The sequence below is a fragment of the Bufo gargarizans genome, unplaced genomic scaffold (genome assembly GCF_014858855.1).
Source record: "Bufo gargarizans isolate SCDJY-AF-19 unplaced genomic scaffold, ASM1485885v1 original_scaffold_1554_pilon, whole genome shotgun sequence".
Lineage (NCBI taxonomy): Eukaryota > Metazoa > Chordata > Amphibia > Anura > Bufonidae > Bufo > Bufo gargarizans.
In genome coordinates, this window is record NW_025334412.1 from 89,652 (window position 1) to 233,830 (window position 144,179).

At 44.8% G+C, this 144,179-nt stretch overlaps 1 long non-coding RNA gene across 2 annotated transcripts; it reads right to left on the reverse strand.

Moving 5' to 3' along the window:
• Positions 1-54,094: 54,094 nt before the first annotated feature.
• Positions 54,095-103,405, reverse strand: LOC122923391. 2 transcript variants are annotated; one of them, XR_006387283.1, is made up of 3 exons: positions 103,283-103,405; positions 96,880-96,970; positions 54,095-54,340 (listed from the first exon to the last, which is right to left on the reverse strand). It is a non-coding gene; the product is annotated as an uncharacterized LOC122923391 (long non-coding RNA). The 2 variants fall into 2 exon arrangements; XR_006387284.1 differs by lacking the exon at positions 54,095-54,340 and adding an exon at positions 61,947-62,100.
• Positions 103,406-144,179: the final 40,774 nt, after the last annotated feature.

Consider the following 144,179-nt stretch of genomic DNA (forward strand, 5'->3'; position numbering starts at 1 on the left):
CACACTAACACCAGCTCCCCTGCCGCTGTACGAGGTACCACAACCACTACCCCCAAACCAGTTTGCATCCTTGATTACAACAGGCACATGGGAGGGGTGGATCTTTCAGATCAACTTCTGAAGCCCTACAGTGCCACGCGAAAAACGAAAGTGTGGTACAAAAGGCTGACCGTACACATTGTACAGATGGCAATGTATAATGCGTACGTGCTATTTTAATCTGCAGGCCACACAAGAACTGCAGTTCCAAGAGGTGGGTATCAAGGCCCTAATTTATCTAAGCCAGGCCTGGGAGGGTCCCAGTACTTTAGGAAGTCATGGTGCCCGTGCTGTACCAGGGCAACATTTTCCAGGTCAAGTCCCCCAGACAGCAAGGAAGGGAAGAACAAAACATACAATGCAACAGCTCTCTGCAAACCAAATAAAGTACAAACATGCATTATAATTGCTAATGCTATACTTATAAATTAGAGATGCTTGGCAAATACATTTTGTACAAAATGATTTAAGCCCGTCTGCCCTACGTCAAGGCGATCTCTGTAAGACGGGAACCTAACACTAAATTCTACCTGTTATGTGCCATGACAGCTACCATACAATTCAGGGAATGTAGGTTCCACATGCATGCTGACTGACCCCCTTTTTTTCTTTGCAGTAGCAAGGAAGGGAATGACCCAAAAAAGATGCAGGGTGTATTCCAAAAGGCACCATTTACCACTGCGAAACCTGCCCTGAAAAACCTCGCCTGTGCATGCAGGAGTGTTTTAAAATCTACCACTCATCCGTGGAGTATTACCGTATTTTTCACTTTATAAGATGCACTTTCCCCCCCCAAAAGTAGGGGTAAAATGGCTGGGCACCTTATAAAGTGAATACTAGTGAGCGCTTCCATTATGGAAGAGCTCACTAGTAAGCATTAGGTGCCTGGAGCGGGGAAGAAGAGCTGCAAGTGCTCCGATACTCACCCTCCCTGGTCTTCTTGCTGGGGCCAGCATTGCACTGTCCTGACCCGTACAGCGTGAGGACGTAGTGCGCACACTATGACCTGACGCTGCACACAGTCAGGTGACAGTGCAGCGCCGGCCAGAGAAGACAGGGGAGCGCGACTTCTAAAAAAGACCGCCAGACCCAGAGCAGAGCCGTGGTGCCGGAGAGGTAAGAGAAGTTGTTTTTTTACTCTGATGGAGTTCTGAAAAGGGTTGATCTGAGGTCTGAAAGAAAAGGGCTAAAGGTGGTCTGATGGGGTCTGAAAGAAAAGGGCTAATGGGGGTCTGATGGGGGTCTGAAAAAAAAGGGCTGTTCTGAGGTCTAATGGGGGTCTGACATGGAGGGCTGATATGGGGGTCTGATGGGGTCTAAAAAAAAGGGCTGTTATGAGGTCTGACATGGAGGGCTGATATGGTGGTCGGATGTGAATATTTTTTTCTTATTTTCCTCCTCTAAAATCTGGGGTGTGTCTTATAATCGGGTGCGTCTTATAAAGCAAAAAATACAGTAATTTTATTTCATCCTTTGTACCCCGTGGTTTTACCACCTTATATCTCTGATTTAGGCCCCATGCACACGGCCGTTGTTCACAGCCGTGTGCGGGCCGTGGAACCGCGGCCTGGATCCCTCCTGAGAGCAGGAGCGCACGGCGTCACTGGTTGCTATGACGCCGTGCGCCCCCTGCTGCCGGCACAGTACAGTAATACACTGGTATAGATCGTACCAGTGTATTACTGTACTGTGCCGGCAGCAGGGGGTGCACGGCGTCATAGCAACCAGTGACGCCGTGCGCTCCTGCTCTCAGGAGGGATCCAGGCCGCGGTTCCACGGCCCGCACACGGCTGTGAACAACGGCCGTGTGCATGGGGCCTTAGTCTGCATATCTTACAGATCCACTTTTCACCAACCACTACATATTCATTTCTGTGAAGCACCTGTTCAAAAGTGCCCTTTCCACCCCTTAAAATATTCCCCCAAAATGGGGTCACTTCTTGGGGTATTTAATTTCTGGGGAGCTCAGGAATCTTTTAAAGGGTTTGTGTCATGAGAAATAACGTTATGTAGCTGACTGACACCAGCGATGTGCTAATGTCAGCAGTACATAACAGTATGCTTTATAACTCTCTGCCTGCCGCCGTTCTCTTAAAATATAGGCTTTTAAAATATGCTAATGAGCCTCTAGGTGCTATCACGGCGTTGCTTCAGCACCTAGAGGCTCGGTCTACTCACCCTTTGGCACGCCCAGGTCCCGCTAATTGACTGTCGACTTCTCCTCATTGTCACGTAAGTCCCGCGCCTGCGCCGTCCTGTTTAGTATTCGGCGCAGGAGCAGTGAGTGAAGGACACGCTCCTGGTGCCGACTTCCTTCGGCGCGGCGCAGTGAGGAAGCCGGCAGCAGGAGCGCGTTCTTCACTCACTGCGCCGAATATTAAACGGGATGGCGCAGGTGCGGTTTTTACTGGACGAAGAGGAGAACTCGAAAGTCAATCAACTGGACCTGGGCGTGCCAAAGGGTGAGTAGACTGAGCCTCTAGGTGCTGCAGCAACGCCCTCATAGCACCTAGAGGCTCATTAGCATATTTAAAAAATCTTTATTTTAAGAGAACGGCGGCAGGCAGGGAGTTATAAAGCATACTGTTATGTACTGCTGACAGTATCCCATCGCTAGTGTCAGTCAGCTACATAACGTTATTTCTCATGACAGAAACCCTTTAAATGTTACATAACACCTAAAATCCATGTCTGACAATTCAGGCCTGCCAGCAAAATCCATATTTTGCTTTTTGCCTGCTGTGCACCCATACAGCCGGCTACAAGCACATATGGGGTGTTTCCTGAATGGGGAGAAAATGGGGAACAAAATATGTGGTGCATTTTCTCCTTTAACCCCTCGTGAAAGTGAAAAAAATTGAGGTCTGCTAGTAATTTTCACAGCCGTGTTTAACAAGTGTTTCTGCCTTCTGTGAGACACCTGTTTGCTGAAAAGTACGCTTTACACCACTTAAAATGTTCGTACGGGGGTGCACTTTCCAAAATGGCATCATTTCTTGGGGTTTTTAATTTCTGGGGACCTCAGGGATTTTGAAAATGCGACATGACACATAAAATCCATGTCTGCCAATTCAGGCCAGCAAAATCCATATTTTGCTGTTTGCCTCTAGAGCCCTGCTATGCGCCCATACATCAGTTTTTGAGCACATATTGGGTGTTTCTGTATTCGGGGGGAAATAGGGAACAAAATTTGGGGTGCATTTTGTCCTGTTATCCTTTGGGAAAGTGAAAAAGCAACTTTTTTGTGAAAAAATTGCAATTTTTCATTTTCCCTGCCAAGTGTTTCCTAATTCTAGGAAGCACCTTTGCTTACTACACACCTTGAAAATTCCTTGAGCGGTGTAGTTTCCAAAATGGGGTCACATACATTTTTTAGCACATATGGGGTGTATCTGTAAACTCCAGAATCAGAGTAATAGATTTTGAGTTTTGTTTGGCTGTTAACCCTTGATGTGTTGCAGGAAATATGGATTAAAATGGAAAATCTGCTAAAAAAAGTGAAATTTTTAAATTTCATTCCCATATTCCTTTAATTCTTGTGCGACACTTAAAGGGTTAACTAAGTTTGTAAAATCAGTTTTGAATAGCTTGAGGGGTGTAGTTTCTAAAATAGTGTGATTTATGGGTGGTTTATAATATGTAAACCCCACAAAGTGACTTCATAACTGAACTGTTCCTTAAAAAATTGGGTTTTAGAAATTTTCTTAAAAATTGTAAGATTTGCTTCTAAACTTCAAAGCCTTCTAACGTCCCCAAAAAAGAAAATGTAATTTACAAAATGATCCAAACATGAAGTAGACATATAGGAAATGTAAAGTAATAACTATATTAGGAGGTATTACTATTTATTTTAAAAGTATAGAAATTGAAATTTGGAAGGTTTTCCAAATTTTGGGTAAATTAGATATTTTTTATAAATAAAAATGAAATATTTTGACTCAACTTTGCCACTGTCATGAAGTATAATCTCACTGCCACGAGAAAACAATCTCAGAATGGCCTGGATAAGTAAAAGCATTTTAAAGTTATCATCACATAAAGTGACACATGTCAGATTTGCAAAAAATGGCCTGGTCCTTAAGGTGAAAAATGGCAGGGTCCTGAAGGGGTTAAAAGAGAACCTGCTCAACCGACATAGCACCTGTTCTTTTTGTTCATTAGGCTATGCAATAGGGCTGTCCAGGGTTACAGTGCCGCACGTCTATCAGTTGTGTCTGGTATTGTAGTGTATTAGGAAGAAAAAAAATCATGTTTTCTTGTCCTGGACAAATGTCCTAATTAATATGTTTCTTCTTCTACCAAAAACTCCCTTGAATACATAGGTATTTCTGTGAATGTTCTATCTACATACTGTATTTTTCACCCTTTAAGACGCACCAGCCCATAAGACGCACCAAGGTTTTAGGGAAGGACAAGAAGAAAAAAATATTTTTCATTAGACCCCAGGTCAGACCACCAATCAGACCCTAAATGTTAATCAGACCTCAGCTCACAGCCCCAATCAGACCCCCAATGTTAATAAGACCCTCAATCAGACCTCAGATCAGACCCCCAATGTTAGTAAGACCCCAATAAGACCTCAGATCATACCCCAAATCAGACCTCAGCTCAGACCCCAATCTGAATGACCCCCAATCAGACAACAGATAAGCCCCCATGGCTCATATCATCAGCCCCCAGCCTCATGTCATCAGCCTCATATCATCAGCCCCATGCCTCATATAATCAACCCCCATGCTTCATATAATCAGCCCCATGCCTCATATAATCAGCCCCCATGCCTCAGATCATCAGCCCCCATGCCTCATATAATCAACTCCCATTTTTCATATAACCATCCCCCATTCTTCATATAATCAGCCCCCATGCCTCAGATCATCAGCCCCCATGCCTCATATAATCAGCCCCCATTCTGCATATAATCAGCCCCCATGCCTCAGATCATCAGCCCCCATGCCTCAGATCATCAGCCCCCATGCCTCATATAATCAGCCCCCATTCTTCATATAATCATCCTCCATGTCTCAGATCATCAGCCCCCATGCCTCAAATAATCAGCACCCATTCTTCATATAGTAAGCCCCCATCTCATATCACATAAAATAAAAAATCCACTTACCTCTCCTGCTTCTGATGCTGCCGCTCATCACCTCCAGCGTTCTCTCTTCTTCCTGCCGTTGGCTGCGTTGTGACCCGACCTGCACAGCGTGTGTAGCCACAGCACAGCCAATGGACCAGGAAGCTGTAAGTACAGAGCCCGGGGAGCGCTGCATTAACCGCTTCCTGGTCCTCTGGTACTAATAAGCGCTTCCATTATGGAAGCGCTCATTAGTATTCGCCCCCACTTTGTGGGAAAAAAGTGTGTCTTATCGCGTGAAAAATACAGTATGTAGCAGAACTAAGTTTGTTAATAAGAGTCGCTGAGAATGTCAGTATGTGTTACAAAGGAGTTTTTGAAGCTAAGAAATCTATACAGCACTCTAGAGAGACCGATCGGCCAATAATCTGGTATTAATACGTAATACAAGATATTCTGTGCTTGAGGTGATTTTGATGACCTACATGTAGCCAGCGGATTATCACCACAGTGAAGTGTTGAGTGTCGGCATCAATGGGTTATGAACTCCGTTATTTCACTGCAGATCCACTGATAGATGTTCCGTCCTGTGCTTTACAATGTGTGTACTGATTTATGCATTTTGGAACGGGGACCAAGAATAGATTATGAAATGAATCTCTACGGCAATGCTAGCAATGTGGAAAGTTGTTTTAGAGGATCATATCATAGAGCTCCATCATCACAAAAAACCAAACACATTTAATCATTGTATTGTTATGTAGGCGACTTGGACGCCTGATTCTGAGCGCCATAAATCACTCTCTGATTTGCAGCCTAAGACAAGGTAGTGATGGCAAAGGAACCGTAACACAGAACGAACTGATCTCCTTGCAACGTCTGTGTCATGTATTCACTTGAGAAAGAGTAATGACATAAAATAAACAGAGACGTCTAGCCGAGCCAGTGAATGCACTGTCAAAACAGCGACTTTATCATTAATTAAAACACAACACATTGGTTCATTGATATTTCAGAATGTTTGGCATCTTCTAAAGTTCATGAGTTTTACTTTGGGACAAATGTAAACAATTCTGGTTTAGAAAGCTGCTTTTCAAATACCGTATCGAGAATTCTGTGTAAATAGTTTATAATTTGCCCCTTTAAAGGGAACCTGTCAAACTAAAAATGTAATCCAGACTTCAGGGAGCATGTTATAGAGCAGGAGGAGCTGAGCAGATTGATGTATAGTTTTTGTAGGAATAGATTTAGTATAGCTTATGGTTCATTCATCTAAATCTCTGCTCATTCTGGGTTTAGGAGTGCAGTGGGCGGCCTCAATCAATGAGAAGAGGACCTCATTCACTGAGTAGGATCGCCCACTGTACTCCAAAGCCCAGAATAAGCAGAAATATACTGTATATCATTCTGCTCAGCTCCTCCTGCTTTATAATATACTCCTTGCAGATTGGATTGGTTTTTCAATGTGACAGGTTACCTTTAAAATTCCAAAGCACCCTCATCCCCTTGGTATTCTGTGATATAGCTGTACTTCTTAGTTTACCCTTCATAAAGGCTGTGTAATATACAATCAATTCAGAAAGTCTTCAGAGACCCTTTCACTGTGTTCACATTTTGTTATGTTCCAGCTTAGTGCTAAAATAAAATTTAAAAAATCAACTTTTAGAAAATGTAGCAAATTTTCAAAAATTTGGCATTGACATTTCAGACCCTTTACTATGACACTTGACATTTAGTTCTGGGGGTCTCCCATTTCTCTTGATCATCTTTTAGATGTTTCTACACTTTGAGTCCAGCTGTGGTGAATTCAATTAATTGGACATGATTTGGAAGACACAGCCCTGTCTATATAAGGTCTCACAGCTGACACTGGCAACCAAGCCATGAGGAGGAAAGGACTGCTTGTAGAGCTCAGAGACAGAACTGTGTGGAGGCACAGATCTGGAGAAGAGTATATTTCTGCTGTACTGAACGTTTCCAAAAGCACAGCGGCCTCCATAATTCTTAAATCAAAAAAGGTTTGGAACAACCAGGACTCTTCCTAGAGCTGGTCGCCCCACCAAACCAAGTAATTGGGGGAGAAGGGTCTCTACATGCAGGAAATGCCTCAAAGTACTCTTTCTGAGGACAGTGAATGCCAGAGAGGACATTTTGAGGCACCGGATGTTGATATAGGAGCTTGGGAACATCAGTAGTGTGGGACCAAGTTTATGTTTTTAAGCTCAAATGACCATGTTACCAACTATTTTTGTTTAGCTGAAACACTGCTTCAATATCATAGAGGGATCGTCCACTATGGACCTTCCCAGTTATAACAATGGGGGTTGTGCACAAGACAGCCATTCAGTCAGAAAAGCAAGATGTATGAAGCATGCATTAAAACCATCAGAAAACAAGGTATTAAAACAAACTCCGTAGTAGATGATGGAAATCAAATGCTGACGGTCATGAAAGGAGGAGATGATCCCGCACTGGAGGGGATAGTGCATGAATGACAGTGACCAGAACTGGGATAAAACTGAATTGACCCTATCTGAATTCAAGTCAGCAAATCAGCCAGGACAATATAACAGAACAATAACAAACATAGCAAGAAAGACTGTATAACTACAGATGCCAGAATACACAGAATCGGATTAGAACAAGAAACCATTGTGGAACTACAGAATAAAATACTAAATATCTAGAAAAAAGGCACTTAGAAAACACTATACGCAGAATGGAGTAAGGCCTGGATACATACAGTAAAGGCTCAACCATCAGCGACTCCCTCCTAATCAACCAGGCATAGTTAGGTGATAACCAAATCCAGATTCAGATGGAAAGCAGTGGAGAGCAACTCCCCAAATGAAGTTAGTAACTAGGTGAACATGAAGCTACAGAAAGACCCCTGTTGCTCTCAACACAAATATTAGCTAGAGTAGAGAGCCGTTAGTAAATCTCAACCGCTACTCTGACATACCAATCCCGTTTTATTTGAATAGACATCACCGGGGAATGTATGACCAACTATATCTCCCCTCCCCGCTATCACAGCTGATTACCAGAGGATTTCTGGAAACTGGATTGAACGATTATCAGATTATCTGGCTAAATTTAAGCATCCACATAGGTTCTCCAACGTTTAGAAGTGTAAACCTGCAGCCAAAACCAATGAATAGTGTTTTCTTCAAATACCTGTCCTGTACGTGTGGTTTTTCGTCTCAGGATTCTCAAGCCTTCATCACAACTTGCAATTTACTTAATTGTATCGCAACCCTATAGGTCTCTATTTACTTATGTAAAGATAAGAAAACTATCTCTTGAAATGGCAGAACAGCCCAGTTCATTAAATCTTGGTGTGTACAACAAAAGCTTGCAGAATAGTCCTGTTTCAGCAATGTAATTATGTACACAAAGAATCAAGCCTCTTCAATTCCTGCTTCCAGCGCACTCAATAGTCTAGGATTTCATTCATTTCTGGAGGGCTCTGTTGAGTACAACTTCAAAATATTGGAAGAGGGTCTCACATTTTAATTCCACGTCACCTGGATATGTGATATCCCTGACAGATGAGCAGAGCATACCAAGGAGCCACTTCTTTGCAACACATGAAGGGATCTTCATTAAATCGCCCTCCTTGTGAGAAAACAGAAGAATTTTCCTCAAGGATTGCCTTTTTGATTCTGTTCATCTAACCTTTAAAGGGGTCTAATAACAGTGCAGTAAATTGACTGTCATTTTTTCATACATACTGTAGAGGTGGTTGTGATGCATAGAAAATTGGTAAAAGGGCTCATCTCTGGGTCTGTGGTCTCCGGGGGGAGTGGGTTTGTTTATTTGTATATCTCTAGTTAAAGCGGTTGTGTAGTCAAATATATTGATGACCTCTCCTGAGGATAGGTCATCAATATCTCTCCCTGCACAACCCCTTTAAGATCTATTTGGAGCAGTGATATGCCAGCAAATATATAAGCTGGCCACAAATGTTAGATAGGTGTCGTTCAGCCGTCAGCTCTCTTCAAACCCAACACCGTCCCCACCGTTCGCACATGTGCATGCATGGGGAGACAGGAGTGTTCCTGGCCATATACGTTAGATAAAAATGTGGGGGGGTTCAGTCAGCACAACCCTGTATGCAGGTGCACATTGCTATGGCGAATGTTTTTGCATTCATATACGTTAGATACCTCATGGTTAAACACTTGTGTGACTGATGGCAGTCTCTCCTAACTCTACCATACACATATACACTCACCTAAAGAATTATTAGGAACACCATACTAATACGGTGTTGGACCCCCTTTTGCCTTTAGAACTGCCTTAATTCTACATGGCATTGATTCAACAAGGTGCTGATAGCATTCTTTAGAAATGTTGGCCCATATTGATAGGATAGCATCTTGCAGTTGATTGAGATTTGAGGGATGCACATCCAGGGCACGAAGCTCCCGTTCCACCACATCCCAAAGATGCTCTATTGGGTTGAGATCTGGTGACTGTGGGGCCATTTTAGTACAGTGAACTCATTGTCATGTTCAAGAAACCAATTTGAAATGATTCAAGCTTTGTGACATGGTGCATTATCCTGCTGGAAGTAGCCATCAGAGGATGGGTACATGGTGGTCATGAAGGGATGGATATGGTCAGAAACAATGCTCAGGTAGCCCGTGGCATTTAAACGATGGCCAATTGGCACTAAGGGGCCTAAAGTGTGCCCAGAAAACATCCCCCACACCATTACACCACCACCACCAGCCTGCACAGTGGTAACAAGGCATGATGAATACATGTTCTCATTCTGTTTACGCCAAATTCAGACTCTACCATTTGAATGTCTCAACAGAAATCGAGACTCATCAGACCAGGCAACATTTTTCCAATCTTCAACGGTCCAATTTTGGTGAGCTTGTGCAAATTGTAGCCTCTTTTTCCTATTTGTAGTGGAGATGAGTGGTACCCGGTGGGGTCTTCTGCTGTTGTAGCCCACCTTTCTTTCCCATTCTGACATTCAGTTTGGAGTTCAGGAGATTGTCTTGACCAGGACCACAACCCTACATGCATTAAAGCAACTGCCTGGTGATTGGTTGACTAGATAATCGCATTAATAAGAAATAGAACAGGTGTTCCTAATAATTCTTTAGGGTGAGTGTACATTTCACTCTGCTAAACATCTGCCACATGCCACGGGGAAGCCGATGGGAGTGGTAGTGGCTGTGGCTGAAACAGTTATTAACAGTGGCAGTCTCGATGCTCCCTAGGGCCAGGCAATGACAGGAGGGCAGATCTTTTCTTTCTTCAGGGCACACCCTGATGTTGAGGCTTCTGCCTGATGGTAGTTGGGGTGGCCTTGGTATTATGAGTGTTGGACGGTAACCAGACCAGTTGCAGAAAAAAAACAAGTCTTTTTTTTATTAAAGTGCAGTGCAGTTCCAAACAATTGTCATTGCAAATGTTCCTAGGTAACATTGTATAGATATAGGCCAGGATGGGATTGTAGTACTCCTTTACAGTACTCTATCCATCTCTCTCTCTCTCTGCAGAGTCTAAGGCTGGCAATAAAGTTCTTGCAATACTTGTCTGTAATTCCCAGCTGAGGGGTACAAGATTTAGATACTGTACAGCTGGCCAAACCGTGTCAAAGTATGGAAGGGTATATTAGCAATGCAAAGTCAGTAAAGTCTTTATCAGGCTTAAACAGCGAATACCTTACTGACTGACTCCAATGCTCGGCCACCCAAATTCTGGACCTCTTAGTTCTTTATTGTCTATCTATTTTTTCTGAAGTATTGTAAAGTAGCAATAGCTTTTTTTGTGCAAAGCTACAAGAAGTGAGCACATGTAGCTCCTCTCACTTCCTCAGCTAGCACACTAGAATGACTCTGACTGAACTAGGGGCGGACCTAAGTCTGTCACCTAGCTTCCTGTAAGGATTGTTAACCCTGACTAATCCATAAAAAACTATACTGGATAAGACCATACATTAGCATTTAAATAAAAAACAATTTTCAAGTACCCTATTCTGGGTTACTGCACAACCATATGTCCTCAATGGAGCAAAGGCCGCTGTCAGACCCCATCCCCTAAAACAAAATCCAACTGCCTGGACCTTATTCCACCTGGCATCTTCCATCAGAGTTAAGTGGGAGGTTCCCATGCACATTAGCTGGTCTGCCAGTCTTTTATTTTGTCTTTTAACTCAGAATTTTTTTTTTTTTTTTTTTTACTATTTAAAAATGGATTTCCTTAACCAGAAAAAACACCTGTTGGTCATTCAGGAGACACTTGCCATGTACTGCAGCACAGAAAGGTGGACCATCTCCCTTGTGCATAAAAGCACGTACAGTATGTAACACCTATGTGTATTTTTTTCTCACGGTCACGGTCTTTGGAAAGATACTGTTCCCTGTTTAGAACCTCAACTGCAATTGTGGGAAGACCTTGACAAATACATGGATTATTTTTTTTACAAATCTCCCCCTTATCAGTTTTACATTTTTTCCTCTTTTTAAATTAATAGAAATATCTAGTTATTTGAGAGAAAACAGAACAAAATATTATCTTGCTCATGCTGCGTAAATAACACAAGCTTCAGAATATACATCCTTTCCCATGTATGAGAAAACATCCTAAGGGGGAAATCCAGAAGACAAGTATGGTAGATGGTCTGATAAAATCAGGAAGAACTCCGGCAGTCTTCCAGTACAGGAAGAGAGCTTTGCGGTGAATGTGGATATTTGCATATGTCTTTGACCTGCCACCTGCATCAACCTGAGAATGGTTCACTGTAGATTAGAGCAGACCAAGAACGTTGAATTTCCCACTGTATATTTATATAAAAGGGATCTCACTAGAAATAATGAGAATTATTGCCATTAAATACATTGGAGAATTGAAATAATAAATGGAAACAGCAAATTTATCTGCAGAAATGTATAACAGAACAGTTCTGGGCTTGAGGTTCATCTGTACTGTTTCATTTTGCCTTATTTTCATATATAAAGATTGTGTTCTGCAAGTTTTTCCAAAATTTTATATGGGACTTTATTATTATGGTTTTGTTGAATTGGTCATTAAATGTCATCTGGATCCACCATTTCTGGCCATCTATGAGGAGCTCTGGACTCTCCCAGATGGCAGATGTTGAGGGAGATTAGAACAAGACAGATTGATTTCAACTGCCCGATCCTTTATTTTTTTTTATCATTATGCTTTTTTTAAGCTGCTGCTGTCTTTCTCACTTCTTCCCATTCGTGACACATACATGCTTGGCCATATTGAACATTAATGTGTATGGAGTTGTAGTAAGAGATATCTGTTGGCCAAATGAACATTCAGCCAACAGCCATCTAATGTGTAATCCAGCCTTAGTTGGATACAAATAGGCTTCTCAGACTATTTCTTCTTCACCTGGAGTACCCAACCATGGTGACATCTGGGCCTCACAAGCGTTTGATGAGAATGTCCAAAGGGAGACATGTACTGTAGATGTGGAATGGAAGGAAGTGTCAAGGGTGCTCCTACACACCTAGAACTTCCCTTCAGATATGGTTTCATATCTTCTTGGATGAAGGAATCTGTGATAGAGCAACTCTGATGGACATAGCATTATTATTATGTCCTGGGAGAGCAGGAGGTAGGGATGGTGCACAGGGACCTCTGTATTAGCAAAAAATGAGAAGAGAAATCAGTCCAAGGCCCACAATTTTGTTTTGGAAGAGATTGATATGAGACTCAAGTGCAAAACTGTCCTCTTACAAATAGTTAAGGCTGCAGCGCAGCCTGTAATTGTGGGAGGGGCATGCAGTACTTAGGCCGGCACTCACCTCCTCTCCAGCCTGACGTTCCAGCGGCGTGCCGTACAGTCCGGTCCTCAGCTGTGGCCTCCTCACTTCCGGGTCCGCCCCTCAGCTTCCTCCTGCTGCTTCTCCAGCGTTCGGCTCTCCTCAGCTCCCGGCGTCAAGGACACCACACGTGCAGTGCGCTCCGGTCCTCAGCTGTGGCCTCCTTACTTCCGGGTCCGCCCCTCAGCTTCCTCCTGCTGCTTCTCCAGCGTTCGGCTCTCCTCAGCTCCCGGCGTCAAGGACACCACACGTGCAGTGCGCTCCGGTCCTCAGCTGTGGCCTCCTCACTTCCGGGTCCGCCCCTCAGCTTCCTCCTGCTGCTTCTCCAGCGTTCGGCTCTCCTCAGCTCCCGGCGTCAAGGACACCACACGTGCAGTGCGCTCCGGTCCTCGGCTGTGGCCTCCTCACTTCCGGGTCTGCCCCTCAGCTTCCTCCTGCTGCGTCTCCGGCGTCGGCCTTCTTTCGCTCCCGGCATCTCAAGGTATGTCTAGCGCAGCTCCTGCCTGCCACCTCACGCTGCCTGGGTGAATCGGCCGCCAGGGTCTCGCTTCTAGTGTTGTTCACAAATATTCGAGTTGCGGATTTTACTCGCGAATATCGGCACTTCGAGAATTCGCGAATATTTAGATTATCGCAAAAAATATTCGCATTTGCGAATAATCGATTTTTTGCGAAAATACTAGTTCATGCGAATTTTTATGCGAAAATTTGTATGCGAATTTTATGCGAATTTTCGCAATCAAGAGGATAATGCCTGGAGATCATGAATTCGCAAATTCTCGAATACATGGCGAATATTCGTCCAAAATATTCACAAAATCTCGCGAATTCGAATATTGCCCCTGCCGCTCATTACTACTCGCTTCCCGCGTCTGCCTGGTCTGAATGCCTGTCCCTTACCTTCCCTCATCTTTTCTGTCTGCCCCCCTCTGTCCACTGGGGCTTGGTCTTTTCTCTGCTTCCCTGGAGGTACTTGCGTGTTTCTGGGGCTATTGTCGCGCGTTCCCATAGTCTGGTGGGGCGCACAACAATAAACGCACGCTTGTTCTGAGGCTGCACCTGTTGGACGCCTGCGGCTTGCGCCTACAGAACACAACATGAATGCTCAGGTCCTAACCCATCGGGCCGTCCCCCAGCTGCAGCATGTGTTTCCTCCAGCCACTGCGGAGTCTTGTTCCATGCTCCGAGTATGTCGGCCTCCGCAGTCGCTAGTTCATGTCTCTGGGCCTCGTCTCTGGTTGTCCTTTTTCTATCACACCACGGCCCTCGGTCTCTCCGAGTGTTCCGCATCACAGCATTCTCGCCTTATTTTCTGTCATGGCTTATTCTTCCCGGGTCCCCGGGCTCTCTCCCTCGCGGTGTTCGTCCTGTCTCAAGCCTTGGATCGCCCAGGGTCGTCTCTTTTCCGGTTCGCCCGGTTCGCGTGTTTGTCTCCTGGATCGCCCAGGTCCCTTCCCTAGTTCGCCTGGGGTTCTTCTTTCTCCTGGATCGCCCAGGTCTCTTCCCTAGTTCGCCTGGGGTTCTTCTTTCGCCTGGATCGCCCAGGTTTCTACCCTGGTTCGCCTGGGGTTCTTTTTCTTTCTCCTGGATCGCCCAGGTCTCTACCCTAGTTCGCCCGGGGTTCCTCCTTCCTCCTGGATCGCCCAGCTCTGTTTTTCAGTTCTCGGTTACCTGGTCTCTCTGCTATTCACGGGTGTGGGTTGTCCATGCTTCTCGCTTCCAGTCGGCTGTCCCTTGTACCCCTGGGTCCTGTCTCAGGCTCTCCCATCTCCTGGGCCAGTCTGGTTGACTGCTCCTCTTCTGGCGTCTCACCTGTCTTCGCTTCCTTGGGGGTTCGCCTCCCATCTCGCTTCCCAGCTGTCGCTCATCTGGTCCTCATATGCATTATCTTCAGATCGCAGGTTTGGTCCGTTTTTTCGGCTCGCGTCAGTCAAAGGTTTTAAAATCTTTCCTAAGGTAAGTTCAGGTCTTGTTCGGTCCCTCTGAGGACCGTATTTTTGTTTGTTTTCCTCTTCTCTTCTGAAGGTCTGGATTTTTCTTTAGCTTACCGGTTCGCATTCAGATTCAGATCTCCTTTTCCTTGGTCTTGGGCGTCTTCTGGTAAGTATTTTAAATAGTTTTGTTTCCCTCGCTTTTCATCTTCATTTTCGGCTGCTCCTTCGCGTCCGCAGCTTCGTTTTTCCTCTCATTTACATTCTTCCGCAGGTCAAGGATGTCGCACGTATCTGAGATGGAAGACAATATTTCCCTTCCTGGAACATCGGCTTCTGGTCACTCCGTCAGCGCTTCCTTACGGAGCTGGACCGTGCCTAGACTGATCACCGAGCTCAACCGCAGGGGGATTCGTCATCCCGCGTCAGCCCGCAAGGCGGAATTATACCGCTTGCTGATGACGGCCCCAAGTTCAGTGGAAACTCAGTCCAGCTCTCCTTCCATCCAGCAAGCCTTGTCTCAGATCCAGTCCTCTATCAGCGGGCTTGCCAGTTCTCTGTGCGACATTCAGGCCAGGGTTGCAGCCCTAGAGTCCAGACCCTCGGCAATCCCACTCTCCCCGGTGGTGGCTCCCTCCCCACCTCCAGATGTGGCAGGTAGGCCAGCTTCTGGTCCTCTGATTGCCCCGTCTCACTTCATCCCCGAGCATATCAAGAAGGACATCTTGGCTGGGAAGGATGTGAATTTAGCCTCCATCCTTATCGCCTCCCAGGACATCTCGGAGAATCGGATCATTAATTGCGGGGAGGTTTCGGTGGTCTTGAAGGCCAAAGACGCCAGACTTAACCGCAAACTGTCCATTCCCGAGTTTGTCCTGGCCTTTAGCCTGTATCGGGACATTGTTTGTTCTGCCAATCCGTCCAGGAGGGAGGAGCTTGATACCTACCTGTATCGGGTGTCGGACCTGGGCCACAAGTACGGTGGCTCAGCGTTTTACGATTACCACAGGTCCTTTTCCGCTAAGGCGGCAGCAGCCCTGTCGCAGTTTCAGTTCATGACTAATTGGGCTGATCTCGACATGGAGCTGTTCTGCCGTCATTTCGCCGGTCTCAGAGCTCCCTCCTGCACCTCTTGCCAGTCCATATTCCATTCTTCTGACTGGTGTCCCGATCGGGCTCATCCTTCCCAGCCGGGAGCTGCTCCTAGTACTTCCGGGGCCACCAAGCCCTCGGCCACCATGGACAAACTAGGCAGACCTATCGTCTATTTAGGTAGCAGCCAAGTCTGCAACAATTTCAATGCGGGGGGTTGTGCCTTTAATGCCTGTCGAGCTCTTCACATCTGCTCGGCATGTTTTCGGGCCCATCCGCGTTCGGCCTGTACCAGGAAATCGTCTAAGAGCTCCTGACTAGCCGACATTGATGTAGACATTCTGGCTGTTCTGCTGCAGGATCACCCAGACCGTCTCTTCGTAGCCTTCCTCTTGGCCGGGTTCAAGGAGGGCTTCCATACAGGGCTCATCACCCTGCCTCACGGGTCATGGGAGGGTCCCAATTTGCGTTCGGCGTTCGGTGACCCGGAGGCCGTGGATGCCCTCCTTCAATCCGAAGTGGAAAAGGGTTTCATCATCGGTCCCTTTCTCCACATTCCATTTCAGTCCTGGCGGATCAACCCTATCGGGCTGGTTGTGAAACAATCCTCCAATAAAAAACGCCTCATCTACGACCTGTCAGCGCCTCATATGTCATCCACCCCAAGCCTGAATTCCCTTATCCCCTCTGAGGAGTATTCCATGCAATACTCGTCAGTTGAGGAAGCCATTCAGCTCATTCTCCAGTCGGGGGTTGGGTCCTGGCTTGCCAAGGTAGACATAGCTGATGCCTTCAAGCTTCTCCCGGTCCACCCGCATCTTTGAAGGTACTATGGTATCAATTGGTCGGACAGGTTTTATTTTGCCAACCGCTTAACCTTTGGGTCCAAGAGCAGCCCCTGGCTGTTCGACCAGTTTGCCAGGGCTCTCCATTGGATCCTGGTGCATCACGGAGGTCTTCCCATGGTAATTCATTACCTGGACGATTTCTTGCTCATTGAGAATCCTCATCCGGTCCCTTCAATTCCCGCTACCCTCTTGGAGTTCTTCTCCCTCCTCCAGGTGCCCGTGGCCTCCTCCAAGACCGAGGGCCCTGCCACCAGGGTGACCTTTCTGGGCATCACATTAGATTCCGTCAAGATGGAGGCCAGTCTGCCACCTGAAAAGTTGACCAGGATCCGCTCTGCCATCTCCCGGGCGGTCAGCGCTCTGTCCCTGACCAAGGCGGAGCTTCAGTCCTTACTGGGTCTGCTGAATCACGCCACGAAGATCATGCCCCAGGGCCGGTCTTTTCTGGCCAGCCTGTTGCATCTTCTTTCCACAGTTCGTGACCAGGATTCTGTTGTCCACCTCGACCGCCACGCCATATCGGATCTTGCCATGTGGAACACCTTCCTTTCAGAATGGAACGGCATTTCCCTCTTCGTCCCCCGCTGGGACTCTGCTTCCCCGATTATTTTCTCGGATGCAGCCGGTTCCATCGGCTTTGCCGCCATCTTCAGGTCCCACTGGCTGGCGGCCAGGTGGCCCCCGGAAATCCAAACAGACCCAGCTGCCATCGGGTCCTCTCCTTTCCTGGAATTATATCCCATCGTGGCTGCCGCCTTGGTCTGGGGCAGCTCCTGGTCCAACTTGCCAGTCTTGTTTGTCACGGACAACCAGTCCCTGGTCGATATCATCAATTCCGGCAGGTCCAGATCTCTCCGGGTCATGGCTCTACTGCGGAAATTAGTATGGCTATCCCTCACCCACAACTTCCACGTCCGTTGTGCTCACATTCCAGGGGATTCCAATACTGCCGCTGACGCCCTCTCCCGTTTCTGTTTTTCCACTTTCTTTCAGGAAATGCCCGAAGCAGATCATTTCGGTACGCAGGTTCCTCCACTCAGCTCATTCATCCTGGATTAGCATCCCTGGTGGTCCAGGCAGAGAGACTGGTCGAGGGTTCTCTTTCCCACAACACAGCCAGGAATTATCGGGCCGGCTTCACAGCTTTCAGCAAGTTTGCTCGAGAATTCCCAAGGGGTCAGCTGGAGGAAACCTCATATGTCTTGGCGTTCATTGCATTTTGCCACACTCGCCTCTCCTTGTCGCACAGCACCATCAAGCTATATTTAGCAGGGCTCCAGCATTATCGCATGATCGCCAAGCCAGATGGGGGTTCCATCCTTGCTTCACAAGCCGTCAAGGCAACACTCAGGGGTCTGCAGAAGAAGGGGAAGTGTCCGCGCACCCGTAGACTGCCGGTGTCGGGGGAATTGTTCAGAGCCCTATCCTCGGCCTTAGACGGCAGTCCTTTTGGGCCCTCTCTCAGCACGGTTCTGAAGGCGGCTATTTACCTCGGGTTCTACGGCTTCCTCAGGCCTGGTGAATTCACGTCGGGTTCCGGGCGTCATAGCTTCCTCCAGAAACGCCACCTAGTCTGGTCCACAGACCATTTTGTCCTCCTTCTCCCGTCCTCCAAAACCAACCAGTCTGGTCCTCCCACGGAGATCAAGTTCTTTCCTTCAGGTAACCGTTGGTGCCCGGTCGAGGTTCTGAGGCAATTATCGTACTGCTTCACGGTCTCTCCACCAGACTCCCCTCTTCTGCCTTGCGTGGGTAAGCCACTCACCACATCAAAATTCATGTCCCTCGTCCGGTCCCTGATGCAGGGGTTGGGTCACGACCCCAGTACCATTTCAGGTCATTCCTTCCGCATTGGGGCTGCGTCGGCAGCTTCCAAGCATCAGGTCCCCGCACATGTCATCCGCTGCATGGGGCGTTGGCGTTCGTCCTGTTTCGCCCGCTATATACCAAATCCCCAGGCAGAAATCTCTCAGGCCTTCCGTACACTGGCTTTGTGATATTCAATAAAACTATGTTACCTATTCAGAGTCTTTGGCCCCTTTTCTTGGCGTACCCGCGACCGTGGCTCCCGGCACACCCCAGCCTCTAGGTTCAGGGTTAAGGGTTTCCCCTTTCCTGCTTCCACCTTCCTAGCCCTGACCACAATGATAATATGAACTAGCACTTGGAGGGAGCCCATTTTTTATTCTTGTTATGGGGCACAATCTTCTCTTAGTCTATTGGGGTACTGTGATCATATTGATTTTGATCATCTTCTTCGTGTCTGCTTCATGAACCTCAATTTAGGATCCATTCTGTACAGAAGATAACTACACAAAGAACCCACGATCTCTGCATGGGAAGCCATGGTCTAACATGTGTAGCCTACTCCAAAGCTGGTTCCATGACACCAACTGTTCTCAGACCCTCCATACTTGGAGCAATATCTGCCACGTACATTTGTAAGAAACACAGTGGCTCATTGGTTAGAACAGGTGCCCTGTAGCTCAGGGTCCAACCAAGGGCAACAGCTCCATGGTGTTTGTATGTTCTCCATGTGTTTCCTCTTAACCTCCAAAATATTCAGATTGGGTCATCTGGAATTTTGATTTTAGCCCTGAAGACAGAGACTGATGTGAGATGTATGAGGACAGTCTTCTTATTGCAAATATGTAAGCACTCTACAGTATGAACTTATAGAATAAAAACGAAATAAGAACTTATGATCTTCCACATAGTAGAATTAAGAGTTTGATCTGGTAGTAAAATCAGGCCGCTAAAGAATTAATCTTGCGTACCTTACTTTCAGTTGACTCCATAGACTAATTTACACTAGGGCTTGAAAACAACTATTGCACGTGGTGAGTGGAATGTAGCTTTATAGAGAATAATAAAAACATCTATAACAATGGCAAAAATTGGGTTTTACCCAAATGAGTCCCCAAACGCTTAAAAAATGATAGAAGCACATGTTGGAATCCAGAAGTCATCAGAATTAGTCATGAAAAGTCCATTATTAGTGAAGTGGAGTTGAATTTGAAGGTCGGTTAGAGTAGCGTCTGAAGTTTGGCCAAGTGCAACAGGAAAGAAAATGTGATGTTTTGTGCAAGTAGGAGAAGCAGCGTCTTTATAATTCAGTCTGCTTGCAGACACCTGGCCAGTCTCCTCTTACACCGTGTCCCCCGAGAAGAGTGTGCAGAAAGGGTTATTGAAACAGTAAGCTACATTAATCAGAGCAACAACCACCAGTCTGCACAATGCTGCTTGTCCCAGCGACACCTGAAACGCGCCTGCGTCCAGCCCCCGTGAAGTAACTTATATGGTAGTAGCAAGTGAGGGACTTGTGAATTGTGTAACACCTCTGATTGTTCTGTAACAGGGGCAGGGTCACTAACAGATATCAAATTCTACACAATATGAAGATATCCATTTCTTCTCTCTCCTGGTAAACCTGGTCACATGCTTTCAGGTAAAGAATTGGAAAAGGAGAAAGGATAGAGGAGCATTTGCTCTGATGGTGCCTTCTTCATAAGGACATAGGTGAGAGGAGACTGGAGGATCTCTCAGTGACAACTGCAGGTTATGTAGGATAATTGAAAGTAGTCACCTGAACCTGCATTTAGACGCAGCGAGAAAAAGCCGATTGTCGGGAAGGATGTGTTCGTTCCCAACAGTCAGCTGCTCGTTAAGTGGAGGTGAAGTGTTGCATTTACATGCAGCGATCACCTCCACAGTATGAGGATGAGCAATTGCTGCTGCTATCGCTCGTCCTCATACATAATTATTTCTCCTGGACTGCTTAGATCGCACAATCTGCTACCGGGAATGACGATTTAGGTGTCCACACCTCAGATCACTTCACCCGATGAAAGAGCATTTTGCTCGTTTATTGGGTTATCTGTTGCACCTTGAGACTGGCAGATTATTAGGAATGAACGTGCGTTCCAGATAATCGTCATGATATTCACGCTGTGTGCATCCACCTTAAAGGGGTTATCCAGTATCTACAACAGCCCCCCCATGTGTCGGGCCCCTCCGAGGGAATATACTTACCCTGCTCCCCACTCCCTGCGGTGCTCCTGGTCCCCGCACCGCCGCTGCTACTGCTTCTCACTCTACATGGAGGAAAACATCCGGTGTCCGGGGGGAGCAGCCAATGACAGGCAGAGACTAGCCTCTCTAGCATCACCCGCGGTGCTAGGGAGGCTCGTCCCTGTCCCTGCCTGCCTTTGGCTACTCCCCCCCGACCCCTGGATGTTTTCATCCATGTACAGAGAGAAGCAGCAGTGGTGGTGCGGGGACCACGGAGTGGAGAACGGGGTAAGTATATTCCCACGGAGAAGCCCGGCACTTGGGGGGGCTGTTGTAGATACTGGATAACCCCTTTAAGTCTTTGGCCACTCCTTTAGTGTATCATTCACCAGTTCTTCTTCCGCTCCTCTTGCTGTTGGGGTTCCTCATTGTTCAGTTCTAGGCCCTCTCCTCTTTTACTCTACACAGCTCTTATCGGACAGACCGCCAGCAGATTTGGTTTTCAGTACCATCTCTATGCTGGTGACACCCAACTATATACCTCATCCCATGACATGCCCCCTGCACTACTACAAAACTTCCAAAAAGAGAAAAATCTTCAGCATACTTTATTTAAACCATATTAAAAGACAATGTAGGTGGTGTCAAACATGGCGTTTCGGGTGAAACCAATCCCCCTTAGTTATGCACCGTTTTTTGTCTGTCTGAATCCCGGCACTCATGCTGGAAACAGGATCTCCGCCGGGTCCCATTATAGTCAATGAAGCCTGGCGGTGCTCCAACCGGCTATGCCGGATACAATGAACTCTGGCAGGCTGTTCCTTTGCCAGAACAGCCTGCTGGATGGTTTGAACGCTAGTGTGAGACTAGCCTTAGCTGTTGAACCTAACATTTGAATATTTTAGTATACAGAAGAGTCAGTGACCACAAGGTTCCTGGCCTGCAAAACAAGTGCAAATCATCGCCCCTCCACCACTGTGCTTGATAGTTGATATGAGGTGTTTGTGCTGATATGCTGTGTTTGGGTTTCAACCAACACACTGTGCATTATGGCCAAAAATCTCCACTTTGGTCTTATCTGTCCAGAAGTCTTGTGGTTTGTTCATATGCACCTTTGCAAACATAAAAGAGCATTTTCATCTCGGCCATTGGTAGGATATGCCATTGATGTCAGATAGGTGCAGGTTCTGCCTCTGGGATGCACACGACATGCGCGGTGTACTCTCTTTCATTTTGGAGGTCCCGTTATGAAGATTAGAGCGGATCCCAGAGGTAGGACCTGCACCTGCACGATATGCCATCAGTCTGAGATGGGCCAACCTCTGTAAGCAATGCTGCTGTATTCTTTTTAGAAAGAAGAGGCTTTCTCCTAGAGACCTTCTGCTTTTATAGAGGTACTTTGTGATGATTAGTTAATCAAGGGCATTTGATTATCAGCACCTTGCTGCTACTTACCCTCGTAATTCCCATGGAAGCAGTAAGGGTGTACTTAATTTTTCACACAAAGCTTCTGCATGTTGGCCTAGTTTTTGTTAAATGGTATCATGATATTGTTTGCCATGTGCTGTTCTTCATCTAATTTTAAGACCAGATTATTTTTTTATGTCCTCCTGATATGTAAAACCATAGGGCGCACTTTGTTTTTCTTATGACTGCATGATGAAACTTAAGGAGCTACAAATGGACAAAACATTCAGACCTATATTCCATAAAGTGACCTGTAGTAGTGTCAGTGAAGTACCCCAAAAAAAATTTCGAGCATTTTTACAAGAAAAACAAAAAAAGCATTAAAAAAAACGCAGTGACTATGCCTCAGACAACTTTTCCCTGAATTGACCCCCTGTTCTAGTGAAGCGCATTTCATGCCATGAGTCAAATAAAAATCAAATTCAACACCCGGGTTTAATTGTTCTTCAGGAATCACTTTGACTTTCACTGAAGCAGTGATTTGAGAATCATGTTTTATTGGCTTAATAAACGATATCACATTCTGTAAACTGTAAAATATTTATTGGACCCCCAGGCCGGCATTGTTGGCTGCAGCTTTTATGATGGCTTTTGGGTAGACAGATTATAGTGAATCTGTTTAAGTTTTGCACATTTGTAGATCATTCATAGGAGAAACTGTGCCATGGAGTCGCTGACTTCTTGATACATATAACATTACTAATAATCCAATAGATTGGGCTGTGGTATGGAGAGGGGGTTGGGATAGTCACATACTCTCTAAATGCAATGTCAAAAAATACTTTTATGTAATGGCCAATGAGTCCACTATAATACTATTTTAAAATAATATGAAAATATAAAAATAAATAATAATAATAATAATGTAATACTGTGTATTAAACTAAGGCTGAGTTCACATCAGCGTATAGCCTTTCCGTTCTTCTGCTCCGTTATAGGAGCAGGAGGATGGAAAGAACGGATTCGGCACATAGCTAAGCCGAACGGAGCCTACAGACCCCATAGACTATAATGGTTTCCGCTCAGAAGAAGATTTTTGAAGCGGAGACAAAAGTCCTGCACGCACAACTTTTGTATCCGCTCCAAAATCATCTTCTGAGCAGAAACCTAACGAACCCCATTATAGTCTATGGGGTCTGTAGGGTCCATTCGGTTATGTGCCGAAAACTTGCTTTCCGTTATTCTATAACGGAGCAGAATGGAAAGGCTGAAGGCTAATGTGAACTCTGCTTAAGTGGCGTCAGCAGTAATGGTAATCTTCAGGAGGTAAGGTGGGAGGGATAGCACAGGTCCTAAAATGACAGATATATAGACATAATCAGCCTATAGCAGTGTATAGGGGCCATACTACAGATCTGCACAGTGATCAGTACGTATAGATGTATTATGTATTTACATACTAATGACCAGTATAATAAAGGTATGGCATCTCAGCCATTCTAAAAAAAAAAAGTTTTTTTTCTTTTTTTCCCTCCTATCCTTTCCTCTTTGTTTCTTTGCTCTCCAGCGGGGCCATTTTTTTTTTTCTTTCGGTTATATTATGTGATTATATTGTATTGTTCGTTTGCATAATTTTTTTTTCTCATTTTTATGTGAATAATTTTGTAATGTTTTGATAAATGAAGAAATATAAAAAAATGCACATAAAAATAACCTATAAAAAATTAGCATATAAAAAACCTTGGATGTAAGACTCAATGGTGTACCGTCTCTGGAGGCAGACCACGCAACTACTATGGGGCCTGGGGGGATGAGACGCGCACCACTGGGACTGTAGCTTTTGTTCCCAAAATTAAAACACTGCATTTTCAGGCAGTTGTCACTAGGGGGAGCTAAGTGCAAAGAGATTATTACAGCCGCCATTGCAGTCAATGGTAACGGTATACATTTCTATGCACTGAGCTCCCCCTAGAGGTGGCTGCAGGCCGCCAGTTTTGTAATATATCATGTGAATCAAAAAAGCGGTGATTTAGAGCTATATCCTGGGAGATTTACTGTATAAATGTTTTTGGTGTGAATATATTGCGAAATAGACTGTTCAGAATTACTGCCATATTTTTGAAGCACCTATTCCACTTTTTCCAACATAAATGTCAGATATAGTAGGTGAGGCCAAGGGCAACTTCTTTTATTGCAATCTTTTTATTTATTTATTTTTTCATTTCTTCCACTTAATAAAAAATTGTAAGTTTGTCAGAAATCTGTGGTGTTGCACCTTGCTATCCGCGTTGCCTGGGTGTGATTGATGAACACATAATGGAAAAGTGGGTGCGACAGGGGACGCCCATCCGAAGTTTTGCTATGTGGCCCTATAAGGTCTATGTATGACCCTTTTTAGATCATATTTGGTTTATTCAGGACTGTAGCTATAGAGGGTGCAGAGGTAGTAGTCGCAAAGGTCTTTTTGCCACATACAAAGACACCAGTTTTATAATAGGCACATGGTAGGTAAAGAGGCCGATTTGGCATCGGGGCCCAAAAGCTTCAGGTCACGCCTCTGGCTTTGTTCCTACAGAGGTTAGTGGTCATTGGCAGGAGACCCCCATACATAGCAGCCTCAGTCTCATGATGAGGAGGATCATGTTTTACCATTACAATATAGTTCTGTATATTTATTTTATTTTCGGTCGCCCCAGACGAGGCCTAGCAGAGCAGACCACCGAATACACAGAACATGGACGGTGTGCATGGTGTGTCTAATAAGTGCCTTCTATATCCTTCTTACAGATGCCGTCTTCACCAGCGGACATGTTGTGGATTACCTATTTGTCGGGAACATAGTTTACACTGTAAGTATTTCTGGGGTAAAGCAGATGACGAATGCCGTGCGTGATGTATATGCCTAGCATTTATGTGCATTTCATCTTGTTTTCTTGTTCGCAGTATGTTGTGGTGACCGTCTGCTTGAAAGCTGGTTTAGAAACCACATCGTGGACAAAAGTAAGTGACCCCTCCTGCCATTAATTTAATTAGTTGCGAAGATAATAAATATACATGACTCGTTAGTTTTATCCAGGTCAGATGGGACATAACGTACTAAAGGCAGGATCTGGTTGGACACTAGTATGTGGTTGTCACAGGAGGTTATGGAGGGTTATATGAGGCCTTTTATGTCTATGAATGGCTGTAAAGCGATTACATAGTGACCAGCCTCCCAAACGAACAGACTTTAATGGGTGCTCCACTCAATCTGCTTGGGGTTAGAAGTAGGAGGAAGCTTCACCTCAGGCCTCATTTACACAACAGTTAAAAAAGGGCGTTAAGAATGAATAAACTTTCAGTTTTTCATGCCCACTTTACGTACTTTTGTGCATTAATCTTAAACAGCTGTTAAAAAAAAGATCAATTTCATTGGCTTTTTTTCATTTTTTTTTATCCTGACGGGTGCCGGCAGTCCAATGCCTAAGAGCTTAATGTAATGTCAATGTGCATTTGGTATTGAAAATGCTATGTATGGAGAGTAGGGAGTTAACAAGCCAATGAGTCCCTTAGTAACAATTGCCAGGTGAAGGCTGGCTCCACCCCTCCATCTAGTGGGAAGCAGGGAGTTGTGGATAGGCTGTGAGAGCAGAGAGCAAGGAGCAGATGGAGCAGCTGCAGACCTAGGCTGAGAATAGCCAACAAAGCTGCAGTATATGGGCCGAGGCCGACCCTGCTGATATAACAGAGGATTTGGTGGCCATACAAAGAGTGCTGAAAAATGCATTCCAATAAATATAACATACAGTGTATATGCCCGATAATTTGGGTGTAAGGCAGCTCTCACCTGCTCCACGACACCCTCCGGGCACGGAGTGTATATGCCCGTTTTGGACTTCACTGTTGGGACGATAAACTTCAGGACCCCTACTATACTAATGTACAGAGTGGCCATCTGTTTGGAGAGGCTGCACCATGCTGAGAGTACTGTGGATATCTAAATCTGAAGATAGAGAAACTGCACCTCTTAGGTCTAAATGGAGACATTGTACTGCCCGATCAGAGAGAGAGAGAGAGAGAGAGACTCAGAGGGGACTAGTATACTGCTTACACTCCACCTACACTGCACCTTATATCTTCACTCACACTGTACCTAATACCCTCACTTATATTGTACCTGATACCTTCACCTGCACTGCACCTTATATCTTTACCTACAAACCACCTTACATATTCTCCTACCCTGCACCTCATATCTTCACTTACACTGCACCTCATACCTTCATCTGCATTTCACCTCATACCTTCACCTACACTGTACCCTATATCTTCACCTGCACTGCATACTTTCACTGCACCTCATACCTTCATCTACACTGCACCTCATACCTTCAATGCACCTTATACCTTCACCTACACTACACCTCATCTCATATCTTCACCTGCACTGCACCTCACACCTTCACCTACACTGCACCTCATATCTTCACCTGCACTGCACTTCATACTTTCACTGCACCTCATACCTTCATCTACACTGCACCTCATACCTTCAATGCACCTTATACCTTCACCTACACTACACCTCATCTCATATCTTCACCTGCACTGCACCTCACACCTTCACCTACACTGCACCCTATATCTTCACCTGCACTGCACTTCATACTTTCACTGCACCTCATACCTTCATCTACACTGCACCTCATACCTTCAATGCACCTTATACCTTCACCTACACTACACCTCATCTCATATTTTCACCTGCACTGCACCTCACACCTTCACCTACACTGCACCTCATATCTTCACCTGCACTGCACCTCATACCTTCACTTGCACTGCACCTCATATCTTCACCTACACTGCACCTCATATCTTCACCTGCACTGCACATCATAACTTCATCTACACTGCACCTCATATCTTCACCTACACTGCACCTCATATCTTCACCTGCACTGCACATCATAACTTCATCTACACTGTATCTCATAACTTCATCTACACTGCACCTCATACCTTCACCTACACTGCACCCTATATCTTCACCTGCACTGCACTTCATACTTTCACTGCACCTCATACCTTCATCTACACTGCACCTCATACATTCAATGCACCTCATACCTTCACTTGCACTGCACCTCATATCTTCACCTACACTGCACCTCATATCTTCACCTGCACTGCACATCATAACTTCATCTACACTGCACCTCATATCTTCACCTACACTGCACCTCATATCTTCACCTGCACTGCACATCATAACTTCATCTACACTGCATCTCATAACTTCATCTACACTGCACCTCATACCTTCACCTACACTGCACCTCATATCGTCACCTGCACTGCACCTCATATCTTCACCTGCACTGCACCTCATACCTTCACCTACACTGCACCTCATATCTTCACCTGCACTGCACCTCATACCTTCAGCTACACTGCATCTCATAACTTCATCTACACTGCATCTCATAACTTCATCTACACTGCACCTCATACCTTCACCTACACTGCACCTCATATCTTCACCTGCACTGCACCTCATACCTTCATCTACACTGCACCTCATACCTTCATCTACACTGCACCTCATACCTTCACCTACACTGCATCTCATATCTTCACCTGCACTGCACATCATAACTTCATCTACACTGCACCTCATACCTTCATCTACACTGCACCTCATACCTTCATCTACACTGCACCTCATACCTTCATCTACACTGCACCTCATATCTTCACCTGCACTGCACCTCATACCTTCACCTACACTGCACCTTATATCTTCACCTGCACTGCACCTCATACCTTCACCTGCACGGCACCTTATATCTTCACCTACACTGCACCTCATACCTTCACCTACACTGCATCTCATATCTTCACCTGCACTGCACATCATAACTTCATCTACACTGCACCTCATACCTTCATCTACACTGCACCTCATACCTTCATCTACACTGCACCTCATATCTTCACCTGCACTGCACCTCATACCTTCACCTACACTGCACCTTATATCTTCACCTGCACTGCACCTCATACCTTCACCTGCACGGCACCTTATATCTTCACCTACACTGCACCTCGTATCTTCACCTGCACTGCACATATTAACTTCATCTACACTGCATCTCATAACTTCATCTACACTGCACCTCATATCTTCACCTGCACTGCACCTCATATCTTCACCTGCACTGCACCTCATACCTTCACCTACACTGCATCTCATAACTTTACCTACACTGAACCTCATACCTTCACCTGCACTGCACCTCATACCTTCACCTACACTGCATCTCATAACTTAATCTACACTGCACCTCATATCTTCACCTACACTGCACCTCATGCCTTCACCTACACTGCACCTCATATCTTCACCTGCACTGCATCTCATAACTTCATCTACACTGCACCTCATATCTTCACCTACACTGCACCTCATATCTTCACCTGCACTGCACCTCATAACTTCATCTACACTTCACCTCATATCTTCACCTACACTGCACCTCATATCTTCACCTGCACTGCACATCATAACTTCATCTACACTGCACCTGATACCTTCACTGCACCTCATATCTTCACCTGCACTGCATCTCATAACTTCATCTACACTGCATCTCATAACTTCATCTACACTGCACCTCATATCTTCACCTACACTGAACCTCATGCCTTCACCTACACTGCACCTCATATCTTCACCTGCACTGCACATTATAACTTCATCTACACTGCACCTGATACCTTCACTGCACCTCATACCTTGACTTATACTGCACCTCATAACTTCATCTATACTGCACCACATGCTTTCACTTACACTGCACCTCACATCTGCTGTCCATGCCCTAGCAAATCATTACGTCAACCTATATTTGGCACCAGTCATGTTTTTGGAAGCCCCTCCTTCTGCAATGTTTCTGTAATACTGTGCTAATTGCAGACATTATTCTGCACACTCACTGCCTGCCATAATATATTCTGCATGTAATACTAGACTGCCGGCTGGAACTGAGGGGATTTCTAGTATTGATTTGATATACATTTTATATAACATATCTTTTAGAAGTTAAGGGGGTCCTATGAGATTAGAAAAACATTCCTTTTTTCTTCTCCCAGATACAGCGCTGCTCTTGTATGGTATTGCAGCTGAGCTGCTTTCACTTCTATGAGCCTGAGCTGCAATACCAGGACCAGCCTGCAGACAACAGTGGCACTGTTCTTGAAAGAAAGCAGTCATTTTTTTCAGGCATAGATAGTCCAAGCACCAATTTAGCCTAAGTGCCCCTGGGCAGTGCTGCTTGACAAATCAGTCTAGGTTTAGAATTGTGTTTTTCTGTATTTTATGTATGTCAGTAAAGGTGTGATCACAATCATGTAAAATCTGAATTACTTGACATCTTGCAGTTCAGCCACCTGGCCGTCTGGGGAAGCATGCTGATGTGGCTGGTGTTTTTCGGAGTTTATTCCACGATTTGGCCTATAATTCCCATTGCTCCAGATATGCTGGGACAGGTCAGTGACGTCATCTGTTGTGTTATCCCTGTGCATAACTTATATTGTACATCTCCACTTATGGGGCAGATGGATTCTGAGGAACTAAAGAAATGAAATGCATGTTCCTATTCCTGGTCATGTAGGACATTATGTCTACAACTAAAATGAGGGTCGATCTTGGCTCAGTCAGGGTGCATTTACACGACGGTGCGCAAAACACAGATACCGGCTGTGTACATTCCACATTTAGTGGACCGAACATGGCCGGCCCTATGATAGAAATACCTATTCTTTCGGTCAAGAATAGGGCATGCTCTATCTTTTTTGTGGGGCTGCAGAACGGAACTACCGATGCAGACGGCACATGGTTCACTGTCTGCATCTTTTGCGGCCCCATTGAAATTGCGGAACGGATGTGGACCCATTCATACAGTCATGTGAATGGACCCCAAATGGGTTTTCTTATTTCATCCCAACATTGCCAGGGAACAGTCCCTACAAATCTGGAACTGTTAGCAGCTATGCAGTGAGACCCACCAACGACTCGAATTAATCATAACTTGCCTGCAGAAGAAAGTTTCAACTTACTGTCTGCTCTGGGGCCTAGTCACGTGACATGCCTCTCTCCAGCATGTGGAAGGTGCAGTGGACAAAGCCAGAACTCTTCTTCTCCCTGGCGCATGCGCAAACTCCTGAATCCACATCATCTGTGCATGTGCCAGGGAGAGGAATAGTTCTGGGCCTGACCATAGCACCTCCGCTGTCCTGGGCTGACGTCCTGTCCCTAGACCAGACCAGAAAACTGATATTCAGACTGAAGAACATGATGTAGGATTTCCAAAGAGAGACATGTCACACGACCAGGTTCCAAAGTGGCCGATCCACGCAACTTCAACTTCAAGTAGATCCTAAACTTTCTATTGCGGGCAAGTTATGATTAGTGATGAGCGAATCAAAATCCACAATTCTGGATAAATTCAATTCGCTGCGAAGCTGAACCTCCTCGTGCTTCGCGGTAGCGAATCGATTTAACCTGAAATAGTGTAAAAAAAATAAAAATAAAAATTATACTTACCTGATCCATTTGCTTGCGACAGGCCGGCCGCCGCCATCTTGCTTAAAGATCTCGGCCAAAATCCTGTGCGTGGTGACATACGACGTCACCACGCCGGCCGGCACGATGATGTCTTCTTAGGCCGCTCGCACCAGACTGGCGCACTTCAAGCAAGATGGCAGTGGCCAGTCTGTCACGAACAAATGGATCAGGTAAGTACAATTATTATTATTTTTTTATTGTACACTCTGTTATTAATATAAGACGTCACTGCACCCAGAAGTGGCGGCGCGTGCGCACTAGAAGTCGAGGACATGCCCAGAAGGACGGGAACAGTTGAGTGCTCATCCGCCATCATACATGCGAGTGTGCACGCGTGGGATCCCAGTGCTAGACCAGTGAGTCTAGCGCTGCCAGTCAAATGCATTGGGGGCGTTATTAATGTAGAACATGCAGGGCAGCAGCATCATTCCTGTGGCGTGGCAGAAGCAGCGCTCGGAAGGCATAACCCAGCCTCCGAGTGCTCCAGTTGCTCATTTAAAGCAAACGGACCTCAGGTAAGGGAATGAGAGTTATGTTTTTTATAAGTGTTAAGAGCCTTATGGCTATCTGACTATCGGGGTATGCTGGAGCCAGGTGACAGAGCCTCTTTAACATAAATCCTTTGAAAAAAACGAGTTAATGATGTATTATTACATACGGAATTTCCCAGAAACACCCACTGGCCGGTCAGCTAATGTCTGGCAGCGCTACCAGACACGGACTGAATGGGAAATAACGCCGGATTTGTTGCCATGGATTTCAATATGTTAATTGTGAGGCCCAAAAATAATCTCACCTCCAACGTGTAGATGTAACTAGGTGGTAATGACATTTCCTGGCCGCTCCTCTACACAATTATGTTCTGTGGTTGGCTCATTAATTTCCTCATTCCTCTGTGAAGATAACGTTGCCCCAACGTCTTTTCATGAAGGATTAGAAACGTCGTTGTACAGAGGAGATATTAACGTAATGTAATTACATGAATGCCGACATCTCCCCACAAGATATTGTCCTGAACTAATTATTGCAAAGCTAAAGCCATGATGTACCTTCAGAGGTGTCACCTGTTCTGATTTTAGCAGGAAATGCACGTTGAAGGGGTGCTCCAAGATCCTTAAAGAAGACCTGTCCTCTCTCCTGACATGTCTGTTTTAGTAACTACTTGCATTCCCCAAGGGGTGCACCTAGCCTTCCTGCTGCCTGAGGCGAAAACTGAAACGGGCCTCCAATGCCAATTTCTTAACCTAACCCCTTTGCCACAATGAGAGCGCTCATTGCCCATGGCCCTTCCGCTGCCCCCTCTTGCCCCTACCTCCCTACCTGGTACTGCCTGAGGCGATCGCCTCACCTGGTCTCATTGGTGGTGCACCCCTGGCATTCCCCTTGTAATAACAGTTCTGGAGCATCTATTCTTATGATGTGCAATTGCTTTATTATTCCTTATAGAAGTTTTAAATGAATTTCTAGCAGTTTGCGTTGATGGTTCAGCTTGATGTGACCAGATGGAGGGGATGTCCCTCCACATTCTAACAGCACTGATTTGCATAATATCAGACTGTGCAGGGATACATCCCTAACAGTTAACACCCATCTGGACCTTTGTTGAAAAAATGCTAGTAACTCATTCATAACTTCTAGCAGGATTAATTGTCTCGGAATTCATCTGTGGGCAAGTCCGCTTTCTTCTCCCTCTTAAATGACTCAACCAACCTCCACAGAGTATCCCTACACAGCGCTCCGACCCCCACCCAACAAGAACAACGCTTGCTCCATGCCAACTTGCAATCCATAAAGAAAGATGTCGAGACCGATATCATTGAAATGTACACCATTGGGCCTCATGAGGAGCATATTATCACCCTCGAACTGTCGGTGACACACCACAATTCCCGTCCTGGAGCGTACAAAGCGAGCCATACGGGCATTGACCGTCCTCCTGGCAATTTCTATAGCCTGCGCATCCCTGGCTCCCTGCCAAGTTACTCTAGGGATGATCTCTGACCAGACAATTACGACTTCGTGGAAAAAGGAAGGAAGCCGAGTCTGCGACCACCAGGCCGATATTCGGACCGCTGGCCTACCCAAAATACATAAGATTGTCCAAGAAAGCAGATGGTCGACTGGACAAGATCTGCAAAGAAAATCAAACTAATAAGTGGGGGAATCACATATGAGGAGAAACACGCCAACCTCCACCTGCCAACACATTGCACTTCAGAGTCTGGGAAACAGGCTCTAGCTGCCTCTGTAGCGGCTCCAGTGCAGAAGGAATGGGTGCCGAAGTCTGAGCTAGGAAGACCTACGGCAGCGAGGCAACGGGTAAAAACTGACTTAAACTGAAAACAGGTGAGTGGAGTGCCGTCGGCGTGCAGCAAAAGGGGGGCGCTCTGGGAATGAGACACCAATAATTACGATACCGCCGCATAGGGGCATGCTGGGCCCTCTACATTATACAAAGGAAGCCAAGCACCCCGGGCGAAAATGTCTGTTTTTGAGCGGCGGATGAGAATACGGAGGGAAGAATTGCTGAGCAGCATGTCCTCAAACTGCAAACCTCCCGGCCGCCAGAAACTAGCTCCCCAATCCTTAGGCTGGGTTCACACCTGAGCGTATTCGATAAGCGCTGTTTACAGGCGTATTTTGGGGCGTTTTTGTATTTTGCAAATGCGCGTCGTACGCGCGTTCTTGCTATTGACCACAGAGGCGTACAATGAAAAACAGAGGTGTTACGCGCGACAATACGCCCCAAAGAAGCTCCTGTACTTCTTGGGGTGTAGGGCGTTTTACAGCGCGTTCATATGCGCTGTAAAACGCTCAGGTGAGAACGCTCAGGTGAGGTTTTTGCTTGTTGAGCGTTTTACAGCGCGTAGGAACGCGTTGTAAAACGCTCAGGTGTGAGCCTAGCCTAAGGGCTTCAAAAAATACTAAGCAATAAGCCGCACCAAACAGCACAACTTCCGCCAACGAAGGGCAAACAGAAGGTAAAACCTCGCATAAACGGGTCCATAACGAATAAGATACTGAGCTCCTATACCCGCTACGTACATACTCCTTGCGCTAGCCCTTAAATTATGAAATGTTTGGTGACGTCAGGCCAACCGTACAATTTAGAATAGAAACACGCCCAAAAGCCTACCCTGCGTCACAGTAGCAGAGACCCCTTGGCCCCTCAGCCATAAGAGATACGAAATCGTCACCTCCAACCAGGCAGTCGGGGGCTCCCCTGCTGGTACATCTCCAACACGTGCCCCCTATTCTGCCCACGCCTTACTATGTCCAGTCCAAGTCACAGGTGTAACCGATGCTCTCATTAGCCACATCATGCGGTGATCGGCAAGTCCCAAAGCTGTTGCCGGCATGGAAGGCCTTCCGGGTTCGCCTTCGGCAAGAAGTTCCGGGATTTCAGCCAACGAAAACAGGAAAGAGCATCAGCAGCGCCATTGTGTACGCCAGGTACATGGCGAACGCGAAACCAGACGTTGAGCTCTAGACATCGAAGCATGAGATGTTGGAGCAGTGCCAACACAGGAGGAAGATGTCAACCTATTAATACAGTAAACCACCGCCATGTTGTCCGTCCAGAAACACACCCGTTTGTTCCCAAGTTCATGGCCCCATAAATTAATGCCAATGATAATAGGGAAAAGCTCCAGGAGTGTAATATTGGAACAGAACCCTGCCGAGCGCCATTCCAATGGGCGGACACCACTCAGGACCGAATATGGCCCCAAAACCGGTTGATCCCGCTGCGTCAGTAAAAAAAAAACAGGTCTACAGAGGACTCTTCCGCGCTTTGATAACATGTATGGCCATTGTAACAACGCAAAAATTCCCTCCAGACAAGCAAATCGCGCTTAAGGCGTGTGGTCAGGCATATGTGGTGCTTGGGAGAGGACAGGTCTTCTTTACAGTGACGGCCCCCTCCTTTTCCATGCGAGTAGCTGAGCCTGGTATCAGTGGTATAACTAGAAAGGACTGTACCCCACAGTAAATTTTTTAACGGGCCTCTTCCCTTTCCCCCTAGAAACTTCTTTGCAACCTCCACTGCTGTGGCTAGTCAAGATTACCCTCCCTCAGACGAGGCCCGGCAGCCGCTCCGTGCATTTCCTACAGTGTCACTGTGTATATCGTTATTGTATAATACTGTTGAGGGGGCCCTGACAATAAAATCTTTAAGTACTCCTCCTGGGTGTGCCCCTTCTGAGTTGGGGCACCAAAACAGCTACTTCCCCTGCTTCCCCTAAAGCTATGCCCCTGCCTGGTACTGTAGCTGGTCCCAAATGCTTGTATAGAAAAGCAGCCATATCTTTGTAAAATGCCCCCCTTAAAGGGGTTATCCCATCTTAGACAATGGGGGCATATCGCAAGGATATGTCCCCATTGTCTGATAGGTGCGGGTCCCACCTCTGGGACCCGCACCTACAACGAAAACAGAGCCGGGGAGAGTTGTGGCTGGAGGACCCCGGGTTTCCCAAGGTCCGACCACCACCAGGCACAGCTCCCCGCCTCTCCCATTGAAGTGAATGGGAGCGCACCGCACATGCGCGGCCAACGCTCCCATTCATTTCTATGGGGCCGACGGAAATAGCCAAGCGAGCGCTCAGCTATTTTCGGCGGCTCCATAGAAATGAACGGAGGGCGGCTGCGCATGCGCAGTGCGCCCTCCTCCACTTTCTCTTCTCCGTTCTCCTTGTAGGTGCGGGTCCCAGCGGTGGGACCCGCACCTATCAGACAATGGGGGCATATCCTTGCGATATGCCCCCATTGTCTAAGATGGGATAACCCCTTTAATTATGCTGGTTGCGGGGGGTCTCCAAGGACAGATTCTGGTCAATCAAATATTGATTGCCTAGCATAAGGCGGTGTGCCAACATTGTGGTGACTGCATTCAGATGATGCCCCCTCCAATGGCCGCCGCAGGTGAGCGGGGATGTCAGCTGCATGCGGCAGCCATAATGCGCCATTATCATTAAAGTATATAGCTAAATCTGTGAAAATGTAGCAGAGCTAGATTTGTCATATACGGTAGCTTTTGTGCACCTGGATAACTCACTGAATTAAAATATTGTCCAGTCAACAGAGACAGCTCCATGTAATATCACAGCCCAGTGGTTAGCAGTAGTGCTCAACTAATCGGGCTCAGAGTTTGGATTGCTGTATCCGAACCCGATTCGTTAATAATATAGCCTCTGTCCTACCATAAAATAGTAGGTCTTTTTTATACTTGCGGCAAATATCGCAAGACTTGCTTTATCCTGCGTCTATGTCGTGACACTTTGTTTATTCGCATAAATTACAGTGTCAAAATCCGCAGCTTCGTTAATGAGGCAGGGAGCCGAGCTCAGCTTCTGATTTTGACAGTGTAATTTATGCGAATAAACAAAGTGTCATGTCATAGACGCGAGACGAAGCAAGTATCGCGATATTTACCCCAAGTTTGCAAAGACCTCCGCGGAGCCCATATATTTTACGGTAGGACGTTAAGGAAGTTTACAAACAAATCGGGTTTGGATACAGCAATCCAAACACGATTTGCTCAACACTAGTTCGCAGCGCTGGGGTCCTGGGTTCAAATCCGACCAAGAACAACATCTGCATGGAGTTTGTGTGGGTTTCCTCCGGGTTCTCCGGTTTCCTCCCACACTCCAGAGACATACTGATAGGGAGGCTACATTGTGAGCCCCATTGTGGACAGTGTGATGATAATGTCTGTAAAGCGCTGCAGAATATAGTAGCGCTATATAAACGTGTAAGATAAATAGAACCAAGTGACAAACCTTAGCGTGCAGAAAATTTATAGAGCCCCAGGAATGGAGACTCGATCAGCAGGGAAGAAGCCGCAGCCTGGGAAAGCAAGAGGAGACTTGGAACATAACGAGAACACTACATCAGTGTCCACCACAGTCTTAGGTAAAATGAAATGGACAAATTGTCTTTGGCTTTGGGCCCAGTTGTCTCTGCTGTGAGGATGAGCAATGTGTAATACAATCAGGCTACCAGTAGAGGGCAGAATTTAGGACGTGGAGAATAACTGTGGGTGAGTTTTCAGTTTTCTCAAAGCCAAAGAGGACTCTGTTTAGTCTGTTTGATGGGACATCGCTACTAATAATGGCACTAACTCAACTTAGACTTCTCTGATCCTGCCGTCTCTTCCACAAGTTACACTTTTTTTTTAAAGGGGTTATTCCATGACTAATGTAAAAATGGAAAATCAGATATCATATAGTACATGACACTCTCTTTTTAACAAATCTAGAACCAGCCCTGTACCTCACGTGGATCCAGAGATCTCCCCATTCATTGCTCTGCTAGATTTATATCAAGCTGACAGCTCAGGAGAGTGTCTTTTCTGCCTCAGCTGAGGAGGCGTGTCTATGCTCATCTTATCACAGCTCAGGAGGCGTGTCCAAGCTCTCCCTATCACAGCTCAGGAGGCAGTGGAAGGATGAAACTGAGCATGTGCAGCCTTCTCAGTGAGCTGGACAAAGAAATAAGAAAAAAACAAACAGCAGGTGGCGCTATACAGATACATTTTATTGAATAACTCAGTGGCTATGCAAACTTTTTAATGACATCCAATTACATAAGTATTCAGTTCCAGATGCTGATTTGGAAACTGTAGAATATTTTTCCTGGGACAACCCCTTTAAGAGAAGCCCTTCTCTAAGCCTTGCTGATTTTAGACATCTTGTACAGTAGAGGGTGTGCCGAAAAGATCAGCATCTGACAGGTGTTCCTTGTAACCTGAGAATATTCAAGGATGCAAAGGTAATGTGATTTCTGCTTCACTAAAGGCACAGTAAATGTCAGCCTTGGGCATATTAGTGTCCTATCTTCTGCTGCATCTGAGTATAAGTAAGCATCAGAAGTGAAATTGTTGCATGTCAGTTTTTTCCCTTAAAGGGGTTATCCCATGATTAATGTAAAAAATGTATAAGTATAAGTACGTGAAAATTTATTTCTAACAAAGCTAGAACCAGCCCTGTACCTCATATGGATCCAAAGATCTCCCCTATTCATGGCCCTGCTAGATTTATCAACCTGACAGCTCAAGGGGAGTGTCTTTTCTGCTGCAGCTCAGGGGGCGTGTCTCAGCTCTCCCTATCACAGCTCAGAAAGCAGTTGAAGGATGAAACTGAGCATGTGCGGCCTTCTAAGTGAGCAGGACAAAGAAATAAGAGAAAGAACAAACAGCAGGTGGCGCTATACAGATACATTTTATTGAATAGCTCACTGGTTATACAAAATTTTTAATTACATGCAATTACCAAAGTATTCAGATCCCGATGCTGGTGGGGAAATGGGATGGGAGTTAGGTGGAAAAAATGGTACTAATTATATTGAGTTTGTACTCTAATGTTTTTGTGTATCTGTTTTATATATCAATAAAGATGTTAAATTCAAAACAATGCGATGGCACCTGCTGAAAATCTTTCAAGTACTTTACGGCTGTAGTTTTTAGGCATGTGCGACTCACGCACAGCGGCAAGGGGTCCCTTTTAGTGAAATGCTCGTGACGCCTTTTGCGGCACACTGGCAGCAAGAAAAACGTCCATGGGAATCTCTTTAAGAGGGAAAATAAAGTCTATGGTTTTGTCGTGACGCCAGTTGCAATGAAGCAACAAGGGCACAGGGCCCCTTTAATGATACTGCAGGTGGTGGTACCTAGTGTAGGAATGCCACAGTGGTGTAGTAGGGTGGCCTAAAATGTCCCTTAATGTTGTTGCACGTGTCACAGTGCTCCTACCTGGATACGCTAAAACCCCAGATGTTGCCGTGCGAAGCAGAGCAATGGATAGTTGCTGAGAGGGATGATGAAATAAATTGAGTCCAGACTTGTGTTGAAGTTGATAACAGCTTTACTTGAATAAAGGTTCATCAGGGAACAATCTTCCAACTTGGTTACCAGCAGGCTTTGGCATTAATTCTGGCAGGCAAACACACTCAGCTCTGCTACATCTGTTGATCTTTGGCTCTGCTGTGCTAACAGAATTAAATGGAATATTTACCTTTCTGCTAAACTTTACTTTCTGTAGTCTGGTCTGTCTTTATCTTTGTCCAGGGAACTTGTCTTCCTGGCTGGGGAGATATGCCGCTTTTGCCTCTGTGTCCAGCAGAGCTTAGGGTGCTCTGCTGGCTGGGACACACCCTTTCCCTCTCAGAGGGTACCTTATACTGATCTCTAACTAACACTGAACTCCTCTCTAGGGGGATAGCCAGCTAGAATGGAAAGAAGGTTCCATTCTAGGCTAGGTAGCTCTACCATTGATGCCGCCATCTGCTGGTGAGCCAGTTATATTACACTTAAACAGTACCAAAACAAGAAACACGAATACACAGTGTGCAGGACCTGGGAGTAAATACTAAGGATGACTCTAAATTAACCATGAGACATAGTAGTAAGGTGCAAAAGGTGGCAATGCACCTCTGGGCCGTTACACATGCTGTCCTTTAATTCCTGCCAGCATAATCCTTTCGGCAGCTTTGGTGGTCTGATCTCCAGCATACCCTACCCTGGGTACTCTGTATACAGACATTAGGCACATTGTACGCCATGCTACAAAACAGAAATCTCTTGCCTTTAAAAAGGGGGGCATATAAGGTTAGAATCCAGCACTAAACAGTGGAATAAAAATATGAATGTAAGCATTTGAGAAGCAGGAATTGTTGTGTTGTGAAGGCATACTTGTGGTTTTGGGTCTTCAAAGCAGCTGCTATCCCTACACTGCAGCACAAGGTTCCAGACAGCTCCTAAGACATGCGGCACTCACTTTTCATTGGTCATTAGCGGTATATATTTTACTTTAATTCCCACAGTAACTTTATACATTTGGCAGTAGAAAGAGAGTAATATGACAAAGCCAAAAGAAAAGCTCTGAAAACGTTAGAAGCCATTAGATGTTATCTCCACGCTGTATTGTAGGAATATCGCATGTAATTATTCCTGAACTATCCAACATAAGCTCTGTAATGACAGTGGAAGATCTTATCGCCGGAGCTTTCCTTAGACTCCGCAAGGGTTCCTGGGGAAATGCCGCAGGATCAAGATAAACATTTGTTTTCCATTTCGGTTTTTTGCAAAAATAATGGGACAGATGAAGCTTTTATGTGGTAATGAATTGCAAGCAAATGCATCTGAGACAGTGTCAGGACGTAGAGGATTGACAAGGGTATTACGGGCAACAAGGATTTCTTGCCTCTTGTTTTAGGTTGCTGTGTGACTGCCTTACACCTGAATCTGGTTGTGTTATCGACTTGTTTAGTCTCGTGTTTTCTGGAAGCTGAATTTTTTTTTTTATACCTTTAAATACCTTTCATTTCTGTGCCTCTTTGCCGGGTATAGTGAATGCCATGTGCAGTTGTTTCCAGAATCTAGAATCCTAGTCTATTGGTTTTGTTCGAGTTCATCCTGGGATTTGTTGTCTGTATTGTAGGTGTGTTTGTTGTGGTTTCAAATTTCTGTTTGGGTTTTGTGATTTTTATTTTTTTGCTATCTTGTTGGACTTAGCAGTTTGTGTTCAGGTTCTGCTTGGTTTTATTCCTCTCACCCGCATTCATCGCTCTCCTCTTGTATGACATTGCTGCCTGCCATCTGTTGCGTTACTGTGCTCCATCCCCCTTGTCTATTGTCATCTGCATCCAGTTTTATGTTACTTATTGGGGAGTTTATTTATTATTCTGTATTTGTTGTCTGATGCATGCTTCATATATCTGTTCTTGCGACCATCTGAATGGTAGGTAAAAGTTGGCTTCTACTCAAGCCCTGGAAGTATCTGAGTATCAAGGGCCATTGAATAGGACTGCTACAAGTGGTCAACTTCTGCCTTCATGCAAACAAGCGGTTTGAGTTACAAAGGGGAATGGTGGCACCAAGTTGTTCACTTATTTATACGTTCAATGCTAGGGAGAGTCGTCCCCGTCGTGACCTGCTTTTGGCTACTCCCCCCATCACCGGATGTTTTCATCCGCGCGACGGGGAGATAGAGCGGCGGCCACCAGAAGCGACGTGGGTGCCAAGCAGCAAGGTAAGTACAATCTGAGTGAGGGGCCCTGGCATTTGGGGAGGCATTATAACGGTTGGATAAGCCCTTTAAATTCCTGCTCAGTCTTCTAAATTGACTGCATATTTTGCAGCTTGTATCGCTTCTTTGAAGCCAGCTTGTTTTGGGAAAGATTTGACCGATCTTGTAGAACTCATACACAGAGCCATGTATTGGATTGAAAGATGAAAAACAGCATGGGTTTACTTCAGGGAGATCATGTCAAACTAATCTTATTGATTTTTTTGATTGGGTGACTAAAATAATAGATGGCGGAGGTGCAGTAGACATCGCTTATCTAGACTTTAGTAAGGCTTTTGATACTGTCCCACATAGAAGGCTTATCAATAAAGTGCAGTCTTTGGGCTTGGACTCCCATATTGTTGAATGGATAAGGAAGTGGCTGAGGGACAGACAACAGAGGGTTGTAGTCAATGGAGTATATTCAGACCATGGTCTTGTTACCAATGGGGTACCTCAGGGATCTGTTCTGGGACCCATATTGTTTAATATCTTTATCAGCGAAATTGGAGAAGGCCTCGATGGTAAGGTGTGTCTTTTTGCTGATGACACAAAGATTTGTAACAGGATTGATGTTCCTGGAGGGATACACCAAATGGAAAAGGACTTAGGAAAACTAGAGGAATGGTCAAAAATCTGGCAACTAAAATTTAATGTTGATAAGTGCAAAATAATGCACCTGGGGCGTAAAAACCCAAGAGCAGAATATAAAATCAGTGATACAGTCCTAACCTCAGTATCTGAGGAAAGGGATTTAGGGGTCATTATTTCAGAAGACTTAAAGGTAGGCAGACAATGTCATAGAGCAGCAGAAAATGCTAGCAGAATGCTTGGATGCATAGGGAGAGGCATTACCAGTAGAAAGAGGGAGGTGCTCATGCCGCTCTACAGAGCACTAGTGAGACCTCATTTGGAGTATTGTGCTCAGTACTGGAGACCATATCTCCAGAAGGATATTGATACTTTGGAGAGAGTTCAGAGAAGAGCTACTAAACTGGTACCTGGATTGCAGGATAAAACTTACCAGGAAAGATTAAAGGACCTTAACATGTATAGCTTGAAAGAAAGACGAGACAGAGGGGATATGATAGAAACGTTTAAATACATAAAGGGAATCAACAAGGTAAAAGAGGAGAGAATATTTAAAAGAAGAAAAACTGCTACAAGAGGACATAGTCTTAAATTAGAGGGGCAAAGGTTTAAAAGTAATATCAGGAAGTATTACTTTACTGGGAGAGTAGTGGATGCATGGAATAGCCTTCCTGCAGAAGTGGTAGCTGCAAATACAGTGAAGGAGTTTAAGCATGCATGGGATAGGCATAAGGCCATCCTTCATATAAGATAGGGCCAGGGGCTATCCATAGTATTCAGTATATTGGGCAGACTAGATGGGCCAAATGGTTCTTATCTGCTGACACATTCTATGTTTCTATGTATATGAGACGTAAGTGATGTCACCACTCCTCCCTGGTCTGACGGATGCTCTGACAAAGAGTGTTAAGTGAGACTCTCTTCTGTGCTAAATGTCCAGACAAAGAGAAATTTAAAGACTCAGGACAGAAACTGGTATATATGGTATTTTTTTTTTTTTTTTTTTAAATCTATCTGGAAAAGCATCAACACATTTTTTTTTATATAAAATTATATGCTGCATACACAGCATTATCTCTGTATGTAGTGTTGCTCTCCAGCCTTATCTAGAACTCCAGCATTATGACAGACCTGTCACTAACTCACCCTATAATGACAATGAGCTGACTCTGCTTATCTTTCCTTAATATGTACAGCAAAGCTGAAAGATGCAATTTCAAGATTTTAAAAAAATGGTAATATGGGCAGCACGGTGGCTCAGTGGTTAGCACTGTTGCCTTGCAGCGCTGGGGTCCTGGGTTCGAAACCGACCAAGGACAACATCTGCATGGAATTTGTAGGTCCCCCTGTGTTTGCGTGGGTTTTCTCCAGTTTCCTCCCACACTCCAAAGACATACTGATAAAGAACTTAGATTGTGAGCCCTATCGGGGACAGCTTGATGCCAAGGTCTGTAAAGTGCTGCGGAATTTAGTAGTGCTATATAGTGAGCATAATAAATAAAATGATTATAAATAATATTGGGGCACATTTATCAGTGATGTTTAGAAAAAATTGCAGATTTAAGACTAATATTTACAGTATAATTTGCGACTTTTTACTTCTCTTGCCAGCAGTGGCGCATTACAATAGGGACGTTCGGGTCGGCAGCCCGGGGCCCAATGCCGACCCGAACGCCCACATACTGCGGCGGGGCACGGCAGCGCATAGCTCCCTGTCCTGTCGCCGATCACCGCCATAGTCTTCAGGCCGCACATAGACATGCCTGAAGTGCCAAATGTATTACATGCCTGATGTGCCAAATGTATTACGAGGCCTCGTATTGAATTTGGCGCATCGCACTCCAGCGTTTTTATATTTTTTTTTTAAGTCTAACGTATGAAACAGCAGTTTTAGTAAATCTGTCCCACTAAGTTTAAAATAAAACCTGATTTCATTTATAGTTTATATTCCCTTTGATGATAAGTCAGAATGTGCGCAATTATTCTACAAGACAGTATGTTCCTTGTAGTGCTCCAAGGTCTATGCAGAGTGCTTAGATTCACGCTGAGCCTGGAACCTACTTAAAGAGGTTAGCCCCTATGTGTTTATGCCTACGTTATGCAGAGCTCGCCTTATAGGAAGCACGGATACTGTGCGCCTTGTATGGGATTATTTAGCTAATTATTCTAGGAACTGGTCATTTCCAGGTTACTAATTCATGGGGGAAAAAAAACAAACAGTGCGGGCAACGAATTCCGGACCAAAACCCCTCACGCTCTCAACAGCCCTATTCTTCAACGCACCCTAGCATCTCTTAGGTTGGATGCAAACAACAATACTGCATTCTGTGTGTGTAGGCTGAGGAATAACATTACAGTTATAGGGAGCAGGCCTGTTCATGTGTCCAGGGGGCTGAATCGTTGCCTTTGTTACAAGAGGCCCAGGAACACCACAACTCAATCGCGAGCTGGTTACTTTGGAAGAGGTTGAGGGTTTTTTTTTCCCCTCTTTTCATTTGCATCAGATCAAAATGTGTAAATGACATGTGTTTTAAGGAGATAAGGTTACAGCGCTGCCCTGTTCTAATGGAAAATATATGACAGCTGAGGCCCGCCATTGTCTGATTGGCAAAGTCAAAGCCAAATTCCTGGGCTGATATGTTACAAGGGCCTCTGTTCACTTTGCATTTACGTCAATTATTGTTGTTTTATTGGGTTCTGTTTTCAGGTCACACAATGTGAGCAGTTTTCGCTGCAGTGTTCACAAGACGCAGCAAAGGTATAACCTAAAACTCTTGGGTCCCACGCAAAATCTGTCGCAGCACCCTCTAAATAATGTACTGCAGTCTGCCTTTGTGTCATAGGCTGGGTCGGAGTTCGTAGCATACTTGCCATCTCTCCTGGAATGTCCGGGAGGGTCCAGGGAAAAGGAGAGACCTCCCAAACTCCCGGGAGAGTTTGCAAATTTCCGAGGTGTCATAGAAGCCACCCACCACCTTCCAGAGATTAGGTCCTAGCTGCGTGGGGCGCCGGGACTGTATCATCAAACACAAATAACGAGTAAGGGGATGGCGCCACGGAACATAAAGGGGTGCGGCCTGGACCGTATAGGGATGTGTCAGGAAATAAAAAGGGCTTTGAAAATGTTTTGGCAATTTGTGCAGTGCACCACACAACACCGTCTACTGGAAGCATTTGCCAAAATGTTGGCAAGTATGAGCTATAGGGGGTGCATAGATAGAAGGTGCTACTGGGCCCAGGAGCCTGAGAGGGTCCAAAGACCCCTTCAGAAGTAGTGTAAGTAGGTTTTAGACTTTCTTAAAACAAGCTGCATGGGGAAGTCTGAAAACGGTGACGGCCTTTATGAGAAAAATTTGATGGAGGACAGGAAAAGAGGTGAAATTGGAGGAACGGAGGGCAACAGATACAGTTTTTGGCCTATATATGTGCCATTTATAGTCAAGTTTATGGTTTGGGCTAGGAGGCTACTTTAAATATAGATTTTTTTTTATAAAGGCTGGGTAACTCCCTTAATCTAGACCAAGCTAGAAGATTGAGACCTGCAAAATAGACCCCAACTTTCTGATCACTGACCCCAAAATTCAGAACCCATATTTAAGATGCGGTTCCTCTTTGGCCCCGGATGCACAACAAAGGGCTTGCAAGCGAGTAGGGGGGAAGTAATCTCAGGTCTCATGCACACGACCGTGTGCCCCCCGTGGCCGCATACAGCGAGTCTGCAATACACGGGCACCGGCCAGGTGCATTCTGCATCACAGATCGCGGACCCATTCACTTAAATGGGTCCACAATCACAGAGATGCGGAACGGAGGCACGGATCGGAACCTCACAGAAGCATTACGGAGTGCTTCCATGGTGTTTCTGGCCGTGCCTCCGCACCGAAAAAAAGTATTGCATGCACTCCTCGGATGCGGAACGCGGACCCCATTCAAGTGAATGAGGATTCGTAATACGCATACGGCTGCCCCACAGTCTGTGCCCGTGCATTGCGGCACGGGCACGGAGCCCTTACGTTCGTGGGCATGAGCCCTTATAGTGCTGAAGGACAAAATGATTTTTGAATTCTGAAGGACCCCTTTACATTCTTTGTCATCCATTCTATTAAGCAGTCTACAGTCACATCAGTTCTGTGTCTGAAGGAGCTTGCAATCGAGGTTCTGTGCGACGTAAACATACGTTACATAGTTAATATGGTTAAAAAAAGACATAAGTCAATCAAGTTCAACCAAGGGATAGTTCGGGATGTGAATCCCAGAAGGAAGACCCAGATTTCTACACATTTTCATAAGCATTAATGTCATTTACCTTTAAGAATTCATCTAAACCCTTTTTAAAACTGTCCACTGCTCCTGCTGTGACCACGTCCTGAGGAAGTCTAATCCACAGATTCACAGTTCTTACAGTAAAGAAGATTTGACGCCTCCGAAGACTGAACTTTTTCTTCTTCAGTCGGAGGCAGTGCCCCCTTGTCTTTTGACGGCATTTTATAGGAAACAGTTTTTCACCGTATTTTTAGTATGGCCCATTTATATATTTGTATAGGTTCATCATGTTCCCCTTAGACGTCTCTTCTCAAGACTAAATACACTTAATTTAAACATGCCCTTTTTAGGGCTTTTGCAGGTTTTTCCCCATATAGCTCTACAGAGGAAGTGACCTTACAGGGGTACATATTTTCCTCTTAAAAAAAACAAACAAAAAGAAAAACCTAGGCATGCAAAAAAAACTCCATTAAAAACGTCAGGTACTTATTCACACTATGCGTGCAAAAACGCCTTAAAAACACTACAAAATGATCAGTTCAGGCATTTTTTTGGACCAAAAAACACCAGGAACAAAACTGTGGGAAAGAGCCCTTATGTGGCAGTTTGCATCCTATTTGTGTTCTTTTTATGTGTTCTGTATAACATTTAAAATCTCCTCCTGTTTTAATACTCAGGGGCTTTATTGGACCTTTCTATGTGCTCACAATGGCTCCTGTGTGTTTCTCATGTAAGAACAGGCAATGAGGGAAGCTGGACGTGTTTTTCTTCACGTGAGCACGTTCTCACCAGTTAGCGCACTTCAGAGCCGGTTTACTAGGCGCGCAGGCTTGTTGTTATTCTTTTTTTCATTTCTTTCAGTGCAGGAAGTCTGCGGTTTATAATGTTTTTCTACCTCAAGTAATTACTAATAGATTTCTTATTAGCATAGCAATTTCTTTGTACTAGATACTTATGGCCGTTCTAAACAACTTTGTTTCCAAGGAGAAAGATTGTCCCCATTTCCTTTCTGCTTCTATTCCTTGAGTAATGGAGGCTTTGTCTGGAGGGCGAATTTCACTATACTTCAGATTACAGTTTTCACGATATCGAACTCAGAATTTTGGTTTTGATACCAAGAAAAAAATTGCTATATTTTACACCCCGTTGATATTCCCATGGCCAACATTGGGTGAATGTGCAATTTTTTCAGGGGGAAACTTATTGCAGGGTTGCCAACTACCAACCGTTGCCTAGATAAATTTCTGGACAGTTTGTAAAAATAAGCAACTTTTTTCCTGTGTCCGAGAAAAAAAAAAGATATGTCCATGATTTTTTTGAGGCTCGTGGTACTTGACTTGATTATTTTGGTGGTAATTATTAGAGATGAGTGTGGTAACGAATCGCATTTTTTCCTAAAATGGCTGCTGCACGTGTGAGGACATGGAGCTAGGAACTCTGGGAAGGCGGGATCACTCATAATGCACATGCAGCCAATCAGCAGCCAGCCCTGTGATGTCACAGCCCTATATATAGCCTCAGCCATCTTGGATTCTGCCATTTTCCAGTGTACTTAGTGCAGGGAGAGACGTCAGCAGGCGCTAGGGACAGTGCTAGGAAAGAATTAATTGTGTTAAAAAAAAAATTTACAATCCTATTACACCTTGCTGCACTGACTGCGGCTCCAAATTGCCATTATACAGCTCTGTAATTCCAGCAAACCGTTCTTGTTATTGGGGTGCAAGTGCTGTTTGATACAGTCATTAACAGGTTTTATTACAAGCAAATATTTCTAAGTCTTATTTGCCCTTGTGCGGTGCAGTTATATGTTCTAAAGCATTTTTTGGCTTGTATTATTGGGAAAAAAGGCTTATTAGCCGTTGTGTTGTGAAGTGCGAAAATTACAGTCCTTTTTGTCATGTATTAGTGGCAAAAGTAAAATATATTTGCCGCTCAGCAGTGCAGTTATATGTTCTAAAGCCTTTTGTGGCGTGTATTAGTGACGTCCACACAAACTTACTGCTGACACCCTCTCTACTTTTAATAGAACAGGTTCTGTAGACATCTTTTTGGAATCAGCTGACGAGGGTGTAAAAGGAGTGCGCTTCTTCTTGACGCTCACATCGACCTGTAAGGCTGAGTTCATACTTGAGTTACTTGGTCAGTTTTGGACCTGTGACTGCCCAAATAAGTGAAGTCACAGTGATTCTAAGAGTGACGCCTGTCATCTGTATGTCATACGGACTCACAGTATTGGTTCACTACCACAGCAGATTCCCTATGCGTGTTACTGCAAGGCACAGTGTTCTACACTACTATAAAGGCTCTCTGCAGCCAGGAAATAGCCGTTTTTTAACTCTATTTGGCACTAATAGATTCAGATCTAACCAAATTTTTTCCCAAAAATTATCATCATTTTACAGCTCACAGTAAATGCTTGCAATGAGTTCTTATAAGTATATGGAGCTTTAGAAATTGTCCATAAAAAATATTGGCTGTCCGTGATTTTGGGTTAAGTTGTGACATGTTCAGGGTTTAAGAGAACCACTGAACATATCCCAAGCGTTTTCAGACAAGACGTACACACACAGCATATGCAAAAAACGAACGCTTTATTAAACAAATAGTACTAGACAAACATACTCAAACTGGACATAAAGGTAGAGAGCAGTGCAGACCTAGTCTCACCCGACCACTGTCCCTACCTGCTTGGACAATTTGTCCTAAATTACAGTCTCCAACTGGTCGACAGTCCCTATGCTGGGTAAATGTAGAGACCTAGTCCAAGCCACCGCAGTAAGAACTGCAGGGACCTATTCGCACAGCCATAACCCAAGCATACCAAACAGACACAAGGTCACAAGCAAACCAGATCCATCATAATAGAAGTCTATGGGCAAGCATAACGGATCCGTCTGTTTTCCTTCCTGCATAACAGAATCCAGACGGATCTGTTATTCTTGCCCATAGACTTCTATTATGACGGATCAAAATGGAATGCCTCTTAAAGGCGTCTGTTTTGCATTCCGTCTACGAATTACGTTATATTCCGATTATAAACTGAACCTATAACTGAATACCCTAACGCAAGTGCGAACTCTCCCTCAACGGAGCATCCCTTTAAGCATCCAGGGCCAGAGGGTATCACAAGACATCTACGGTGCTGTGAGGAAGAATTTGTCCCCTTCCAGTGTTCCCCTAATATTGCTTATGTGTCACACTGAGCATGTCATGATCTTTAATGGCGTTATCCCATGGATTTGATGAAAAAAATAAAAATATCAAAAGTAACACACACCATAATTAACTATATTAACTATAACTATATATGTGAAAACACAAAATGCTGCTCTCCGGTGTAGATTATTATGCTCCAGCCTATGAACAGAACATTCAGATGATCATTTCTAGCACATTGCAGAATGTTGCACAGTGAAAGGGGTTGTCCACCCTGGACTATCACTTTTTTGTTAGATGATAAGACAATCACAGGTTGACTTCTGGCTGTGATGCTCAATGATCTGCTATAAATTAGCAATATCCCTGCGGCGCCACCACGCAAGAAATGAGGGATTTTGCTATTGATGGCTTATCCTCGTTATAAGTAATCTGGTTGGTGGGGGTGCGACACCCCCCACCCACTGAACGACCGTTTGAAGAGGACGCACCTAGGCCACATGACCAATGAGTATGATGTCACTGGCCTAGAAAAAAGCTGCATAACTCACTGGAGCACTGTGGTCTCTTCAAGCATCTGATTGGCAGGGGGGCCGAGAGTCAGTCCTCCACCGATTACTTCTTGACAACCTGTTTAATATCAAGGGACTCTGTGTGTTGCATGGATGTGTTAAGGTAGATGCTCTTTGTGCTCACTCTTCGCTATTACTATTGAGGAACATCTGTGGACGATCCCATCTATTAGGCCTCATGCACACAGCTGTTGTCCGGTCGTGCCCACATCTACTAGAGTGATTACGTATCAACAATCTTCCCTCCTCTTCCTTCATATACAAGCACAAACCTACGATCCTAGAAGCATTTGACTTTAGAACGCAGCATGAAACATAATACACGTCGTCCATCTGTACAGTCATGTAGGTGACAAGTGAACTGTGTGGTCATGTTAGGTCAAACCCTAAGCTGATGGACTGGTAAAGTGATCACTACAGTTTGGGCCACAGTCACTCGCTGTCCCTTTCTTTGGATGACAGCGATCATTACTATCATGAATAGGGGAGGTAAAATTTACACATAGAGCAATGGAGCCTTTTCTCAAAGGGGTTCTCTGGGAATGAAGAAAATGAAAATACTTAAACATTACTTTATTATAAATATATTCTCAAATACCTTTCATTATTTATAATGTTTCGTTTTGTCTGGGGAGCAATCAGTAGGGGAAACAATATGGCCACTGTCCCATTAGGGACCTGTCCTGATCACACATGAGGACAAGTTACTTTACAACACTGAGGTAAAGAGCTGCCTCATCCTCCTCTCTGCTGTACTTGTCAGGGATTATGATCCTGAATACAGATGATAAGAACTTTAGCTGAATCTCTGGGGAATTTAGTTCATGAGGAGACATGAAGTATAGAGAGGACGGACAGGACAGACTGTGGTAATGGAGACTGTAAACAAGTGCTGCTGAGCCACACCTCACCCTCCTCTCATGTCTCCTCATCTTCTCCATTCCCACAGAGATTCACCTGTATTCAGGATCATGATTCCTGACAAGCAGAGAAGAGGAGGAGGAGGCAGCACTATGGCTCATTGTGGTGAAGTAACTTGTCCTCCTGTGTGATTGGGACAGGTTCTGTGTGTACTGACGCCCATTTTGTTTCCCCTTATGATTGCTTCCCAGACAAAATGAGCCATGATAACTAATGAGAGGTATTTGGGAATATATTTTTAATAAAGCAGTATTTAAGTGTTTTAATTTTCTTGATTCCTGGAGAACCCCTTTAAGTTTGACTATTTATACCTGCAATGTTTACTTAAAGTAAGGCTATTTTCACATTAGCGTTTTTTTGCGGATCCGTCATGGATTTTCAAAAACACTTACATTACAATAATACAACCGGCATGAACAGATCCAGTTTTATTATGTCTTCTATAGCCATGACGGACCATTAAGACCATTAAAAGTTAATAGGGGACGGATCCGTTTTCTATTGTGTCAGAGAAAACTGATCCGTCCCCAATGACAGAGCTGAGAAAACAGACAAGAAGAGCTATTTAAGGGGTCTTGAGTTTTTTTTTATTTTGCTTAAAGGGGCATTCTGGTAACTTTTTATCAACTCCTGTAGCCTCTAACCTGATATCTATCAGCCTCGGAAGGGACTCTGTTTTTAAATGACGCACCCCACTTCTTCCAGGACTGCTTCTCTTTCTTGAAGCACATGGGGAGCGAGCATCCTCTGTCATGTGATATATGTGAGAAAGACAGAACCCAATACATACAGAGAGATATGGAAAATAGTGAGAGATACATAGGGAAATACATACAGACACACTGTAAGATTTACAGACAGATTGACAGACACACAATAATTGAGAAACAAATACAGACTAACTGCTATGTAAAAGGCAAAAACCTACCAACTTCAAGACACAGACATGGAAAGCAGTTTGAAACAGCAAGCAACAGATGAAGCAGATGGGGAAAGACCTATTGCCACTGAGCAAGATCTCTACAGGCAAGTGGAAAAAAGAAACAGAAAACGCTGCAACAAAACCTCAGTTTACTGCTAAATGTCAGGATTATTCAGCAAGCCAGCTTCAGGTGTTGTGGAGCACAGTCTCCTTACATGCCTTGTGGAATCAGCTGTCAGCTGTCAGCTCCAGATCTCATCAGACGGGAAGTTCAGAGCCTAGAAGCTCCGACCACAGCTAGTCCCAGGTGCAAGAGACTAGACACAGAGCAGAGAAACTGAGCATGATCCAGCAGCAGCAGGAGAGAGCAGGCAGGGCATAACCAAGGGAGGCAGGTGAACAAGGCAGAGGGAGGCTAAGAAGTAAGTAGATATTATTAGAGAGTATAGTACAGTATATTAGACTTTTGTAAAACCGGCACAATGCTTTCAAAGCAGACCCAATTCAAGGAACCAGAATAGCCCTTTACACATCTTTTAAAATAATCATTTATGAAGATAGCTGTAATTTTGTAATGTATTTCTTTTACCTTTATTGTCACATGACCATGTCCATGCAGCTCTTTCTTATTTCCTGTGAAGTTATATCCAAGGGCGGGGCAGTGAGAGGGGAGTGTCTATGTAAATAGTTGGGTGGGAGGAGCTATAAACTAGCTGGGTGTGGTTAGGGGTGGTGCAGGAGCTGTGGCAGAGGCAGGAGAAGTGCATCATGGGTTTGGTTGGATATAGGAACAGGAAGTGCTACATACAGGATGGAAACAAACCAGAGGGATTAGTTTATATGGTGAAGAAGATGTGTCAGGAGAGTCCAAACTGAAAAAAAAGAAATGCATGAGGAAGATGTATACGAAGTGAGCAACTACATGAGCATATCTGTTAAATACCATAGTAGTCCTGGCAAACCGCTTTAAAGTATCTGACATGCATACTTGGCAAAAATTTTGTTGGTAAATTCTGGCCGATTAAGCCCCTCTCCCATTCCAGTCCCGTCTCCTGAGGCCCCCCCCCCACCACCACCACCACCACTGTTTCTTAAAAGAAAGAGGTTGCTCATCGAATCCATATCTAAGAATTTTTTATGTTTTTTACTATTTCAATAGTATAAGATCAAAGAAGATAACATGAATAGAGGAAATTGGCAGTATTTTGTTTTTCATATTTATATGTGTTCTCATTTAATGTTCCATTACAGAAAAACTCCAGCAGAGTGATTCAGCCAAGTTCACACTTTGTGGAGTTGTACTCATGCAGAACTATACTGCACTACCACCTTATAGCATATCTTACGGTAAAATCTCATCACATGACTGTGTTACGGCTGTGTGCAACCTCTATGAAATTGTAATAAGGAATCCTGTAATACGTTATGCCTCGGATTTCATATAGAGGCACCAAGGGCATAGTTGCCCGCAGTCATGAGAAACAAGCAGGAAGAGGTGTGCCAAGTTTGTGCAAATATACCCCAAAAGTGAGCAGTCTGTGGATGTTTCTTGGGCTTTTCAGGGGTGTCCAGGCTACAGATATTGATGACCCATCCTCGTGATAATGAGACTAATAGGGGCCCTACATCCGGCACCCCAACCGAAAACTATACAGTGTACAGAGCTGGAAGCAGACAGCTCCATACACTGTGTAGTGGCCATTACAGGTACTGAAGCTGGAGCTCAGCTGTAGTACGCCAGTGCTGGAAACTACATAGTATACAGAGCTTTCTGAAACAGCTGAATGTTAGGAGTGCTGGGTGTCGGACCCTCACCAGTCTGAAGATAGGTCATCCACTTTAAATATCGCCAATTCGGTTGTCAATTATGCAAAATGTTTTCTGAAAAATGTGTCATACTCTATCGAATAACGTATTACGGTGTTACTCTCAAATCGCAATCATATGGCGGTACATGGAGTGCCTACAGGTCTGTGGTACAGAGCCACAGGGACTTAATGTACCTCCATCAAATGCATCAGGCCTAACTTATAGGGCAGTGGTCAGCAACGTTTGGCACTCCAGATGTGGTGAAACTACAACTCCCAGCATGCGCTATTCACTTCTATGGGAGTTCTGAAAACAGCTAGGCAAGTGTACATGCTGGGAGTCGTAGTTCCACCAGAGCTGAAGTGACGAAGGTTCCTGATCCCTGTAGTTTTACTTGCTAATGTCAACCCTTTTCGGAGCCAATAAATGCAGTATATTGAGTCCGTTGTCTAGTAATGCTTTTCGTATTGTGATGCCGCTACAATTTTTTTTTCACTTTACAGTTACGTGCATTTTACGTACTTCTGTTGAAACCTGCTCCCTTCGTGAGGGGGCATCGGGGTTGGTGGGGGTCCTTGGTGAATATGATCTAGTCATACATCTCATATAGCACCCAGATGGAAAACTCAGACCTTATTTTATGGCCGCAGCTATTTACATAAGCGTCAGGAGGTGCGTATTCTGACTTTAGCGGCAGCTGCAGAGCTCTTTACACCCATAAAACAGCTACATTTTTATATATCCTCATGGTTGATGGCGATCAGGAGTCAGCCAGTATGTTTAATGGGACACTTTTACACCATATGGGTGCACTTTATATAGGAAAAATACATTTATTGGAGAAATACGCCAATGCAATTAAAATGTTAAAATGTACAGCTGGGACACATGATCTTAGCACAGTCCCGATGTCATCCTACAGTCATGAGTACCTTATAGTATTTTTGGTGAATTTTGTTTCCATTGACTTTTTCCCCTTCACACGGTGAAGACAGCTGAGTTCCCATGAGCGGACATGCTGATAACACATGTATCTACTAATATAGGCAAAAAGAAAGTGTATTTCCTCCTCTCATCCATCATATCAAACTGTTCAAACGTTTCATTGTCAGTCAATTGAAAAGATCCATTGCTTGTCCGGGGGGCAGATCTAAGCATGTGCGAGGTATTACTTTCCCGTTCACAATGTATCATGTCTTCCTTTTCTACCTGAAGGCAAAACAAAAGTGTTACAAAGTCAGAGCTCACATTTTCTGCTGGAAAACAAGCCACAATGTGAGAAAGGTCAGAGAAATTGGGATTGATCTGTTTAATTTCTGGTGGGAAAGTTTTAGCACCTTTTCAAGAGGACTAATTTTTTTTATATTACTCCTTAACTGAGGTTTAGAAGATTTTGGACTTTAAGAGTTATCATGTAACCATCAGATATTTACACATGGATGTACATGTAGAACTATAACTAGAGATTTTTGAAAAATTCAATTTGGCAACTTCACCGAAGTTAGTCAAAAAATTTGATTCGTTCTGAATTAATTTGTCACAAATCGCTAAGGTATGCCCAGGCCACGCGGCCGTGCTGTGGGTGGGTTGCGGCCATGCTGTGGTGAAGAACCACTCAGCCAATTAGCCTGCAGCTACCTTTCATTTAATAATGAAGACCGCACTTCTTTATTGTTAATGGCCACGCAGCACCTTTAAACAGGCGTTGTTGCTGGTATGGGGTTTGGCTGGTTAGATGGGGGCACAATATGCATATTATTGCTGTTCTTGCCTGTAATCTCCTGCAGGTTATTTGGCAGTAAACACTGAATATCAATCAGCTCTGGCATACCCTAGCGCTCTCCTACCCTACAGGTGGGAGCCCTTCTTCTGCCATCTGCTTTTCCATATCATCTAATATCGATGAGAATATGTCATCAGGAACATCCAGCTCTTCCACTCTCTGCAACTTGCTGACTTTTCTAGGACATGGAGACTTTGAAGGATGATTTGGAAGAAGTAAAGCCAGCAAAAGATGAGGATGTCATCATTAAGACCTGGCCCCACCTAAGGGGTGCAGATTGGATGGTATAGGTTGGCACGCTAGCAGTGGAATACTAAAGGCTTCCATCTTATTGGTATTGAATTACATTTGTGGCTGATGTAGGAATAAATAAATAAAACTGATAAGTCTCCCTGCACTCTCCCTGCACTATTCCTGCAGTCTCCCTGCACTATTCCTGCAGTCTCCCTGCACTCTCCCTGCAGTCTCCCTGCACTATTCCTGCAGTCTCCCTGCACTATTCCTGCAGTCTCCCTGCACTCTCCCTGCAGTCTCCCTGCACTCTCCCTGCACTATTCCTGCAGTCTCCCTGCACTCTCCCTGCACTATTCCTGCAGTCTCCCTGCACTATTCCTGCAGTCTCCCTGCACTATTTCTGCAGTCTCCCTGCACTATTCCTGCAGTCTCCCTGCACTATTCCTGCAGTCTCCCTGCACTATTCCTGCAGTCTCCCTGCACTATTCCTGCAGTCTCCCTGCACTCTCCCTGCACTATTCCTGCAGTCTCCCTGCACTATTCCTGCAGTCTCCCTGCACTATTTCTGCAGTCTCCCTGCACTATTCCTGCAGTCTCCCTGCACTATTCCTGCAGTCTCCCTGCACTATTCCTGCAGTCTCCCTGCACTATTCCTGCAGTCTCCCTGCACTATTCCTGCAGTCTCCCTGCACTATTCCTGCAGTCTCCCTGCACTATTCCTGCAGTCTCCCTGCACTATTCCTGCAGTCTCCCTGCACTATTCCTGCAGTCTCCCTGCACTATTCCTGCAGTCTCCCTGCACTATTCCTGCAGTCTCCCTGCACTCTCCCTGCAGTCTTCCTGCAGTCTCCCTGCACTATTCCTGCAGTCTCCCTGCACTCTCCCTGCACTATTCCTGCAGTCTCCCTGCACTATTCCTGCAGTCTCCCTGCACTATTCCTGCAGTCTCCCTGCACTATTCCTGCAGTCTCCCTGCACTCTTCCTGCACTATTCCTGCAGTCTCCCTGCACTCTCCCTCTCCAATTTCCCTCTATTAATCGTTTTCAGCAACACTGTCCCTAGAACATGAGCGCTTGCCACATCTCTCCCTATTCTCAGCTCACAGAATAATGGGAGAGGTCACGCGGGATGAGGGTTTTATAGGACTGTGACATCACAGGGTATGACTATCTGCGGACTGGCTGGCTGCACAGCATTTTAGGTGACCTCGCATTCCTTGGCTTCTTACTTTCACATTGTAACGTGTACAGCAGCGATTTTAGGAAAAACGTATTTGTTACCACGAAGCGCAAGAAAATTCATATTCGTTGCAAATCTAAGTTTTCCTAAGCTTCAGACTGAATTCTGCTCCGAATGCTTTGCTTCCCACAGTAACTATGACATTAGGCATCATACACATGGTTGTAATACAGAGCCGTTCTTGTATGCATCAATAATATGACAGAAACCTATAGGCCCACACCATACCTCCTTATGACATCGACTTAAAATAATTGTGTCATTTATTTTTATTTTTTTTAAGTCGCAATTAAAAAGTTGTAAACACATAGGGGGACATTTCTTAAGCTGAAATACGCTGAAATCTACGAGCTGATGCCAGGTCTAAAATTGTGAGTGGGGAAGTGGACGGGCCAGCAGGCCCATCTAATTTACCATTTTCTACACCTGTTTCAGGCGTAGGAAAAAGGTCTAAATATAAGACAGCTCGGAAGCTATCTTACTAGAACTCGGCACCTCGGCGCCTCTTTATAACTTCGGCGGAACCACTGCCAGCGTAGGGGTTTATTAAGACCGGTGTTTAAAATGCCAGTCTTAATAAATCTCCCCCTAAGTGACTTTGGGTTCTTAGGCTTAGTGTACTTTTCATTTTGAAAGGAAAGCTAATCTGAATATCTTTCCCAGAAACCCAACGGTATAATGCTCTGTCTCTCATCTTCTTAGACTTAGGAGACCTTAGAGTGTTATATACCAATTTTCAGGGCAATTGGTGAATATTTGATTTGGTTTGAATCGATTTGGATGCAAATATTTTTTTTTTATAATTTGGTGAATCAGATATAAATTTCAAGAAATGTGCTCCTCTCTATAAATCACATATTCTGGAGCAGATAGCTTGGAGTCTCTTTTGTATGATGACAATCACTGTGTAATATACACTTTCCAGTTATATTGTTGTATTATGCACCAAACCAATTGAACCATTGACATCTGAACCTTTTGTCTGCATCTCAAAAGCCTTTATTCTCCCCTGCCCCGAGTGCTATATACATGAATGCAGTTTTCAATGCTTTCCAGTTGTAATGCTATAAATGGGTCCTGTATTTACTGGAAAGTGTCATTGAAGCAGTGCCTAGTTAAAATAATAGTTTCTTCTGCTCTAAATCATTTGTGTAAAGTTCTAACAGCCTGCAAGATGTTACCGCCCTAGTCAGACTGCTTATCAGAAGAACAAATGCTATGTATGAAAGGTCACCATGTAAGGATATGTTAAGCCATTTCAGAACTGTTGTAATCTACAGTACAAGACATGTTCTTAAAGGGATTTTCCTGTAAAAAAATTTTTTTTCAATGTTACTGCAGCATGGCCCCTGAAACAGAAGATTCATACTTACCCGCTCCATGCCACTCTCGTGGTCCACGCTGCCTCCGCTCTCTCCATCTTCTGGTCCCTGCACTGTTTACATCAGCTGGCTATGGACATGGTCACATGCACTGCTCCAGCCAATGACTGACTTTAGCTGGTGGCCACATCACTGCTGAAGCCAGTCATTGGCTGGACCGCTGCAGGTGACCATGTCCATAGCCAGCTGAATATAAACTGCTCTGAGACTGGAAGTTGGAGGCAGCGCAAACCACCGAAGCGGCATGGAGCAGGTACGTATGAATTTTCTGTTTCAGGGGCCATGCTACGGGAACATGTAAAAAAAATATATATTTTTTACTGTAAAACCCTTTTGCTGTTTTATAAAACCACATCTACGTGTACCAGAAATCCCTTCAAAAATAAGAGCATCCAGCTGAACATTTCATCCTCAGAACTTCTTGCTACTAACTTACTATCTCTCGGCTATCTATGACATCTATGTGCATTGCCTTAGCTATAAAGTAATCCACTTGCAATATGACAAACTCTGACATTAGATGGACTGTGAAGGAAACTTCTCCCACTACTTGTCATGAAGAATCAATTCAGTCTTCACTTACCTGAAAGTTTGTCTTGAAGAATAACTAATTGCCAATTTTTGGATTAAATAAATCCCTTATAAAATAAGGTTCACCCCTTTACTTAGTGAGGGACAAGGTGGTGTACATCCTGTTGTTTTCTAGGGCAACTTTTTTGAACCAAACTGACCAAAGGATCTGTTTTTCTTACTGACATCTGTATGAGGCTCTGGCCATTGATATTAATAGAAGGCCAGATCGGGATGGTCCAGGTACATCATTCCGATCCGACTGAGGGAACTGATTACACCGGCTGATGTGGGAATTAGACTAGGATGAATTGCAGTGATGAAAATTTCCAAGCAATATTGTGGCCAAAATCCTTTGCTTGGCCAAAGATAATCCAACACAAATTTAACAAATAATTTTTGGTTGACCACAAATTCTTCCAACAGAAGCCTCCATTTTGTAAGAGCTGAAGAGCATTGCCTTGATTGAACTCGTTAATGTTGCCTGCATTGGTAATCACAGGATTTGTTGACCAGGAATATTGCAGCCACTGGTGACCCATAGTAGACATTGCCTTTCATCATAATATTGTCTGACTTTCAAAGCTGGTGGTCCACCATGAGATGGCAGATAACATAGCAGATACAATGCCTACTACATTTCAAAATCCACCCCTGGCTTGCAGTGTCTGCTAGTGTCCTTTACGCACAGTAAAATTATAAACAATGACATCTCCATGTAGGCCCTTTATAAAGGTTGCTTCTATGAAAATAATCAGACATGTAACATAGCCGGCAGTATTACATTTGCTAATGTAAATACAGTTGTTCGACTCCAATCAAGTATACAGAACGTGCGGCCTGTACACATGTCATTGTTTACACTATCGGTTACTTGATAGTCTTCTTTCTTTCTAATTAGCTCCATGTGATTTGTTTGGTTCCAGTGGACAAGGGGCCTCATTGTTTGAACTTTCATGGTGCACGTATTAAAAGTACAAAATTAGCATATCTGTATATGATATGGAGATGTGGGAACATAAGGGATGAACTGTCTCTACGTTCGACCGTAGACGAACAGCAATTTTAGGCGAAAATTATTTTGTCTTATGATTTATTCCCAAGAGCACACATGCTGGGTCAGAGCGCCATCCATGTTCATTCTATGGTCACACATTGTGTTGAACCTAAGCTTTCATTACTGACAAAAGGTGATCTGGAGCACCGGCCACTTCTAACTGCTGATTGGCGGGATTCCCGGGTGTCTGATACCTGACGATCTGATATTGATGACCTATCCAGAGGATAGGTCATAAATATAAATTCCTGAATAACCCCTTTAAGCCTAACATTTTTCAAGAAAGATTTGAAGAACTTAATTGTTTAGCCTTGAGCAATGCCACACAAATGACAAATTAGAGAAACCGAGCTTTAATACAGATGGAGGTGTGCAACATCTATTGTCTTCCACTTACAATACTGTTCTAACCCCTCTCCTGAGGCAGTTCAATCACACTTAAACAGATTATGCTGACTGAAGCATGAGGCACCAATATTTAATGCTGGAGATTCCTTGAAAAATTCATCCTAATTTGAAAAAAAAACTGTCCAATAACTAGTGAAACATCTTCAAGTCCAATTAATGTAACTTATTACTAGAAAAGAATACGGAAGACATGACAGAAACCTTTAAATAAGTTATGGAGGGTTTAGGAGGGAAGTGCTTTTAATAAGAAACTAAATGCAAGAACATGGGTGCACAATCTGAAATTAGCTGGGGGGAAGCTCAGATGCAATATCAGAAAATATTATTTTTCTGAAAGAGTAGTAGATGCTTGGAACAATCTTCCAGCAGATATGGTTAAAAAATCTACAACAAGTGAATTAACATGCCTAGATAAACCTACATGTACCCTAAGGGTACGGCCACATTGTCAGGTTTCCTGATGTCGTTTTGGAAGCCAAAACCAGGAGCGAAATAAAAAAAGAAGTGGAGAAGTCGTACCTGTCCTTTGTACTTTTTCTCCTTTTATGATCCACTCCTGATTGTGGCCAGGGGTGGACTAGGAACTTAAATTGGCCCTGGAAAAAACCTAAAAGTAGCCCCATGTCGTAGGCGGGTCCAAATTGATAGAAGGCAGAGCCAACAAAAGTAGGTGGAGCCAACATAAGTAGGGGGAGACAGCAATACAATTTTACAACACAAAATACCACCCCAGCAGAGCCAAATACACAGTGAAGCACAATATACTGGCCCAAAAGACCCAAATACTGCAGTGCACCTCAAAATAATGCTCTAGCAGCACAGAATACCTCACCAAAGATGCCCCGCTGTGGCGGCCAGAACCATATTCTTTCCTTCTACTCCAGTTGCCTCAGGATGGCAATACAGTTCAGGAGTCAGGAGGGCACCTGTAGCCACCAGCTGGGTACTTAACGCTCTCCGCTCTGGAAGCATCAGATCATTACTTACTTGTCTGTCAGCCACGAGGATGGCTCAGACTGCCCCCTGGGTATCGACCCACCGGGAAGTGGCTTCCAAAACTGCATGTAGAAACCTAACGTGTGGCCATACCCTAAAAGATAGATAAATAAGAAATAATATAAGGGCAGACTACGTAGACCAACATTCTTCTATGTTCTAGGTCAGGCATGCTCAACCTGCGGCCCTCCAGCTGTTGTAAAACTACAACTCCCACAATGCCCTGCTGTAGGCTGATAGTTGTAGGCAGTTCGGGCATGCTGGAAGTTGTAGTTTTGCAACAGCTGGAGGGCCGCAGGTTGAGCATTCCTGCTCTAGGTAACTGCCTCAAGCCCACTCATTACAGGACTTGCTGGTGCTGGTGGAGATCCCCACATTTGCTCCTCAGCTTCCTCTTCTATGCATGTTTCTGCAATGAAAGTGACCTCCGTCCAGTAGACAGTGAAGACCTGGCTCTTTAGGAACATTTTTTCTTAGAATATAAATAATAGTACCTTGTATACGAAACAAATAGAACTGAAAATTCACAGTGGATGAGCCTGAGCTTCAGTTTGTAACCCTACGCTGTGAATTACAGCGGAAACCTGATATGACTGTATGAAGATTATTAAGACAAGGGGCTAACACATGGCGGTTTTGTCAGCGTGAAACGTTTCTGTTCTGTGCAGTTAATTACAACGTGTCATAATTTAGAACACAGCCAAGGAAAGAGTTGTCAAATGATACAAAGAAAGAGCTAAAAGGACATCGACCGCCCGAAAATTACCTTCATTAGCTCAATTTAAGGCAGGAATGTACGTAAATAAACAGCGGCAGCTGCTCGGCTGCCATTTCTCAGGGCCCTCCAGGAATGCAGGACACACAGGATCTCAGCTATCTTCTGAATTATACCACTTCTCCAAAGCCCGAGCTGGGCACCAATTTATTTCTTGCTTCTCTGTCAGAATGTAACGGACCCGACCACACAGCTGGATTGGAGCGCAGACAGTAACCATATTCTGTATCATTTAATTCTTATTTTCTTTTTTCCCTGCCTTGCTGAATGGTGAGAATCTCGCGGTTGCCAAGTCGCAGACCCCTGGTTTTTTTTTTCTGTGTGTTTTTTCTTTAATTGTCCAATAATCTGTGCCCTGAGATGGCTTTAACCCGCTTCAAAATTTTCCATTAAATCTAGGTCCTGCAGTGTAGACTGGGCTGCTCTCCAGTGCTGCCTCTCGAATCGGCAGTTCAGCAATCTTGCTAATATCATAATTCCTTTAATCCGACATTTGATCATCCAGAAAGTCGCTTGTTTCTAACCTTGAATGACAAACGTAATTTGACTACATTAATAGTAGAAAAAAAATTAAGAAATTAGCAAATTCTCTTGAACTAGGAAATTACGTAACTGTAGCACATTAGGTATTAAAGGGGTATTCCCATCTCAGTTGTTGATATCATATCACTAGGATATGCCATCAATGTCAGATAAGTGCGGGTCCCACCTCCGGGACCCGCTCCTATCTCCCGAACAGGCCCCTGAAGTGAAGTAGAGCACACTGCGCAAGTGTGGCCATCCTCCATTTACCGGTATGGGATTTCCAAAGATAACCAAGTGCTGGCTCAGCTATTTCTGGGAATCCTGTAGCAGGGAATGGAGAGGTCACCGCTGTGGAACCTCCGAAAATAGCCAAGTGCGTTTGATCCACTATTTTCAGATCTCCCATAGCAGTCAATGGAAATCACTCCGCACATGCGCAATATACTCTTGTTCACTTTCTTGAGATAGGAGCAGGTCCCAGAAGTGTGACCTGCACCTATCTGACAATGTCTGAAATGGGACAACCCCTTTAACCTTTTCTCTTTAGCTTTTGCCTTTTATGTTAAACATATTTTTTAAGAATATGTGCTGTCAGTATATATATATATATATATATATATATACATATATTTTTTTTTATTTTTATTATTTTTTATCCTAAAATCAAGCAGTTTTCACAATGGCCACTAAGCCTCATAATAGGCTGACACTTCCTATTCTATAGCGATCACTTCTCAACAGTCATCTCATTATCATCATAGGCAAAATGACACCTACATATAGATAAAACGGGATCTACCTTTCACAGTAGGTGATGTCACAGCACAGCTCCTCCCCCTCCCTGCACAATGACCTCTGTGCATGTCACAGAGCATGCTCACAACACTCTCCAATAGAAATCAGCGACTCATTAAAGCATATTTATGAATTGCTGTTAAAGAGGTGCTCACAGAAAAAAAAAATCCAGGATATATCCCCATACACACCCGTTTGTAAGCGTGGCGTTATACATACTTGTATTACATGATGATATGTTAACAGCTCAGGCAACATGTACTGAAAATAGAATCAACAGATCTCCAGAATATGTGTCAGTACCTGTTTTGAATTAATCAAAAATAACCTCCCAGGCTGTGAGCTCTGCGCTGCGATTGGCCAGCGCTAGAGCAGAACAAGGAGAGACGCCGCCTACCATAACTTAGTGACTGAAATCTCCGCCTACTATAACTTTGTGACCGGAGATACCGGAGGGAATAGCGGGAGAACGGAGCGGCGCCCAGGGATAATAGTAAGTGCAGTGAGATCCCCGGGTGCCGCTCTCCATGTCTGTATTCTTAGTTCACAATGTCAGGATCGGTGAAAGGTCCTCTTTAAGCCAGATTTAGGGCTCATGCACATGAACGTGTGCCGGCCGTGCCTGTATTGCGGCAGGTAAACAGCGGGTCTGCAATATACTGGCATTGGCCTTCTAGCCACCGTATCACGGATACTGACCCATTCACTGGAGCGGAGGCACGGAGCAGAAGGCCACAGAAGTACTACGGAGCTCTTCCGTGGCATTTCGGTCCGTGCTTCCGCACTGCAAAAAAATACAAGCTGTATTTTTTTCCTGTGCAGACGGAAGTTGAATGGGTCTGCGTCTGTCAGTACAGGCCACACGGATGCATTTTGCAGCCCCTAATGCACGGCATGGGCGGCACACGTTCATGTGCATGAGCCCTTAGGCCTCTTTCACACGGGCGTTGTGAGCAAAGGTGCGGTTGCGTTGCGGGAACATGCACGATTTTTCCGCGCGAGTGCAAAACATTGTAATGCGCTTTGCACTTGCGTGAGAAAAATTGGCATGTTTGGTACCCAAACTTGGGATCGGTGTTCTGTAGATTGTATTATTTTCCCTTATAACATGATTATGAGGGAAAATAATAGCATTCTGAATACAGAATGCATAGTAAAATAGCGCTGGAGGGGCTATTTTACTATGCAGTCTGTTTTCAGAATGCTATTATTTTCCTTTATAACCATGTTATAAGGGAAAATAATAATGATCGGGTCTCCATCCCGATCATCTCCTAGCAACCATGCGTGAAAATCGCACCGCATCCGCACTTGCTTGCGATTTTCACGCAACCCCATTCATTTCTATAGGGCCTGCGTTACGTGAAAAACGCACAATATAGAGCATGCTGCGATTTTCACGCAACACACAAGTGATGCGTGAAAATCACTGCTCGTGTGCACAGCCCCATAGAAATGAATGGGTCCGGATTCAGTGCGGGTGCAATGCGTTCAACTCACGCATTGAATCCGCGCGGAATACTCGCCCGTGTGAAAGGGGCCTTACTAATCAAATTGGTCCAGAATTCTGGCGCAAGTTGCGCGATAAAGGGAGTGGCTTAGTGTGAAAGAGGCGTGGCTTTACTCCAGGGTGATTTATTAATTACATATTGTACATTGATTGATACATTGTAACACATTTTCAGGACAAGACAGATATTTGTGCTGCTGATCTTTTTACCTACTTTCACACCTCCAGTGTGACTCTCCGGCATGGCCATTCCGGCAGACACGCGGAGAACCAGTCGGACACTAACTGCAGCATGCGGTTTGTGTCCGGCCAGTTCTCCGCTTGCCTGCTGGAATGCGCTCCGATCTCTGCCGGACCCCATTATACTTAATGTGGCCAGCGGACATTCCGTCCACATCTGGCAGCACCGGAGCCGGAGAATTCCGACTGGCTGTTTTCTGCCGGAACACCCTGCCGGTATTTGGAGATGTAAAAGTAGCCTAACGCATATCTGCGCAGGTACTATCCTCCCAATACAAACAAATGGCCTGCATTTACTATAGTGGATGCTCCTGAATTCTGGGTTAATTTGCGGTAAAATTAGGCACATTTCCGCCTTTTCTCATGTAGATACATTTATGAACAAAGTAAGCCAAAAAGAATACTCTGTCGTACATTGCCCTGCGAGGGGATGCGGGTTCACTGAAAAGGAGCAGGGTTTTATGATAAAGGGGTCGTGGATTTAGATCTACCGTTTTGCACCAGATGTTGTGTAATCTGTGAAGGCGTCTATAAAGCAGCATTTGCGGACATTACTTGCCCTAGCACATAGGTCAATTCACTTCTGCCAGTGCGCTGCTCAGTCAGGTACTATGGAGGGAATTATCATGAGGGGAATTTTTTTTGCAGGCGTCTGTACAAATTTATCAAACTTTGAACGGTTTAAAAAATTTGGTGCATCTTTAAACCCTTCAGGACCCTGCCATTTTTTCACCTTAAGGACCACGCCGTTTTTTGGAAATTTGACATGTGTCACTTTATGTGGTGATAACTTTGGAACGCTTTTACTTATCCAGGCTATTCTGAGACTAGTTTTCTCGTGACACATTGTAATTCATGATAGTGGTAAATTTCTGTCAATATTTTTCATTTTTATTTTTTTTTAAATACCAAATTTACCAAAAAAATTGGAAAAATTTGCAACTTTCCAAATTTCCATTTCTCTGCTTTTAAAACAGATAGTGATACCTCATATAATAGTTATTACTTTACATTTCCCAGGTATTCAAAACTGATTTTACAAACTTTGTTAACCCTTTAGGTGTTCAACAAGAATTAAAGGAAAATTTAGATGAAATTTTAGAATTCTACTTTTTGGCAAATTTTCCATTTTAAGAATTTTTTTTCCAGTAACAAAGCAAGGGTTAACAGCCAAACAAAACTCAATATTTATTACCCTGATTCTTTAGGTTACAGAAACACCCCATATGTGGTGGTAAACTACTGTATGGGCACACGACAGGGCGCAGAAGGAAAGGAACGCCATATAGTTTTTGGAGGTCAGTTTTCATTGGGATAATTCCGAGTTGCCATGTCACATTTGAAGCCTCCCTGATACACCCCTAGAGTAGAAACTCAAAAAAAAGTGACCCCATTTTTGAAACTACGGGATAAGGTGTCAGTTTTGTTGGTACTATTTAAGGGTAAATGTGATTTTTGGTTGCTCTATATTACACTTTTTGTGAGGCAAGGTAATAAAAGTAGCTGTTTTGGCACTATTTATGATGTTATTATAATTTATTTTTTACAATTTTCATCTGACAGGTTAGATCATGTGCTATTATTATAGAGCAGGTTGTTACGGATGCGATAATACCAAATATGACTACTTTTTATGGTTGTTTGTTTCAGTTTTATATAATAAAGCATTTTTGAAAAAATATTTTTTTGTGTCTCCATATTCTGAAAGCCATAGTTTTCTTTTATTTTTTGGGCAATTGTCTTATGTAGGGGCTAATTTTTTTCAGGATGAGATGATGGTTTAATTGGTACTATTGTAGGATGCAAATGATTTTTTTGATTGCTTGGTATTACACTTTTTGTGATGTAAGGTGACAAAAAAAATTTTGACACAGTTTTTGTTTTGTTTTATTTTTTTACGATGTCCACCTGAGGGGTTAGGCCATGTGATATTTTTATACAGTAGGTTGTTACGGATGCGGCAATACCTAATATGTATTCTTTTTTTATTTATTAAAGTTTTACACAATAAAAGCATTTTTGAAACAAAAAAAACATGTTTTAGTGTCTCCATATTCTGAGAGCCATATTATTATTTTAATTTTTTTGGGCGATTGTTTTAGGTAGGGTCTCAGTTTTTTGCGTGATGAAATGACGGTTTAATGGGTACTATTTTAGGGTGCATATGACTTTTTGATCGCCTGGTATTACACTTTTTGTGATGTTATGGTGTTCACCTGGTCATGTCAAATTTTAATAAACCTGGTTGTTACGGACACGGCAATACCTAATAAATCCACAATTATTTTTTTCACGTTTAACACAATAAAAGCATTTATGAAACAAAAAAAATCATGTTCTCCATTTTCTGTGAGCCATAGTTTTTTTATTTTTTGCCCGATTGTTTTATGTAGGGGATCATTTTTTGTGGGATAAGATTGGTACTATTTTGGGGGGCATACGCCTTTTTGATAGCTTGGTGTTGCACTTTTTGTGATGTAAGGTGGCAAAAAAGATTGTTTTAGCACAGTTTTTATTTTGTTTTTTCTATGGCGTTCAGGTGAGTGGTGGATCATGTGATATTTTTATAGAGCCAGTCGTTACAGATGCGGAAATACCCAATATGTCTGCTTTTCTTTTTTTTTTCTATTTTTTTTAATGTGTTTTTATTTTGAAAAATTTACAGGTTAAAGGTGGTTTTCTGAGCCTTTTTTACTGATCAATGGGGGTCTCACACCCGAGACCCCCACTGATTAGCTGTTAGAGAAGGCACTGACGCTCATAATAGCACCTCAGACTTCCCTCAGCTCTTCCTAGGCCATGTGATGTCGCGCTCATCGGTCAAATGACCCAGGCGCAGCTCAGCTCTATTGAAGTGAATGGGGCTGAGCTGTGATACCAAGCACAGCCACTATACAATGTACGGCGCTGTGCTTGGTGTGCTGAGAGAAGGTGGAGGCACTACTGTGAGACCCTGGTGTCAAACCCCCACCGATCAGATACTGAGGGCTAGGTCTTCAGTAGATAGACTTAAAAGGGTTTTCTGAGACCTAACACTTCTATCTTGAGATGTTACTCCCCTTTCTATGACACCCTTTTTGCTGAAGCAAGACTGAGGCCATTTTTGAGACTTTCTAAAGAGTCTCAGTTGATAATTCTGGCTTAAAGAGCTTGTTTCATCTCGCTGTTACTAAAATGAGAGGAGACTAAGCCCCGACCACCAGGTGGGCAGGAAACACCACAGTGAGCCGGCGGTCAATGTTTCAGTAGCTCTCATTGCGGTACATGGGATCTAGCCCAGCAAGCTATCCTGCTTCCGAGTTATATAAACAGCATAGCTTGCTGTGCTACAATGTTTTCTTAGCTTCCATATGTTGCAATGAGAGCTACTGAAACAATTCAATGCCATAAACGGCCATTCCCCTGTAGTGCTGTATGGCGGTATTTAGAAAGGGTTCTACAATTCTCCATTCAATCCGCACCTACCTTAAAGTTCATCCATTTTTACCTATGACACTGGCTGACCTGTTACATGTGCGCTTGGCAGCTGAAGGCGTCTGTGTTGGTCCCATGTTCATATGTGCCTGCATTGCTGAGATTTTTTTTTTATTATATGCAAATGAGCCAGTAGGAGCAACAGGGGCGTTGCTGTTACACCTAGAGGCTCAGCTCTCTCTGCAACTGCCGCAGCCTCTGCACTTTGATTGACAGGGCCAGGTGAGATGGCATTTACACTTCCTGGTCCTGTCAATAGGGCCGAATGCACACAGCCGTGGAACACGGCCTGGCATCCTGCTGAGAGCAGGAGCGCACGGCGTCATTGGTTGCTATGACGCCGTGCGCTTCTTGCCGCCGCTGCACTACAGTAATACAGTATGATCTATACGAGTGTAGTACTGTAGTGCAGCGGCGGCATGAAGCGCACGGCGTCATAGCAACCAATGACGCCGTGCGCTCCTGCTCTCAGCAGGATGCCAGGCCGGGATACCATGGACCGCTCACTGCCGTGTGCAGTCAGCCTTATAGTGGAGAGGGCGCGGCAGTTGCAGAGAGAGCAGAGTCTCTAGGTGTAATGGCAACGTCCCCGTTGCTCCTAGAGGCTTATTTGCATAAATAAAACATTATTTTCCTCAGTAATGCGGGCACATATGAAGATGGGACCAACATAGATGTCTTCAGCTGCTTCAGCACATGTAACAGGTCAGCCAGTGTCATAGGAGCAAATCTGCTGACAGATCCCCTTTAATGAATCCTCAGCCAGGTTTGACCAGGATATGCCAATACCACATCACTGTGATCTGCTTTCCTAGGTAGACTTCATTATAAACTCTACTTCTAAAACTTCCTGCTCACAATTAGATCTACGGCTACATTGGGCACACATGTAACGTTGCGTGCGTACCCACTTCCTGGCTTTTGCATGATGCAGCCAATTATTGGATGGACGGAAGAAATTAATCATGTCCGTTCACTTATGTATGAACTGGTAGCAAAGTAATGGCAGTGCACATCTGGCGGATTGCAATCACCATTCCTTTCATTTACATCCAATTACTAGTCCCCTCTAAAAGTCCCCTCCATTCCCTTGTTTCCTGGAATCCTCCGGTTTGCACCGAGTGCTTGTGTAGAACGCGGCCGTGCCTCAGCTTTAATGTCCTCCCCTGTATAATGTCACATCTGCTCCGCAGCGCACATTAACATTGTAATGAATATGAATTTTATTCTGTGGCCTGTAATTGAAAGGTTTCCTCATAGACTATGGTCTGTTACACACCAACACTCTCCTTTGCATTTCCCTTTTTGCTGTGTGTTTTCATATGTGCGGGTACTGACCCAGTGGGCTATTTATTTTACTGGGGCGTGAACTGATGACACAAGGGTCATTGTGCCCTCATTATACATCCATTACTATAACATGGTGCACGGAAATATCAGAAACTAGTGGATGGTCCGTCCCAGGCCGCGGACTGTAATAGAAAATGCGGAGGTCTTGTTCCAGGACAACGACTACGATCTATATCTAGAAATCTCCATGTTCATGAAAATGACTTAGTATAAGTAGGAATAATGGTTGTAATGCAAAGGCATCGGCTAGTTCCAATTCACAGAATACCCAGGACAAACCAACGTGGCGGTTGCTTGTTTCCCACTGAACTACTTTCGTAGACACTGGTGGAATCCACTCCTACCAGTCCCTGGGCAGCAGGAACCACTTGGTACACTCTGTAAACTCCTGTACAGCGCTTTGATATGGGCGCTGTGAGTGTAGCAGTAGTGCATTTTAGGATATGATGTTCCCAGTAGCGTCCCTAAACCAAAAAAAAAAATATAATAACAAAATACTCACCTCGCTCCTGCTGTCTGTCCACGTCATTTTGCAACCCTGCTGCTACTTCCTCCCCGGCTGCCTGCATTACAGACATAGTCAGGCCATCTATGACCCAGTGACCTCCTGCACGTTAGCACTGCCTCATAGACCTCAAGCCTAGCACACTTGTGCCTATGAGGCTAAACGGCGGAGCACAGAAATCAATAGTTCCCATCAATGCTGCTCAACAACAGCGCTCCACGTGGACCAGTATCAGATGGTCCGCGACTCGGTGGTTGGGGACTGATACTCTACAGTATAAACAATTAGGTGTTAAGCTCCCTCTTTGACCCACATATACAGTCAGGTCCATAAATATTGGGACATCGACACAATTCTAACATTTTTGGCTCTATACACCACCACAATGGATTTGAAATGAAACAAACAAGATGTGCTTAACCTGCAGACTGTCAGCTTTAATTTGAGGGTATTTACATCCGAATCAGGTGAACGGTGTAGGAATTACAACAGTTTGCATCTGTGCCTCCACTTGTTAAGGAACCAAAAGTAATGGAACAGAATAATAATCATAAATCAAACTTTTCACTTTTTAATACTTGGTTGCAAATCCTTTGCAGTCAATTACAGCCTGAAGTCTGGAACGCATAGACATCACCAGACGCTGGGTTTCATCCCTGGTGATGCTCTGCCAGGCCTCTACTGCAACTGTCTTCAGTTCCTGCTTGTTCTTGGGGCATTTTCCCTTCAGTTTTGTCTTCAGCAAGTGAAATGCATGCTCAATCGGATTCAGGTCCGGTGATTGACTCGGCCATTGCATAACATTCCACTTCTTTCCCTTAAAAAACTGTTTGGTTGCTTTTGCAGTATGCTTTGGGTCATTGTCCATCTTCACTGTGAAGCGCCGTCCAATAAGTTCTGAAGCATTTGGCTGAATATGAGCAGATAATATTGCCCGAAACACTTCAGAATTCATCCTGCTGCTTTTGTCAGCAGTCACATCATCAATAAATACAAGAGAACCAGTTCCATTGGCAGCCATACATGCCCACGCCATGACACTACCACCACCATGCTTCACTGATGAGGTGGTATGCTTAGGATCATGAGCAGTTCCTTTCCTTCTCCATACTCTTCTCTTCCCATCACTCTGGTACAAGTTGATCTTGGTCTCATCTGTCCATAGGATGTTGTTCCAGAACTGTGAAGGCTTTTTTAGATGTTGTTTGGCAAACTCTAATCTGGCCTTCCTGTTTTTGAGGCTCACCAATGGTTTACATCTTGTGGTGTATCCTCTGTATTCACTCTGGTGAAGTCTTCTCTTGATTGTTGACTTTGACACACATACACCTAGCTCCTGGAGAGTGTTCTTGATCTGGCCAGGGAAAGAATTCTTCGGTCATCCACCACAGTTGTTTTCCGTGGTCTTCTGGTGTTTCTGAGCTCACTGGTGCGTTCCTTCTTTTTAAGAATGTTCCAAACAGTTGTTTTGGCCACGCCTAATGTTTTTGCCATCTCTCTGATGGGTTTGTTGTGTTTTTTCAGCCTAATGATGGCTTGCTTAACTGATAGTGACAGCTCTTTGGATCTCATCTTGAGAGTTGACAGCAACAGATTCCAAATGCAAATAGCGCACTGGAAATGAACTCTGGACCTTTTATCTGCTCCTTGTAATTGGGATAATGAGGGAATAACACACACCTGGCCACGGACCAGCCGAGAAGCCAATTGTCCCATTACTTTTGGTCCCTTAACAAGTGGGAGGCACATATGCAAACTGTTGTAATTCCTACACCGTTCACCTGATGTGGATGTAAATACCCTCAAATTAAAGCTGACATTCTGCAGGTAAAGCACATCTTGTTCGTTTCATTTCAAATCCATTGTGGTGGTGTATAGAGCCAAAAATGTTAGAATTGTGTCAATGTACCAATATTTTCTAGACTTTAAAGACGCACCCCAGGTTTAGACAACAGAAAGTTAGAAAAAAATGTTTCTACTTATTAAACCTTCCCTGGTGGTTTAATGAAGTGAACAGGTCAAGGTCAGTAACTTACACAGCACTGCTACATACACACCTTGTTGATTTGCGCTTGTTACAGCCTGGAAATTTGCCAGTGTAAAAGGACACTTTGGAGCATGGAACACTTTGGGGGTCATTTACTATTGTTAGTATGACACTTTTTTGGCATCATTTTGTTGCAGATTTGATCGCAAAGGGGTTTTGTGGTCAAATCTGAGACTTTTCCTAGGTGCTGAAAAAGGGGGTGTGGCGTGGGAAATGGTCTTAAACTACACCAGCAAGGGAGCTGACATAGTTTAAATCATTACAAAAATCAAAATGGCTGCACACCGTTATATATACAAACAATAGAGCTAACAAATGAGGGTCATTCTGGATAAAAGTGGTACAATACCGACTATAATTGAGTAATGGAAGCTCTTAGTGCACATACGTGTTGGGCCCATCTACCAGGCGTCAAGGTGGCTTCCGCAGATGGGTCCCTATCACTAAATATACTGCCTCACTTTAGACTTACTTAAGCCTACAATATTCAGGGCAGAGTAGGAACCAGCTACAAGCGTACTCCGCCCAGAAGTCCCAGGTAGATGGGCGTGTTCAGTCTAAAAGAGGCGCTACCCTCAATATATTACAAGAGAATTTAGACTAAAACCTTCAGAATCACAGGTGCATATCCATGAAGCAAACATAATTACAGAAAATAAAATGGCTGCACACCGTTATATATACAAACAACAGAGCTAAGAAATGAGGGTCATTCTAGATAAAAGTGGTACAATACCGACTATAAATGAGCTTCCATTACTCATTTATAGTCGGTATTGTACCACTTTTATCTAGAATGACCCCCATTTCTTAGCTCTGTTGTTTGTATATATAACAGTGTGCAGCCATTTTATTTTTTGCAATTATGTTTGCTTCCATGGGTGTAGGAACCCCCAAAAATCTGGGGGGGGGACAGCATTTTTGCTCACCGGGAATATTCTTATTCAGTAAACTGCGAGTTGTTTATATCGTAAAATTTTAAGTGTGTGTGTGGGAAAAATCTCACAACAAAAAAATATGCAAAATGAACAGTTCTTTGTTTATCGGGTCACAGAAATTAACCAATTGGCATATATTTCAGTTATTCCGGGTACTTTCTCTGGCCCCCCCCCCCCCCTTCCTCCTGCCGAAACAATAATCTCCCCTTATATATAATTTACTTACAGTTCTGAAGACTCAGGGGTGCTGACAGGCTTGGCCTCAGGGGTGGAAGTGGGCACAATAAGAAAAAAATATTTTTCTTTACACCTCAGGTCAGACCACCAATCAGACCCCCAATGTTAATCAGACCTCAGCTAACAGCCCCAATAAGATCCCCAATGTTAATAAGACCTCAGATCACCTCAGCTCAGACCCCAATATGAATGACCCTCAATCAGACCTCAGATAAGAGCCCCATGCCTCATAGCAGCCCCCCAGTGCTTCTCATCAGCCCCCCCCAGCACCTCTCATCAGCCAGTAATAACAGATGCCCCAATCATGTGGCAGTAATAACAGGCCCCCCCCCCAATCATGTGCCAGTAATAACAGGGCCCCCCCAATCATGTGCCAGTAATAACAGCCCCCCCAATCATGTGCCAGTAATAACAGCCCCCCAATCATGTGCCAGTAATAACAGCCCCCCCAATCATGTGCCAGTAATAACAGCCCCCCCCAATCATGTGCCAGTAATAACAGCCCCCCCCAATCATGTGCCAGTAATAACAGCCCCCCCCAATCATGTGCCAGTAATAACAGCCGCCCCCCCAATTATGTGCCAGTAATAACAGCCGCCCCCCAATCATGTGCCAGTAATAACAGCCGCCCCCCCAATCATGTGCCAGTAATAACAGGGCCCCCCCAATCATGTGCCAGTAATAACAGCCCCCCCCAATCATGTGCCAGTAATAACAGCCCCCCCCCCCAATCATGTGCCAGTAATAGGGCCCCCCAATCATGTGCCAGTAATAACAGGGCCCCCCAATCATGTGCCAGTAATAACAGCCACCCCCCCAATCATGTGCCAGTAATAACAGGGCCCCCCCAATCATGTGCCAGTAATAACAGACCCCCCCAATCATGTGCCAGTAATAACAGCCCCCCCAATCATGTGCCAGTAATAACAGGGCCCCCCAATCATGTGCCAGTAATAACAGGGCCCCCCAATCATGTGCCAGTAATAACAGCCGCCCCCCCAATCATGTGCCAGTAATAACAGGGCCCCCCCCAATCATGTGCCAGTAATAACAGACCCCCCAATCATGTGCCAGTAATAACAGACCCCCCCAATCATGTGCCAGTAATAACTGGGCCCCCCGCCCCCCCCCATTATGTGCCAGTAATAACAGCCCCCCCATCATGTGCCAGTAATAACAGCCCCCCCAATCATGTACCAGTAATATCAGGGCCCCCCGCCCCCCCATTATGTGCCAGTAATAACAGGCCCCCCCCCCCAATCATGTGCCAGTAATAACAGACCCCCCCATTATGTGCCAGTAAAACTATTGTATATATATATTTTTTAATTAACACTTAGGCCTCATGCACCGTTGTTTCATTCCGTGTCTGTTGTTCAGTTTTTCGTGATTTTCTGCGGACCCATTGACTTTCAATGGGTCAGTTGAAAACTCTGCTAATGCACCGTTTGTCATCCGCGTCCGTGATCCGTGGTTCCAGTCCGTCAAAAAAATATAACCTGTCCTATTTTTTTCACGGAAATCGGTTCGCAGACCCATTCAAGTCAATGGGACTGTGAAAAAATGCGGAGGCACACAAGATTGTCATCCGCGTCCGCATCCGTTTTTTTCCTATCATTTGCATGGCAAACTTGACTTTTTTTTACTTTCCTTCATGTCTGGTGGTCCTCCAAAAATAAAGGAAGACACACGGAAACAAAAACGGAAACGGATCAAGGAAAAATGGAACCCCATTTTGCGGAATGGAACACAACAGTCGTGTGCATGAGGCCTCATACTTACCTCTTTGGAACGATGCGATGCAGGCCTCTTCCGGCCTGTGTCCTGACTCCAGCGCTGTACGGCTCAGGTGGCGCGATGACGTCATCGCGCCTCCTATGCCGGCCTCTGATAGGCTGCCGGCACTACTAGGCAGGCAGCCTATCAGAGGAACAGGAAAGGGACACACCTCCCTGCCCTGCTCCTCCGCACAGCCTTCTGTTTTGTATCGCTGTCCTGAGGACTGCGATACAAACAGATCACTATGGAGATGAGCGCTTCGCTTCCACAATGGAAGCGCTCATCTCAGTACCTGCCCCACCGCCGCCGCACACATTGCCCCGCTGCCGCTGGGGGGGATTTGACCATACCTGTCCCCCCCCCCCGCATTATTTCCTGGGGAGGGATCCGTGCCCCCCATCCCCCCCGCTTCCTACGCCCATGTTTGCTTCATGGATATGCACCTGTGATTCTGAAAGTTCTAGTCAAAATTTTCTTTCAAAAGTTTAAATCATGTCGCACGGCCGGCTGCACCACGTGCCAAAGTTATGTAGAGGTCTGCACCTTTACATAACTTTGGCACATCCGGCACCAGCGTAGGGGGATTAAGACCCGCCGCTCCTAATAAATGACCCTCTTTGTCTCTAAAAACACCCTGTTAGTTACTTTTAAACCTCTCAGTGTGAACACAAAAACAAAAAACTCCTGCTTCACACAGTATTTTACAGAAAAACGCAGCAGTTTTTTTTGTTTTATTTTGTGGCAGTTTTTGATACTTTTGTTTAGCCAATCAGAAGTGGGTAATAAATATGAAGGAAGGACTTCTCCTTCCTGCTGGATCCACAACTGGCTTTGGCTGAAAAAACTGCACCAAAAACTTGATTTGTGTTTCCAGCCCAAGGCCTCCTGCACACGACCGTATGGCTTTTTCAGTATTTTGCGGTCCGTTTTTCACGGATCCGTTTTTCCGTTCTTTGTTTCAGTAGTGCTTCCGCTTCCGTTCCATTTGGCTGTTCCATTTTTTGTTTCCGTTTGTGATCCATTTTTTGCGGATCGCAAACGGAAACAGAAGCATACAATAATGTTTAAACAGTAAGTACATTAAAAAATTGGGCTGGGCATAACATTTTCACTAGATGGTTCTGCAAAAACGGAATGGATACGGAAGACATACGGATGCATTCAGTTTTTTTTTTGCGGACCCATTGACTTGAATGGAGCCACGGATCGTTATTTGCTGGCAATAATAGGACATGTTCTATGTTTGAACGGAAATACGGAAACGGAGTACCATCCTTTTTTTGGCGGATCCATTGAAATGAATGGTTTCGTACGGTCTGTATACGGAACGCAAAAAACGGAACGGAAAAAAAAGATGTTCGTGTGCAGGAGGCCTAAAACCCATTCACATACACATACTATCTCAATCATATGCATCAGTGACATCTGGTCACATGCTGCTGTCTGTTAAGCGCTGCGGAATATTGCATAAGTGAAAAAATTTAATAAAAATAAATTTGTCCGAATCTGATACAAATGGATCCATCACGGATCCTTTAACATATAATCCATGATGCCAAGTCATGTTACATTTTCCACAATTGTTATTACATGGGGAATGCAAGTAGTTACTAAAACAGACACGTCAGGAGAGGGGACAGGGCTTCTTTAAATCCTGCAAAATACGTATGACATACGGATGTGTTCCGTGTGCGTTCCGTATTTTTTGTGCGGACCCATTGACTTGAATGGGGCCTCGGACCATGAATTGCGGACAATAATAGGACATGCACTACTTTTTTGCAGAACGGAAATACGGAAATGGAATTCACACGGAGCACCTTCCGTTGTTTTTGCGGACCCATTGAAGTAATTGGTTCCGCATACGGTCCGCAAAAAAAAAAAAGGAACGGAAGCGGAAAGAAAATACGTTCGTGTGCATGAGCCCTTAGTGCCTGATTGCCATGGTACCTTGCACAGCACCTAGTGTATTCTTTGGTGGACCTGTCTCTGACCCTGTGCTCCATTCTTGGTGACATTTCAGCTGCTAAGTTCAAATCCTGACCATTTGTTTAAATTGAAGTGTTTGTCTCTTGTATTTGTCTCTTGGTACCACTGCCACCCGACCCTCTGATCTGACAGTGCATGGTCTTCACCTCCACCTGCTGGGTATGTAGTTACCACTAGAGATCATCCTGGAGAACATGATCTTGGGAGTACCCTGGAAAAATCATGACCATACCTTCATGTCCCACACAGTTTAGCCTGTGCCCATCTGTTCATGTTGTAGAGGCTCCACTATCTGCTAGAGATCTGGGTGACAACCAGCATAACCACTTTTCTTAAAGGGGTTGCCCCATGAAAAAAGTCAACATTTTTCAAACCAGCACCAGGATCTGAATACTTTTGTAATCTGATGTAATTAAAAATCTAGTATCGCCAATGAGTTATTCACTGAAATCTGCATAGCGCCACCTGCTGTTTATCCTTTTTCTAAATTCTCTGTCCAGCTCATTGAGATGAACGCACATGCTCAGTTCCCTCTTTCAACTGCCACCAGCTGCAAAAAAAGAACATGTCCACTGAGAAAGTGCAGGCCCCCAGAGTTGCGAGTTTGAAATAAATCTAGCAGAGCCACTGCAGCAATGAATGGGCAGATCTCTGGATCCATGTGAGCTAGAGGCCTGGATCTACGTTTGTAAGAAAGAGATTGTTATGTGCTGTATGATGCCTAAAGTTCGGGTTATCGAAGAATCGTGTTATGGATTCCTCTACCATGCATGGACCATAACGGAATTTAGAATCCATAAATCGATTCTTCGATAACCCGAACTTTAGGCATCATACAGCACATAACAATCTCTTTCTTACAAACGTAGATCCAGGCCTCTAGCTAACATGGATCCAGAGATCTGCCCATTCATTGCTGCAGTGGCTCTGCTAGATTTATTTCAAACTCGCAACTCTGGGGGCCTGCACTTTCTCAGTGGACATGTCTTTTCTGAAAGCAAACTTGGCTGGTCATGCAATGACACAGAAGAGGGGGGGGGGGGGGGGGCATCACAGCTTTAATTGTCAGATTTTCATTCAGGACTGTTAAAGAACATAGCGAAACCCCTGTGTGCTACCTTGGTGTACACCCAGTGATAACTGAGGGAATAGTGGCATCTTACCACCTTAACAGAAGAAAATAAGTATAAGGATGGACACAGTCTTATTTTTGAGTAAGGCCCCATCTCACACGAGCGAGTTTTCCGCGCGGGTGCAATGTGTGAGGTGAACGCATTGCACCCGCACTGAATCCGGACCCATTCATTTCTATGGGGCTGTGCACATAGCGGTGATTTTGACGCATCACTTGTGTGTTGCGTGAAAATCGCAGCATGTTCTATATTCTGCATTTTTCACGCAACGCAGGCCCCATAGAAGTGAATGGGGCTTCGTGAAAATCGCAAGCATCCGCAAGCAAGTGCGGATGCGGTGCGATTTTCACGCACGGTTGCTAGGAGACGATCGGGATGGGGACCCGATCAATATTATTTTCCCTTATAACATGGTCATAAGGAAAAATATTAGCATTCTTAATACAGAATGCATAGTACAATAGGGCTGGAGGGGTTAAAAATAAATAAAAAATAATATAACTCACCTTAATCCACTTGATCGTGCAGCCCGGCTTCTCTTCTGTCTTCTTCTTTGCTGTGCACAGGAAAAGGACCTTTGATGACATCACTGCACTCATCACATGGTCCGTCACATGATCTATCACCATGGTAAAAGATCGTGTGATGGACCATGTGATGAGCGCAGTGACGTCATCAAAGATCCTATTCCTCAAAGAAGAAGACAGAAGAGATGCCGACTGCGCGATCAAGTGGATTAAGGTGAGTTAAATTATTTTTTATTTTTTTAACCCTAATAAAATCTACACAACACCTAACCCAAACCCGAACTTCTGTGAAGAAGTCCGGGTTCGGGTCTGGGTACCAAACATGCAGATTTTTCTCACGCGCGTGCAAAACGCATTACAATGTTTTGCACCCGCGCGGAAAAAACGCAAACATGGAACGCAATCGCAGTGAAAACTGACTTGTTTTAGTGTCAAAATCGCACCATTTTCCCTGAACGCATCCGGCCCCAATCCGCAACGCCCGTGTGAAAGGGGCCTAACTGTTTTCCTCAGCGCCATAGACTCTGAATGGAGCGGTAGGGCGTATGCTGGAGTCAGGCTCCATCTAGCTGTGATCTTGCAGCTGTGGAGAACTGGAAAATAGTGATCAGTGGAGTTCCCAACATTTGGGCCCCCACTCATCCAGTAGATAGGAGATAAATGCTTTTGATGGAAATACCCCTTTAAAGTGGATTTTTTTTAAACATAAATACATAGAAAATATCAGCAATCTATTTACAGAAATGAACAAAACAGTCTGAAGCCGTAGTTCAGAAGATAAGCCTTGAGCCATTCTTATTCCCGTCCCTCGTTGCTTGCTCAACGTCTGATAGTACAGAGTGCAGTGACTCCACTGACTGCGCTGCCAAAAAAGACGTGTGTGCTCCTCCTTGCTAGCGGCAACGCTGCTGCAGCCAAAACCGTCCTCGTAATGAAAATTGCTTACAGACAATGAATCCAAATAAAATCTCAAAAGTACAGTGTGAACATTAGCCCTGAAATCTACCCACCAGACGCAAAAGCTGCATCCCCCGGGGCTGTGAATCTCTTAAATACAAACCATAGCACAATTTCCAAAGTAATAAATTGTCAAACCATGAAACTTTCGCAAAAGCTGCTGTGTTGCAGGTTAAATGTCCAACACATCTTTTCTCCATTTATTCCCTCACACTTGTGGTTAATAACAATTGGCGCTTCGTTCTGGACATTTGTAAGTATTTACAGATGAACCACAAAAAACCTCCACTCCCATCAGGTTCACCTCAAGACTTGTGACCTTTCCATAAATAGATAACTCGGAGTCAGCTTTGGTCTTACTGTGCATAAATGATGGGATTATGAAAGCAGCTACATCATTTTTTCTCTTCCTTTGGCAAAATAAGAAATGTTCTTTGTAGAAGATTTTAACTTGTGTAAAATGTAATGAAAGTCCAGGATTGTTAATGTAGTGGCGGCTTGCCTTCAAACCTTAAAGGGGTTGTCTCGCAAAAAAATATTCTACAATTTTTAAACCAGTACCTGGATCTAAATACTTTTGTAATTGCAAAATTGTTGTTTTTTTCTTTTCGGCATTTTAATGTCCTCCTTGCCGAGGTGGACGCACATGCTCAATTCTACCTTTCTACTGCTACCAGCCGGTTTTACTATGACAGTTACAGGGAGAAAGCTGCAGCAGAAAGGATACGGCTTCTGAGAAAGGGCTCTGTGCCCTGAGAAAGGACACTGCCCCCAGAGATAGGACACTGCGCCCCAGAGAAAGGACCCTGCCCTAGAGATAGGACACTGCCCCCAGAGATAGGACACTGCCCCCAGAGATAGGACACTGCCCCCAGAGATGGGACACTGCCCCCAGAGATGGGACACTGCCCCCAGAGATGGGACACTGCCCCCAGAGATGGGACACTGCCCCCAGAGATGGGACACTGCCCCCAGAGATGGGACACTGCCCCCAGAGATGGGACACTGCCCCCAGAGATGGGACACTGACCCCAGAGATGGGATACTTCCCCCAGAGAAAGGACACTGACCCCAGAGAAAGGACACTGACCCCAGAGAAAGGACACTGACCCCAGAGAAAGGACACTGACCCCAGAGAAAGGACACTGACCCCAGAGAAGGGACACTGACCCCAGAGAAGGGACACTGGCCCCAGCGATGGGACACTGGCCCCAGCGATGGGACACTGCCCCAGAGATAGGACACTGCCCCAGAGATAGGACACTGCCCCAGAGATAGGACACTGCCCCAGAGATGGGATACTGCCCACTCAGAAAGGACGTGCTGCTGATCTGCTAGCTTCAAATATATCTAGCAGAGCAATTGGAGCAATGAATATGGGAGATCCCTGGATCCATCCGAGGTACAGGGCTGGTTGGTTTAAATACTTTAAGTTTAAAGGGGGAGATTTATCTTCCCCTATGCCATGAATTTGGCATAAAAAATATCAAAATCCGGTTTTGCAACTTTTTAAATGCCATTGCAACTTTTTAAGTCACAACTGGCATTTTTACATTTTCAGATTCTGAAAAGTGGGTGCAGTGAGGGCGGGTCTGGGCCGGGCCATCGCCTCCGACACATTTAACATTATTTACGCCAGTAACTGTTGTAAATAATGAGCGGAATCTACAGCGGCTACAAACTGGACTAGATTTCAGCCTGGTGCACGGACTGCCGAGGGGAGGCATTTAATTTATGACGAGGCCTGTGCCTCCTTTTAAATTGGAATGCCTGCTCTCAGTGCAGGGCCCATCAAAATGGAGATAGCACATGCCTGTGTTGATCAATCAGAGCCACAATGCCTTCTTTGAAGTGAACTGCGTGGGTAGCCTATTTGTTGGGATTATCAATAAAATGGGAGATGACAGTTACAGGATGTGAATTTTTACTTATATAACACTTAGGGGGATAGTATCATAATAATTAACAATAGAATAGAGGATGCTCACCAGTTGAGCTGGAGCCCCGCCCACTGACCACCCCTCAGTGATATAAGTAAACACAAAAAATGCTAAAAAAAAAATGGCTGGCTCACAGTAATTGTATATAACTTTACTAATTCATGTATATAATACAACACACTAAAAAACAAAAAATAAATAAAAAACATAATTCATACACTCTATTATATGATCCACGGTCCCTTTAAATGCGGAGCTCATGCATATATAATGTTCATATAAAAAATTCATATGTATAAAAAAAATTAAAACACGATTTCCTATTTCCTTGTCTTGTAGTTCTTCACTTTGGCGTGCAGTTAGTAGTGTCAGTTGATATTTGGCAATTGCATCTCTCTTCACCATCCTAACAGTCTGCTCCAATATTCCCTTGTAGTTGAGTGGCTTATTGTATTGTTTGTCAGTTAACTCGTATTTAATGCGCATATATTATATTAGTAAAGCGCTTTTTTTTAATCCGTAGTTGTTTTCAGCAATGCTTCATGTATTTGTTACTCACGGATCCTGATACAATGAGCGCTCGTCTCCCACAGACAGACCTCGTTACATGCCGGCTTGAATATGCAGCGTCTCCCCGTGCATGCGTACTGGGATCATCAAGACGCCAAGTGCCGGCCGGGGCCCTGCTGTACCGCAACACTGGTAGATATCGATGCACACCTTCAGCTTGGAAACCGCCATCAGACGCGTTTCGGGACCTACTGTTCCTTCCTCAGTGGTGCAAGAATAGTGAATGATTACTGGGACCTAACACACATCCTTTAAACCCTCTTAGGTAGGTTCAAATCTCTGCACCGGATCATCAAAAGCAATCGCTTACACATTTATATTGGGTGTAACTGTTTCCAGCAGCTAATTAGCAATTGGTGTGGACTCAACATAGCTGTATCATCTTCTCCTAACATATATAAACGCAGGATGAGTGGCATATGCCAGGCTATGATAACCAGATGCCTGCCCCTGGCTGGCATAGATTTCAGTGTTCTTCTACGGCAGAAAACTGGCTTATAAGATGATGAATGTGGCAAAGCCGGTGTAGTGACGCCACTAGAGCAAAAATTGTTGAGAAGCTGGTATGAGAAGTGACACTGGAGCCGTGGAGCGAGGTAAGTACAACCTCTGTGAGGGGCCCTGGCATATGGGGGGGCATTATAGATCTTGGATAATCCCTTTAATGGTTCCAAGCTAAGAGGATATTTAATGTGTGGGGAGCTCTTAACTCTCCCCCGACAGATGTTGTCAGGGGAGAGAAGGATAGGCTAAAGTGAATATTTTCGCCTGATCCTTTTGATCCCCCAGGAGATAAGCTACTGCCTGAGGTGTCTGGCAGCAACTTTCTTCCCTTTCCCTATTAAATACACATACATGAGGAACAAGTTGGAAGAGACATCGTTAAATGATCTGTCGGCCGATAGCTATTGAATATGTACCGGAGCCCTTAAGTGTCCAAAAGTTTGCTAAATGAATTAATTTTAAAGGGGTTCTGCAGTTCTTTTAAACTGATGATCTATCCTTTTGATAGATCATCAGCATCTGATTGTCTGGGGTCTGACACCCGTGACACCCGTCGATCCGCTGTTTGAGAAGGCAGCGGCGCTTCAGCAGAGCCGCGGCCTTCTCTCGGTTTCCCCTTAGGCCCAGTGACGTCACAACTAGTATCACTGGACTGGGAGGGGCTAAGCTCTGTTCACTTGAATGGAGCTTAGCCCCGCCTACGCTAGTTGATACTAGTCATGACGTCAGTGGGCCTGCGGTAAACAGCAAGAAGGCCTGCCAGCGCCGCTGCCTTCTCAAACAGCTGATCGGCGGGGGTCCCGGGTGTCCGCCCCCCGCCCATCAGATGCTGATGATCAATCCAGAGGATAGATCATCAGTTTAAAAGAACTGCAGAACCCCTTTAAATATTGCGGAGTGATGTTTGGTAGTAGCGGATGATGACACGTGCTGGATATAGTGTCTGTCCTCCCCTGGATCTCTTCGTTTCTTATCTGTCGGCTCACATGTTTCTACTTTTAAGCTATTTGAGGTTTAAGAGGATAACGAGGTCACAAATGTCAGCTCTTAAAACTGTCCTCTCTCCTTCTGCTATCACATTTGAGTGGTGAATGGAGCCAGTCCTTGTCTATGAGGCAACACGGGGCGTCCTGACACCTTTCTCTATGTGACAAGGAGACAACAGTCAGGTCTGAACGATAAGCACTTTGGCCCTGCTGTAGAAGCCTTGGAGCCATGGTAGATAAGGACTATGCTCTATATATATATATAGCTACAGATGAGCGCACACCACCTCGCATCTTTATACCACACAGTTATGTTGGTAATGTATGTAGCTATGTATTAATATGCAATTAGGGCCAAGGATCCTGATGCATTAAAGGGGTTGTCCACATTGGCATACATAGAGAAGTGAGGGCCCCATAACAAGGATAAAACCAGGCCCCCCACACACACACAGGACAGAAGGGTTTCTGCCTAAACCCCTTTCAATGACCCGTGGGCCATTTTTTCCACTGGCTCATTTACTAAAAGATGTTCCTTTAGAGCAGCGGTTCTCAACCTAGGGGTCACGACCCCTTTGGGGGTCGATCGGCCCTTTCCGGGGGGTCGCCTGAGGCTTCCTATTAGGGCTGCACGATTGTAGCGTTACATTACCCTACTTTGTGAGATTTCCCTACCTCCTGACTTCCCATCGCACTGCTAATGACGTGAGGAGGCGTTCCTGAGTTTTGACGATCTGCGCATGCGCAAACCGACAGTTTATGGAAAATCTCAGCGGAGTTCATCTTCACACCGGGACACTGCGCATGCGCCGGCCGGAGTTAGCCGCGCTTGCGCACTGGGCCGTAATATTTCCCTACTAAGGCTCTCCTGCGCATGCGCAGTGTCCCTGTGTAAAGCTGAACTCCGCTGAGATTTTCGTCACGTCATTAGCAGTGCGACAGGAAGTCAGGAGGTAGGGAAATCTCACAAGGTAGGGTAGTATAACGCTACAAATAGGAGAGAGATTGTTTCACACAGGAGTAACATACTTTACACGCAAAGACAGTTATGTGCGCAGTTTAGGACACATGAGGGGACACATAGGGCCATGAGGGGGACCAGCATAAGATGCTATATGTCTTATGCTGGCCCCCCTCATGGCCCTATGTGTCATAGCACACATCCCCTATAACAGCGTACTCCACAGATCCACCCCATAACAGTGCCATCCACAGGTCCCCCATAAGTGTCCTCCACAGATCCCCCATAACAGCGTCCTCCACAGATCCCCCATAACAGCGTCCTCCACAGATCCCCCATAACAGCGTCCTCCACAGATCCCCCATAACAGCGTCCTCCACAGATCCCCCATATAACAGCGTCCTCCACAGATCCCCCATATAACAGCGTCCTCCACAGATCCCCCATATAACAGCGTCCTCCACAGATCCCCCATATAACAGCGTCCTCCACAGATCCCCCATATAACAGCGTCCTCCACAGATTCCCTATATAACAGCGTCCTCCACAGATCCCCCATAACAGCGTCCTCCACAGATCCCATAAGAGTCCCAGATCCCCCATATAAGAGCGTCCTCCACAGATCCCCCATAACAGCGTCCTCCACAGATCCCCCATAACAGCGTCCTCCACAGATCCCCCATATAACAGCGTCCTCCACAGATCCCCCATATAACAGCGTCCTCCACAGATCCCCCATATAACAGCGTCCTCCACAGATCCCCCATATAACAGCGTCCTCCACAGATCCCCCATATAACAGCGTCCTCCACAGATCCCCCATATAACAGCGTCCTCCACAGATCCCCCATATACAGCGTCCTCCACAGATCCCCATATAACAGCGTCCTCCACAGATCCCCCATATAACAGCGTCCTCCACAGATCCCCCATATAACAGCGTCCTCCACAGATCCCCCATATAACAGCGTCCTCCACAGATCCCCCATATAACAGCGTCCTCCACAGATCCCCCATAACAGCGTCCTCCACAGATCCCCCATAACAGCGTCCTCCACAGATCCCCCATATAACAGCGTCCTCCACAGATCCCCCATAACAGCGTCCTCCACAGATCCCCATAACAGCGTCCTCCACAGATCCCCCATATAACAGCGTCCTCCACAGATCCCCCATATAACAGCGTCCTCCACAGATCCCCCATATAACAGCGTCCTCCACAGATCCCCCATATAACAGCGTCCTCCACAGATCCCCCATATAACAGCGTCCTCCACAGATCCCCCATATAACAGCGTCCTCCACAGATCCCCCATATAACAGCGTCCTCCACAGATCCCCCATATAACAGCGTCCTCCACAGATCCCCCATATAACAGCGTCCTCCACAGATCCCCCATATAACAGCGTCCTCCACAGATCCCCCATATAACAGCGTCCTCCACAGATCCCCCATAACAGCGTCCTCCACAGATCCCCCATAACAGCGTCCTCCACAGATCCCCCATATAACAGCGTCCTCCACAGATCCCCCATAACAGCGTCCTCCACAGATCCCCCATAACAGCGTCCTCCACAGATCCCCCATATAACAGCGTCCTCCACAGATCCCCCATATAACAGCGTCCTCCACAGATCCCCCATATAACAGCGTCCTCCACAGATCCCCCATATAACAGCGTCCTCCACAGATCCCCCATATAACAGCGTCCTCCACAGATCCCCCATATAACAGCGTCCTCCACAGATCCCCCATATAACAGCGTCCTCCACAGATCCCCCATATAACAGCGTCCTCCACAGATCCCCCATATAACAGCGTCCTCCACAGATCCCCCATATAACAGCGTCCTCCACAGATCCCCCACAACACAGCGTCCTCCACAGATCCCCCACAACACAGTGCCAATTACAGAACTACCTAACACCTTGTAATAGACTGGCATACATCCTGCATATCAGATATTTACATTACAATTCATAACAGTAGCAAAATTTGTTATGACGTAGCAAGGAAAAAAATGTAATGGTTGGGGGTCACCACAACATGAGGAACTGTATTAAGGGGTCACGACTTTAGAAAGGTTGAGAACCACTGCTTTAGAGGGAAGAGTCCTGACCAAGTTTTCACCTCCAATAGAAGAGGGAACGATCTCAACTGGGCCCCCTATTAGCCTGGGCCCCATAGCAGTTGCATGGTCTGCAGCTATGGTAGTTATGCCCCTGGTTGTCCAGCCTAGGAACCAGTTTAAAGGGGTTTTCCACTATTTAGCAATATCAGATCAGTGGAAGCTCCAACACACTGCACCCCAACAATCAGCCTTTTTTTGCAGTCAATGGCTCCAAAATCTATAGAGAGGACAGAGTTAAAGTTCCATCCACTGTGTAGTGGCTGCGCTGGAGTACTGCAGCTCAACCGCCTAGGCCAGTAAATAGGAGCTAAGCCTCAGTATGCTGGTGTTGGAAACATCACGGTGGATGGAGCCTCCAGTACACTGTATCGCATATGCCCGAAACAGCTAATTGGTAGAAATGCGAGGTGTCAGACCCCTATCAATCTGATACTGATAACCTATCCTGAAATCCCCCCAAAACTCCTGTAATTCCTGCCCATAACATTCACCACATATTTTTTTTTTATGCACACACCAGACCACAGTCCCACTCTCAGCATCAAGGCTCCCTTTCTGACCGCTTGAGTTCTCTGCTGGATCGGAAGTGGCTTGGTCCAGTGACCACTGTGGCCAGTCCCTGACTTCAGCGGTCACATGTGCTAGAGTCGCACAAACACTATATTGAAACCAAACGCAGTACTCTGCGAGCGTATAGATGGACACAAGCATTGAATATACAGATTATTTTAACTTGCATGTGCACCTGGCAATCTATTTCACTTTGTTAGGAAGTGCTTGCTAACGTTGCCTTTTGCATAACCCTTCATGCACCTTGACTTAACAGTATGTCCAAGATGCACAAGAGGAGTATGGAGACAGCTCACAAGCTGAACCCTCTTCAAATGCTGACATGCACTTGCAATGACCGGGATCGGAGATAATTCTGATCCCGGTCATTTAAAAGGGCTTTCCAAGATTTAAATACTGATGACCTATCCTCTGGATAGGTCATCACTATCTGATCGGTGGGGGTCTGACACTCAGAACCCCTGCCGATCAGCTGTTTGAGAAGGCACCTGTGCTCCCATGAGGGCTGTGGCCTACTCTGTGCCTACCAAGCACAGCGCCATACATTGTATAGCATCTGTGATTGGTACTGCAGCTGTGATTGGTACTATGGCAGCCTGGGGCCTTATGAAACTCCAAGGCCTACCTTACTAAACTGATTGTTTCAAGCCTTTAAGGGGTTATCTAATTTAAAAAAAATATATGCAATGAATAGGACAGTATTTTTGCAATATACATTCCATAAAAATACTGTACATAACATTTTCCTTTCTGGTAGTGCCCCCTGAAGTTCTTTATTTTGGTCCACCTTCTCCTGCATTCAAGGGTGGACTGACATGCTCAGTAGCTTCCCTGCTCCCTTCCCATCTTCTTAGTGCTGGTGGAGTGATCTCAGCAGGTAAACTGGTCCAGGCATCTTTCATTCATTCATATTTGTTTGTAAAGGGAATTGTGGGGTCATTACATACCATATGTATCTCTAGGGCTATATTTGAGGGAGTATTTTCTATGGAGGGGAAGAATAAGTTAACAAGAGCTAATTGCAATGCATCCTGGGAGATACAGGTGTTTGATTATCTCATGTGAGTTGCTGCGCACCCACAGAAAGAGAAGAAAGTTCTCCCGGTAAGTAAATAATTGAGTAAAAAAAAAAAAAAAAGAGTTTAAAGGGCTTCCATCATCAGGAACATGGTTATTAAAATGGCTGACTTTACACGTGTGCTAATGTCAGCTGAAGCTAAGTCTTTGTCCCTTCTTTCTATGTGCCTCTGTTTTTGTGAAAAATGAACCAATGGAGGTCAGATCTCCCTCCTCTGGCCACTCCCTCATCAGGATAATTGACAGGGCCAGGCAGGATGACGTGAACACTGCATTTGAGGAACAAAGCCTTTAAAAGGCAGTATAGCCAACTCCCATAGACCGCAATAGTATACTATTGCAGACTATGGTATTAGCGTTTGAAAATGACCCAATAAATATTTTTTCCCCGTTTTCAATACATGATATGGTGAATTACATGGTGCCAAAGAAAAATAATACTTGTCCTGCAAAAAACAAGATGAACAGATAAGTAAAAAGGTTACAGCTCTTGGAATGAGGGAAGGAAAAAATGAAAAGTGCAAAAATGAAAACTGGGGTTAATAGTGTTTTTTTGTTTAGTTTTTTTATAGAGCGGGGCATGAGTTCTTTAGGTCAGAACAGGAGTGAGAGGGATCAGTGGGGGTTAATATCACTTTTTGAATTTTTTTAGCCAACTTTGAGTCATTTTTATAGAATGCCCACCCCCGATAAACCACTTTAATATTACGTTGGGAATGAATTGGATACTTAACACTTTTTCCCAGTAAAATACCAGACTTTAATCATTGCTTAATGTAAAACTCCACCCTTATGCCATTCAGTCATTTCTGAGATTCCTGAAGGATAGACAATATGGCCGCTGCCCCTGGAGTCCTACATAGCAAGAGGGTGTAGTTATGTAGTGATAAGTAGGAAGAGAATTAAAGGGATTTTCTGGAGCTTTAATATTAATTAGAATAGGCTATTTTGAATGGTTGAGATCTGACTCCCAGCCAATTATCTGAATGGCACAGCCTTATGTATGGCACTGTGCCTGGGCAAACAATGCAGAGAATGCAGAGCTCACAGTCCTTTCATCCAGTCGGTCGATCGGGGAGCTGAGATCTGGACGCTAATCAATAATAAAGTCCCAGAAAACTCAGCGAGTTGAGATGTCTTCTTTGTTCTATCAAACTATATTCTGTATTTAGTTATAGGAAGGACATTATGACTTCCATCACTGCTATGTCATAGGCTTCACGCAGCTTTCTTGTGGTCCAGAATCCCAGACCCGTAGAAGCTGAAGCATCTGGTGTTCTCCAGGAAAGACCTTTTTTAGGAGAACAATGCTATTTAACCTTTTAATGACCAGGCCTGAAAATACTTTAAAGGGGCTGTTCAGACCCCCACCCCATGTGACTGAACCTGCAACGGGAAGCTTACTTTCCTGCTCCTCACTGCTGGGTTTCAGCTCCTTTGCTCCCCTGCTGCACCTCTCCGCTCTATCTGTGTCAACATCAGGTCACATGATTGGCTGCAGCAGCCACGTAACGCATTCCAAACCGGATGTTGACACGGATTGACTGGAGAGGTGCAGTGGGGGAGCAAAGCAGCCAGAATCCAATGGCGCGGTACAGGTAAGTATGCTCCCCTCCGCGGGTCTGGGGAGGTGCGTGAAACCCCTTTGATGACCAGACACTTTTTTGTGATATAGCGCATGTAGTGGTTTAACAGTCCTAACTTTATTATTTGTTGCAATACTAAAATCATTTTTGCTGCATTTTAATGGGAAACCATGGGCAATGTATTAACCCCTTAGTGACCACTCTGTTTTGGGCCTTACTGACCAAGCGTTTTTCTTCATTTTTTCATCATCACGTTCCAAGAGCTATAACCTTTTTATTTTTCCATCTATGTGAGGGCTTTATGAGGGCTTGTTTTTTGAGGGACAAGTCGTAGTTTTTAATGGTGCCATTTTGGGGTACACATAACTTTCTGATTAACTTTTATTAAAGGGGTTCTGCAGTTTGTTTAAACTGATGATCTCTCCTCTGGATCAGGCATCCTCAAACTGCGGCCCTCCAGCTGTTGCAAAACTACAACTCCCAGCATGCCCGAACAGCCTACAGCAGGGCATTGTGGGAGTTGTAGTTTTACAACAGCTGGAGGGCCGCAGTTTGAGGATACCTGCTCTGGATAGATCATCAGCATCTGATCGGCAGGGGGTCCGACACCCAGGACCCCCGCCGATCAGCTGTTTGAGAAGGCAGCAGCACGTCAGGAGCGCCGCGGCCTTCTAAATGTTTACCGCAGGCCAAGTGATGTCACGACTAGTATCATCTGGCCTGGGCGGGGCTAAGCTCCATTCAAGTGAACAGAGCGCCGCTGCCTTCTCAAACAGCTGATCGGCGGGGTCCCGAGTTTCGGACCCCCGCCGATCAAATGCTGACGATCTATCGAGAGGATAGATCATCAGTTTAAACAAACTGCAGAACCCCTTTAACTCTTTCTGGGAGGGAGATGGGAAAAACAGCAATACTGCTACTGCATTCTTAAGTTATACATTTTACCGTGTTCATTTTTCGTTATAAATAACATAATATCTTTATTCTCTGGGTCAGTACGATTACAGTGAAACCAAATACATATAGTTTTTTCAAGTTTTTACAACTTTTTTGCAATAAAACCCTTTTTTTTTTAAGAAAAAAATGTTTTTGCATTGCCAAGACCCATAACTTTTTTATTTTTCTTTATATGGAGTTGTGTGAGGGCTTGATTTTTGGGGGACGACTTGTATTTTTTTATTGGTATCATTTTGGAGTAAATGGCGCTTATTGATCGCTTGTTATTACTTTTTTTAGTGGCAACTAAGAATAAATGAGCAATTCTGTCATTTTTTTAAAAAAAATGTTAATTTATTTTTACGGCGTTCACCATAGGGAATAATTTACATGATATTTATGTAGTCCGGGTCGTTACATACGTGGAAATACCAAACATATGGGAAAGATTTTTTTTTTTCAATTTTTTTCATTGAAAAGCATATTTTCAATGGAAAAAAAGCGTAATAAATTTTTTTTATGGGATTTTTTTATTTAATAAATTATTATTTTTTTAAAGTTTTTTTTACCACCTAATAGTCCCTAAAGGGGACTATAACAGACAGCTTTTAAAATGCAATGCACTATCTCTATAGAGCTTTGGATTTTAATGGCAATGCTATTCTGACATTGACCAGCAGGCTGCTCCAGAGAGGTGTGACCTGCTGGAAATTACTCAAGGCTGGTCTGGGGCCTACATCAGACCCCAGGCAGCCTTCACATACAGCGCCACCCCGCGATCGTATTTGCAGGGTGCCGATGGGAGACAGAGGGAGTCCGCTCCCTGTGTCAGCACTTTACATGCGGCGGGCGACATTGCCGGCGGCATGTAAAGTGTTAAACAGCCCGGATCGACACTCCTGCCGGTCTGGGCTGTTAGAGCAGGGCCGTGGCTCTCATGTAAGAGCTGGGTCCCTGCTGCACAGGGCACCCGTGCAGCGCTTAGACTGGGCTGCCGTAAAAAAGAGGTGGCCCAGCCTAAGGCCCCTTAGTGACCGCCATAAAAAGGCATATGGGTGGTCACTAAGGGAGTAATGTTTGTTAGAATTCCCTGTATTAGTTTTATTTGGGGAAAAATTTGCAGATTTTTTTTTTATTATTTTGTTTCAAACTATAGCACCTTCTTCCTTAACCCCCTTCAACCACCGTGATGTACCGTCATTTAACCCCTCAGATACTACAATTACAGAGAACCTGTCACCCCCCGACATGCCTGTTTTAATAGCTTTATGTGTTCCCCCTGTGATAGCAATTCTGGAGCATCTATTTTTATGGCTCTATGTTGTGCCATTCCTTTATTATTTCTACCAGAAGTTATGAATGAATTGCTAGCAGTCTGCAGTAAGGGTACAAAGGGGTGGTGACAAGTTGGGGTGTGTACCTGCACAGTCTGAAAACGGCAGCACTGATTGGATAGAGTGAATCTGTGCAGGTACACCCCCCACTTGTTACCACCCCTCTGTACCCTTACTGCGGACTGCTAGCAATTCATTCATAACTTCTAGTAGACATAATAAAGGAAAAGGAGGCTGTTTCGGCAACCAGTAACATTAATCTCCTTGTTCATTGCTCCAATTGCTCTGCTAGATTTATTTCACACTTGCAGCTCATCCTTCCTGCTGCAGCTCTCTCCCTATCATAGCTCAGGGGCATGTCCTTTCTCAGGTAGTGTGTCCTTTCTGCTTCAGCTCTCTTCCTGCCTGATGGTGACTGGGATGCCCTTTACTGGTGGGTAGCAGGGTGCAAGGCTTGAGGACAGCGCAGTAGGTTAGCAGATGGTGGGATGGCAATAACCAATCTGGATTGATTACCACAAACAACATTTTCTTTACTTGAATGGTGGGTGGCATAGTGCACATATAAACAGTAGCTCTCAAGTATATCACATGGCAGACGTTTCCCAAAAGGCTGTGTATAGGGAGTAGGTAGTATGATCCCTTTTAAGCCTCTGTCTAGCTTCACAATGTGATCTTCCCAATTCACCACAAGCATGCAATTCCTTTCACTATATTTCTGCAATGCCCAGCTGCAGGGTTCAGTCCTAGATGGGATGGCCAGTAGTGTAGCAGGTGCCTGAAGCAATAAAACCCATACCATGTGCAATAAAGTCCAAAGCCATAAATACGTGTTACCTTTAATGACTTTCTTGTCCATGCACTGTCCATGCACGGTCTTCAATGAAAATTCAATGCTTCTGTCCCTCAGATGTTTGCTCTTAGCACAGTTGCCTTCCTGGCAGGTTTAGATCACACTTGGATGGTGTTCCCATGCATAAGCTTCAGATTGGATGGGTTACACAGCAGCAACTACATGCACGTCTTCTCTCTTGGCCTACTTGCAAACAACCCCTAACCAGGGGAAAATGGGCCAGCTGACTGACTGTTACTAAGGACGGCCAGTTAACCATTCCTTTCCCATATACAGCCTTTTTGGATCACAAGGTGCATAATACAACCATATAACCATCTGTACCACTGAAAATGCATACTTAGCGTACATGAACTCTCTCTGCAATGAACTATACTACATTAACTCTTTAGCAGAACCATCGGGTCAATGCAGGTAGATAGAGATAGATAGATATTAGATTGACAGATAGACAGATAAATAGACATATTTATAGATGATTTATAGATTATTTATAGATGATTGATAGATAGATAGATAGATATGATAGATATGATAGATAGATAAGATAGATAGAATTGAGATAGAGAGATAGATATGAGATAGATAGATAGATATTAGATAGATAGATATTAGATAGATAGATAGATAGATATTAGATAGATAGAAGATATACACATAGATAGATAGATAGATATTAGATAGAGATAGATAGATGATAGATATGAGATAGATATAGATAGATAGATAGAAGATAGATATCAGATAGATATTAGATAGATAGATATAGATATTAGATAGATAGATATAGATATTAGATATTAGATAGATAGATAGATAGATAGATATGAGATAGAAGATAGATTAGCAAAGGAACTCTTCGCACAGCTGTTCGCTGCAATTGTCACTGTAGACAACAAATTCCAGACGTGTCAAAGGAAGAACATTTGCAGAATGGTGACTTGAAGCCACTTGGTATACATGACATATTCCATGGAAACAGCTGAGGGGCAGTAAACTTTAAGTAACTTGGTTAGGACATGAACACAATGGAGGAAGGGTCCCATAAGTGAACATTTCGTTGGCATCAGTTCACCTCTGCTCCATTTAAACGGGTGAATACAGGACCCTTGTTCCCATGATTGGAGGGAAAGGATGAGCAAACCGATTTTACTTGTTCGGAATTTGTACCTAATTTCTTAAAGATTTTTGGATTCTAACGCATCTAAAGTTTTTGTGATTCGTTTTTGGGCAAATCAGAGAGAATAACTCTAGATCTGTGATAACTTAACCTCCGGCACTCCAGCTGTGGTAAAACTACAACTCCCAAGATGCACACTTGCTTGGCTGTTCTCAGAACACCACAGAAATGAATGGAGCATGCTGGGAGTTGTAGTTTCACCACAGCTGGAGTGCCTGAGGTTAGCCATCACTCTAGTACGTTATTAGTTCATAATAATATTTTTTATCTATTGCTGCTTAAATCCCCACATAATGAATATCTGAAAAAGAGACCTGCAAAGAAAACTTGCTTGGCTGTCTGAGAGGCCTTGGTTGGGTGCTATTTCTCCTTATGGAGGCTTATGGAGGCTACTGAGTATGCATGAGGAGTATCATCATGAGCCAGTCAATGCTGCTCTTGGTTTTGGGGTTCTGCGGTATTTGTTATGCTGTTGGGGAGGTATTTTGTGCTGCACTGCAGTATTTATTTTATGGTGTTGGGGAGGTATTTTGTGGTGCACTGCGGTATTTATTTGGTGCTGTTGGGGAGGTATTTTGTGGTGCACTGCGGTATTTATATGATGCTGTTGGGGAGGTATTATGTGCTGCACTGTGGTATTTATATGGTGCTGTTGGGGAGGTATTTTGTGGTGCACTGCGGTATTTATTTGGTGCTGTTGGGGAGGTATTATGTGCTGCACTGCGGTATTTATATGGTGCTGTTGGGGAGGTATTTTGTGGTGCACTGCGGTATTTATTTGGTGCTGTTGGGGAGGTATTTTGTGGTGCACTGCGGTATTTATTTGGTGCGGTTGGGGAGGTATTATGTGCTGGACTACGGTATTTATTTGGTGCTGTTGGGCAGGTATTTTGTGCTGCACTGCGGTATTTATTTGGTGCTGTTGGGGAGGTATTATGTGCTGCACTGCGGTATTTATTTGGTGCTGTTGGGGAGGTATTATGTGCTGCACTGCAGTATTTATTTGGTGCTGTTGGGGAGGTACTTTGTGGTGCACTGCGGTATTTATATGGTGTTGTTGGGGAGGTATTTTGTGGTGCACTGCGGTATTTATATGGTGTTGTTGGGGAGGTATTTTGTGGTGCACTGCGGTATTTATATGGTGTTGTTGGGGAGGTATTTTGTGGTGCATGGTGGTATTGGATGCTGGGAGGTATTTAGAGGTTTATCCTGGTATGTGGTGCGGTTGGGGAGGTATTTTGTGGTGCACTGCGGTATTTATTTGGTGCTGTTGGGGAGGTATTATGTGCTGTACTGCGGTATTTATATGGTGCTGTTGGGGAGGTATTATGTGCTGCACTGCGGTATTTATTTGGTGCTGTTGGGGAGGTATTATGTGCTGCACTGCGGTATTTATTTGATGCTGTTGGGCAGGTATTTTGCGGTGCACTGCGGTATTTATTTGGTGCTGTTAGGGAGGTATTATGTGCTGTACAGCGGTATTTATATGGTGCTGTTGGGGAGGTATTTTGCGGTGCACTGCAGTATTTATTTGGTGCTGTTGGGGAGGTATTTTGCGGTGCACTGCGGTATTTATTTGGTGCTGTTGGGGAGGTATTTTGTGGTGCACTGCAGTATTTATTTGGTGCGGTTGGGGAGGTATTATGTGCTGCACTACGGTATTTATTTGGTGCTGTTGGGCAGGTATTTTGTGCTGCACTGCGGTATTTATTTGGTGCTGTTGGGGAGGTATTATGTGCTGCACTGCGGTATTTATTTGGTGCTGTTGGGGAGGTATTTTGTGGTGCACTGCGGTATTTATATGGTGTTGTTGGGGAGGTATTTTGTGGTGCATGGTGGTATTGGATGCTGGGAGGTATTTAGAGGTTTATCCTGGTATGTGGTGCGGTTGGGGAGGTATTTTGTGGTGCACTGCGGTATTTATTTGGTGCTGTTGGGGAGGTATTTTGTGGTGCACTGCGGTATTTATATGGTGCTGTTGGGGAGGTATTATGTGCTGCACTGCAGTATTTATTTGGTGCTGTTGGGGAGGTATTTTGCGGTGCACTGCGGTATTTATTTGGTGCTGTTGGGCAGGTATTTTGCGGTGCATGGTGGTATTGGATGCTGGGGAGGTATTCAGAGGTTTATCCTGGTATGTGGTGCTGTAGGGGAGGTATCGTATGTCCCTGACAGCAGGATTAGCCATTTCTGTGTTCCACTTTTATTTCCGTTCTTGTATTGATGGTTACATAGGAGCAGGCCAAGTAAATGAAAATTTGTCGCAGCATTTATTTGACACCACTATTTTCATGTAATATCATATATGGGCTGATGGGGCTCATGTGCCAGGGCTGTTGTAATCCCAGTCCAGCCTTGATGTTATAGGAGATTCCTTGTAATGTTAAGTTTTGATCATCACTGGTTCTTGATGGTTCCCATACATGTCCCAGTTACCAGCCTGATCATGACATCATTGCACATACAGTACATGGCAGTGTTAATGAAGTGCAAGGACTGAGGCTGTTTTTCATGTCTTATGCTTAGGGCTCAATTTTAGGTAAGTTTACTTCCAAATGAGACAACAGATCACACTGGGTGATACAAAACCCAATTTACATTGGCGCTAAGGGCTCCATTGCTGTTAAAACCGTATAAAGATCTGATTGGAATTGATTCCAGGTCTTACGAGGTTGCAGTGAAACGGTCATATTTGGACTGGCTCCTAGATCTCCTCTCTGATACTTTCACAGGCTATAATGTGGCACAGCAGGAGGTTTCTGCAAAATAAAATAATGAAGAGGAAAATGATATATTACTGAAAATGCATTCGAACATTTTTATTTCATTATTGAATAAAATACCCTTTGCCTGTATGTAATGATGTGTATTTTGGCTTCGGTCTGACAACTTGAAATGTAGATTTATATACACAACTTTAATGGGTTAATTACTGCCCCTTCTGTTTGAGACGTTTTTAAAATGAACACTGGCATATTTGCTATGTTCACGTGCTATGTGGAGCTCTTTTTGGATACTAGGACACCTACTGTCATGAGAATGGTGGACCTCTCGACCTCCTCCCCCATTGCGACTGAGAACAAAAGGATTTGGCTTGTTGAACTCTCCCGGAACATCTGTAGTTAGGGGTGACTCAGGGGGCCCCCATACAAATTACATGTTCCCGGAGCTTCCCGCTACAATCAATGGGTTTGGCTAACATTAATCTAATGTGTATGGCCAGCCTTATGGCTGTTCGGGAAAAAATATCACTCAAATAGTGTTAAAATGTGAAGGGGAAGGTTGTCTAAGAGTGACTAGTTGCCAGAGTAAGCTGACAGTGGGAGGCCCAACATATAAGCCCAATGAGAGCCAACATTACTTTTTGGTCACCTCAGCATAACAGAGTAACATCCAAGTTATAGCATCACTTGGTGCAGTGAAGTTATAGCACCAGCATACCATAAAACAAAATAAATACCTGCCCGTCTGGACTCTACCTAATACACAGTTCCTGTCTCGCCTATAGAGTCCCGTTCACACCAGGGAAGATCAGGCTTCACTCGCCCTCGCGGTCAGCCAGTCACCAAGCTATAACCACACAAGTCAGCTTTCCACATTTCATTCCCCCCGACTGGCATCCCACTACCCACTACCAAACCTATGTCCCAGTCTAAAGAAATCCAGCCCATATAAACTTAAACAAAGAGCTCTAGCAGACTATGCTCTGCTGAAGCAATGCATCTTTCTGGATTCCTGCTATCTCAACCAGCTAAGGAACCTAGAGAGATATACACTCCTTCCAGTACATTCCCATACATATTTCCACAATTGCTATATAGTTTTATGGAGAAAATGCAGTGTAACTTGTAACATATTCATTTAAATCTCTGCTCCTTCTGGGTTTAGGAGTCCAGTGGGCGGGCCTATCAGTGATTGACAGCTATCTCTGTATGACTGTGCACACAAGAATAGCTGTCAATCACTGATAGGACCACCCAAATGACTCTTAAGGATAGATAGATAAATAGAGCAGAAATTGTAATAAATAAATGACATGTTTTACTGAATCTTTTCAAACAAACTATAATATATTATGGCAGTGGGTGAGGAAGCACTGTGTCAACCAACCGGTTTTACTTGGGCTAAATCTAAAGACGTTATCCTGGAGGCTCCCTGTTATTCACCCTGTATCCCTTATACAGGGATCTGGACTTTGCTGCAGAGAACCAATAGAGCGATACCTTGTGGAGTAGTCCCAATGTGGTTGACAGCTAACCAATGAAAGTCAGAGGCACTGGTTAAAGGCACCAAGTGATCAGGTAAAACACATAGTCAGAAAAAAGACAAGGTCAGGGCTACATGTGTATCCAAGATACAGATCAGAGGTCAAGGCTGGCAGCAGAGGGTCACAAAGGTAACAGGCACTGGTCGGTACACAGGCAGAAAACAGAGAACAAAAATCTTAGCAAGGAGCAGGCACACTTGGAACCTAGTTGCTCAGGCAAGGAAATTAGGTCAGCAGCTCAATGTTATAGCAGAAGCTGATAATCAATTAGAAGTAGCTATGCAGCTGCATACACAGCAAGAAGAGGAGGGGAGTGATAGTACAGCAGGAAAAAATACAATCTTCAACAATGTCCAAAGAACAACAAGATGATAATAATCAGCAAGAACCTTAACGATAATAAGGATAATAAATCTCAAGTAGGTTGGTTGGAGATTGTATTCATTGGCTGGGGAGCAACCTTTAGAGCGCAGCTCCCTCCCTTGAGGATTTTATTAAGTTAGAGGGGTTGGGGCATGTGATCTCCCCAGCCAATGAAGAAATTAAGCCCCACAGGATAACTAACTGTTGGATAGTGCCCTCAATGGTGACATTCCCGAAGTCAGTGCCCCCCCGGTTTATGCAACCTTGGAGCCATGAAACCCTCAAGTGCTAGAATTGTACCCTTGTAAATATGTGTATACTTTTTCTGATCTTTTCTTATAGAAAATATTAATTCAGTGTACGGTATGTTGTTAAAAATAAATCTATATTTATATAAAAACATGTTATTGCATACAGTTGCAAGAAAAAGTATGTGAACCCTTTGGAATGATATGGATTTCTGCACAAATTGGTTATAAAATGTGATCTGATCTTCATCTAAGTCACAACAATAGACAATCACAGTCTGCTTAAACTAATAACACACAAATAATTACATGTTACCATGTTTTTATTGAACGCACCATGTAAACATTCACAGTGCAGGTGGAAAAAGTATGTTAACCCTTGGATTTAATAACTGGTTGAACCTCCTTTGGCAGCAATAACTTCAACCAAACGTTTCCTGTAGTTGCAGATCAGACGTGCACAACGGTCAGGAGTAATTCTTGACCATTCCTCTTTACAGAACTGTTTCAGTTCAGCAACATTCTTGGGATGTCTGGTGTGAATCGCTTTCTTGAAGTCATGCCACAGCATCTCAATCGGGTTGGTGTATTTTCTTCTGTTTAAGCCATTCTGTTGTTGATTTACTTCTATGCTTTGGGTCGTTGTCCTGTAGCAACACCCATCTTCTGTTGAGCTTCAGCTGGTGGACAGATGGCCTTAAGTTCTCCTGCAAAATGTCTTGATAAACTTGGGATATCATTTTTCCTTCGATGATAGCAATCCGTCCAGGCCCTGACGCAGCAAAGCAGCCCCAAACCATGATGCCCCCACCACCATACTTCACAGTTGGGATGAGGTTTTGATGTTGGTGTGCTGTGCCTCTTTTTCTCCACACATAGTGTTGTGTGTTTCTTCCAAACAACTCAACTTTGGTTTTATCTGTCCACAGAATATTTTGCCAGTACTGCTGTGGAACATCCAGATGCTCTTGTGCAAACTGTAAACGTGCAGCAATGTTTTTTTTGGACAGCAGTGGCCTCCTCTGTGGTATCCTCCCATGAAATCCATTCTTGTTTAGTGTTTTACGTATCGTAGATTCGCTAACAGGGATGTTAGCATATGCCAGAGACTTTTGTAAGTCTTTAGCTGACACTCTAGGATTCTTCTTTACCACATTGAGCAGTCTGCGCTGTGCTCTTGCAGTCATCTTTACAGGGCGGCCACTCCTAGGGAGAGTAGCAGCAGTGCTGAACTTTCTCCATTTATAGACAATTTGTCTTACCGTGGACTGATGAACAGCAAGGCTTTTGGAGATACTTTTATAACCCTTTCCAGCTTTATGCAAGTCAGCAATTCTTAATCATAGGTCTTCTTAGAGCTCTTTTGTGCGAGGCATCATTCACATCAGGCAATGTTTCTTGTGAAAAGCAAACCCAGAACTAGTGTGTGTATTTTTATAGGACAGGGCAGCTGTAACCAACACCTCCAATCTCATCGCATTGATTGGACTCCAGTTGGCTGACACCTCACTGCAATTAGCTCTTGGAGATGTCATTAGTCTAGGGGTTCACATACTTTTTCCACCTGCACTGTGAATGTTTACATGGTGTGTTCAATAAAAACATGGTAACATTTCATTCTTTGTGTGTTATTAGTTAAAGCAGACTGTTATGTGCAGAAATCCATATAATTCCAAAGGGTTCACATACTTTTTCTTGCAACTGTAGATCTGAATTCCCAGCTCCCATGATTTGCCTCTCCCAAGGCTTTTTAATTACCAATATAAGAAACCCGAGCTTCATTAAATCGTGAAGGCGTGCTCCCTGAACACTGCACTGTCACAGTTGTATCTAAATTAGCATCTGACTGACCCTCTTTTTACTGGTTTTAAATCCCATCTGACAGGCATTGGTGAGTGATGCTAATTGGCAAGGTCTGCCAAGGAATAGTGGGCTTTACCTTTGCAACAAAAGAAGAAATGTTGCTTTCAATATGCTCCCAGATTCACTCAAGTGCCCCTTTTTAATGATCTCGGGTTATTGATAAATCTTGTCAATGGAGTAAGTGGCCCTTAAAGGGTTTCTGTCACCTAAAAAATGGGTATTAAGCTGGCTGACATTAGCGATGTGCTAATGCCAGCTGAACATAACTATATTAGCGCCATCTCACTGCCTGCCGCTGTTATTGAGAAAAACAAACTTTTATAATATGCTAATTAGCCTCTAGGTGCAGGGGGGGGTTGCCCCTGCTCCTAGAGGCTCTGTTTCGCCACCTCTGGTCACGCCCTGCTACACTAGATTGACAGGGGCAGACATCGTTGGTCTCCTGCCTCCGGCCCTGTCTTCAGTGTAAATCTCGCGCCGTTCAGGCGCAGTAAGTGAAGGGCACTCGCTGGCTGCCAGCTTCCTCACTGCGCCTGAACGGTGCGAGATTTACACTGCAGACAGGACCGGAGGTAGGAGACCAACGATGTGCCCCTGCACATCGCTAATGTCAGCCAGCTTAATACCCATTTTTAAGGTGACAAAAACCCTTTAAGATTGAACTTGTAAATGGTAATTGATGATGGCATGATGGCACAGGCCAAGTCATAGGGGCAGGTACCGAGGTGAGATCTTTGGGCTGAGAGCATGGATCTGCCCAGTGGAGGCCTTACATCAGGGACTAATTTGAAAGACTGCAAGACTATATGTTGGGCTCATGAATGAGATGAAAGACTCGTACATTAAAGAAATTGAGACGGTTCATCGTCATTTTTTGTAATTAACTCAGTGTGACAGGATCTGAAAGACAGGTATTACTACAATAACCAGGGGTGAACATCAAATGAGATTCCAGCTCTTTACATGGAAGAATTAGACTGTTTTCACATATGCAATTTGAATACCAGCAGCCTGATCTCGCAGGGGAACAGACTGCCGACGTTCACCGTATCTAACATAGCTGGATAGGGCCACGCACCACCAGATCCTTCTTGACTACAGGTGGGATTTGATGAGGATCCATTGCTTTCTGGTATAAATGCTGGCTTTCGGATGGACAAAACTTTGGCTGGTGCACAACTTTTGGCCAGCTGAAAGCTAACATTTATGGGCAGCCCTATCCAGCTATGCCAAATTTGGTGAACTCCAGCAGTCTGTTCCTCTGTCGGATCAGGTTGCCAGAGTTCACATTTCATATGTGAACGTAGCCTTGGTTCTTATTGGATAGACAGTCATGAACTCACTATGATATTAGGGACCATCTACAACCATTAAAATTTGTGTAATTTAAAAGTATCGGTAATCTTTTTACACCTTCAATACCTATTGGCGATTGATGGTTGTTCAGCTGTCAGCTACTCCTTCCCACTACTCCATAGTCATCATGTACCTGTTGCCAGCGGAGAAAGGGGAGTTGGCTGCTGCCAGACACCTCTGGTGGTGGCAGTTTATCTGATCTGAAAACTAAAGGATCAGACATTGAACTTCAACCAGCCCAATCTGTCTTTTCATCTGACGTCATCTCTCACAAGAGAGCTTGAAGGCTTCCATACATATAACATAGTTGTCCTGGTCCACCAAAGTCAATGGGTTCATCCGACTTTTATGGGGGCCTCTTTTATACTTCATTAATTACTTGTATTCATTATTTTGAAGAAGTTCTATGCTTCTAAGGGCATATCAGACAGCACATTTTTAGCGCAAGTTTCAGTTGTGGATCTGGTGCACGAAAACCGCACTAAAGCTGCTCTGAAACCGCCTCACATTGCTTTAAATATAAGGGTTCAGGAGGCTGAGGATTTTTTTTTTTACGTGTGGATTTCCAGACTACACCAAGAATGTACAGGACATGTCCATCGTTGGTCAAAATCTGTTGTGTGAACATACCCTGTTTTTCCAGATGCTCCATATACATACATGACCCATTATGCATAATCAGACCTGTAATTTGCTATGCAAACAACACAAAAAAAATCTTCTTTTTACATACATTAGTCATTCGATCCTTCCAATAACAACACAAACTAACAAAGGGCTACAGAACTTTCGCACTTTGAAGATAGTTTGTAGGTAGAATTTACCATTTTCCCAAGATCTCTCCCCGGTAGCAGGTCTGAGAATTCACTCAATAGGAGCAGCACATAAAAGCCACTTTCATGATCGCTTTATTAGCCATTAATTGGATTTTGTTTATAAAAATGTCACAATCATTAAACTACAAGCACACTCACCTAGAAAAATAATTTCAACCCACCAGCAGATGTTCTTATTAGAGGGATTAGTTCCATAAGGAAGGACAGACTAAATGAAGACTTCTTATCAGTTGACTGCACTGCTCCAGAGTCTACTCTTCTCATCTTGTCAGCTGGACGTATGACTTTTGGGACCTCTGTGTTTATAACACATTCCATCATATAAAGGCACAGCAGGAAACCGCTGTCACTAGAGCATTGCAGGAATAAGACATAGTTATCTCTCACAATATATAGCAACTTCCTTATCATTATTGTCAGATAACCCTAACCTCATACAGCAAAACCTCAAAATTGCATAGTAATGTGATCTTCTAAGGGTTTGTCTTCTCAAAGAAGATGGCCAGTATGCATACATTTTAGTTGAACTAAAAAAGTCATAGGAAAACTGGTCTGGACAAGGCAGTAATCTTTTGGAAAGGTATAATTGTACATATTACCACAAACAAGAATGAATCTCATAAGAGGAAACTGTAAGAGCCTTCCTTTTGGAAATTCCTACCTTGTTCCTCTTGCTGGAACCATTCCAAGTTTGGTTTAAAGATATGAAATGGAAATCGGACATGTAGTAATGTTGTGTAAAAGGGGCCTAAGTGCAAGAAAATTGATGTTCCAGCCAAATTTCCTTCATCAATCCTAAACCAAGTGAGCGTAATAATGGACCTGGTTTACTTCAATAATAATTGATTACCATTTTGCATGTGGGAGCTATGTACTGTTATCTTTACAAACCAACACAATGATTATGCTTTTATGTACATTTAGGCAGTGTTTGGATTTTACATATGAAGTCCTGAGAACTTTATAGTCAAAATGTATTTTTAGAGACTGTTTTGGGTATAGATGAAAGGAACATAATTCCTAATAATGGCCTTGTGTAGTTGGAGCAATAAATATCTTTGCTTCATGAAAGCAGCCTAGAATAAGGGGTTGTCTCATGATGACAACCCCTGACCATATGCCTGTTAAGGACCCCCTCCCCATGAGCCATCTGAATGACCTCTATTAATACATTTCCTTTGCAGTGGGGAAATATCTTACCAGACCCAAGGCAATCAGTAAATAGTTGCAAAGGATCCATTTAGAGAAATGTAGTCTCAGATTAGGCAACTCCTTTAAAAAAATCTGTTAACGTCACAAGGTCATCCATTAATTGGGGCTGATAGCTCCAAACAGGGCCAAGGTAGTGAAAAGTGGTAAAAAAAACAGCCATGACATACAAAATGGTAAAGGTTTTACAGACTTGACACCTGAACACCTTCAATAGCTGTTGGCCAAGTACTTGTTCAGTGGACAACTATCTCCACTGACTCTTCCATACATGCTCGCCTGGGTGTCTATGTGTTTTCATCTTATGGGAGGAATAAAGAGTGGAGAAGGCTACTGACAGAAAAACCTGGTGGCGGCTTGTCTCCCTGATAATAAAAGGATTGGGAGTTGAAATTCAACGTGCTAGATCTTTCTCTCCCCCAACGTCATTTTTTTGGGCAAGTCATGAGCTTCCCATACACATTAGATCGGCTGGTCCGACCAAAAATGTGTATGGTATGAAGGTCTTATATGTTGGAGAGTATTGTCTTATTGATAGGAATTCCTGGGATATTCAAGATCATCAGAAGGAGTGAGGTAGAATAGATATTGAGGGCTGACTAGAGCCATACTAAAAACCAAACCAAGTCTTTATCACCCCTGAGCAAATTAGTCCTCATTAAACTCAAGTACATTCATATTTGAAGGGGTTGTCCAGTATAGAAGACCCTATGAAAGAATTCCAAGTTAATAGCAGAGAGTCCCCCCCATTCATTACCCACTTCTATAAGCCTCAGGAGAGAATGGCTATGAAGAGCTTGTCTTCCCCCTGGATAATCTAACTTGTCAGAGGAATACAACAACAGCTCATTGATTCAATAGGAACTGTGTAATGCTTGATGTGCCCTGCTGAGGCGCTGTAAGGGAACTGAGCACTTGCTGCTATGGTCTCCCACAGTATACAGCTAATTGCTAGGGGGGTGAACTCTGTGATTACCCTGTTGTTAGTAGATCCTTCTATCCAAAAAAATGCCATTTAGCTTTCAAGAGGTTTCCTAGATTCTGTCTACTGAACCAAAATGTTGCCATCATATATTTCCAACAAAGTTCTGACCATTAGAAAATAGTAGATGCAACATACTATATGTAGGCTGGCCTCAGCCCACTGTGCATATGGCTATAATATGGTTCTGTATAGGATCTGCATATTTAGTGCCAAAGGTTGAATAAGATCCCATCTTGAGGTAACAAGAACACTTTGCCTAAGGCAACATTTGGACAGCATGGCTCGACCCCTCCATCCATTTGGCAATTGCCAGACCTCATCCATCGAAGAGTCCACATCAGACTTCTGTGCCAAAGAAATCGGAAATGCAATGTAATTTTAACCTTAGAAAGAAATATCTTACCTACAATTATACATTTTTGACTGCTGGAATTTATACTTTATATTGTAACTTGGACTCACAAAATTAGTTTGCTAATTATTTATTTTCCTATATATTATGTTGGGAAAAAAGCAAAGAAGTTACACGTTCCAAAAAGAACAGGACAAGAAATTTAGAGGACAATTATCATGTGGAAATTAAATTGGGAAGTCTATTGACTTTGCCTTCATAGTGTGTTGTAGAAAGTCCCACAGATGGAAATGGCTTGTAAATTTCTTTTATGTCATGTGAGTCCAGCATTTCCAAAATATACTGATGCTCATGTTACTCGTTGACTTGATTTCCTTCTCTTATATGTTTTTTTCCCCACTCAGAATTGGTTAAAGGGCACATAGCCATAATGAGAGGAACTGAGCCTCCATATTTTAGTCATCTGAGAACCCTGTCAAGATCTGTCCAGGCAGCCAACAGAATATGTGCCAGGCGAATATCCATAGTTTTGGTAGAACATGTTGAAAACCTCGACTGCCAAATTGCGTGCCTACTACTCCAATATCAACATTAGCATTAAATTGGCTTTCTGAAAAAACAAGTGTTTGATTGCAAGTGTTTTGACTGAGTATGTGTTACGCAGACTAGGCTTGAGAAGAAGGGCTGTTTTCTTAGTACTTAGTGTATGTGTCAGGGAATACTCATAATACAATTTTATTGTGTTTGCTCGAAAAGTAGGCATCTGCAGTTGCTAGGTTTGAGGTAGCCCCAACACTACCCTGGATCCCCCAGACACGATTGAGGTGTCGCCATTTGTTGCTGCTCTCTGGGGGAAGGGATAGCATTGTGCATGGCATGGTGCACTGAGTTAGCTTCTCCAGTCTCCTCCATGGCAGAGGAAGGTTCCGTGGTGAGGAAAGGTCTGAGCTAGCTGTCACTCTCTCTCTCAAAAGGCTGGTATCCTGACCAAAAGGCTTGTGGCCCAGGGTCTGTGGCTCAGTTGTTGGGCAGGGTATCCCCATCTCAGCATCTTCTTCTGGTCACTCATGTAGTCTGGCAGAATCGCTCTTACTAAACACTGGTTCCTATCTGGTAGCCAAGGGACTGTGGCTCAGTCATCAGGCAGGGTATCCCTGTCTCAGCATCTTCTTCTAGTCACTCATGCAGTCTGGCAGAGTCTTTCCTTCTAAACACTGGTCCCTATCTGCAGACCAATAGGGACTTTGACTGCTCTACTTTCATACAGTTTCTAACTGATCCAGAACCTTTTAGCGGGAGGTTTGTTGCTGGAGAGAGACCGCATAACAGAAACAATGTTGCAATTCTTGACTGCCATAGACCTGTATTGTGCCTCGATACAAGTCAACGGGAATGACCAAGCAGTTTCCAGATATAAACAACTGTCTGACAGAGCTAAACCAAGCGGTTCCCCTGCTTTCCGCCGTGGTCCCGGGCGCCGTGTTTAGCAGTGATCTGCGGCCAGTGTTTCCCTTTCACCGCTGCAGTCTTGGGCTCTGTCTGTGTAGGTACTGTTGTTCTGGGATCTGCTCCACAGTTTCCTCTCAGCCCTGGCCACAGCATGCTTGCTGCTGGTTTCCTTAAGGGCCAGCATGCGTCACTTCCTGGTTAGATCATGTGACCTCGCTGACCAATCCTAGCCCTCCTGCGCATATATAAGTGGCTCAGCCCCCTTCCCAGATGCTTTTAGTGTCAAGGTCCTTGTGTCCTGCTAAGGTTCTGGATTTCCACTTGTGTTCCTATGTTCCTAGACTCTGCTACCTGTTAGATCCCTGCCTGCTTGCTTTGACTCTCCTGTTGCCGATCTGGATTGCCTGACCTGTACCTGTGCCGCCTGCCCTGACTTTTTGCCTGTCTGACTACGCTTCTGCCTCATCCTTTGGTCCTGCACCACTGGAACCTCTCTTAGGTACCTCCTGGTCTGCCTGGACCAGCTGCCTCGTGGCCTATCCTTCTCAAAAGGTAGCGACCTGCTCTTTCCCTCGGGAAAGTCTATCCCAACCATCAGGGGTACTGTAAATATCAAGGGGTTCAGTTACAAAATGCCATTAGAGGAGGTAGGACACGTGGCACAGTGGGTTCACACCTGCTGGTCCGTGACAATATCCCTACATGTTGATGTATTTATCCTATTAAAAGTCGGCATTTATTCCATAAAGCCTATTATAGTCACAGGGATTCCAGTGGTGCCTGGCAGTGTGCGGCGGTATCCTGATGTGCCAGATACAGTGATTCCAGTAGTCTGTTCCTCTGCCTGACAGATTACTGGATTATTTTAGCAAGAGTGTGAACGTAGCCTAATGTAACCCAAAAGAGTGCCCTTTTGGCATACATTATGTATTTTTTTTTAAATAACAGGAGTCAATAGACATTTTATGTCACTGTATAACTTGCAGTTGTGTACTGCGGAGCTGGAGTATATGTTGAAAATTATCCCAGCATGTGGAACAAATTACAGTAGATAAACTGTGATATCACCTATTGTTAATGGTGGATCCTGTGTTATCTGTACAGAGGTGATAGCTATCATTATTATTCTGCCTTTGATGATAATGAGATGACTTCTGAAAAGTGATTTGTACAGAAAAAGAAGTGGTGCCTACTAGGGCTGCAGTAAACTATTATTTTAGTAATCGAGTATTCTATTGATTTATTTTTTATGATTAATCGAGTAATCTAATAAGAAAAATAGACTGTTTTCCTTTATAAAAACTTATCAGACCCCCTGCCATCAGTCCCCAACACCCTTCATTTACCCCTGTGCAATCAGCCCAAGTGCATCAGTTCCCCCAGTGCCATCAGCTCCACTATCCCCCAGTGCCATCAGCTCCCCCCACCCCAGTGCCATCAGCTTCATTCCCTCAGTGCCTTCAGCTCTCCCCCACCCTAGTGCCATCAGCTCTTTTCCCCCAGTGCCTTCAGCTGTCCCCCACCCCAGTGCCTTCACCTGCACTGCCCCAGTGCCATCAGCCCCTCCATGCCATCCATTGCCATGTCCCCCACTCCCCCATCAGATCAGCCCCTCCATGTCCCCTAGTGCCATCAGATCAGCCCCTCCATGTCCCCCAGTGCCATTGGATCAGCCCCTCCATGTCCCCCAGTGCCATCAGATCAGCCCCTCCATGTCCCCCAGTGCCATTAGATCAGCTTCTCCATGTCCCCCAGTGTCATTAGATCAGCTTCTCCATGTCCCCCAGTGCCATCAGATCAGCCCCTCCATGTCCCCCAGTGCCATCAGATCAGCCCCTCCATGTCCCCCAGTGCCATCAGATCAGCCCCTCCATGTCCCCCAGTGCCATCAGATCAGCCCCTCCATGTCCCCCAGTGCCATCAGATCAGCCCCTCCATGTCCCCCAGTGCCATTAGATCAGCTTCTCCATGTCCCCCAGTGCCATTAGATCAGCTTCTCCATGTCCCCCAGTGCCATTAGATCAGCTTCTCCATGTCCCCCAGTGCCATTAGATCAGCTTCTCCATGTCCCCCAGTGCCATTAGATCAGCTTCTCCATGTCCCCCAGTGCCATCAGATCAGCCCCTCCATGTCCCCCAGTGCCATCAGATCAGCCCCTCCATGTCCCCCAGTGCCATCAGATCAGCCCCTCCATGTCCCCCAGTGCCATTAGATCAGCTTCTCCATGTCCCCCAGTGCCATTAGATCAGCTTCTCCATGTCCCCCAGTGCCATCAGATCAGCCCCTCCATGTCCCCCAGTGCCATTAGATCAGCTTCTCCATGTCCCCCAGTGCCATTAGATCAGCTTCTCCATGTCCCCCAGTGCCATCAGATCAGCCCCTCCATGTCCCCCAGTGCCATCAGATCAGCCCCTCCATGTCCCCCAGTGCCATCAGAACAGCCCCTTCATGTCCCTCACTGCCATCTGCCCCTCCATGCTATCCATTGCCGGCTGTCCCTCTTCAGTGCCATGTCCCCAGCGCCAGTGAAATAAAATACTTACCTTTCCTGTAGGGGCGCCGCTCCACAGCTCCTTCCTCTTCTCCGCGCGCTGCACTGGATCCTGATGTCACACAGCGTCGGGTCGTAGTCCGCGCTTACTTGCACTATGACCTAACGATGTGTCAGGATCCAGTGCAGCGCAGTACGGGCCGGTGGGTGACCACAGAGCGGTAAGTAATAGCAAGCGCTTCACTCCCGCTCCGTGGTCACATGACACAAATGAATCCTCGATGCAAAAAATTTGCCATGGAAACAAGCAGTGTATAATGTGATGGAAAAATGAATCCAGCCATCAAAGGAAGCAATATGGATAATAACAGTATATTAGTAAGTGCCTTGTATTAACTTTCTCTACATGATAAATGCCACTTACCGAAGTGAGACGACCCCTTTAAATAAAAAATTCAATAATATAAGGCAACAAAAGGAGCAGGTATTTTGATGCAGCTTCCCAACCCTTCTTTCCCCTGACATTTGCCATTGGGGGAGAGTAGGGACGGTCGGCTGTCTTACTGAAATTGGTGGGTACAGCCACCATTTATCTAATGTGTGCGTGGCCGGCTTGAATGCACAGAAAGATCGACGTGAAACCACAGAACCATTCTTTAATAGTGATCTAGATATGAGCAAATTTTCTAAAATTTGTTTTGTCCGAATCGGACAAGAAATTAGATAAGGGTAGTAATTGAATCTTTTCCACCCAAATCGAAAGTACTTTGAATGCCTGGAAAACTCTTTCTTTCAGGTCGAATTTTGATTACGAATCAATTTTCTCATCTCCATATTGATCATTAGAGATGAGCGAAATATTGGGAAATTCGATGTGGCTGCTTCACTGAATTTTACAAAAAAATTTGCTTTGTGACAAATTATTTTGTAATTTCTTTGTAATTAGTGGGTGCAATGACAGGGAGCGGTGATTGTGCCGTCATTGTACCCCTCAGATGCTGCATTCATACATGATCGTGGCATCTGATGTACATAACACGGTATGAAATAAAATAAACTAAAAATAACATACTTACCTGCTCCATATGCTCGCAACGGCTGGCCGCCGCCATCTTGCTTGAAGATCTGCAGTGAAATCTCGCGCAGCCCGAGATCATGTCATCACGCTGGCCGGCATGGTCATACGTCACTGCACATTGGATTTCGGCCGAGATCTTCAAGCAAGATGGCGGCGGCTAGCCCGTTGCAAGCAAATGGAGCAGGTAAGTATGATTTCTTTTGTCTTTTGCACTATTTCAGGTTAAATCGATTCGCTACCACTAAGCGTGGCTTAGCGACGAATCGAATATATCCTGAACGAATTCGTACAACACTATTGATCATAATTAATTGAACTTACCTAAAAGTTAGGATAGGCCTTTGATGGCTAACCTCCGGCACTCCAGTTGTGGTAAAACTACGACTCCCAAGATCTCCATAGAAATGAATGGAGCATGTTGGGAGTCGTAGTTTCACCACAGCTGGAGTTCCGGAGGTTAGCCATCCCTGGGATAGGCCATCAGTGTATGATCGGTGGGGATCATATCTCTGGAACCTTCACCAATCAGTAGAACTTGACTCCTTAATTGTATGTCTAGGGACAGCAACATCTATTCCAGTATGGAAAAGCCCTTCATCAAAACAATCCCCTCGCTTCCCTCCCCACCACCACCACCACTTTAAATTTTAGACACTTTTTACTCCCGGTCTTCATTTGCTCTTCCAAGGGTGTTATATGTAATATGTATTATTATGTAGGTGCCTCACTAACCAAATGTAAAACCTGCTTGTACATATTCTATGAATATGGCTATATCTGACATACTTCATGGGGACGAGGAGATTCTATAGATATGGGATCATTAGTGGATCCTCCGATCAAGCGAAATCTGCCGTTAAAATTTTGTTTATCTAGACGGCTAAAAGGAACGCTCCAGGTAGAAATCATACATAGGTCTATGCCTGGTGAAAGAGCTATAGGCTTATTATTACTGGCCATAGTTATATCAAATTATCAGTCATCCCACTGGAATTGTAGACTGTTATCTGCCGAAATATTTTCCTTCGTTTTGAACTACATGGAGAATTGGTAAATGGCGGGTATTGGATTCACTGGAATGAATACAAAGGCAATGAAGGCCCCTAGAATACCTTGAAATATTTTACTCGCCGCAGGAAGCCTGTCACCCACAGGAGGGGTCATTGTAGGGAATTATTTTAAGAAAATAGACTTGTCAATCACGCTTCACCTCCTAACAGCCCGGCCAGTCAGTGGACCTGTGATTGACAGTTCTGATTTCCAAGAGATGCTTTTTACGTTTTTCAAAGGAAGACTACTGAGACAGGTACATTGCACTGGTTTCCAGCAAGATGCAGAATTTTATAGTGCCGTAATGTCAGCTCTGTCCATTACCTGATATAGCTCACAATATTGTAAGTGAAATTTTCATTGCAATTATTACAACGGTATTATGTCAAATTTATGTTAGCGTTATGTTTAGTGCCTGTAAAATAAAATTATTAAATCCTTAAAGGGGTTGTCCACTCCTTTTATATTGATGGCCTTCACTCAGGATAGGTCATCAATATCTGATTATCTGTGGTCCAACATCGAGTCGGGGCAGTTCATTAGGAGCAGTGCTGCAGGAACCAGCTTCGTCCTCTAGCTCACTGGAGCTACTCCCAAACAGCTTGAAGGGGTTATCCAAGACTATAAAATGCTCCCCCATATGCCCCACTGAATCTACTTACCTGGCTCCCTGCGCCACTCCTGGTCCCCACGCCGCCTCTGCAAGCATCCGGTGTCGTGGGGGGTCACAGCCAATGACAGGTGGGGACGGGGACGAGCCTCTCTAGCATCGCAGAGCATTTTATAGTCTTGGATAACCCCTTAAGGCCTCATGCACACGGCTGTTGTTTTGGTCCGCATCCGAGCCGCAGTTTTGGCGGCTCGGATGCAGACCCATTTACTTCAATGGGGCCGCAAAAGATGCGGACCGCACTCCGTGTGCTGTCCGTATCCATTGCTCTGTTCCGTGGTCCGCAAAAAAAATATAACCTGTTCTATTCTTAGAATAGACAGTTATATTAAAGACTGTCCGTGCCGTTCCGCAAATTGCAGAACGCACACGGACCCCATCCGTGATTTGACAAAACACACAACGGTCATGTGCATGTAGCCTTAAGCTGAGGTCACACTTCAGTTATTTGGTCAGTTATTTCCATCAGTTATTGTGAGACAAAACCAGATGTGGGTCAAAAACACAGAACAGAAGCAGATCTTTCCTGTATACCTAATCTCTGAGTAGGCTTCACTACTGGTTTTGGCTCACAATAACTGATCGGGGATGTGGGGTGTAGGCCACCCACTAATCAGATATTTATGGCCTTTCCTTACAATAGACCATCAACATAAAGTAATTGGATGACCCTTTTAACCCCTTCCTGACAGAGCCTATTTTTTACCACCTTATGTGCTAATAACTTTGAAATGTTTTTACTCATTCAGGCGATTATGAGAATGTTTTCTTGTGACACATCGTACTTAATATTAGTGGTAAATTTGAGATGATATTTATTTATTTCATGCACATACCGGTATATAGCGTTACTATACTACGCAGTGCTTTACAGACATTAGCATCAATATGTTTTACCTTTAAAAAAAAAAATATATATATATACTGAAAATTTGGAAAAATTTGCTATTTTAAAAATTAGAATTTTTCTGCATTTAAGACTACAATGTCTACGTTATGTTGGCATAATTTTGTAAACGTCATTTTAGTTTTTTAACCACCTGCCGCCACGCTAACGCTGAAAGGCGTCATTGCGGCAACTCTCCCAGGTCACACTAACGCCGATTGGCGTCATCTCTGGCATTTTAGGGGCCCTAAAGCGTGAGAAGAAGTCTGGGATCCAAATGTCAAAAAATGCCCTCCTAAAAGGAATTTGGGCCCCTTTGCGCATCTAGGCTGCAAAAAAGTGTCACACATGTGGTATCGGCAGTTTGAGGAAAAAGATTTTTATCCCATAGGGAGGTGCCACTCTTACGTTAGTAATCTGCAGAAATTGTATATTTATAATTTTTTTTATAAAAGGTGATATTCATAAAATGATTTTATCAGACTATAGGTAAAATATATTGTAAATATTTGGCCAGTAGTATGTAAACCAAATCTATATAATAAAACTTGGTTTATACTCACTTCACCCAGGAGGAGAGATGGGGGATAAACTCAAAACACCCCCAAACCCTTCCTCCTGCGCCTGGCTCGCTTCTAGAAAGTCAGGAAATAAACGGCAGTCCTTCAACTGGAACTTCTTGTCAATTCCTTTTATTGAGTAGTCAGGGTGGGGTGAGGAGAAGGCTCAACGCGTTTCGGGGATATATAAGTCCCCTTCATCAGGAGTATCGCCGTACTCAGGAGAAGTTGGGCAATGTGTTTTGGGGTGTCATTTTACATATACCCATGCTGGGTGAGATAAATATTTTGGTCAAATGCCAACTTTGTATAAAAAAATTGGAAAAGTTGTCTTTTGCAGAGATATTTCTCTCACCCAGCATGGGTATATGTAAAATGACACCCCAAAACACATTGCCCAACTTCTCCTGAGTACGGCGATACCAGATGTGTGACACTTTTTGCAGTCTAGGTGGGCAAAGGGGCCCACATTCCAAAGAGCACCTTTAGGATTTCACAGGTCATTTTTTACAGATTTTGATTTCAAACTACTTCTCACGCATCTGGGCCCCTAAAATGCCAGGGCAGTATAACTACCCCACAAGTGACCCCATTTTGGAAAGAAGACCCTCCAAGGTATTTTGTGATGGGCATAGTGAGTTCATGGAAGTTTTTATTTTTTGTCACAAGTTAGTGGAATATGAGACTTTGTAAAGAAAAAAAAAATCATAATTTTCCGCTAACTTGTGACAAAAAATAAAAAGTTCTATGAACTCACTTTGCCCATCAGCGAATACCTTAGGGTGTGTACTTTCTGAAATGGGGTCATTTGTGGGGTTTTTCTACTGTCTGGGCATTGTAGAACTTCAGGAAACATGACAGGTGCTCAGAAAGTGGAAATTCACATTTTTGTACCATAGTTTGTAAACGCTATAGCTTCTACCCAAACCATTTTTTTTTTACGCAAACATTTTTTTTTATCAAAGACATGTAGAACAATACATTTTGAGAAAAATTTATATATGGATGTCGTTTTAAAAAAAAAAATTACAACTGAAAGTGAAAAATGTCATTTTTTTGCAAAAAAAATCTGTAAATTTCGATTAATAACAAAAAAAGTAAAAATGTCAGCAGCAATGAAATACCACCAAATGAAAGCTCTATTAGTGAGAAGAAAAGGAGGTAAAATTAATTTGGGTGGTAAGTTGCATGACCGAGCAATAAACCGCTAAAGTTGTGGAGTGCCGATTCGTAAAAAAGGGCCTGGTCACTAGGGGGGTATAAACCTGTGGTCCTTAAGTGGTTAAAGGGAACCTGTCACCCAAAAATCGCCTATTAAGCTGTTTACAGTACCTTATAGTGCTGTATACTCGTTTCTTGATGCACTTTTTGTTCGTTTTCCCGCATGTCTGCTCATTCAGAAAACGATGTTATATTCAGCTGCTGCCCCGTGCTTCAAGTCAGGCTTGAAGTCACGGGGGCAGCGGCCTCGGCGTCTTACATGGCCCTCTCCCCGCCCCCTGCCTCTGTTACTGACAGCCGAACTCCGAATCCGGGACCGCGCTCAACGGCCGCATGCGCAGTAAAGGGCGGCAGGAGCGCGGTCCCGGCTGCCGCGCGTACTACGCGCCGTCTTACTTTCGCCGCACTGCGCATGCGCCCGACATCCTGTATCAAACGCGCCCGCGCCCAGATGCCGGGCGCGGGCGCGTTTGATACAGGATGTCGGGCGCATGCGCAGTGCGGCGAAAGTAAGACGGCGCGTAGTACGCGCGGCAGCCGGGACCGCGCTCCTGCCGCCCTTTACTGCGCATGCGGCCGTTGAGCGCGGTCCCGGATTCGGAGTTCGGCTGTCAGTAACAGAGGCAGGGGGCGGGGAGAGGGCCATGTAAGACGCCGAGGCCGCTGCCCCCGTGACTTCAAGCCTGACTTGAAGCACGGGGCAGCAGCTGAATATAACATCGTTTTCTGAATGAGCAGACATGCGGGAAAACGAACAAAAAGTGCATCAAGAAACGAGTATACAGCACTATAAGGTACTGTAAACAGCTTAATAGGCGATTTTTGGGTGACAGGTTCCCTTTAAGGATGTTACACGGCTTTGAATTTTGAAAGCATTTTTTCAAGTTTTCAAGAAAATTTCCAATGCTGGCTCTTTTGAAACCAAGTCAGTTATGAAGTACTCCATTTTAGAAATTACATCATTCAAATTATTCAAAACTGATTTTACAAACGTTGTTAACCATTTAGGTGTTCCATATGCATTAAAGAAAAATGTAGGTGAAAATTAGAAAATTTCTCTTTTTTTGAAGTTTTTCCATTTTAATCCATATTTGCTGTAACAAAAGCAAAGGTTAACAACAAAGCAAATGATAATATTTATTACCCTGATTCTGTAGTTTACAGAAAAACCCCATACATGGGTATAAACTGCTGTATGGGCACACCGCAGGGCTAAAGAGAGAAGGAGCGCCGTATGGAAACTATACCCCTCAAGGAATATATCAAGGGGTATACTGAGTGATTTTACCCCACAGGCATTTCATAGAATTTAGAAACATTTGACTGTGAAAATGAAAAATTTATTCCAATAAAATGTTGCATACACCTCAAATTTTTCATTTTCACAAGAGGTAACAGGATGAAAAGCACCCCACAATGTGTTACCTATTTTCTCCTGAACACAGCAACACCCCAAATGTGATCGTAAACTGTTGCAAGAGCATACAGCAGAGTTCAGAAGGAAAGGAGCACCATTTGGCTTTTGGACATAGAGCAGGGCTCAGGAGTAAGCAGAGCTTCATATTATGATTATTGGCAAGCGGGGTGAACACAAAAATGGCCATTCTGGCATCTGGCATAGTTTTTATTCATTTGTTTTAGGGCGTTCACCTGATGGGATAGATCATGTGATATTTTTATAGAGCAGGTGATTATGGAAGCGGCAATATGAAATATGTCTATTTTTTAAAATTTTGTTCAGCTTTATACAATAAAGCATTTTTTAAAAGAAAAAAATCATGTTTTTATGTCTTCATTTTCCGAGAGCGATATCTTTTTATTTTTCTAGTGATGGTCTTTTGTAGGAGCTCGTTTTTACAAGTTGAGGTAACATTTTCATCGCTTGATATTATGCTTTTTGTGAGGAAAGTTGCTGTTCTATTAGCATTTAGTTTTTTATGCCGTCCACCTGACACGATAGATCATGAGATATTTTTAGAGAGCAAGTCATTATGGACACAGTGATACCTAATCCTAATATGTCTATTTTTTTTATTGTAAATGTCTTATCGAGGGGAAAGGGGTGCTTTTTTTTATTTGAAACTTTTATTTTTTTATTTTTTGAAAAAACTTTTTTTAATATTGATTTTTGTCCCACTAGGGGACTTGAAATCAGTGTGCTGCCCATGTAACACAAAGGCAGTGAAGTTGTTCTATAGCTGCTCTCTGTTCCTACATACTGTAAGTGACAATAATTGGACCACATTAGACATGAGATATGTTTACACATGTGAATAACAGCATTGTACTCGTCATCTTAATCAGTCCCACAGACATGATACCCCTTTGCTGTTGTCCAGTGAGGAACAATGGGAGTGCTTAGACCTCCATTCTAGTGGTTGCAGGGGTCTCAACAGTGGACTGTGGATAGGCGATAAATGTCCAATGTGGGTTGTTCACCTTTGGGCGGCCTTTTGACCAGACCCCCCATGTTGCTGGACCTGTGGAGGAAACATACATACCTGCTCCCCATCGTAGGGTACCAGCTCCTTTATTTACCTGCTGGGAATCAGGTTTGATGGGGTCATGTGTGCCGTTGCAGCCAATTATAGGTTTCCCATGTCCATAGGTCACATAAGGGACAAGTCACCACTACAGCCAGTCATTAGCTGCAGCAGTACACATGAGCCCCGTCAAAACCGCATGTTGACAGACAAGAACATGGCAGGGGATCGAAGGAGTCGGAATCCTGCGGCAGGAAGCAGATAAGTATGCTTCCCTCCACTGGTTCCGCGATGTGGGGGGGGTCTGGACGTAGGGCTACTGAAGTTGGAGAATCCCTTTAATACTACAATAACTAAAAACATCTTGCCTGTAGAGAGGTCATCTGCATTTACCAATATCATACAACTTCAAGAAACTGATTATATAAAACAATGTAACACTGCGCGTTACCTCTATAATAATAGCCAGCCTGTCTCCACCTTCCTATCTATCACACAGATGTATACAACAGTATCGGCATCTATATATGTCTCAGTCCTACCTTGACATAGGTGTCCGTGCTGCTGCTACGTATCGCGTGATGGTCCTCGTTACTCTGCTATAAGCGTCTACTATGTGGAGCAAATGAGGGGAGCGGATCCCAAGGAAGATGGTTTTCACATAGACTATTATAGGTATTGGAGACATTAAAGTTTTAGGGAGTGCGCCCCGGCCGGTGGCGATACACTCCCGTTACCTTTTTTTTTTCGCTCACATGTGAGCGGGTGACGTCACCACAAGTGAGCTACGGGTGGCAGCGAGGGTCTAGACCCTAGAAACTATTGGCTGTTCTAGTGATGACGTGTATGAAGGTAATGGGGATGAAAAACTCTGCATTCATTTATTTTGCACAGTAATTATGATTATAGATCATTATGGAAATCTTATTTAATACCAACAATTTACTCAACATGGCCAGCGTTGGTTCTGTTCTTCACTACGGTGTGGAACCCTCCAAGACTAACTGGGTATTGAGAAGGAGACAGTAGAGTCTGGGAGGTTATACCCATCCAAGGAAGTCTATCTTGCATCAACAATGGCCAGGGAGAATGTCATAAAAGCTTTTCTTCCCAGACAGAAACTTTCCGCAAGTGTCTCTGAAAGCACTGGGTATATCTAGCACATCTTTCACCCTAGACTTTATAGTTAGCTTTGTTACCTCAATTATAGTAATTCACTGTCCTCCGATGATCCATCTGTTGAGGTTTTTCAAGAGACAATTTAACTATTAGTACAAATTGTGCTAGCTTCAAGTTTTATTATTTATAGGAGTCCATGATATTGTGTTCTGATGGCTATTCCAGCAGTACAACGGCTTTTGTGGATTTTAAGCTTAGTATGGCTTGGTATTGTTCCAGCTGTAGAGGCTGTTTTCGGTGGGAAATAGTGAAGATGCATGTTCAGATAATTAGGCGTTCTTACTACTCCCACTATTTAGGTGTGTCGGATGTAATGCTGTCCCATGGCTAGCATTTAGTTAATAAATATGTTCTTTTGTTTAATTGTCTAATTTCTGGAACACATTGTTGGCCGGGGCAGGAGATCTGGACTATGAACCATATGGGAGAATTCACATGTCATGGATTTACAATGTAAATTACAATGTAAATTACAATGCGTATGGATAGGGAGTTTGAAACCCCACATGTAACCATTTCGGGCATGATGCAGATTTTCATACCTGCAGTATGTTATATCTACTGTGGATTTCAAGGGAGTCTTTCACCTCCATAATCCATTTCAAAGCAAGCATTCTGTCATGTACGGTAGGTGCCTCAACACATCACCATACCTTTCTTCTGAAAATTAGTCCTCTAATCTTGAGAAATGCTTCTTTTTAGTTTTAGGCAAATAGGCTCTCAGTGCACCAGACTTTCCCGTTTCATTGTTAACACCATCACTACAACAGCTAATAGTTTCTTGAAGTTGTATGATACAATCAAATGCAGATGACCTCTGTACAGGCAAGATGTTTTTAGGTATTGTAATACAGTAGTCCCTCCAGATACAATGGCCTCAGGATACAATATTTCCAACATACAATGTTTTTTTCTGACCCATCGTAAGTTGAAACCAGACTCAACATAGAATGTCTCAGACTCAGATCCAACCAATCAAGGCCACTTCTGGCAACATAGCTTATTAGTTGCTAGTTAGCAGCTAGTCCTGGATGTTATATGTAAGGACTTGTTTTATCAAACTTAGTTATCTGCTTATTTGTCTCAGATTATATTTTGGAGCTTTAGAACTGATTACTATAGTTACAATGTTTTCAACATACAATGGTCTTTCTGGAGCCATTTAATATTGTAACTTGAGGGATCACTGTACTAAAGGGGTTGTCTACCTTCAGAGCCTTTTGGCCAGACGCCCCAATGTTGCCAAATCTCTTGAGGGAAGCATACTTATCTGCTTCCCCCTCCAGGGTTCTGGCTCCTTCAGTCCTCTAATGCTCTCTGGTCCTTCTCATCAACATCCATTTGATGGGGGTCATGTATACTGCGGCAGCTAATGACTGGCTGCAGTGGTGACATGTCCCTCATGCATCATGTGACCCATAGACATGACACATGGGGGACACATGACCCATATTAAACCTTACCCAGACAAGCGGGACCGGATCCAGGCAGTGGTAGCATGGAAATGAAGGAGCTGGAACCCTATGGTGACCCCGAAGATGGACAACCATGATTGTGGGATTGACTGAGATGGCCAAGTATAATGCACTTGTTCACAGGTGTCAACATGCCTCAGCGACTGTTAATCAAACAATAGGGGCAGTCACTTGACAGCAGAGCACCAGTGCATCCCCACTCACAGTGCACCGATACCCTTATTTGCAAAAAAATAAAAGGTCAGTATACATAAATTAAAAAAATATATATTTCATCCTGCCACAAAAGGACAGTTTTTATATGGTGGCAACAAACTAAGCAAATGGTAAGGGTCCCAGTTTCTTTACTACCCTAGACTGCAAGGGAACTTGACATTCACGCAGTTACTCTCCTAGACCACCAGGGACCTTACTGTTCCTTTCACTGCCTTTGATCTCCTTTAAACATGCCATTCACCCTTCGCTGGCCTAGATCACCATGGACTTTACCATTCAACCCATCACAGTCCTAGACCACCACTAAATATGCCTTTGACCACTTCATTGCCCTAAATCACCAAAACTGTACCAATAACCCCTTTATCGCACTAGACCACCACCTTCATATTATTTAAGCATTGTATGGTGGTTTTATTTGGGCATTGAATAGTTAACATGTGTTGGCATCATTGACATCATATTTGTCAAAATTTGGCCACCATTGCTCATCTAGTTCCTTCCTATATGCAAGAGGACCTGCACGTGGTCTTAAGAACTTACCCACCCATGACACAGAAACTAAAGAGCTTCTTTGTCCTTCTCTCATGTCTTATTAGTTTTGCGCATCAACTAAACCAAATCTGTTATTGAACTTTTTGGGAGTGGATGATACGTGCATGGTGATGGCTCACAGAGTTAGGGAGAGTAGAAGAAAGAATCAGCTTTTTCCTAGAAACAGCGCCAGTCTTGCCCATGAGCTGCAATTCCACAGCCAAACATAAGTAGTGTTGCTTCTAGGGGAAAAAACTGTTGTTTATTTCTAGTCTTTTAAAACTCTTTGGGCTGGAAACACACATGCAGATTTTGGTACAGCTTGAGATACAGTCTTTGGTGCAGTTTTTTTTAGCCTAACCCAGATGTAGATCCACTGGTAGAAGTAACAGTCACCCTTTGTTTGCTATTCCTTTCAAATCCACTCCTATCTTTGGCTCCAAAAACTGCTTCAAAAACTGCATATGTGATTCCAGCCTTAAGTGAGGCGGGACTGTGTAAAAAGAGGAGTGGCTATGTTTCCATACCGCCAATACAAGTAAATGGGAGGTAACGTTAAAGGGCATCTGTCAGCAGTTTTGTACCTATGAAACTAGCAGACCTGTTACATGTGCACTTGGCAGCTGAAGGCATCTGTGTTGGTCCCGTGTTCATATGTGCCCGCATTGCTGAAAAAATTATGTTTTAATATATGCAAATGAGTCTCTAGGAGCAACGGGGGCGTTGTCATTACACCTAGAGGCTCAGCTCTCTCTGCAACTGCCGTGCCCTCTCCACTTTGATTGACAGGGCCAGGCAGTTGTAACGTCATCATGCCTGTTCTTGTCAATCAAAGAGAGGCCAGATAAGACTGAGCTTCTAGGTGTAATGGCAACGCCCCCGTTGCTCCTAGAGTCTCATTTGCATATAATAAAACATCCTCTTTCTCAGCAATGCGGACACATATGAACATGGGACCAACACAGATGCCTTCAGCTGCCAAGTGCACATGTAACAGGTCAGACAGTGTCATAGGTACAAAACTGCTGACAGATGCCCTTTAAGAGTGTAGCAAAATGAACTGCACTGTTCTGATGCTTCCAGGTAGCACAGGCTCGATGGGGAGGGACTCGTTCTAGAGAAAGACGTGAGGAGGTGGAACTCGCATCAGACATTTATGTTTATTAGGCCATAAATGTTTGAGATGGGAATACTCTTTAACATAATTCAGTTGGTTTAGCTACAGTGTAAAACCACATATATCACATGGTTGTAGTTGCCAAGTCCCGAAATAGCAAGAACCGTCCCTAATTTTCAAGAGATATTCCCAGCACATTTGGGCTGTCCCTGGCCAAAAATTGACATTCCCAGTTGGGTTTGGGACATTCCCAGGCACGAGTATTTATACCCCGAGTTTACAAATATAGTGTTAATAACATATCGACACACTCCGCTCTGCTACATCTGGATGTTCTAATAGAAAAGGGGAAACCAAAATTTAGTGTAGAAAGGAAACAGCTTCAAAACAGCAGTGAAAGACGTAATACTAGATTTTTTTTTATTAGTGCATTAGGCAAAATTGCAATGCATGTGCATTTATTTTAGTGCGATTATATACATTCTGGAGTTTAAAGGCATTCTTCGTCTTGGCGGGATTCTAATGAGACAGGCAGCTGCCTCGCACTGTTGAAAGATATGTTGAAAGTGCCCAATCAAAGTCTCTATTCACATGCGATACAGCAGCCTTCCAGGCCGGCACCAGAGATATGTCAGGGACTTGTAGGATCCTAATAAGCGAGCGGCTTCTATGGATTCCTATCTTCCTCACTGACACGGAGGAGAAAATAATAGACCTAGCACCAGCTGTCATATAAAGCCGAATAAATCTTGTCCTACACACAAGAAGTATTTTTATGATTTTTCTTTTAAACCCATGAAAAAGATTTGTATTGGCTGCTTGTAATAAGTTCTTGTTCTTCTCTCCATAATGTTTGTCTTAGAGACGTCTTGGAAATGTGTGTGACATTCATAAGTCGGCTGCTAGGCTTTAACACTACAGTCAGTTTTAGCTTTTTTGATGCAGCAATTACTAATAGTTTTTTCATCCCCACGTTCCGAGAGCCATAACTTTGTTATTTTTCTCATTGATACAGCCTTAGGCCTCTTTCACACAACCGTTTTGTTTTTTTCGTTTTGTGGGCGTTTTTTGCGTTCCGTATACGGTACCATTCATTTCAATGGTTCTGCAAAAAAACGGAATGTACTCCGTATGCATTCCGTTTCCGTATTTCCGTTTTTCCGTTCCGTTTAAAGATAGAACATGTCCTTTTATTGCCCGCAAATCAAGTTCCGTGGCTCCATTCAAGTCAATGGGTCCGCAAAAAAAACAGAACACATACGGAAATGCATCCATATGTCTTCCGTATCCGTTCCATTTTTGCGGAACCATCTATTGAAAATGTTATGCCCAGCCCAATTTTTTCTATGTAATTACTGTATACTAAATATGCCATACGGAAAAACGGAACGGAAAAACGGAAACACAGCGGAAACAAAAAAACTGAACAACGGATCCGTGAAAAACGGACCGCAAAACACTGAATTAGGCCTCATGCACATGACCGTTGTGTGCATCCGTGGCCGTTGTGCCGTTTTCCGTTTTTTTTCGCGGACCCATTGACTTTCAATGGGTCCGTGGAAAAATCGGAAAATGCACCGTTTTGCAGCCGAGGCCGTGATCCGTGTATCCTGTCCTATTTTTTTGACGGACAACGGTTCACGGACTTGCATTGTAATTCAGGACGGATCCGTTTGGCTCCGCACGGCCAGGCGGACACCAAAACGACTTTTTTTTCATGTCCGTGGATCCTCCAAAAATCAAGGAAGACCCACGGACGTAAAAACGGTCACGGATCACGGACCTACGGACCCCGTTTTTGCGGACCGTGAAAAAAAACTGTCGTGTGCATGAGGCCTTAGCCATATGATAGTGTGAAAGAGGCCTTATGAGGGCTTGTTTGTTGCAAGACGAGTTGTATTTTCTCATCGCACCAATGAGGTTTATATAATGTATTGAAAAACTTTTAATAGTTTTTCTTTGGGGTTTTGAAGCTAAACAGCAATTCTGCCATTTTGGGGGCTTTGTTTTTATGCCATTCACTGAGCATTATACATGACAATGTTAATTTTCTTCTGTGGGTCGGTACAATTATGAGATACCAAATTTACAATAGTTCTCATGATTTTAAAAATGTGCACAATAAAAACTATTTTAAACAAATTCATTTGTTTTTATGCTGCCATATTCTGAGAGCCATAGGGATTTGCCAGTCTGGATGGTCCCTGCACTTTCGCAGGATGCTCCTAATTTATGATTAGGCGCAGGCTTCATCGCAAATTAGGCGGATCCTCCAGCAGTCCGTGAGCCTAAACAGAAATCTACGACAGCTCAGGGCTGCTGTAGATTTCTGGCTTCATCTGCACCAGAAAACTGGCATAAATTAAGATAAATTTGTCGCAGCAGGCCATGCCCCTTTCCCATACTTGCCACACTCCCTTTTGGAAAAGTGGCGAGAGTGGCGTAAACAAGCTACTTGCGACTTTAAAAAAAAAGTTGTATGTAAAAAGTAAAATACCCGTGTTTGCACTTTTCTGGCACAGGAAGATAATGAATCTCTCCTCATAATGTTTTTATTTTTCCATTTTTCCTATTTCGGGACATGGGGTGTTTTACGCCGATCTTCAAAATCTCCTGCGCTGCCTAAGGATGCACCTAATTGATGATGAGGCACAAGCCTCGCCAGACTGGCACAAATGAAGATATATGTGTATGACTCTGTCCCCTCCTCGCCACTCCACCTTTTCAGAAAGTGCCGAGGGCGGGATAAAAAAAATCCCACTAAGGGATTTTTTTTCTTGTAGTCCCGCTAGGGTGCTTGAAGATCCAATCTTCTGATTGCTAGTATAATACATTGCAGTACTTTAAAGCAGTGACAGAGGGAATGACCTCCCTCTGAACACTTAGATACAGTGGTCGCTATTGACTGATGCATCTAAAGGGTTAAACCACCGGGATCAGAGTTACTATGATAATGTGCCACAGTATACTCCCTCACGCCATCACTCCCAGGGGTCAGTGCATTGAAGGAGGGGCACCATTCCCTGGAACTGTGGGCTCCCTACCTGATGGTAGTTTGGAGGTGGCCATGGTGTTAAGGTCCATGTGGGTGCTTGGCAGGGAACATGTAGGAGATGCAATGGCCAGAGTTTGTATCTTCTCCCCGGGCTTTGCGTGGATTTCCTCTGGGTACTCCAGACATACTGATAGGGAACTTGATGCTAATTTCCGTAAAGTGCTGTAGAATACAGTAGCACTACATAAGTGCATAAAATAGAATAAAAATAGGAGTCAGAGACCAGGCCAGATGCAAGAGTCTCTCTTTACTGTATGCAGAATTGAAGTTGTTGCAGAACCAGCAGTAGTTTGTATACAATGCAAAGTCCTCCCATATGTCCCAGCATGACCTAAGCAGATGAATAAGGTATTGACCCTCAGATTACTCTGGCTAAAATATCTGCTCTTTGGCTAATAGCAGTGCCCTGGCAGCTGTGGCTGTAGTGTCCACTGTTCTGAGGTGCATAAGGTGTCTTAACTTGCTATCTCTCTGGAGCAGCGGGGGGGGGTACTATCCATGAAGGAATGGGAGCTAGAGTAATTATTGAAAATGCGCTTTTGATTAAAAAGTAGTTTATTGCACAACACCTTTAATATATTGACCCACGGTGCAGATTTAAATGATTTATGTTCCGACTTTTCACTATGGATTTCACCCCTTGCAGTGCAGCGGCTGAAGTCTGCCGCAAACCTGCAGCATTTACAATTAATTCTGCAACCAAATTTGCACCATTTGGTGTCATTTTTGCTGCTGTAGGATTCCCGGCAGATTCGCTGTGGATTTTTTGCTGTAGAAAATCCTCATTGAACCCATCCTGTGTGGACATACCCTAAAAATGGAGAACCTTCTAAAAGTTAAAAATATAATTTTATCACAGAATTTACATTATTTTTATTCCTAATTCCCTCTACCCTGTCTTCTGAAGGTCCATATTGTGTTGTTGTGCCAGATTATCAGACTTTCTGGACTCTCAGCTGACTTTGATATGATCCTCATGTTCCCTTCTTTTTGGACAATACGTTTCTCTGTTGCAACCCTGTCTGCATCCCTTGGTAGATATAATCCCCGTGCCCCTGCCACGCCTGCCTTTTTCCACCCTGCCCTGAATGTGAGATTAATAATGGGGGGGGGGGGGGGTGCAGACACACCGACGAGAAGCCTAAACACCATGAATAATCCTACCGCAACCACAACTACTGTGCAGTAATCAATACAATGCATAGAAGTGGTCTTTCATTGTATATAATTGGTCCAGTAGACTCCGGTTTTTCCTCCCTGTAAATAGCCGGCAGGCCACTACGCCATTTGCTCATTTGCTCAGACCCAGCAGTGATCTTGCTCAAATACCATATTCGGTCTCTGCACAAGGCAAAGGCTAAGGTCAGCCCTGTGGATTCTGGTCCTGTCTGGGCTGATACATTATACAAGGGGTTTAAGACATAAGCACCCAACACCTGTTATCACCCAAGACTAGAAGGCAGCGCTGCAGCTGTTCTTCTCTGCTAACATGTGTTACTGAGGTTAGTGGAGCGCTCACTGGCAAAGATCTCAGTGTCTTATTTCTCCATGCCCTGAGTATATAAACTATGAATAAGAGATTCATGCAAACACCAGTGAGGTAAAGGTATAGCAGCAAAGCACTAGCCGGCATCACAAGGTTCTCTTTATTAATACTCTAATAGTCGTCAGTAATATCTATTATAAATTATTATTAGTTGCCCACGTTAGATAGTCGTTTTTTGTTGCATGGGTCCTTGAGACCCCCAGCGATCAGCTGTGATCTGCAGGAGAATGCGCCAACAAGTTCTTTACTTTCCCTGCAGTGCCCCCACAGGGGAAATTAAGCATTACATGATTGTCTTTTATGGAGGACCTGTAATTTGAACCTTGTGATTTTCCTGTAATTTGAATTGTGATTTTTTTTTTTTATAATACATTCATGTAATATGAAAATAAATGTCAAAGCCTAAATGAATGGATATCTCTGACTAAGGCCTCATGCACAGCTATGTATGAATGAGCATGGGGAAGGGGGGCCTCCGAGAGCTATCTAAAATGTACCGCATGGTGAACTGAAGACTTGGAGCTAATATGCAAACTGATCGTCATAACTTCATATCTGTTCACTTGTCTCATCTTTTGGCTATGTCCTTGTTCAGGCCTCATGCACATAACCGTTTGTACTTTGTCGTCCGCAAAACACTGATCCTCAAAATACGGGTGACGTCTGTGTTGCATGCATTAAAAAAAATTTTTTACAGACCCATTGACGTCTGTGGTTTGCATTTTGCGGCCAAATATAGGACACGATCTATCCATACAAACGGATGCGGAAAGCACACAGATGAAGTCAATAGGTCTGCAAAAAACAGATTCAACATGGACGTCACATTGACGTCTACCGTGTTTTGCGGATCTGCATTTTGCAGACGGCAAGAAACACAAGGTTCAAGCCTGAAGATGAGACAAGTGAACAGATAAGAATTTATGATGATCAGCTCATGTTTCAGCTCCAACTTATCGGCCGGCCATGTATTTTGGATAACTCTTGGCGGCCCCCTCCCCCATACACATGCACACTTAACTGGGCTTAGTGTGCGTGTGTTCTCAATGGGCAGTGGTAGGCTACGTAGCTTATCTCCGCTGAGAATAAATGGATCAGCTATGTAAAATTCTACATTTCCCAGACATCCTCTGTTGAGTAGGAGTTGGTGACCCCTATATATATCAGATAGACAGCTCCACCAAATGCCTGCACTGTAGTCACCCTAGCTATAATGCCTTTAAAGGGGTTCTTTTACCCCTTTCAAATGACATCCAGTTCCATGACCCTCAGCAGGCAGCTGATTTTACAAGAAGAAACCATAGCCACTAAACGTTCTCCCTTTGAGGTTGGGATTGCATGTTAAATTATTATGTGTGTTCAGCACTAAGGGGTGCAGTGGTGGAGGAGATACTTTGGGTGGGGTTGGCCAGCTGCCATTGCTAATGTTGCAGTCAGTGCCATAGTGAGTGGGTATTGCCGCAGCTATGGTTTTCCGGGGTGGGCACTTGGTGCGTAGACCTCAGGGGGTGGGCAACAGACACTTCTGGGGTTAAATGTAGCCGACCCCCATCCTCTACAGCAGCAACTGCAAGGGAAATGTAGAATTGCATGGCAGTCATGTGCATGAATGGCTGTCCACTGAATTCATTCAAAGCTTCTGCATGTTAGCAGACTCATAAAGGGGCGTTCTGAGCCCTTGTGTTCCTTATGAGACAACCCCTTTAAATACAATGTATGTGTCACAGGGATCATAAAATTAAAGCCTCATATCTTCAGTCCAGCCAGCTGTCAATCATTTTTTACTTGGTGGCATGTGAATAGCTGAGGTGTTCGATGTGGAAAGTTTGGGAATCTCAAGATTTCAACTGAAATCACACGAGGTCTGGCAGGCGCCTTGGCATGTTTATTCATCTGTGCCAGCTCGGACAACAGTTGGTTTACACTGGAACAGGTGTCAGCTGGACAGAGCATCTCACCCAGGGCGGTGACATTTTGGAATATATGGGGCTACCTTTTGCTCCAGGGCCTGATATTTGTGTGGTGAGGATTTATGGAGCTTCTCTAAACAAACAATGTAACGTACTCCAAAAAATGTGTTTTCTCCTGCATGGCGGCCATATAACATTGTCCTGTCTGAACACACTGTCTCTACAGGACAAGATAAGCAGCTGGTAGTAAAGGAAGGCTAATGCCATGAATGTCATATGTCAGTGTCACAAAGCTGCTGGAAATCAAAGTTCTTGAAAACACGGTATGCCTTGTTCTACAAGGTGCCTAATGTTAGACAACTGGGCTGTGCGCTCAAAGGGTTTTCGATAAAAAGTGTGGCTCAAGTTTTAAGAGATGCCAACGCTGGACTAGCTTGGAAAACGCGAAGGATCGTGTTAATTGCATGACAGAGAAAAGCAGATTTTAGTCCATGTTCCTTGGGTGGTCCCCTCCTGTGACGTGTCCTGCTGTGAAGGCTAGAGACCTTCATTCAAGAGCAGAGGGCCATGAAGGAACCCTTGATCTCAGCCCCAGATGGATTAGAAATTGTTTTTCTAGGTTACGTAACTAGCGTGATTGTCGCTGTTGGTTTGGTGGTTCTGTCAGCAGCTTTGAGGGTCAAAACTGCTAACAGACTCTTTTTAAATCGTACTAGACATGATTGCACTGATGATCCCTGCAGCTTGTATTTCTTTTTTCTCCAGCCGATGTTCTCTGCGGCGCTGGTCCGATATTCCTGCCTGGATTTAGTACATGACTGCTGCAGCCAGTCACTGTTCTCAACAGATTACAGGAAGACCATGATTGGCTGCAGCGTCTTAATTGTAGGGGTTGTTCAAGATTTGTAATTATTTCGAATAACCTTTTTGGAAACTCTGCCATGATCTGTCACCTGGCTTGGCCTTTCATTGATGAGATGCAGCTCTGTCACAAGGCATGACAACAACCAACACCGCAGATCAACTTTTTAATAAATATTTGACTAGCATCTGTCACACCTGATCATGTCATGAAAAAGAGGTGAGGGTTGGCAGAAAATGGTCAAAATCTGAGCTTTTGTATGGCTGGCTCTATAGTGTCGTCCTTTCCTGTTGTTTCTGCTCAACCACTGGCATCAACCAGTCAGTGGAAGATGGAGGTGTGTGACCTCTGTAGTGCTAGATACATAGATGAGGTATCCATAGAGTTTACACTGAAAAATATTTATCACAATGAAAGTGATTTTCCATGAGAAAGACTGTTTCCAGTGTTGCAGATCTCTGATATCTGATTGTCACACCATCACCATTGACCTAGACATAGATGGTCATGGTTTCCCGTTGGATTGGTAATAATTACCATGAAGTGTATGTTCACTGACTATGGTTGGGGAATTAGATTGGACCAATAATCAAATTCCCAGCTACGGCTACTGATAGTGGATGTGGAACGGGGGCTGTGGTGCAGATAGTAGGCAGGGAGACCTGTTTCAGGTTTTTGATACGTGTCCAAGAGTCTTAAATTACATCTCTGCTGCGCAGCACCTAAACTTGTAATGTACCTAAATATAAAAATGAGAACACGTACGTTAGTATCGACAGCTTGGCTTGTAACACCTTTGGGCAATCAGATTCAGGAAAGTAAAGTTTTAAAAAGTAGTTGCTGTAAAGTGCTTGTTTCCTCACATCAGACACTAAAATGACTGCCTGGGGACAACGCCATAAAGTTACCAGCATGATACCACATCCTATCCAAACAGAGCAGGGAAGTGTGTGCTACCCTTTCACATACATGAACATTTACAAGAAAGAAGAGAAAGTCTAAATTTGCTTAACGAAATTTATCTTGACGGGGGTATTGGTTATCTGCCGTCCGACCCCTAACACACCCCATTCCTCCCCCAAATCCCCCCAAACTAACTCCTCCCTTCTCTCAACTCAACCTGTCCCCAAATGACACACAGACACCAAGCTTGGAATAAATCGGCCACAGCAGCCGTCTTTTATTAACAAATAAACATAACATTAATAAATAACAATTCCCCCCCCCCCCCCCCGAGGGGAGGTCCTTGAAGCCCCCAAACAACTGCAAATACCCCACTGGGTGAGCCATCTTGCCTCCAGCCGTTGCCCTCCAGCTCAGAAGCACCACTGAATGGCCCCTTTAAAATCCGTCACCACTGGGAGTCCAGCCCCCACCATGGAGCCCTCCCAGCATCCTCCTCTGTGAATATGACCAACTTCAAGGACCTCCCCCCGCCACCGACGCGAAGACTTGACCACCTTAAGACTGAGCGTTCCTCCACAAACGCAAGGCCACCTCAATACCTTCCTGAATTGCCAAGCTCCACATGTCCAGACCAACCGCATTTAAGTGCACACCGTCAGCCCTCCAAAACCCCCCCACACCCTTCTCAAGCTCCATATGCCTCACTGCCACCGCCCCATTACTGGCCATGAACCGACCCATCGCCCGTTTCACCTTAACACGAGCCCTGTTCACACCCACCACCGACCGTGCATCCCTCCACACTGTCACCGTCCGTGGGAACAACGCCCAAATCCTTAGCAAATCAAACTTAATGCCCTGCAACAACTCCCGCAATGGCCGCGCTACCAAGTCATTCCCTCCCACATGCAAAACCAACACCTCAGGTGCCCTATCCTGCCTCACAAACCTGTGAATCTCCGGCAACACCCCCGCCCAAACCATACCCCTCCGCCCCAGCCATCTCACCACTGCCACGGACCTCGGGAACCCCAACTGCTGACCATCTGGCCAAACCGCTGCCCGGACAGCCCCCCAAAAGACATAAGAATGCCCGAGGATCCACACTAGGGCCGGCACTGCATCTGCAACGAAAACAAACCAAAAACAACCCATAATGACATTGCATACATAAATCATCCACTTACCAGCCCCCCCCGGCCGTTCCCTCACAAGCTATGCAAACGAATATACGATCTAAACCGAACCGGTTAGTCCGCCTTACGCACCGTCGGACTAACCAACTCCCCCACCCTTAACGCCCCAAAAAACGCCAATGAAAATGCCAAGCGGAACAAACGAACCTCCGAGGCTGAAGTACACACCACCCCCAGTTGCTCCCCTAGTCGTAGCAATAACCCGAAGGACACAGGTCTCCTGCCATCACTCCCTGTTCCTGCCCTGTGCCACCCCTTCAACGCCCGCACCACCAAAAATGACTTAGTCACATCCGGCCGTTGTCTACACTTAAAACCGAACGCCAATCCGGCCATGCAACTATTCATTTTTGCCACCGACCAGCCCTCTTCTCTACAGTGACCCACAAACAACAACATCGGAACCTCTAGCTCCCCCTCCACAACCCCCAACTTACTGCACCAATCCTCCCAGTACTGCCACGATTTTAAGTACAACTCCCACGTCCTAGGTGCAAGCGATGCCTGAATGAGACTTGCTACCGTTCTTCCAGTACCTCCCATAGACAACTCGGGCATTCCCTCCCAAACTCCTCCGCGTCTGGAGCCAACTGCCGGAACCGGTCCCACTGTGAACGAGAAAGAGCGTCAGCTATGCCATTATCCACACCAGGCACATATACCGCCACCACCCACGCATTGATCAACAGACACTCCAACACCAATTGTTGCAACAACCGCACCACCAAAGCTGACGAGGCTGACAACCCATTTATCGCCTGTACCACTCCCAAATTATCACAGTGGAACCGAACTTTCCTGTTCCGGAACACGTCCCCCCACAACACCACTGCCGCCACAATGGGAAAAAGTTCCAACAAGGCCACATTCCTTACCCAACCTCTTTCCACCCAGCTGTCAGGCCACCGACCCGCACACCACTGCCCCCGGCAATAGACCCCAAAACCCTCACTCCCCGCTGCATCCGAAAACAACTCAAAGTCAAACGAATTCACCACATCACCCAAAAACAGAGAGCGACCGTTATAACATTCCAAAAAAGAACCCCACACCTGCAAGTCCGCTCTCAACTCTTTCCCTAACCGGACATAATGGTGCGGTGCGACCACCCCCGCCGTCGCCATAGACAACCTCCTACAAAACACCCTCCCCATAGGCATAATCTGGCACGCAAAATTGAGTTTTCCAAGCAGCGACTGAAGCTACCGCAACTGCAGTTTCTTTAAACGACACGCCCTCGCTACCTCCCCTTTCAAATCCTCCAACTTATCTAAGGGCAACCTACACTCCATCCTAACCGTGTCAATCACAATCCCTAAAAAACTCAACTCCGTGACCGGCCCAACCGTCTTATCCGAGGCCAACGGGACACCAAAAACCCCAAACAACGACTCCAATGTATGTAACAACAATGCGCACACCCTAGACCCCGCCGGACCAATACATAGGAAATCGTCCAGGTAATGAATAATGGATTCACAACCCGACGAATCCGCCACCGCCCATTCCAAAAATGAGCTAAACGCCTCAAAGTACGCGCAGGACAGGGAACAGCCCATAGGCAGACACCTATCCACAAAAAACTCCCCCCCCCCCCCAAAAAACACCCCAACAAATGCAAACAATCCGGGTGAACCGGCAACAACCGAAGCGCAGCCTCGATGTCAGTCTTTGCTAACAGCGCCCCCCTCCCAAATTTCCTAACCCACTGCACTGCCGCGTCAAATGAGGTATAAACCACCAAACACAAGGCGGGGTCTATACCGTCATTAACCGACGAGCCCTTTGGAAAAGACAGGTGATGAATAAGCCTAAACTTATTCCCCCCCTTCTTCGGAACCACCCCTAACGGTGACACCCGTAAATTCGGCAATGGTGGGTCCAAGAAGGGGCCCGTCATCCTGCCTAGACTAACCTCCTTGCTAAGTTTCTCCGCCACCACCTCCGTATGCTCCAACGCCGACCTCAAATTTTTCTTAACCAACACCGCCTCGCACTGAACAAACGGGATCCGAAAACCAACCGAGAACCCCTCCCGCAACAAGGCTGCCGCTTCCCTATCCGGATACCTGTCTAGAAACGGGCCCATCCTTCCCAGACGTACCGGCGTCTCCCCCTTTGCTATTAAAGTCCCCCCCTCCTCTGTCTGTTTCCCCTAAAGCACCGCGCCGCCCCGTGCGACCCTCCGCACACCGAACACTCATGCTTAAATTTACATTTTGCTCCGAATTTGCATGTCCCATCATTGAATGCGAAACACAGCCCTTTTGCTGATGCCGACGCAACAACGGACTGCCCCCCGCCTCCAGCATCCTCCCGAAAGGACTGGCCCTGTCTCACCGGCGCAGTAACCTTTAACCACAAAGCGATATCCTTGTGGTCCCACTTTATTTCGGGCCGCACCGCCTTCCGCTGCCGGAACTGTTCGTCGTACCGAAGCCACGCTATCCCCCCATACACCCTGTACGCCTCCCCCACCGCATCCAAATAACAAAACAACGCCGAACAGCACTCCGGCGCCTTCTCCCCAATCACACTCGCTAATATCGCGAACGCCTGCAACCAGTTCGTAAACGTCCGCGGTATCAGCCGGTACCTCCGCTTCTCTTCCTTCTCCTTCTTACCCTCCTCCCGTCTCACTCTATCTAGGTTAAACTTGTCCAAGGGGAGCAAAGAAAAAATCTCCACACACTCCCCCTTCCAAATCTTTTCCCTTACCTCCTGCTTCAAGTGCGCCCCCAAAGGGCCCTCAAAGCAAACGTATACCTCCCCTCTCGCCCTATCATCCATCCGCACCGTCTCCTCCTCTGCCGCACCCCCCGCCTGCGTTTGTACTGACGCAACCGCGGACCCTGCACCGGAACTGGCCCCCCCAACCCCACTCGCTCCCCCAGAAAAACCAGACACCCCCCACGCTGGTAACGGAGACGCCCCCCCCCATGCCCCAACCCGCAATCAAACCCGCCAGGCCCCCTAACAATTGCCCCAAACCCCTGCTAACATCAACTGGGGGCCCCCCAACACCCCCAGCCCCCCCAACAATCTGCGCTAAAGTTCCCCAAGAGGCCTCACCTGGCTGCCTGGGTGCTGTGTCCCCACCAGCCGTAGATCCGGACTCCAGCAGATCACTCCTCCGCGTTGCCGCCTCTTCATCCAGTCCCCTAGCCATCCCCAGGCTAGAGACGTTAGGACATCCATCTTCCCGGGCCGCAGCAGAATGGGCGGAGCTTCCTCTTCCCTGCATCACGGCCACCGAAGACAGGGGCCGGACGCCATGGAAACTGCAGCAGCCCCGTTCCTCCTGCCGTCCTGCACACGCTGGGAGGTCTCAGCCTCCAATCCTGGGCTGGAGACCCCCGCACCTGGTCCCTCTCCCCGTCGTCCATCAGTGAAGGCCGAGGTGACCGGGCCCGGCCACCTCGCAGGCTCCGCCTACCAGCCGGATTCCTCCCACGCCGGGGAGTACTGGAGGAAGCGGTCCCCGCCGACCCCCGGCGTGGAGGGTCCCTTGAGGGGCTCCATTTTCAGCGCTGAGCCTTGGTGGGGGGCTGAGACGTGGTAGACGCCTCCGGGCTGTAGCGCCCCGGCGGCCTGGCCCCGCCGCGGCCGGATGGACATTGGCAGAGGCCCAGCTTGAACCTCCGCCGCCCCCTGGAGCATCTGCTGTACCTGCGCTTCAATCCAATCGGCGCCGCAGACCTCCGCCGCTGCCCGCAACCGAGCGATGGTCTCCTCTAGCTGGTCCATAACGGTCACACGCCCAGCGTACAGGTATCAGCTCTTCTCAGATTTTCCACAAAATGGCCCCCGTCCTCCTCTCTGCTACCCTATTTAACCCCTTTTGCTCCACCCCCGCACTCAAACCACCCAATCCTCATCTTCCAAGATTCTTCCTCCCATCTCCTCCAAACCCCACCTAACTCACTATCAGGGGTCTCCCTAACCAAACCCCCGTCATGATGCCCTCCCCTAAGGCTACGCCCCTCAGTCCGGCCATAACTTTCTTTTAGTCCAAAGGCAGCACAACACAAAGGGGTTAATGTCTTGCTCCTCCCGTCTAGGACAGAAGATAAATCATTAGTAAATCAGACTAATTAACCCCCTATAAGGGAGTGCACACCCACTAGGTAGATGTGTTTTTTCCAAGCAATGTCTTTTTCAGGGAGGGATATTTGTGCTGCCTTTGGACTCAAGGAAATAGTTTTCGGTAAGCAAATTTAGACTTTCCTTATCGTCCTGCAGGCATCACAACACAACGGCACCTGAAAAACAGTATTAAACAAGGAGGGGGGGGGGTCGAAATCGCAGCCTTAATAATCACTTGTCTGTCAAAGGCTGAATTGCAAGTACTAGATACATTCAACTTATATTGGTTTGTAAAGCTGCATGGAGAAGACCATGTAGAGGCTCTGCATAATTGATCCAATGTTTTTTTTAGTTTTTAGTTTTTCTCTTCTCTGCCCAAGCGACTAAGTGGACTGAGTTGAGTGTGCTGTAACTCCACCTGGTAGCTGGAGTACTCGGAATTTAGAAGCAGACTTTAATAGTATTCTTAATCCAAGCAGTATAGCTTGCTGGCTTTTATACTACTCTATATAAACAGCTGGTCAGCCGACCTGAAGGACCCTGGTTCTCCAATGACCAGTAGATGAAGCTTGTCTTGTTCAGCTGATTGAGGATTCTGACAGATGAATTTCTTAACTTACATTCATGTCAGATGAGAGCTTTGGTAGGATATAGGGCATCAATCTTAAAATCAAGTCATCTTGATGTACTTTCAGATATGGCCCTTGCAAAGTCTGACACCTTCTTGGCTGATGCACATGCCACCAGAAATAAAACCTTCCAAGATACCAACCTTACTGGTGCTTCTGTAAGAGGCTGAAATAGAGATTCAACCAGGGTCTTGAGAAGAACAGCCCGATCCTAGGCTGGAATAGGAGGCTTAACCGATTAAATGAAATTGAATAAAGAACGTAAAAAAAAAAATGCATGAATGCACGAAAGCTCCATCTATGCAAGCAGTGGGGGTCGTGAAATGCATTCTTACAGTGTTAGATTTTAACCCAAACTGGAAACCTTTCTGTAAAAAAGGTAGTAAGACTTCAGATCGATCAGTGTTCTGCAAAGTTTCCTGCACCACAACAAGCCCTTCTCCAGTCCTGAACTGTCAGATTCCAGGCTATAGGCTGAAACCTCTCCTGTGGATTCTGTAGGCCTGCATGAACCAGAAGGTTCAGCTGGACTGTATCTCCAATAATTTCCTCTGGAAAGTTGTAGCCAGTGAGGGATCATGCTGTCTTGGCCAGATGAGCACTATGGCTTTGTCTATGGCTGAGACTTATGTCTAATTTTACTGAGCACTGAAAATTTGGATGAAAAATTTCTTCCCAACTGAAAGACAGGCTATCTATTCTTTCCGGGTAATCCGCTGGATTCAGGGAGCAGAACTTAGCATCTAAATGTGGGTACCCCATCTGCGCACAATCTGTTAAAAATACAGTAGCTGAGACTTCAACAGTGACCTACTTAACAGATCCGTCTGAATATTCAGAATACCTTGAATGTGGATGGCTGTCTATGGTTTGACATTCCACTGCCCAAGTAAAAATTTGACTGCATTGACTGTACCGTGGATCACAGCGAGTCCTGTGCCAATTGTTGATATAGCACATGGTGGAGATTATCTGTTTGCTCCCCCACTGACTGATTCTTGAGCCTCCCCTAAATGAAGAGCTAGATATATTGCTCCCAGGTCTCGGATATTGGATCACAGATACATCTCTTGAGGAGACCGCCTCCCCTGAACTCAAAGAATGTGGAAGTGTACTTCCCGACCAGAGTTATGGGAATGGCCAGAAAAATCTACTTTGTTTAGTATTTCTTGGACGAAGCCATCAATACAGGTCTTCCCGAGTTTCTGGCTTGATCACCACAAGACAAACCAGACTTGATAAACATTGGTTTCTTCCTGAAACAATGTTGGTTTGCAATGTACACTAATGCCCATGTTACGGCTTCTATCTAAGAGGTCAGGAAAGTAAATATTTGTAGACAGAGCGGCTGCCTGGCCTGATCTGATAGAGATCTTGACTAGTGACAGAAGCAGCGGTTGCACGGGAGGAGGAGGGGGGGGGGGGCTTGCACAGAAGATGCTGGGGGAGCCCTGTTCAAATATTTGCTGTAGGGCCCAGTTATTTCTAGTTACTCCACTGGCACTTGGTGATGGGACCTTAGAACTCACATCCATCTTGATTTCTGGATCCGCTCCTGTGAGAGCTTAAGCAACTAGTTTCTGGAGTCTAACTGGAAGCTAAGGGCTGAGTTAGTGCCACCACTTAGTAAAAATACCAGGCGATGAAACCAAAGACCAGTGAATTGAAGAGGAGATACCCTGGTGAGTGATGGCCAACCGGAGAACTTGTGATTGGTTGGCAGTAACGTGATATAGGTATATATGAGATCTTGGCTATAAAATGGTCCTGCTGGTGAATGTTACATCATGAAATTGTTCCAAGAAGGTATTTATTTTCTACTTTCTAGTGCTTGAAGAATGAAACTAGACCTAGAGGTGGAAAGGAGACCCCTCTGTAACAACGATTAATTAACGATTGATTCTAAATAGAATTAATTTGATGAGGAAAAAAATGGCGCTAACAGAATGTCCGTCTGTCTATGGGGATCACATGAACTGAGAGGGACATTCAGGGCCCATTCACATGAAATAATTTTTTCATTCCGACATGTCCCGCAATTGGCAGATCCCAAACGGATCCATTATTACAATGGGACTGTGAGACATGGACAGCACACAGTGTGCCGTCCACATCCGCACATCCATTTTGCGGCCCCGAAAGAGATAGAAAATGTCCCACCCTTTTCCATATTGAGGACAAGAATGGGCATTACCATATAGGGCAGGAAGTTCTGAACCACAATTGTAGAATGCACACGGCGGACCCCTGTCCTATTGAACCTGCAACTTGTGGTCCGCAAAATCGGATATGATTCTATGAATGGACCCCCAATCTTAGTGACTAAGCGAGACTTCATGGGGAAGAAATCCCTATGACACTAGGAAACTGAAGCCAAAGAAGCTCTGCTCTCCGCCATAGACAAGGAATTACTATGTTTCAGAAGGAAACGATCTTTCTGACCATACGGACAACCTAACGCCCCCCCCCCCCCGCTATGCCACTGGCCAGCGGGGCTCAAGAGGCAGCTGCCTTGGGCCCCCCAGGAGCAACTGGGCCCGGTGCAGCTGCCTCTTTTGCCCCGTGTTAAAGACGGCCCTGGTCTGCAGTTAACTTTGGAGCACACCTCCAGCTCTATAACATGCAAAAAACAACTCTCTTCCAGCACCTCATATGATATTCTGGAAACCACTTCAAGCTAAATAATATCAGGCTTAACAACCATACTGACCTTCACAGCAGCAGGAGCCTCTGTATGTGTGAGCTTCATTGTCCTAGACAGAAGGAAAAAACACATCTACCTGGTGGGTGTGCACTCCTTTGTAGGGGGGTTAATTAGTCTGATTTAGGGCTCATGCACACAAACGTATTTTCTTTCTGTGTCCATTCAGGTTTTTTTGCGGAACATATGCGGAACCATTCATTTCAGTATGTCCGCAAAAAAAACGGAAGTTACTCCGTGTGCATTCTGTTTCCGTATGTCTGTATTTCTGTTCTGCAAAAAAAATAGAACATGTCCTATTATTGTCCGCATCACTGACAAGGATAGTCCTGTTCTATTAGGGGCCAGCTGTTCCGTTCTGCAAAATGCAGAATGCACACGGACGTCATCAGTATTTTTTGCGGATCCGTTTTTTGCAAACAGAATAATACATACGGTCGTGTGCATGATGCACTAATGATTTATCTTCTGTACTAGACTGGAGGAGCAAGACATTAACCCCTTTGTGGCGGATGGATATGAGATAGATGGATAGATTAGATAGATATTTGATGGAATATTCTATATTATTTAATGAAATAACTCATACTCTTAGGGGGTATTCATTTGCCCGTATCCGTTTTGCCGTCCACTAATTGCGACTCTGCAAAATACAGATGCACCCCGCACTTTTCTCAGGCCTCATTGAAAAATGCCTATTCCTGTCTGGACAAAAATAGGACAGTTTGTATCATTTGCGTCTCGGCTGCACGGGCGCGGACAGCACATGGATTACATCGGTGAGCTGTCTGCATTTTTTGTGGCCCCATAGAAATGAATGGATCCATGTGCAATCCCCAAAAAATGCTAATCGGACGCAGACCGAAAATGCGGTCATGTGAATGCTCCCATATGCTGTGTACTAAAGCTGGAAAAGGCACCGTTTCCGATTAAAGGTCCGCACGCAAATACTACGGCCCCCATTGCCTGTTTTGCAGCCAGAGTCACGTCAGACATGTTCTGTTTTATGAATGTCATTTCTCACACATCCCCCCCATGTGTGTCTTTAAGATAGGATCCCATTAACTGTTATTGCAAGGAGTCCACCATATCCGCTGCCTCGCAGGTGTATAAGGCTATTAAACATATAATAGAGCCTTTGAAAGATGCTGAAAAAAGTTACACAAATAAACTCTTTCTGTGTGTGCCAAACCCTCTGTTCAGTGTTCCCCGGGGATCCTCTGCGCCTTTTGTGCTTAGGTTTGATAGGACCCAAAGAGGAGAAAAGCCAGACGGCGCAGAACCTAATATTTAAAGCAGATTTCCCTTCAAGTAACATAAAGCCATCAATACGCAGTTAAGCAGTGTAACAGCGCATGTTCTTGTGTGTTGGGCTGGAGAAGCTGTTTTCCAACACCGACGTGTTTTAAAGGCAGTCAACCATCAGAAGAGACAGGAACTCCTACAACACAGCATGGCTCAGTGACTCTGCACAGGACCAGAGAGCCTTACACCTAGAAGACGCCTTTTACATTTCATTCCAGGTTACAGCGGCGGCTGAAAGTCATCTCCACCTGACAGATCTCTGAGGGCACTTGTGAAAATTAGCTGGTGGTCCCAATTTATAAAGAAAGGCTCAGTGCGTTAGTGGTCATCATTAAGTGATAAGCAGGTTTGAGATATGTGAAGGACAAAGGAGAATATGGGTTTACAGGGATTCCGGGATTCATTAGTCAAGGCACTGCAGCTTTGTCAAGTCGTATCATTAATATTATTTATGGTATTTTCAAGCACTATTAATTTCAAGGCCTTGCACATCTTCAAAGGGCATATACATATAAAATAAAATAAGAGCAAAAACAAGTACAATAGGCATGAACTTATTAACAGATAGGAAGTACATAGACAGCTGGGTGACCGGGAGGTATATGTTGAGCTTCAGAATGATCCCAAATGGGACATCAAACGTATTTTGGAAACAATTATCGGTGAAGCCCTGGTTGGGGGTATCATCGATATTGAAGTCAGGGAATTCCTTCTGATTAAACACCCGGTCACTCCCCTGTTCTATGTGCTTCCCAAAATACATAAAAGCTTGGTTGATCCCCCGGGCCGGCCCATTGTGTCGGGTAGGGATTCAATCTTCAGCAACATAGCGATATTTCTTGATAGGGTATTGCGGGTTCATGCCACCAGCGCCCCCTCATACATCAGGGACACCAGCCACTTTTTGTTGAGGCTCAGAGAGTTGAGCTTACCTACTGACCCCATCCTTGTCAGTTTCGATGTAGTCTCTCTTTACACCTCCATAGAACACACCTATGGATTGAATGTCGTCGATGTGGCCCTGGCCCGCACCGGGCTCTCCCTGGGCGGCCGTGGGTTTGTCCTCCATCTCTTGGAGGTGGTCCTGAGGCGAAATTATTTTCGCTTTGGGAACACCTATTACCAACAATTGCGTGGAGTGGCCATGGGCTCGAACGTGGCGCCCACGTATGCCAACATGTTCATGGCAGAGGTGGAGGACAGACTCATTTATCAGGCTGACTTGTTTAGGAGAGCCCGGTGCTGGTGGCGCTACATCGACGACATTTTTGTGGTGTGGGGAGGCTCCCAAGGTGAACTACAGCTGTTTTGTGAGTACCTCAATAATATGGTGCCCGGGTTGGGGTTTACCATGACAATGTCGTCAGTTTCCCTGCAATTTCTAGACGTAATGGTACATATTAAGGAGGGAGGTATTGAAACCGATATTTTCCACAAACCAACAGACAGGAACAATCTGTTAGACTTCAGGAGTAACCACCCCCGACGGATGATAGAGTCGTTACCCTGGAGTCAGATGTTGAGGGTGAGACGGGTGGTATCTGGGGAGGAGCGTTTTGGGAGGAGGGTGGAGGAGATGGGGAGGAAATTCCTTGATAGGGGATACCCACGACGATTAGTGGAGAAGATCTCACTGAAAGTGGGGAAGGTTGACCGAGAGTCCACGCTCCAAGGGAAGGTGAAGGAGAGGGAGGCTAAACGGATTCCGTTTGTCTCCACATACGGATCTAAGAGTGGCGATATAGCGCGGATCATTCGTAAAGAGTGGCACATCCTACAAAAAGGATTACCCAGGGTGGAGGAGTTTGTGGATTTCCCCATGATGGCATACAAGAGAGGGACCAGCCTGCGTGATAAACTGGTGAGGACGGAAGTTGGTGAGCCACGGGGGGATGGGCAGAGGTATCTGGCACCAAGGAAGTTGGGATGTTTTCCCTGCCTTGGTTGTTGCAATTGTGGTAACATGCTCAAGGGAGATACCTTTGCCCATCCCTACAGTGGCAAGCCCTATAAGATAAAAAACTTCTACACATGCAGGTCACGGGACGTGATATACATGATCACGTGCCCGTGTGGCCTTATTTACATAGGGGAAACCACAATGGAAGCCAGGGAGCGCATCAACTCACATAAGAGCAATATCCGTAGGGCTCAGATAGACAAGCCGGTGGCGAAACACTTCGTGGAGCGTGGACACTCGGTCAACCAACTACGCTTTAGAATTATTGATTCTGTCGGCCCTCTGAGACGAGGGGGAGACAAGGATCGCATTCTGCGTAAGAAAGAGCTTAAGTGGATCTTTGAATTGAGAGCCCTGCAACCGTTCGGAATGAACATAGAATTCTCGGTAACAAATGTGTAAGGTGACCATGGCAACTTGTTCTCTGTGTAGTGTTTATTTAATTGTACATTGTACTATGCACATATTTTTTCACTTATTCCCTGGTCCGTACAGATCAGAGCACGGTATGTTATGAGGGATTTATTCTTCGTCCCTGACGTGTAAGCGGTCGTCCCACGCCGCGCGTCACAGCAAGGGGCGGGTTCAGACCACAGTTGCGTCTTTGACAGAGCTGGGGGGGACGGACATGGGGAGGGCGGAGCCGCGGCGTCACCAAGGCCGGGTGCTTGGCTGGAGGCGTGGTGTTGCTGCCTGCCCATGTGCGGATGTCCCCCTTCGCGTGAGAGGGCGCAAATGTTAGGTGAGTCACTTCGTTTGTGCCACCTGATCTGGGGTTTGGCAGCTGGCGCTGTGGACGCGATGCGGTGGAGCGATCGCTTGTAAGCGACGGGGAGGAAGTGACTCCTAGGCGTCCCTGGCAACGGCGCGCATGCCGGGAGATTTTTTTGATGACGCGCGATGAAGGGGCGGAGCTGCCTGCGTTCAGCTGACTCGGAGGGAGGCGGCCGGTGACGCTATTCCCTTTCTCCCGACATGCGCGCCAGAAGCCTGGATACGCCGTGATACACGTGCGCTCTGCAGGTATGTTGGATAGGGGACCTAACACATATGATTGAGATACCTTGTAAGAGCACCTGTGGGCGCACTCTGTATGACATCATTATCTCTTGTCTTTGTTATTGGCCACTCCATTCATAGTGGGTGTGTTTTAATATATTTAAGCAGGTACTTTTAAATGGCACAGGGTGTTTGATAAAGGCTGTGAAGCGGCCGAAACGTCACAACTTTTTTGCACGTTAAGTTCACTTGGCTGTGCCCATTAAAGGGTTTTTTTACCGGACATGCTGCCTTCATTGCTTTTTTTCGGATGTACTATGAGGGAGCCCTAAAGAATCTTGGACTCCAGGTGGGCTGTTGCATTTCGGTTGACCGCAAGATCTGGTGAGTGCGATTCCAATACTTTATTTTTTACTATTATTAACAGATAGGAACAGTGGGGGATAGGATCCTCTAGATCAGGGATGGCCAACCTGCGGCCCTCCAGCTGTTGTAAAACTGCAACTCCCACCATGCCTTGCTGTAGGCTGATACCTGTAGGCAGTGCGGGCATGCTGGGAGTTGTAGTTTTGCAACAGCTGGAGAGCCGCAGGTTGGCCATCCCTGCTCTAGATCCTCTAGAGCAGGGATGCTCAACCTGTCCAGGCATGCTGGGAGTTGTAGTTTCGCAACAGCTGGAAGGAAGCAGGTTGGGCATCCCTGCTCTAGAGCTTACAATCTACAAGGGAAGGGGAAGGACCCAGTAGGCGAGGGTAAAAGCTGCTCATCTGGCTGTGTGGTGGCAGCATGCTCCTTGCAGGGGGTAGGATTTTCCAAAGACGTGGGTTTTCAGGTTGCTTTTGAACGTTTGGATGATGGAGAAGAGTCTGATGTGTTGGGGTAGAGAGTATGAGATGCACATGAGAAATCTTGTGGGCAATGGGGT